The 132,972-nt window shown below is 38.0% G+C and overlaps 2 protein-coding genes across 2 annotated transcripts; both read right to left on the bottom strand.

The window, feature by feature from the left end:
• Window positions 1–23,208: 23,208 nt before the first annotated feature.
• Window positions 23,209–24,345, bottom strand: LOC139729805 (D(3) dopamine receptor-like). Its single transcript, XM_071640735.1, has one exon. It carries the CDS (start codon window positions 24,343–24,345, stop codon window positions 23,209–23,211), a length of 1,137 nt encoding a protein of 378 aa, XP_071496836.1.
• Window positions 24,346–47,227: 22,882 nt separating this feature from the next.
• LOC139729824 (phosphatidylinositol 3-kinase regulatory subunit alpha-like) lies at window positions 47,228–119,101 on the bottom strand. The gene is made up of 21 exons (XM_071640750.1): window positions 118,771–119,101; window positions 115,189–115,714; window positions 107,466–107,525; window positions 96,430–96,572; window positions 92,058–92,192; window positions 86,007–86,148; window positions 83,352–83,468; window positions 79,318–79,413; window positions 71,108–71,206; window positions 66,264–66,473; window positions 64,690–64,876; window positions 63,951–64,042; window positions 63,060–63,168; window positions 61,129–61,224; window positions 57,305–57,485; window positions 55,180–55,302; window positions 54,164–54,282; window positions 51,931–52,107; window positions 50,681–50,749; window positions 48,949–49,113; window positions 47,228–48,206 (listed from the first exon to the last, which is right to left on the bottom strand). Exons 2-21 carry the CDS (start codon window positions 115,493–115,495, stop codon window positions 47,999–48,001), a joined length of 2,835 nt encoding a protein of 944 aa, XP_071496851.1. The 5' UTR covers window positions 115,496–115,714; window positions 118,771–119,101; the 3' UTR covers window positions 47,228–47,998.
• Between the last annotated feature and the right edge of the window lie 13,871 nt (window positions 119,102–132,972).

The following is a 132,972-nucleotide window of genomic DNA, read 5'->3' as shown; positions in this document are numbered from 1 at the left end:
ATCACTCTTTGTGCTTCTTGAAAATTAAAGGTCATCTTTGAGGGTCAAAATGTTATTTTTTTTTCACTCTTTCTTCTAAAATTGAATTAAGCAAAATACATTTAAAAAGCTATGGAATAAACAAAATACAAGAAAATAAATGGAAATTTTCCCAAAATAATCCACAATATATTTTCAACGGTCACTGAAAAAATAGCTTTGATTGGGACTTAAATCACAGAGATATGGACCTTTAAATATGACAAGAATAATGCAGGCGGATGAGTGATTGCACAACACGAAAAGCGCCCTCCAGTGAGAAGTCCTGCACAATACCCATTGATTTTCATAGTTACAACACTTTTAGTAGAGCAGTTAAGCCGAAGAATTGTGCAAAATTTGACTAAAGCATGAAACTTTCACCATTGTTAGTACATGCTATAAGATCAATTTGAAGATCGGGAAGTAAGTCTGAATTGACCTCTGATGACCTCCAGAGGTCAATGACCTCAAAATGTAAGAAAATTGATATTTTGCATCATTGGTTAATGATAAACACAGTAATGATGTACTAAAACTTAATTTTTGTCACAGTGAAATTGTCTTCATGTTCAGCAGAGCCTTGACAGGTTTCTACCTTTGACCTCTGATGACCTCCAGAGGTCAAAGACCTCAAAATGTCAGAAAATTGGTATTTTGCATCTTTGGTTAATGATTACCATGGTAATAGTGTATTAAAAGTAATTTTTGTTACAGTGGAATTGTCCTCATGTTCCACAGAGCCCTGACAGGATTCTACTTTTGACCTCTGATGACCTCCAGAGGGCAGTGACCTCAAAATGTCAGAAAATTGATATTTTAATGCGTCACTCATTACTGAAACACGGTAATTATGTACTAAAAACTAATTTTTGTAAGTGGAATTGCCTCAATGTTCCACAGAGCCTTTCAAGTCAGGTTTCTACCTTTGACCTCTGATGACCTCAGATGACCTATGATGAGGTCAATGACCTCAAAATATCAGAACATTGATATTTGGTGCAATTGGTTGATGATAAACATGATTAAGATGTCATTTTCATTTGTATTACAATTGAATTGTTTTCCTATTCCATAGAGCAAGAGAAATTACTCACGTGTCTCAACCTTTGACCTCTGGGGACTGTGCTTGTGAGTTGTTACAGTATGACTGCGATGAATGACACTGTAACAACCCACAAGCTTGACATAGGCCAATACAGGCCCACCAGCTAGAAACTATGCAAATATTGCCCATGAGCTTGACACTATAAGCAAACCAGTCCCATAATCAGTCTGACACATGGGGAAAAAGGTTTATGAGACCTACAAAGAATAAATTAAACGCTCTAATGTATCCTAGTCTCGTGGGCCTTGTTTTCCTCGAGTGCGGAGATAATGGCCATATTTGCTTATATTTGCTAGTCTGCATAACTAACCCTAACATAAAATTTATACTTGAGGTCACTGCCATCACTCAAGACACTTAAAGCTTTATTTCTGAAGTAATTAACCTCTCTCACATTCCAGAGACCTGTTACTATAAACCAGTGCTTTGTGGAATATGCATACATACTTTGATCAAAACGTCAAGGCGGATTTGTACATGAAGCATTTACAATTAAACCAATGAAGCCAAACATCAATACAGGTAAGCCTTAACAAATTCCGATATTCTAAAAGGTCAGTGACCTCTCATTGTCCTGAGGTCAAAGTTGGATATAATGCAAAGGGTAATGACCAATGTTCCATGGAATGACAAGATTCTTCTATTATAGCATAAATGCTATTAGCATACATGCTAATAGCATAATGCATGATTGTACATTGGGTATAAATTGACTATTGACTATACATAACATATTCTGATATTTTTAGGTCATTGTCCTGTCACAGTCCTCAGAGGTCAAAGGTTGAGACACGTGAGTAATTTCTCTTGCTCTGTGGAATAGGAAAACAATTCAATTGTAATACAAATGGACATCTTAATCATGTTTCTCATCGGTGCCAGGTAAAAATGACAGAGGTAAAAATGGCAGATGTAAAAATGGCAGAGGTAAAAACGGCAGGGGTAAAAATGGCAGGGGTAAAAATGGCAGAGGTAAAAATGGCAGAGGTAAAAATGGCAGGGGTAAAAAAGGCAGAGGTAAAAATGGCAGGGGTAAAAATGGCAGAGGTAAAAATGGCAGAGGTAAAAATGGCAGAGGTAGAAATAGCAGGGGTAAAAATGGCAGAGGTAAATATGGCAGGGGTAAAAATGGCAGCGGTAGAAATGGCAGAGGTAAAAATGGCAGAGGTAAAAATGGCAGAGGTAATAATGGCAGAGGTAAAAATGGCAGAAGTAAAATGTCAGAAGTAATGAGAGCGATTTCGTCAGATATAAACGTATGAAGAGGTTTTGAATGATAACCTAGCCAGAGCAAACTGTATTTATCGAATTTTCAAATCCAAATTGCAGATTTGAAGAATATTGATTGAATTATGTTTTAAAGAGATTAGAGCACTCTCATTATTCTGAGTTTGATTCTTGAAAGTGCAGTGGCGTAATCTGTCTGTGTGCAGAGAAATAATAAACCAGCTAAGAGCCTCGTAGGCCTATGGGAAATTATTTTTATTATTCAGTATTATTATCATTCTTATTATTATCATTATCATTATCATTATTATCTATTATTATAAGGGGGTTCCAACAATGCTGCAAAGCCCTTAAACAGTATAATCCTACGTTGTTTCGCCCAATGAAGTTATCACACGAACACACACACACACACACACACACACACAAACCCACTTTTGGTATAAACATATACGCAGATATACATACTCTCACATACACACTCTTACACAAACGAATTCCGCTCACGTCCAGACTAGTATATTGTCATTATTTTTCATTTTTTAAACTGTTTAGTGTAAAGAAGTGAAGGAGACATAGTCGAAGCAAACCGCTAATTTTTCACTTGTTCAATATTATTTTCTCATATTCAGGTTTCGTAGGAGCCCATTTATCTCACAAGGCCTGATCGATCACGACATAATGTAGAAGTAAAAATACAAAACGCAAAAAACAAACTACAGCAGATGTATCGGCAGACATAAGTAAGCTCTTGCAAAATATTTTATTACATTGTTCAAGTATCACATGGCGCAAAAACAAATATCTCGAAGTTTAATGAACACGTTGTGGTCACTTTACAAACTTATGCCTATTAAAACTGGAGACGAACGTTAACAATAAACTGTTCTAGTGAGAGTAAAAACTGATAGTTTGCCATGGGATTTCTTTCAATCATTGTTGAACGAATTAGCAGGCGAAAAAAATGTAAATGTTTGATGCCTTTCAAACTTAGCTGTTGCTCCAAAGTCAGATTCCATTATGTTATCAACAAGGTGTTTTGCTAAAGATTGGAAGATTCAGCCACCGAAAATGACGTTGTTCCCTCGTTATATAACAACAGTAAGAAAATCCAATCCAGTCCCATCCAGGTAGATTGAAATCACCGCCTATGACTACCATATGATCGCGATTCAATTTACACACGGATCGCTGAAGCTCTGCAAGACTCTCTTTACATGTGCCGTGGGGAGAAATGTAACACTGCCCTATTAAATTTCTCCCAGTGGTAACAGAAACAGTAAAAGATCCGTGCCAATTTTCCATACCTGCATGTCTGTTATCAAGCAATTTTATTTTCAGAAGTTTGCGCACTTTTTAAAATACTTATCAATATATATAGTATAGGACCTACCAGATCTAAAGTGAGTTTGATATTTTACTGACTAGATACCTGTAGAGCTGTATAGTGGTTAATATGTCCATTTTCAGGTGTACCGAGGCTCATCTTTTTACTGATATAATTGGATTGTTGACTGGCCGAGCATTTTTCAAGTTACATGAGTGTCCCATATTTCACCCTGTGTCCCATTTCTCCCCGGTCTCCCCCGTGCTTTATTTCAGGAGAAGAAGGCACGAAAAGCGCGTATTGCGAAAAAGGTGTCAGAAACATGAAAAAAAAATCTCTGTCACTTTTACCTTGTCTTGCATTTCAACGACTGAATTTTTATCAATGGCATTTTTTTATCTCTAGCATTTTGACCACTGACATTTCGACCACTGACAACTATACCTCTGACATTTTTACGCACATGATTATTTACCTCTGCCATTGTTACCGCTGCCATTTTTACCTCTGCCACTTTTACCTCTGCCATTTTTACCTCTGCCGTTTTTACCTCTGCAATTTTTACCTCTGCCATTTTTACCCCTGCCATTTTTACCCCTGCCATTTTTACCTCTGCCATTTTTACCCCTGCCATTTTTACCCCTGTCATTTTTACCTCTGCCATCTACCTCTGCCATTTTTAACCATGCCATTTTTACCCATGCCAATTTCAAACCGAACGTAATCATCAACCAATTGCACCAAATATCAATGTTCTGATATTTTGAGGTCATTGACCTCATCATAGGTCATCTGAGGTCATCAGAGGTCAAAGGTAGAAACCTGACTTGAAAGGCTCTGTGGACATTGAGGCAATTCCACTTACAAAAATTAGTTTTTTAGTACATAATTACCGTGTTTCAGTAATGAGTGACGCATTAAAATATCAATTTTCTGACATTTTGAGGTCACTGCCCTCTGGAGGTCATCAGAGGTCAAAAGTAGAATCCTGTCAGGGCTCTGTGGAACATGAGGACAATTCCACTGTAACAAAAATTACTTTTAATACACTATTACCATGGTAATCATTAACCAAAGATGCAAAATACCAATTTTCTGACATTTTGAGGTCTTTGACCTCTGGAGGTCATCAGAGGTCAAAGGTAGAAACCTGTCAAGGCTCTGCTGAACATGAAGACAATTTCACTGTGACAAAAATTAAGTTTTAGTACATCATTACTGTGTTTATCATTAACCAATGATGCAAAATATCAATTTTCTTACATTTTGAGGTCATTGACCTCTGGAGGTCATCAGAGGTCAATTCAGACTTACTTCCCGATCTTCAAATTGATCTTGTAGCATGTCCTAACAATGGTGAAAGTTTCATGCTTTAGTCAAATTTTGCACAATTCTTCGGCTTAACTGCTCTACAAGTGTTGTAACTATGAAAATCAATGGGTATTGTGCAGGACTTCTCACTGGAGGGCGCTTTTCGTGTTGTGCAATCACTCATCCGCCTGCATTATTCTTGTCATATTTAAAGGTCCATATCTCTGTGATTTAAGTCCCAATCAAAGCTATTTTTTCAGTGACCGTTGAAAATATATTGTGGATTATTTTGGGAAAATTTCCATTTATTTTCTTGTATTTTGTTTATTCCATAGCTTTTTAAATGTATTTTGCTTAATTCAATTTTAGAAGAAAAAGTGAAAAAAAAATAACATTTTGACCCTCAAAGATGACCTTTAATTTTCAAGAAGCACAAAGAGTGATATATCATTGTGTAGGAAATTTTATGCACTTTAATATGATACCATTTACATGAGATTTGGGTGTTTCTATGTAGAGTTATAAGCATTTATATGAGAATCCATTATTTTCATTGAGCGTTACCATGGAAACGGCTCTGGAGGCCACACCCACCACTAAGAAAAAAAACAACAAGTGGATTCTGATCACTGGTCGTCGGGCCTATTCAGAAAACATCATTTCAAATTGTCCCTAATGGGGGGGAGGGGGGTCCCACACTGGCCCATGGACTATCGTACTATGCGTGGGATTACGCGCCAGCAAGGAGAAGAGGAGCAAATTTTCCATATTCCCCTCTTTGACATAGCATCCGGGCACTTGTTGCTGTTGATGACACTAACACTCTCGCGGAGTAGTTTCGCGACGAAGGGCAAATTCCCATACGTTAACACGTAAAAATAGGGGACGATCCCTGCGCCTGTGTGAGTTAGCTGTTATGCGCGCGCCGCGTACCTGAGCTGTATAGGGATGCAGCGCGCAGTGTGGCGCAGAGCTCGAGCTGGCGCCGAGTGGAAAAGTGTTAGGGGGGTTGACACGTACACCAATTAGCGGGATACAAATCTCAATCTCGAGATTTGCATCGCGATCGGTATCTCGAGTTTTTTTTTTTTTTTTTTTTTGCACGTGTGGACAGAATAAACCAGAAAATTAGCGCGATAAGCATCGCGATGCTAATCCCAAGAAATCTTTCGCTATAGTTCATCGATTAGCGGGATAATTGGCCCCGCGCTGGTACGTGTGAACGGTCGGGATTAGAATCTCGAGTTTTTATATCCCATCATACTTCACCTCTTTCACCTCTAATGGACAAAGGGAAGTGCGCGCAGGTAGTGATAGAGAAGGGCGCTGTGTGACCCAGTTTGGAGGCTTTGCTCGAGATTCCGAGCGCGATCGCTTTCCCGCTAATTTGGTACGCGTGGACGCGCGCAAAAAATCTCGAGATATGGAGCGCGATCGTCATCCCGCTATTTTGTACGTGTGAACTGATGATGTTGAAATGATTTATTTTGCTGCTCAAGATGCCTGAAACGAGCAATAATAATGATATGGACTGTCTACTTTCGGAGGAAACGACATTAATTGCCCTCACTAGAATTGAAATATCCCTCGTCTTCGACTCGGGCAATACAATTCTAGTTCAGGCAGTAAATGTCGTATCCCCCTCGAGGCCAGTCCATATCATATCAATATACAACGACCAATATGCGCACATAATTATATGGACGTACGCAGTAGGTAGATATATAATCAACCCTCCCTACTGGAAAGACCACAGTATTCGAAAGTGTGTTCACAGAGTCGACTATGTGATAACAGTGTGAGGATGATTTCACACTGTGGTGTGGTTTTCAGAGTATTCACATAGTAATTTTTTGTTTCATTCTGTGAATTAATGACTCAAATTGTGTTCACACTGTTAAAACGCTCGAATTTAACAATATGAAGAGATCTCACACTGTGTGTTTCACACTTTCTCACGATGTGGAACACTGTTCTTTCCAGCAGGGCTTTACCTACAGTGGGCTAATATGCTTACATGGTTGTTGTTGTTGTTTTTTAAGCATAAATCACTTCTTAAAACCTCAATAATTCTTTGCCTTGTAATGCTCTCAAGTACCGGTGTACTTTTTTTTTTATTTCGCTTGCAAAACTTTCTTAATGTCAATTACCATGCCCGTGCCAATACATAGTATACAAATATACTTGGCCTTGAGAGTTTCTTGTTAAAACTATGGGCAGAGGTGACTCCAAACTAGTACTTTTCACTGAGGGGCGCAGCCCCGAAGTGAATAGTACTAGTTTGGAGTCACCGAGGCCCATAGTTTTAACAAGAAACTCGAAACTAGGCAAAGTATATTTGTTTTATATTTTGGATGAAAATTTGAATAAAAAGTGAATATCATTTCATATAGGCCCTAGGCTTAGCCGCACTGCGGCGGCAGCGCAGCGCCTGCAATACGCAACAGTGCGAGAGATCGGAAATTGAAAAACGTAGTAGCCGTGGCACCGCCAGAGTTGCCCGTCGCATGTATCCAAGCGCTCGTATGGCCGCTGCAAACCTGAACACTAGAATTCGGGACCGGACGCGGACGGGTACACTTGATTGTAAAGAAGGGTGATTGTGACATCATTTTGCAAATAGTATACTATTTGCAGAATGTCGTCATAAAAGTGACGTCATTTTGCAAATAGTACTTCATGGAGTGTCAAACACACCAACACTCTAAAATAGTTCAAAATACTTACAATCACGTGAAGCTCTTTTAACCAATCAATGGAAGACAAAGTCAAACAAAATAATTCAAAATACCTACAATCATGTGAAGCTCTTTTAACCAATCAATGGAAGACAAAGTCCGAAATATAATGTCTGGTAATTGCTCAGCTTCCTCTCATATAGTCTTCCTCTCTTCCCCTCCATCCTTTCTTTCTTTTCCTTCCCTCCTTCCTTTTCCCTCTTATCTGTCCCTTCCCTTTGTCTCATTGTTTGCCCCGTCTACGTTCTTGTTCACTGTAAACGTCTTGTGCCTGTATGTGTGTGTGTGTGTGTCCGTATCTTTACAATTATTCTGCTGTAAGTTTCAATGTACTGAGTGGCCTACATTCCTTCAAGCTTGTCTTATATGTAGGTGCCTCTTTACCAATAATACAATTATTTGAACAGTTAGTTCCATAAGTACTAATTCATGCACATTTTTTATTACTGTAATACATTTTACGTTTTGATTTCTTTTAGATATCGATAAAAACGTGTGTTGTTGGAAATAAAATTTATTTGAATTGAATTGAATGGAATTGTATAACTTTACAATCTTGATTAATTTCTAAGTCTTACTTCCATTCCTTTTATTTTGCAAAGTATGGAAATATTTGGACAGGGATCAGAGGTACACCCTTAAATCTGTCATAAACAGACTTAAAAGTGCGCTAACTGAAGTACAATTCATTTACGTAGAGTATACATATTACTACATATTACTGGCTTTATAGAAGAAATCAAATGTCTATTGAGTGATCTATGAGTTTTCTTGCTCTCCTGGGGAGTCCCAAAGTGGGGTATGGTGCCAATATGAACAAATTATTTTATTATTCTGGAAAATTACCTGGTGAAAATCTAACGATGCATTTTCAAGGAGATAAAGATATGAAAAATGGGCTCAAAATAATGGTCCCGCTAGGTCCAAAGGGCGCATCTATTATGAAAACACTTGAAGCTACAATCACCAATGGACAACGTGAGTTAAGAATCATGCATTGAAGAAAACAAAGGGTTTGATCGCGAAACGATTCTTTATCATTTTACTAATAAGCAAAGCTGTCATCGCATAAAGCAAAATTAAACCTATCCACTTATACAGTATGACCCCCTCCCCCCCAAAAAAAAAAATACAATCAGATTTTCGCATTGGTTACACCCAATATGATGAAGCTGTCTAAATGCTACTTCAGGGTCTTAAAATCTAACATCTTAGCTCTATTTTGCAGAAAACCCCATTCAATTTGGTTAAGCGGTCACAGAGAAATGTGGATTGTTATAAAGCATGTCATGAGTCTGATTTTTCCAAGTTTAGCACTTGGATACTCTTGTGTGTAAACACAATATACATAACTTGGAGGGAAGAGATTCCTGACATGCTCTACAAAATTCATTATTTCTCTTTGACCACTGAAGTAAATCAAATGGGGTTTTCTGTAAGACAAGTAAGATGTGGGCAAGGAGTTATAGTTTCTTACCTTGAAATTGTATTTGGATTGATTCACTATTTCTAAGATTATCATTGCGGAAAGTCCCGTTGTAATCTTTTTTTTTTGAGGGGGGGACATATGGTACATCACTGGTAATATATATATCAAAAAATGTAGTCTTGAAGGTATCATGAAAAGTATTCTATTATCTCCCCATTATAATGAGTTTGTAATAAGTGCGGGGTCATGTAACTCATGAAGAGGCTAGCAATATATAGCATAATTAGCTCTCGTGAAAGGGGGAAAATGATTGGAATTCGGTATCAGACATACAAAATGCTTGTAAAATTATTTCAAGTATCTCGGAATTTCCTGCTTCCACCAAGGAGAGCATCAGTGTCACCCTTCTCCGTTTATTCTTTCTGTCCCTGTTGAATCTTTTTCTTTTATTCAAATCAGGTGCAGGGTTTTATCTCAGGCTTGAGAGCCACGAAAATTTTGCACAGTGTAATACTGATACATATATGTTATCACATCTTAATTCTGGTTAGTCCCACCTCTGTAACACAGGCAAACAAATAAACAAACAAACAGAATAGTAACTACCTAATGGAGTCTTTATCGTTTGCCGTGATTCAGACTTCTTCCACTTTGTTATATTTTTTTTTGTATATACGACGGTTCAATTTATCTTTTCGTTGATGTTCTTCTCCAGAGGGACCCACATACTACAAGCTCTGTCTTTTTAGTGGGTCCCTCCATTTTTCGCATTTAAAACAACGGTATACATGTATTTCACTTTGATCACTTCTGTTTCTTTCTTGCAATACAATGTTTGATTACTATAGGTCCTCAATTGTAGTCTTTTTATTTCACTATGTTCTACTTACCTTATTTTCTGTTACTAAATGAAGTGAAACATATGTTTTTGTTGAAAAATGAAATAAACTTTGAATTGAATTGAATTGAATTGAATTCACTCTTTACAAAATATACATAGCTCGATTGACCGTTTGAGAAGTATAAACGCGTGCAATACCTACAGCAACGACCAAAAAAAAAGTTTAGATAGATATCCTCAATCGTCTGGCGTTAATTGCTGATTTTTCGTTTTACATAAATATTCTCTTTTAGAAATGGAAATAAAACTGGAAAACGATAACACACAAACAAAACTGTTTATTACATATGCATTACTAAGTAATGGAACGCATGTTAGAGAAATCATTGTTTTCCCAATGTCAATTTGCGAAGTAGATATGCACGTTCTTACCCCCTGAAAATCAATGCGCCGCGTACCGAATAGTGTGGGAGATCTTTACTCTATAGGTTTAAACCTCTGGAATCATTTACCTTGCAGTTACCGAGTTACATTCTCTTTTCCTGTACTTAAGGAGTAGGGTAGAATTTTATCTCCTATCTGTTCTGTGGTGATTTCCTAGGGTAACAAACATAATGCACAGGATATTATTTTTTGTGATACCATGAACCGGGAAACCAGCAACCATAACGCGCATGGGACGACCCGTTACTCAAGGCAGGGCATTGTAAACAGCACATAGAGCAACACAGTATGTTACTATGCAGCTACTAGCAAAATACAATGGGACAGCAGCAAGCTCAAGACTGAGTTCAAATATTGGAAATCTGATAAATTTCTACTTGTATAATGATTTACATTTATCTCTATACCTTTAAAAGCAGTATGATAAGCGCATTGTTATATTGTATGAATACAGTGTGATTGACATCTCGCATTGTGTTTCGAGGGAAACTAATAGTTGCACGAGCTGAATCATTTAAACAAGTGAACAATCCGCTGCATTTTAGAGATTTTCAGCCATCGACTAATCTAAAAAAAGAAAAAAAAAATCCCAGTTACATGTAGAAGTATCGTTCCCATACTATTAAGGGAAAGTCCTTAATGACAAGGAGATAGATAATGTTGTTAGAGGTGATTTATTTGATTTGATTAGATGGGATTGGAAAAATTCATTCCAATTCTAATCCAATTTTTTTACAAGTGCAATTTTTTTTATTAGCATTGTGCAAAATAACAGTAAGAGGAACATTTTTAAGAATCTTATTATCACTTTCATCAATGATAGAATACATCGGTAATATACTCACGAGTTACATTTAAATTTGCATTCAGAATGATTTCCAAGAATACGCACAAACTTTGAATGTTTGGCAACCGATAAAGAATAACATAACGATGAAGAAAAACAATGGGATCCAGCATGATGTTCATGGAATATGGGTTAGGGATAGAGAGAGAGAGAGAGAGAGAGAGAGAGAGAGAAAGAAAGAAGGAAAGAGAGGTGGAAGGGGGATAATAAAAGCCTCCCGATACTAGTCTTGCCAGATCAACGCGCCATACATTCATACATACATTCATACATACATACATGCACATAATATAGGTTAGAGTGATACATTCGCACAATACTATAATAGGCCTACAATGTGGCTAAAGTCATGTAAAAGTTGTATTTCAGTCACACTGACAGAGAGAGAGAAGAGAGAGAAAAAATATATGAAGCATGACATTATATAAGGTGAATAGGGCACAGAGAGCATACCAAGGCATATAGAGGTCATATTTCATCATGACATAGTAATTATCGCCTTGGCTGTTAACTCTTTATGTGCCACGTTCGCACGTTCGACTCAGTCGACGGCATGCCAACTTCGCATATTCTGCTCAACAAACAAAGCCGCCAAAACCGATCGATAAATCGGCTCATCACTGCTAATCCCGCGGCACAATGAAAGCGTTTCTCGTGCTTTTGTTCCTCTCATATACGGCTTGCATTCGATATGTGGTGATTGACTATCAAGCGGTGTTCCCACTAGATTTGCTCGCACATTCTAAGTTACTGTCACGGTTTTATGTGCAATAGTCATGCCTTTACAGTAATGTAGCAAGTGGTCATTCAAAAGAACACTTGAAAATAGATTCGTCATATATCGAAACAAAGCTTGGCATTCCTCTTTAACTTTGCCTGCTATTATGTTCATCTTAACAGAAATTTGTAGAAGTTATACAAATTGGAAAAACAGAATTCTTTCTCAAAGCATGACTACCTTCCTGTCTCAGAATAACGTGGCACACAGGGGGTTTCCACCATGGCACATAAAGAGTTAAACGCCCGCTCACCTACTCTATGTTTGTTGTTCAACTGGTGGTCGCCAAACTACAGGAATGCCATATTCTTTGAAATGTTACTGGAGAAGCTTGACTCACGAAGCCGTGACTGTGTAAGCGCTAAGGCAAGGGACATGAAGTGTGATCTAATGCAAATAGATCAGCCTCACTACAAAAAGAAACGCATATGTGGAAAAAATGGATATGTTTGACATCAATACTTAATTTACAAAAAGATTGTGGGGAAGGATCATTTACAAGGAAAATGAACGCGCAGGTGTAAGAAAGTACACAAATTTCATGCACACTGTGAAAAAACAATCAAACTCAGGGAATACGTTGCACCTGTACCAAAGGAAGAAGTTGAACCAAAGGATGATGTGGCTGAGGCTAATGATTACATAACGAATGTTGAAAATCACTGGTACCGCCCTTCTCAGAACACAGAACCTCTTAATGAACGTATCCATATCGAATGCTCTGACCAAGGAGGTTCGAGAAATGGAGTCACAACAGTCTTATTCGGTTTGATCCCATGCTCGAAGCCGCCACTCAAAAATATTTGAAGTATGTGTCAAACTGGATCTGCCTCCCCCCCCCCCCCCAGAGATTGGAAGAAAATGAATTCGATGAGTCTCATTGCATAATGACCAGCCACTGGATGTCTTTATGATGGTAATTACTTTTCGCTATCCCTACTTATAAACAATGGGCTGTAGACAAACGGTAAAGGATGCGCGAATAGAAATTGCACAAATATTGCTGAAATAGATATCAAAATTACTCAACTGTACGTGTCTGTACGCTAATCTGACATGTCAATTCATGAAGAAGATTATTTGAAGATGATACTATATTAGTTTCATTTGGCGGAAATAAGGAGAAAAGTGATAAAACCGGCTTCCCATGAGGGTAAAATTTCAAACACTTTCACAAAATACAGCTCAGATTTACACTTTTGCACATGGTACTCTTGTTTTATATGCTTTATCATTAGGTGAAATTTCATTGCATTTGATATCTATATAAACGAGCAGCATATACCCGATATTATCTTAGCATTAAAAACGAATCTTCAGATCGCTCAGAAAGATGGCAGCTTCAAGCATCGAACATCAAAGGCACAAATGCACCTGTGGAATTCTTTTGTCCATCCATAGAAAACTGACAGCTGATTGAATAATCATAGTCAGTTGTAACTCCATCTCTCGAACCTCCTTGCTCTGACAAAGCAAAGGGGTTTGGAGAGCTCTTTGAAGAGACTTTTTAGAATGTTCTGGGGGCATGATACCCGCTCAGCGAACATCCCGCAACATGCAGCCCAAGCTTAGTAATCAAATCGAATTACAATGTACATTACCTCTAGTGTCAAGAGTGGCTAAGAGATTTCAACACGCACCTGACCTCTAGAACAAGCGATTTTCTCTGTTTCCGTCAAGAAGAAAAAGAAGAAGACTTTGATCCCGTTTACAGTTCAGGGCTGGCCCGAGACCGGGCTGAGCCCAGGCTGAACCCGGGCTTGATTGCGGTACTCGGACCCGCAATTCTGTGCGTTTACAGTTGGGGGCTCGGCCCGAGCTTTTAATTAAAACCTTACAATATTTTGTCGTAGTTACGCTCTTCACACTTGTAAATCAGTGTTGTAAATAAACCATTATTTGGGAGTGCGCCGGTCGCAGTTTGATACCGCATTTGGCCCAGTTTGCGTTTATAGTGAGATAAGGCCGGGCCGAGACTACCTCCAGAGCTTGACCAAATGCGCGGCCGATTTTGGTACCGCATTTGGCCTTTTGAGCATTTACAGTAAAGGGAAGGCCGGGCCGACCCCGGCCTTTTCACTTATCTGTTAACGGGGTTTGAGACTTTTCCCTATCCACTTTGTTTACATCACACTTGCATGCTATTCACATTGGTGCGTATATAATGCGTACAAAGAAATTGTTTTCTTCTGCATTTTGTATATCATGGGTGACCTACCGTTTCGACGTAGTAAGGTTAAATCAGAGTTTTCAATCAATAAGTGCAAATGAGCTGGCCCTGGATGGCCGTCAAATCTAACAATACTATAGTAACTGTGATTACAGTCGGTATGACCACCAAATGTTCTAGCAACTAAAACAGGTCTTTCAAAGGTGCTGCAATCATTTCTGTTTTTTTTTTTACACATTATTCATAAAAATGTAAAATAAAGATTGAATAATTGTTTTCAAGGAATATCACATAATCAATTCATCATGCTTATGTGTGACCAGGTTATGTGTATGCCTGCATGCTATAGCAGCAGCGAATTGCAAATATAGAAAAAAAAAATCTACGGCGTTACAAGAAGCAACAAGCTCTACTCCGATCATTCTGCGGTGATAAACAGAGAGTGGATGGGAAAATTTCTTCATGCTTTTATCTTATGTACAGAGCTGGGCGTGATCTCAAAAACAACATGAATATCATATAACATATTGACAGTGATATTATAGCAACCATAAGATGTGTTACCCCATTCATCGTGAAGAGTGATTGTTGTTAGACCTTCTTTTCGTGAAAGCGCTCATGTTGTTCCGGAACTTATGAATTTCATGTTCGAGAATGACCCTGTTTTTTATTCTGGCTGTCTAGAAGGGAATCGGTTTTCAGAACGAAGAGGTGTGGTCGCGCAAATAGATGGTGCTCTTCAAGCTGATGATCAGATTATAATTACATAAGCACACGTCTTCCCTGCTTCGGTCGAAGTCGAACTTGACCGCAGGCATGAGATGCAATGGGATATGGTTGAGAAGGTCCACGACAGGGTGTATGGCTCCGCAAGTGAGAAGCAGAGGTAGGATGGTCTTCCTTTTGTCGTATCATCCACACATTGGTGAGAAAATTGGATTGATGCGGTGGAGGACTGTAAGTGACGGCAGGAGATTGTGCATCGCTTTACAAGAAATCGCTGTTCAAAGTGTGCGTATTCTTATCAAGAATGTGACGTAATTATGAATTTTGCAACGTAATAACATGTGTTCACACAACAACTTTCGTTTGGGTGGTTTAATTCCCAGTGTATAAAAAATACTCTCTACCGTCTTTCTCTTCGTATGGTTGATGCGCTCTATCCGACTGTCTTGATATTTTTAATCCTCATACAGCTTCTTCTACCAATATCATAGGTTGCTACATTGCTTTGTGTCTATTTTTGCTTGTGCCTGTGTTTTTTTCTCTCTCTCCCTGTTTTCTTTTTTTATTGATCATACTAATATATACAATATTCTGGTGATCACATTGTTTGTCTTGAAAAAAAAAACGGAGTGTGTAGACTATTGCAAAGACAAATTATTAGAGAAATAGAATCAATATCAGCTTATTATCGTCTCTCGTTGATTTGATTCAGTAGAGCATCGGGCATGGAAGAAACAAAACGAGAGACTTTGATGAGTATCCAAGATCTCAAAATTGAGGACGTAGTTCAGGCTTCATTTTCTTAAAGTAAGAAGTAACATGCTCAAGCCCTCTTCCCTTCCACTGACTCACCAGCTACTTTCAAAGCCAGCACTGTACTGTATAATAATTATGCGCCATGTTCTAAAATACTGAAATTCAAAGTTGTTGTTGTTTTTAGGTGAGGGGGTAGTTCGAAGCTGTGGCAAATAAATTCTGACATCAACCGTGTTCATGTTTGTCGAATCGTTCATTTTGGTTTAGTTTTGTTCGCCATCATTGGTTCCAATATCTTGTAATGTTATACAGGATTGATGCGTAATACGTCGGCAGGGATTCAATTGCTTTGTCTAAAGCTCAATGTAACTTTCACACACAACAAGACTTCACGTTCGAGTTTACTTTCGCGAAGATGTTTTGTGTAATCTACATGAGTTGTAGGATCTACAAATAATTTCTTCGGTGGGCATATCTAACAAGTTTTGTTTAGATTTGTTTGACAGTTTAAGTGTTCCTACCTGGCTTCTTGCCAAGACGACGGAAGTTGTACAACATGTGCAACATTGGAATTGTGTCAAGGACATTTCGGCCGTCGACGTATCCCTGTAGTAGTTGATATCAATTTGATAGTATTAGCTATGGTACAACAACCTGTTTGTCACTCTTTGACAATGAAAAGTTCGAATAAAAAATTCATGATGACTAGAACGGTGACGAGGATGAGCATGACTTTTCGTCCGTAAGCCCGCGTGAATTGCCTGAACTCCTGCGCCAGAAGACGAGGACGACGCGTTCACAGTAGCGATTCCGCCGATGACAACGGCTCGGACGTTTCTCTTTCGGGGGACGAGCATTATATTGGCATCAATGTCTAAAAAGTCGAAGCAAGCGACAGTGACAATGGCTTAACCTCGTTGATGACATCTAAAATATGTTCGAAGAGAGAATGATAAGGACAATGTACATGGAACTAATATTCTTGTGTTTTGTAGAGTTTATTCCATTCTTAATTGATAGATTGATTTCAGTTGAATATCAGTTTTCTGCGAAATGATTATCATTATATCTGACTATTGAAGAAGAGATGAACATTTTGACTTAATCGAGATGAACACTATGACTTCCATCAATTATGTTGTAAAATATATTTCGGCTTTTTAATCAAATCTATCACATCTACCATTTTTTTATTTGTTAATCTGTCCTCATCGTGCTAGCTTCACTACACTGATAAAACTTGAAATCCGATTGTATATTTATCGTGTTTAATCGGTCTATGTTATTCTGGTAATTTTTCTGGCAGTAAAGAAATTCAAATATTCGTTTTGCCGTTTTTGGTTTTACGAACTTTAAGCCATGAGCCAGGTTCGGGATTGTTTCCCCTCATAGCCTATGCGTCATAATTATATACATTTGTGCAAACATATGCTAATAAATGTATTCGATTGTAGGCATGAAGCAACTTTTTGAAATGAGCAGAAATGTAAGTTGTTATCAATTGTAGTCTCATAAGTATATATATTTGTACTCAGACAAATCACATATCATGATCGGTGGCTTTGTTACACATTACCTTGATCACCTATGTGAAAACGAGAAACAAAAACGTCCAGTATAAAAATTGACTTCATTGTAATATCTTAATCTGCCTTTTCATGTATCTGTAGGGTAAAAAATTTCTTTGTTTTTTTCTTGGTTTGATACTGAAAACAAATGAAATGAAATAATGAAATGCAATACAATGAATTGAAATTGTCTGTGATTTAGAGACGAGTTCACATCTCAACATTCATTGTACCATAGAACAGGGAGGTGTTAGAGAAGGAGTGGAAGCATTCGCTGTCTTATAAAGATTGGTATGAAAGTGGTATACTCTATTTTGGAGATTTAGTAACAATAAATGGTTTCCGGTCTTTTGAATACATTATGTCAGAAATTAATTTTAAAAGAAGAAAATGTACTGCAATTTTTGATTATGCAACATTACAAAAAGCAATACCATTAGTATGGTATAACATGATACATAAGGAAATGTTTGATAGTTATATCAGAAAGGAAACAGTATTGTGTATACCAAGTGTATGTGTTTCAAAAAAAAGTAGTTTTTATTATGGATCTAAGCAGCAAGGCATTGTATAATTTGATACCTTCAAAAAATTTGTTCACTAATACATGTTCCTTATATTGGGAGAACAAGTTTCACTTCCAAGCTGATTGGGCCAGTGTATTCAGATATAACTTAGAATAAATAAAAGAAAATAAATTACGATAATTTAATTTGAAATCGTTGTATAACTTATTGCCAGTGAGAAGTAATCTATTCAAATGGGGTTTAAGTCATGATGATTTGTGCCCGAACTGCAACGTAAAAGAAGACATTGTTCATGCTTTCATTGAATGCAAACTTAATGAAAATTTTCTGTTATACGTAAGGAGTTTGTTACATGATGTATACCATGCAACAGTAACAAATATCAACGTTTCACATTTGCTGAAAATACAGTGTAAGAGTCAGTATAGTTTGTTTTTGACAATAGCATTTTGGAGTATTTATAAGCTTATTTTGAAACGGAATGAAACCAGTAATGATAAAAGAAGTTGTTTTTTAAGGCATGTGTTTATGAGAGAAATTAGAACGAGAATAGAAATACAATGTTGTATGAAACATAGAAGAACACTACGGAGAAATGAACAATTGTTACCAAACGAATTGTTGAACCTCTAATGCACGATTGTGCTTGCATCACTTTTAAGTGACATCGTTACGATATCATTTTGATTGTGTATTTTGAATGGAATCCTGAATAAATCCTCAGATGAGGCAAAAGAAAAAAAAGAGAGAAGGAGTGGAATCTTTATCTACTGATCTGATTTGCGCAGATTTATGCGTAGGGTCGATAACATGACAAGTTAAATCTTAGCAATCCTCTTGCCTTGATATTCGATACTCCAATCTGCTCTTCCACCGCGATTTGATATGGAGACCAAGTAAGATGTTTTTTGATTACCAATATTTTAAGCTAAAATGTCGAAATCGTGTGTGGACCTTTTGGTTATAATATGTTACGTAACAAATCCTTCCATATTTTCTTTAAATCTTCTTGTTATCTATATACATATGAAGTGAAAAGAAGAACATTAATATAAAAAGCATTAACACAAAACGTTAGCATATTAAATGAGTTAGTATTACCATATTGCGCACATTTTGTGCATAATCTTCTTTGTCAGGTTAAGTACCTGAATGTGAAACCAGTGGCGTACCGTGGGTCAAGACATTGGGGGGGGGGCACCTCATGGCAGCAACATCAGAATTGCATAACGGTACAATTAAATGCGAGCGAGCTTGAAAATGTTGACATTTTACAGTCCCCAAACTGCCGTTTGTAGCTATATTTTTCGCTTTGGAAATTAAGGGGAGGGGGCGCACCGGGCGCAACTGCTGGCAATTACTGACAGCAACATCAGGAGAATTGCATAGCCATTAAATGCGAGCGAGCGAAGCGAGCGAGCTTGAAAATTTGGACATTTTACAGTCCCAAAACTGCCGTTTGTAGCTATATTTTTTCGCTTTGGAAATTCAGGGGGGCGCACCGAGCGCAACTACTGGCAATTACTGGCAGTACCATCAGGAGAATGGCATATAACGGTTAAATGCGAGCGAGCGAAGCGAGCGAGCTTGAAAATTGTGACGTTCTATAGTCCCCAAACTGCCGTTTGTAGCTATATTTTTTCGCTTTGGAAATTAAGGGGAAGGGGCGCAACGGGCGCAACTGCTGGCAATTACTGACAGCAACATCAGGAGAATTGCATAACGATTAAGTGCGAGCGAGCGAAGCGAGCGAGCTTGAAAATTTGGACAATTTACAGTCCCAAAACTGCCGTTTGTAGCTATATTTTTTCGCTTTGGAAATTAAGGGGAGGGGGCGCACCGGGCGCAACTGCTGGCAATTTAATACTGACAGCAACATCAGGAGAATTGCACAACGATTAAATGCGAGCGAGCGAAGCGAGCGAACTTGAAAATTTGACATTTTACAGTCCCAAAACTGCCGTTTGTAGCTATATTTTTTTGCTTTGGAAATTAAGGAGAGGGGGCCCATCGGGCGCAACTGCTGGCAATTGCTGGCAGTAACATCAGGAGAATGGTATAACGATTAAATGCGAGCGAGCGAAGTGAGCAAGCTTGAAAATTTGGACATTTTACAGTCCCCAAACTGCCGTTTGTAGCTATATTTTTTCGCTTTGGAAATTCAGGGGGGGGGGGGGCGCGCATCGGGCGCAACTGCTGGCAATAACTGGCAATAACATCAGGAGAATGGCATGATTATAACGGTTAAATGCGAGCGAGCGAAGCGAGCGAGCTTGACAATTTTGACATTTTACAGTCCAAAAACTGTCGTTTGTAGCTACATGTATATTTCTTTAGCTTTGGAGGGAGGGGGCGCCCGGTGCGCCCCCCTGGATCCGCCACTGGTAGTCAAGGGTGTCGGTTTATGTTCATGATTGGGGGAGGTATGACCAGCGAGGGGGCGTCGAAGCGACCAAGCGGGAGAAGGATGTCCAAAATCTGCACTTTATATAGAGCATCCCCTAATTTGTTTGTGTTTGTGAGTGCACGTGTGTGTGTTTCATATAGATTGAAATGTTAGGAAATAGCCAAGGTCAAGTCTTATTATTGGCAATGCAAGGCATCTTAATATAGACTAGTATGTAAAGCAACACTGCAAAATCAATGATCAAGCTTTGATAGCAAATGTGTACTACCTATCATCACATTGCGCAACATTGCAGCGACTCTTTTTGCCATTCCGATGTTCTGAGTACACTGCGCACATTCTGCTTGTATTCAAAATGCCAACCAGGAATCACGCTGAATCACAATCTTTTGTCGTCTCTGGGCTTTTTGAACAATGTTTCACTATATATATATACCTCTTTAATTATGTGGTTAAAAGAAATCTTAGAAAAATATCTTTTTTCTTGATCATCCTTTCATGTCGATTTCAAAAGCAGTTTACTAACCCTTGAATTATCATTTTGGTAGGTTTTTTTTTTCTTTTTTTTCTTTTTTTTTTCTTTTTTTTTCACCAGCGGATTGGGGGAGGGGGGGGGGGGGGGCACGTGCCCCTCCCCACGCGCCCCCCCCCCCCCCCCCCCCCCCCGTAGTTACTCCACTGTGTGAAACTATCGGATTAGATTATTGGCTGTTGCGCATTTCGGCGTGCTTTAATAGGTAACAACTTTTTACTGTTTTTTGTTCATATGCCCTGTACTCTACACATACTGCGAAAACATTGAACGGGACAGCAAACTGGCTCTCGCTCGGTTTGTTGTGAATGAGTGAGTATTACTGTGATGCATTCTTGAATAGAAATTCTGTTTTGTTGAAGCGATATATTAACACCATATGGTAAAAGGCACAACTTCTAGAGGCACGCCACAAGGGTACAAAGGAAAGATGCTTGTTTCTTACTTTTCTAACATCTCTGTGCATAGAGTATGCTGTCTCACGTGTAGAAATGAAAGCAAACGTAATAATTCCTTTTTGTCAAATAAACAAGATTAAGGATGTACATGGCTGGGGTTTCCACCTCAACTGCTGTTATTTCGAGCCCCGAATGGCTCATTACAAGCTAATTATGCATATAATACATATGATGTAGATGTGTCCAGATATGTCAGGAATAAATGGTTTGTTCCTGGGAAATGTTTATCAAAAGACAAAGTGGCTCATCAGCTTTTATTTGACACCTTGCTTGCAACAACATTGTCATGGATCACAGGTAAAGGTATTTCAAAGGTGAAGTACAAAACCTACTCTTTTTTTTTTACATTTTTGGTTTGTAATACGATACCAATTTTTCTGCATGTTGTTAGTTTGATCATTTGTTTGTTTTTCACAACAAGTTTGAATTAAATGCTATACCCTCTGGTAACATTTTGAGAGGGCCTGTAATTTCCAATCTCTGGTGAGCACATCATCCAGCCCATACCTTTTATGCACCAACAACTTACACGTGTCCATCTCCGCTGTTGACACAAAGCTGTGAACGACGCTGCATGTCTCTCACTGCTCTTCTAACCATTGCAGGATCATGACGAAGAATATCGACCTCAGGCCAAATATGCACCTGCAAGTCATCCAGATCACGTGGTCACCGTGGTGGGGATGTGTACCCTGCTCTTTAGGTATCCAAGAGGAAAAAGTCACAGGGTGTCAAGTCAGGAGATCGTGGAGGCCATTTCACCTCCTGATTGAGGGCTATTATGTATTGGTCAAATAGGTCTACCAGCCTCTCATGGAGAGCTCGAAGACGGTGAGCTGGAGCACCATCTTGTACCTATCAAAGGTGCCGGAACACTCCCCCATCCTGTCTTTCAAAGTTTTCTTCCAGATGGGGAACATTGTATTCACTGATCAAGTCTAAGTATATGCCACCATTCACGTTTCTGTTGAAGAAGAATGACCCAATCATTTGGCCACCTCGAAACAAGAAAGCCCACGCACTCCATTTTTGTCTGCTCATGTTCACGTCGTAATTGAACTCTGGTGGACGTCCTGCAGTCATGGCAGTCGCGTGTTCCACGAGTTTTTGGATGTTTACTTTCCAGTCCATGCTAAGTGTGGCTTCGTCGCCAACAACGAGGTTTTGCAGGAAATTTGCATCCAGGAGCCACCTCAAAAAGTTGATCCATCTCCAGCAGTTGATGACGCTCATGCACTTGAATACATGCATACATGCATACATGTAAAAATTCAATAGCGCAATGCATGTACGATGGAAAGTTGTTGGCATTATCCCTTAGCGATTACGACGTGCAGTTGTCTCCAGACAGCCTCAATGTTTTCTGGGCATCTCCCACTCCTCGGCCTGCCAGAATTACCCTTGTTCCTTTAAAGGTCCATTCCGTATTGTTGGTATTTGCGCACAAATAACAATGTTGACGCAAGCAAGTTGTCAAATTAATTTTTATTAAAACTGATGAGTTACTTCAGGTTGTAGTAAAATTTCACCCAAAAAATAAATAAATCATGTATTCTTGACATAGCTGATCTTAGAACTTCGGTTACACTCTTTTTAGGAACACACTGTTTAGTGTTTTACATATAGTATCTATATACCCACGCATGTGTGTAATGAGATACATGTGATATAAGTATACATTTAATCATTATATAGTATACATCAGTGCGTTATATATATGACGCACGTGCGCTAAATAAAAACTTGAATATCTAATTTTGAAATGCTCCTAAATGATGTATCTCCCACTCCTTGGTTTAACTGTAACATGTGCGATAGCGCTTATCACAGTAATACAAGAACGGCAGAGTTGATTTTCTTTTCCTGGATCTGAAATAACCTTACTATAGAAACATTGCATACACCTAACGTACGTGTCAACGGCGGCAACAAGAATCCCTTTGGTATGCACAGAAATTTTCTTTTTCCTCGATCGGTTGATATCAAATTATCTTTTTTATTTTCTACATCGAAGATATTCGATACATCCTTGCCGGAACTTTCGGTTGACGATCAAGTAAACGAACACGTTGATAAAATGATTGCAGTTTTTCAGCTGCAACAGGACGTTAATTGCTGTTAGTGCGTGGGACGCATGCAGAGCGAAACGCTGCTTAGACTCCGGGGGAATCATACGTAGTGCCACGGACGGGAGCCAGCAAACGAAGAAGATGACTGTGATGAGCATCAGCATCTGGGTTGTCTTGTGGTCCGCCTGACGCCGTTGCCTGGCAATAGATTTGGTAAGAAGGACTCCGGCCGGTTTACTGTCACGGGCACTTGAAAATGGAATACGTGCTTTACTCACAACGACTTGGGGGTCCACATGGCCCTCTTGCCCATTGTCTGATGTAGACTTGATTTTACAGCTACCGGCACGGGCTATGTTTGTGTCAGCCAGTGAAACCGAATGACCTTTTGATGGATGAATAATTGGCGTCTCATCCACGTCAGCACTGCTATTTCGTGGTGCAGCAATGGTTGAAACAGTTACGTTACCTGTCATCATTAGCTTTCGGAGTTTCTGCTGTTCTTTGATAACAATGTACACCCTGGCATAAAGAATTATGATCGCAAAGAGCGAAAGCAAGAAAATGAGAGCGGGAAATATGACGTAAAATTGTCGCGCCTGCGGATCATACCCGAACGCGTCGCAAGTGTAGATGTCTCCCCGCTTCTTGGAGGTGGCGGTGAAGATGAGGGGAATTTGGACAAGGGTTGCAAGGATGATGCAAGTGGCGGAGATGAGCCACGCCCTTCGAGCCACAATCATTCGGGAAAAAGGATGCAACACCGCCACGTAGCGATACACTGCGAGTGAAAGGGTGATGAACAGAGCCGAGTAAAGGTTTGTCTCCACTACCATGGATTTTGCGATACATGTCCAGTCAGCTGGGCCATGGAACGGGTACACGACAGCTTTTGTCGCCAACGACAGACAGCTGAAGAGGTCGACGAGAGCTAGAGTGATGATGGCGACATCTGTTGCGTTCTTCTCCTTCCGGCGGCCGAAGACGACGACGATGAGAAGGTTACCCGGTACGCCCAACCCTACGGCAACACTGCCAACAGCGAGCTGAATTACACCTGTCATGATAAGACCGTGTGGCGTTCGACCGTCAATGAAGACCTCTGTCGCGACTTCTCAGAGAAATGAATATTTCAATCTAGATATATGTGTTCATTCTATTGTGATCGTGATAGTAGGGGCCTACAAACCAGTAGCCTTCACCGATGCCCCGGTCAAAATGCGTGGTTGCATTTATTATTGTGTCTTGTGAAATGATGATCGACCTAACCAATTTTCATTACACACTTCTGATTGGTTGGACATGTTAAAAACTGTACCCTATAGAAACATGGACTATTCCATTCTGCAATGATTTTGAAGAAGACGTAAATCTGTTACCTGTCACTAAAAAGTTGCACAGTCATTCTCGGTAGAATAAAGAAGCATTTTCGTATATTCCATTTCTGCACAATCTATCATAATCATTATCACATTACCATATGTTTTTCTAATAGAAGATCATCATTACCAATACTACCAATACGGAAGAGATTACAAAGTTAAGAAGTAATGCATATTCAATACGCCTTCTTTGTCATTTCTTTCGTACGTCTTTACATGCATGCTATATCTTCTCACTAATGGTTGTGATTCTAAACTAATGTTCCCCCAGTTCTGTGGGTTCTTTTTTTTTCTTGTGGTGTTTCATATTTTATTCAATCTAGTGGTACAGGCGTACCACCTTTAGATAGCTATGATTTCCCCCATGAAGGCTAGAGCTCTGACCCGTCTTGCAAAGTGCATTTTGCTTTAGACATTTCAAAGATTCGTTCGCTCCACTGACATTTTTCTAGACTGCCAGAAAATTATCGATCCTTTTAGCAACATCCATCATAATCGTATTGATGGAGGATTACATGTTTTTCTTCTATCTCCTTTCTTACGTTTTCTCTCTCTCTCTTACTCATTCTCTCCCTCCCTATCCGTGCTTATTCATCATTTTGCCTTATTTTCATACTAACATAAAGAAGTATTATGACAACACATTCTAAATCACGAGTACTTCTTTAATGTAGACATAAAAGTAGTCACTATTGAATAAAATATCCGTGGACTTTTTGCGTCATTATTTTTTATTTCTCCTGGTATGTTTGTCTGTAGTGTCTGTCTGTCTCCCTATTCATTTTGTTTGTCACAATCACTTTTATCATGATCACAGAAAGTTCACCAACTAACCTTTCTCGTTTACTATATTTGTATTATGCCTGCCGTAAAGTACAACTCTCAGCAAACAACAAAATAAATGTGGGCGTATCATGGCTGAAATGGTAAGAAAATAATAGTGCACAGACTTCTAAGGATGAACTGAGATGGAGAACAAATACCCCCCCCCCAAAAAAAAAAAAAAAAAAAAAAAAAAAAAACTCCTACAAAATAACCATCCACAGCATGTACTTTACATGCTGTGGGACCCTGTGGACGAACAGTCGTATTTTGCAAATATGGCTGAACGGGCAATCTCCCGTTTCTTCATACCGTATATGGATTTTTTTCCCCTTGCAAACTGTGTGTATTTTATCTGAGGGCGGAAATAAAAACACAAAACAGCAACAACATTATGCAATCATCTTTTCCATCAGTAAAGCATGTCGAGGATGCTTATAACGATATGTTGGTTTACTTCAGACTCCTAAGCGAGGAAATCTTCTTCTTATCATTATTATTATTATTATTATTATTATTCTCTTCTTCTTTTTCTTCTTTCGTCTTTAGTAATACTCAGATAGGTAGATGGATAGATAGATAGACACGAATACGTATCATGTATATGAAATGATAAACACAAAATTGCTTCCAGACTCTTCACGAGAGCGTACATAGTTGTTGTACAGGCGTGCTATTTAATGACTGGGAGCTCTTCTAAGGCGTATCCGGGCAATTACCCCCAGAGTGCAATTATCCCCCGGCTAAATACTGGTTAGTGGTAAGGTTAGAGTAAAGATTAGGGTTAGTTTAGGTTTAGGGTTAGGAGTTTGGGTTAGGGTGAGGATTAGGTTCAGGATTAGGATTAGGATTATGGCCAGGGGAAGGGTCCGGGGTAATTGCCCTGGGGGTAATTCCCCTAGACCCCTTCTTAGGTAATAACATCGTTTCCAGTTTCCAATTATATTTTATGTATTACTAATTTATCTCATATTATATTTCACTCCGTACATGGTAACAGCGGTATATTCTTAGTAATATTCACAATGCATTTATAGAGTGTATTATACTCATGATATGCCAAGAGTAGTACTGGTGATTTTCTCTTTGCTCCGATCATGTTTTCTTAGTACTTTATGTTATTATACGATGTTCTTGCGATTACTTCATGCTATTAATGTAAAGCAACCAATCCATTTAGCCTCTGGCTGCGAAAGGGTGTTATGCGGTGTAATCAATAATTTATGCGTGCCTGTTTGACAGGTAATTGTTTGACATTCAATATTTTTTATGAATAAATATACCCTTCAATCCAACAAGGAAACCACAAATAAGCCATAAACTCAATATGAAGTTTTTAGGAACTTTCTTTGCTTTTCACACATCTCCAGTAGAGTTTAATTATTTTTTTTCCAGAAGATTTTCCTTTTCGATCTCTACAGTAGGCAACTAGACGTTTGAGGCATTTCAGTCCATGGTTCCAGGGTAATTACCCCCTGTACAATTTTCCCAGATCCTTCCCCAGGCCTAGCCCTAACCCGGGCCCTAACCCTAACCGTAATCCTTTTCTTGAACCTAATCCTAACCTTTACCCAGACTCTAACCCTACCCCTAATCTTTACTCTAGTCTTATCACTTAGTAGACTAACCAATATTTTGCCGGGGGGGGGGGGGGGGGGGGTGGGGAATGGGGGGTGCGGGGGGGGGGGGGGGGACGTGTCCTCAGGGGGTAATTTGCCCTAATGCGCAATCCATACAATACCTAAAAGTAATGTTCGTATACAGACGTGTATTGATTGACGACGATGGGGAAATCTGTTTTAACTCCAGAAAGTTCGGGCTTCAGACATCCAAATATTTGATTTTTTTTTTAATGCAATTAAAAAAATCGATTTAAATCCAACAGCTGCATGTTTGACATTTATGGACTGGCAAAAAAAAAAGAAATTAATTTTCTTTCCTCCCGTCTCTCTTTTTTTCAGTTTATTAGTCCTCGATTGATGCTAAATAATCAATAGCACTTACTGGCATTTGATGCGAACTGAGAAAGATGCTTAATGTATATTGCGTCTCGACTCACTATTCAACTCTCCTTTTTCAATTTGGACAAATTGCAGATTCAATGAAAATAACAGAAGTTGATGTCAATGCACCTCGTGTAAAAACGGGAGGAGGGAATTAGCTATTTCTTATAGCCATGATAGTGGTGAAGACAGCATCGGAGAAGAAGGAAACAGAACAGAAGATGAACAAAGAGACGAAAGGGCAGTGACAGTAGTAGTAGCAGTAGTAGGAGTAGCAGTTAGTGCAGCAGCAGCAGTAGTCTATTAGGGCTAGTTGAAGTAGTAGTTGTTGATGCTGTTGTAGTAGTAGCACTAAATTACCATGATGATGACAATGATGTACAGTGACGCACTGTAAGTAGGGTGTACTGATAGCACCACCTGCTTCACAAGCACCAGGAGTAAGTAGTAGTGGTAGAAGTAGTAATAGTTATAGTAGCAGTAGTAGTAGTAGTAGTAGTAGCAGCAACAGCAGCAGATGTAGTAGCAGTAGTAGTAGCAGCAGCAGAGGTGGTAATAGTAATAGTATCATAATAGTAAGTAGTCGTAGCAGTGGTATTTGTAGTAGTAGTAGTAGTAGTAGTAGTAGTAGTAGTAGCAGTAGTAATATGCCTAGTAGTTAGTAGTAGTAGTAATAGGCCTAGTAATAATAGTAGTTAGTAGTTATAGTAGTAGTAGAAGAAGTAGTAGTTGTAGTAGTAGCAGTAGTAGTAGTAGTAGTAGGAGGAGGGGTAGTATCGGTAGTAGCAGTGGTAGTGGTGGTTGTAGTTGTTTTCCAGTTCAATTTCACACTTATTGTATGCCAATAGGCGTGTCACTCAATCATGTTCATAGTGCATGAGGCGTATTAATTTCGTAGATACGTCATTCAATTCCGTAGACATGGTAGATAGGACAGCCAAAATCGCGAATTGACATTCAAATTCACTGTAGTAGGTCAACCAAAGTCACTGGCTGGCGTACGAAGTCGTATATAGGACAACTAAACTTTACAAGTGGAGCCACCTCGACCTTATGCTAGAACGTTAGATTTCTCCGTAGTCTAAGGAACTGTTTTGTGCATTCAATTCTAGCATAGTATGTATATTTGTGTTCAATACCATTGTTTTTATAGCTTGTCTTCTTTCATTCGATTTAGTTTTCTTTATAGGGGATCATTCATTTCATTCTGTATAATAACGTTAAGTCACCAAAGAAATAGTGATGATAATGATAATGGTAATAAGAATAATAATGATAATGAATAACACTTATATTGCGCTTGATACTGACGTTTCTAACGTCTAAGCGCATTAATACGGAAAAAATATTACATCAAAATACAGCATTATGCACATATAATATACAAAAAAATAGCATAATTATTTCATCGCATGGCCCCAAAATAGGAAAAATAGCACCTGTGTGCGAACTTGTTTTCGGTTACTCTAGGAACGTAATATATCTTTCTTTCCGTTTATAATCTCCAGTGTCTTTTTTTATCTTTGTATTTTTTCATTATTATTCTCGTGATCATTTACACAATTTCTTTCAATGCATGAACTAGAGACAGAAATCGGGATGTATACATAATACTAATATATGATTTTCTTCGCAAATAGGCCCTATCATACACACACACAAACACACACACACATGTATAATTTTTGTATATAAATATCATATATACATAATTTTGATTGTTCATGTCGACCCTGAAGAAGACGTGCGTATGCGTCGAAAATTTGGTTTGAATAAATAGCACTATTGGACTGAAATGCATTACTATCCTACTTCGTTATCTTATATATATATATATATATATATATATATATATATATATATATATTTATATGTACGAAGTTGCTGGTTTGGATGAATGAATCTTGTAAATGCACAGGAAAACGTCACGATTAATTGTTTGATCCTGCAGTATATCAGACATGTTCAATGGCACTATCTTGTGACGTAACACACCTATTCATTCTGATTCTGTTTCCACAGAGCCATGAGTATTTTTTCAGGTAGGCTAAAATACTTTATAAAAGTCCATTATTATGATTATTATTTTCATTACTGTTTTTATTATCATAAACATTTGAAACATAGATAGTATATGGAAACCAGAAAAGCAAAATATTATTCTAAAGAAGTTTCTTCATTTATGACGAAACGGATCCGTAAATCTACAATAAAATAAAACAAATTAAAACATACAATATACATATTCATTCATTATGTGTTATAAGTATTACTGTATACATATAAATACAGTGCTAAGTTGAATACACTGGTTATGAACATGAATTCCTTTTGGCGAAATTAAATGCTTTGACTTCAGTCTCTTGTCCTTCAGTGCTAAATTTTAATCCACGACGGCGAATACAAGCAAGACGAATTATATTTTTATTGCTCTGGCAAATTCGAGTGACCATTGTGCATTGTGGGCTGCTCGATGACTATTTTGAATGAATATGTTGTAGTTTTGGTTGAACTGTGTCAAAATTGAATAATCTTTTGCATGGACTAAGTGTGACATTGAACAGAGAAACATAATGCAATAATAGAGGTTTTCCCGTTCAATTTCGCACTTTATAGTGCGCTCAAAAGTATAGATAGCTCATTCGATTTTGCACATAATAGAGCATGTGGAGTGTATAAATAGATCCGTCAATAGGCCCTATCGTGGAAAGAGCAGGCAAAATAGCCAACTGGCATTCAAATTTGGAGTAGGGCAGCTCTAATCTCTTTATCACTTTTCTTCTTGCACTTTTAATGGGCTCATTCATTTTTTTCTTACTATATAATCATTTTCGACTATGAAGTCGCCGAATAATGATCTCATTTATCGAATGGCCCCATTGGCATATAATGAGGAAAATAGCACATGACGTGTATATGCGAACTTCTCCGTTTCATGTTTTATATAGTTGTAATGCATATTTTCTTCTGTCATATTCAAGTGAACTTTCTGTTGTTGTTTTTTTGTATTTTTTTCCTGTACATTATCTTTCATCATGCATTTTCTTGTCGTCATTTACACAATATTTTTTAATCATAGCATGCGTGGACTAGAAACTATGGATCCAGCTTTAGGAAGACAATTTATGTCTCCTTAACGTTTTTAAGTATATCATATCAAATATATTTGAATCTCATGCTTTATACAGTATATTTATATTTAGATATTTTCTATAGCACTTGAATATGTGCGAACTTTTGTGTTTGTTTTGTTTGTTTGTTTTTCTACTCGATGAATATTTATTTCCTTTTGTTAAATGTACCTATTTGTTGCCTACCTCGGACGACATATCATGGCGGATGCATAAAAACATGTTAGCCATTTTAACTCACCTTTAAGGCCGTGTCACATCTTTCCGGGCAAGCCTCGCGTGCGACTTGCGAAGAACAATTTTTACTACCCGGAAGTCCCCGCAGATGACCCGCACGTGACAGTACCTAGCACGTATTTCACCCGTAGTCTACCGGAGGTGCACACGCAAATCCTTTTACCCGCAACCATGTTTAGGCCCTGTCACACCTTTCCGGGCAAGCTAGGCGGGCTTGTTGCGTGTAGGGATTTTCCAGCATACCGGACAATTTCTGAGGGCGGACAAGGATTTGGGCGAGTTTTGCATGTGTCTTACTTGCTGGACGCGTTCTACTTAAGTTCTACTTGCGGGTATTCTGTGTTACCTGCGTGCCAGGCGCGCGGGGGCTGACAACTCAGTGAAAGGAATTCCTTTACAGGAATGGCAGAAGTCCCATAGAATGTCATTATCTTGGCCGCATACGGGGACTGCGAAGTACCTGCGTGGGAGTTGCCTGCTAAGGGCCTCCTACTGGCGCTCTGCGTGGACCTCTGCGGGCAATCCCCGCGACTCACCCAGAAAAAGTTTTGGTCATACTCAAAACTTGGCTGCGGATAAATCGGACTTGCGTGCGCACCTCCGGACAACTTCGGGCGAGATATGCACTAGGTACTGTCAGGTGCGGACCAATCTGCGGAGAGCTCCGGGTAGAAAATTTGTTTCCCCGCAAGTCAATCCGCAAAACCTCCCCAAATACGGTATGACAAGGCCTTGAGCATGCTCAAAATTTGTTCCCAGTGAGTCGCGGGGTTCGCCCGCAGATGTAAACGCAGAACACCAGTAGGAGACCTTTACCGGCAGCACCTCGCAGGCAACTCCAGCGCAGGTACTTCGCAGTACCCGTAAGTCGCTCGTAACAGAAAACGGATCGGTTTCAAAGCTCTCACGCAGGTCACACGGACTACATGCAAGTAGAAGGTAAGAAGCACGCGTGTAGCAGGTTAGACACAAGTGCGAAACTCGCAAGCATTCTTGTCTGCCCGCAGAAAATTCTCCTGCGTGCTGGAAAATCCCTACTCGCAATAAGCCCGCGTAGCTTGCCCGGAAAGGTGTGACACAGCCTTTAATAACTTAAAAAAAAAAATGGATGCATGAGATAACACTGTAATTTATAGTGGTTATACGTGAATAGTGTACAATTCTGTAGGAGGGGCAAATTGCAAATTTCTGGCTTGCACTTTCACCGCCTACAGACTCCAAACATGCAGTTATGTCCACAAATACCGGCAAAAGTGTACATCAGAGCTGTTTGTTGTGAAAGTATTTGAAATGTGCCTTATTGGAAAGCCGATTTTATCACTTTTCCGCTCAATTCCAACAGAAAAAAAAAATGATACCGTACAAAATTCATAGTGATGTTCTTTAAACGACAGTATGTCAGATTTGTGCACTGACGTACCCAGTCGAGTATTACTTTTTTGGTTAATCTTAATTTCATTAATATTTGTGTAATTTTTATTCGAGCATCCCTAATATCACTAATCTTTTACATGGCATGCATGAAGAAAAGTAATTATCATCCTAAAGACATTATCTTCCTTAGAAACTGCTGGTGACAATAATTATGCAGTAGGGCATGAATCAATGTCTTCCATCTTTGGTAAACATTTCAATTGTTTTGGAGTGTTGGTTTCGAACATGGGTCCGAAGGGAATAATACATCCTCTGTGATTCCATCTCTTGAACCTCCTCTATTTAATGTAAGTGGGTACTCATTGGCCTGGAGACTAGGTGGTGCCCTGGCAGCGATCGAGTATCCTCTGTAGTGTACTATGAGCATGACAGTATACGAACACTACTTGCAGACAGTCAACCACGACGTACGAAACGTGCACAACTCATGCTTGATTTTGAGACCTTTCCCGGTTTCAGCTGGTCTCGGAGAGATATTAGGACCAGGGCGTTCAAAAAAAAAAGAAGAAGAAAGATACAACTTTGTTAAGTTAAGGAGTATGCCTGGGTAGTCTTGGACCCTTCCAAAAAAAAAAAAATCGTCAGAGCGGTGGAGATGTGCAACGCCATTGTACACGTTTCGTCGTGGATGACTGTCAAAAAGCCAGTTACTGCCGTGTTCAGTAGACTACAGTACTCTACAAGAAAGGAGGACATATAGCAGAAAGTCTACAGGGTTTACAGTATTCTAAATTGTCTGGCAGATCTCTAGTCACCTGCACGCTTCATACCAGTTGCTGGACCATCAACACGTGAAAATTCACAAAAGCTTCAGGTTCCATTTGTCAGAATTCACTTATTTCAATCCACATTCTACTCGCATGCTATTTGGCTGTGGAACTCTCTTATACCACCTTCAGTCATCAGCTGCATCTCCTTGGAGATCATCAAAAAGAAGGTGCAACTTCAGGGGTGGATCCAGGAATTCCGTAAAAGGGAGGCGCCTTTACAAAATTAAAGGGGGCGCCAGCTGCACATAGAAATTGGTTGAGGATTTTTATCTGCACTCTGTACACCCAGCACTTGACAAATAAGCAAGGTACAATATTATCCCAGCGGTGGACTGTACCAGACAGGAAGAAAAAGAAGAATAAGATGATGATACTGAAATTGACTTCAGATTTCAGGGTTATGGCTGAATAGTAAACAATTGTGTTGAAGGTAGTTTCGACATGATGTGAACACTGGCGAATCAGTTTTGTGAAATCCATGTTTACTCTTGATGTTACGCTCCAGATATTGCTCACATTCCGACAATCTTTTATGTACATGTTCATGGCTGTGTAAGCTAGTTCCATGCTGTCATGCTGTGAATTCCACACCTTGGAGGCTCTGGTATTCACATTTCTCGCCTAGAGTAAAGTCAATAATAGTGTAAACTATAAATGTCCAAGGGATTTTTTTTTTCAGTGGATTTACAGTAGGCCCTGATCAAAGTATACTTAAACTTTCTTCAGTCAGTCGAAGTTATAGCAGTGTTGTTATCGTTGATGGTGACGATCGGAAATTCATTTTGTGTTAACAGAAGATGAAAATGTTTCTTAGAATCAAAGCTGTGTATCAAATGAAATGTGCAGCCCAGATGATGAGTCATAATTGGTTACCAGATAAGTCTCCCTGTTGTAAGAATCTTCTGGAAGACTAGTCATGCTAGTTGTGCGTAGAATCTTCTGATGGAAGGCTAGGCTTAAGACTCTTAAATAAGGGCTGAGTTCCCAAGCCAGGGGAGTTTCCAGAGACCTTGCTCGTGAGAGGGTTATCACCACCTGCCATCTGGATATCGCATGCTTCAGTGCCAGCATATTCTGAAATAATCAACGGATATTTCAATTTTCTGTTCAAAGCTTCATTCCTGCACCTGCAGGAACTATTCTCCTTTATACACTCAGCAAAAAAAAAAAAGTAAACACCTTTTCAAGTTCATATTTCTTATAACATATATGGCTGAATATTAATGTTTTATATGCCATTTTAAAGGTAATCTAATTGGCAATCAACCTGGAAGGTCAATATAAAGGGAAGTTTTATGCACAAGTGAACACATTGTTTTTCTCTTCCAAGGAAGAACAGAAGAAATTTTTACTTCTGTGTTTTGCAGGACAAACACGAGTGTGTTCACCCATGCGCAAAGTCACGCTCTGTACTACATATTTTCACCTGTCATGGTGATGGCCAGTTGAATTTCCTTTAATGGGATTATGATTCACTGACTTTTATCTAAATCTTATATATATACATATATATATATATATATTACATGAATTGGAAAAAAAGAAAACATAAAATGGTCCTCGCCAGGATAAAGTGTTTTAGTCTAATGCCATTTTAGATTTTTATCACATATATATACGACTTGGAAGTGTTTTTTGTTTGCTTTTTGTTTTGTTTTATTTTGTTATTCTTTGCTCCGTGTAGATGAACATATTACAGTGGATGATCACAATTTCGGAACTCGTGAAAGCTCGTCTAGAATTTCGGGGACACTTCGTGGGATTTTAGGCAAAAATAGGTTTTCAATCGGTTTCACCTGTGGATCAGAAGTCAAGACTTTTCGATTAATTTTCCATTGAACTTTTTCTGGATCATACATTTATTGTTCAAATTTGGACTAAGTCACCTCATTACTTAGAAGTGTATTAGTATAGCAGCCGCTTTCATCAGTTATTCCTATGCCCGTCATCTGCATTTTGTTATCTTGTGTTTTCGTTGCTCATGACACGGAAAGTTACCGAACATGATACACTACATTATTTCAATTTTATATTCGTCATTTTGGGCGATTTCTCCAGGTCTAAAACGTGTCACAACAATCATATATTGGGTTTTTTTCACATTTCTTCCGGGGTTATTAATTTCTGCTATTTTCAGTTTATGAGACAAAAACTGTTTTGTTTTCGCATACTATCATTCTGTTAAATGCCGGGGGGGGGGGGGGGGGGGAAGCTGCATCATGGTCTTGAAATGAATTCAGTTCAATTCTATCTAATTCAAGAGGACTTGTAACATGGAGTAATGAAAATAATAGAACGGGACGAGTTTCATCAAATCGGGCCTGATAAAAGCAGCTAATAGAAATTTATCACATCTTTTTACAGTGGGTTTGGTGGGTTCGCAACCATCTCCCGGGTTGGCAGAAAACCAACACAGACACATCTTCGGCACACACTGAAACAGACATTCATACATACATTGCATTGAAGTTGTTTTATTAGCAAAATTCTGCCGACTTTCATGTCTTTTCTTCATACAAGTATCTCAGAGTCAACATCTGAGTACGCTTGACATTCAGCATGGAAGAAATCAAATAAACATTTTGCAACTACATGTATAGCATCATTACCAGCTATATCAATCACGGTGACAAAATACACGAAATACTATAAAAAGAATCACACAAAGTACACAATATACTTTCATGGTACACTTTTCAAGTTCCTTTTTTTTTTACATTATCAACTGACCACATTTAATCTCTTATCAACGACAGCTTAATTTTCTTATATTGGGCTTTTTTTACTCTTTTTTTTTTCTCTCTTTGTGGACGCTAGATAATGGGAATTGTCTTCTGCTTCCGATAGGGCAACATTACACATGTGTACTCTCACATCTTCCCCATTGCTCACGGCAGTCGGTAGAGTACATGCAAAACGTCACTCTGATAGAGAACTACAGCCTCAAGTCTGGGAGGGACATGAGTAAGACATAGGCCTCTACTAGGTCAAAGTGGGCCGAGTCCTTTCTTCACTCTGGATGGCAATGAACAGTACAAGTGAAGTTTACCACTGTTGGTCTTCTGTTGGTTTGGACTGTGGTATGGATCAGTGTGACATAGCATGATTTCTACCAGAGGAAAAAAAAAAAAAATCCCACAACGAAGACATAAATTGTGTGCAATCGCACGTGCAGACAATGTCTAGGTACATGAGTACATGAACATAAATAAGAGAGCATGCATTCATTTCTTCTCTGTTGCCTACAACACTCCTTTAAGAATACATACGTGATAATTTTGACTGGTGTGTGTGATGGTGTGAATATTGGCTTCCAGGCTACTCTACATGACTGTACAATGTTCTCCAATGTGATTTAATATTGAAGCACACACTGAAGTCAAATCGTTCTAAGGTAGGCTTCCTACTACCAATAGGACAATGAACATGCTTCATATGGATATGTTTAATCTAAGTAAAGCCATCACGATCACAAATTGCAATCAGCTACTGCTCGGGACCCAACTCAGTTGTGCCATTTCAATCTTCAATCTTCTATTCGTGGGTGTACAAGCATCCAATCCATCAGAAAAAATGTTTGACAAGAAGTATTTGAAAATTATGTACTAAGTTCACGAATCAATATTTTCCTGAAAATACTCTGCCACAGCAGTGAGCATACTGCTACCCTCTGACACGGAACACATTTCCAACCAGTAATCTCAAGTAAGTGACTAGACTTCCTGAAAGATGTAAATCACTTTTACCACTCTCTACTTTATCTGTTTCAACCACTTGTCCCTTCATTCTGTGCCATGGCCACAGATTCTGACTCAAGTTCAGGGGAGGTGCTTGGTATAATGAATTAACCATTACTTTCATATACAGACAGTAAGATAATGCAATTTATAACTATATATTTGATAACAGGGAGATTTATCCACTTAAGAGTCTGGAAAGAGCATTTCTGCACATACAAAGATAAGTAAACAAAAGACACATCCGGAATTTATCACTCTGGTGACCGCACCTACATGTAGCTGTTTGCAAACGACTATGGATGATGAATTTGCCAAAAAGCAGGATTGCACTGCCCTTGTTCACCAGAGGGTGATCTAACAAAACCAGGATCCATGGGTATATACACAATAGAAAAGGTGAAACCCCCACCCACACACACACACATCAATCATCTGTCAGCAGGGATTTAGTTAACGTTACAAGCATTGTGGTATAATGTAATAACAAGCCTTCTTTGGTTGTTCAAATTCAGCAAAGGTCCATTACTTCTTTTTCTGCCTTTATAAAAGAACACACAGTCTTAAAAAAAAGAAAAAAATTGAAAAAAATATTCTGGAAAAGGAATATCCCTAATTTAAAAAAAAAAGAAGAAGTAGTGTTTAAATCTGTTTCCCAACTTACATGTCTTCAATTAGGGTGTATCAGCTCAGCATTCTTAATATTTTCTGTTCCACTTACAATATTGAGCACTTCAAAAACAAACATTTCCTTCTATCCTTAATCCATCCCAAACATGTCCACTATCATCACAACTTGAGGTCTAGGGCAGAGTATATATGTTTAACAAGAAACATATCAGTTATGCAAAACGAAACCCACAAAAATACAGAGCTTTTCCCTTCTTTTGTTAAGTGACCTCTTTTGTTTCCTGTCTGAAACTGAAAAAGGAGCTTGTTACGGCTGGTGGCATCAGAATTTACCTATTGACGTCATTGACATCCAAAAATGAATCTAACAAAAAAAGATTGTTCCATGCAGGGGACAAGGTCTTAGTCATCTAGAAATGACATGGCACATTCCCTACAACAGGCAATATTTATCTTTCTCTTTCTCTTTTAATTATTTCATATACAGTACCATACAGCATCTACCAATAAAAAACCAACAAGGAAATCCCTCACTAAAGGCCTTAAAATTCAATCAAATAATGGTCATACACCATTAGTAAAGACAAAAAAAAAAAAAAAAACTTGTGTGCCTGCAGCCCAAGGCAAAGTAGACAAAACTGATTACATGAGCAATCAAGTAACAAAAACACAAATATCTTAGCTCTGATTAAATTCACACCTGAATTAATCAGGTGTGAAGTAACCTCAACCATCTAAATGCACCAGACCAAATACTTCGAATGTCTGTTTTAATGTTGCTTTGACTGTTATTTGAACAAGAACAGACTTTGTTCAATCGAGTAGACGGGGGTGGGCCATCAATACAACCACACAGGATGATGCTAAATCTGACGTTTGACTTGAAAAACATTACCCCCTTGCATAAAATTTCACCCAAAATCAATTTCTTGTCCATAACATAACCTGAACAGTTTTGAAAGCTCTTTCATATGATGCAAACATTATTTTTCGAGCCTGAAAGCATCAGGGCACTTCTGCCGGGCACACGAAGACCTATAAACAGTACGCCAGTGCCAGCACCCATCACCTCATACAACGGAAGGAAATAAATGAAAAAGGAATGCAACTACTGTAAAGGTGGAAATTATCGCACATTTCGCGCAACCAGAAACTAGCGCGAAAATAAAAGCACACAAATATTTTTGCTTGCCATATGTTCCAATAGTTGATGTCTTGATTCCGCGGAATTAAAAACACGTGAAACTCTTCTTACCCGGCAGAGCGCGAAAAATTGGTCGCGCAAAAATATCCACTTTTACAGTATATGTATTGACTGTTCAAATTACCATATAGTAATGTTTAAAGATTAGAAAATTACAACAACAAAAAAACAAATGAGAAGAATGGGTTACCACCAGCAATGTTAACAGAGACAATTCTCACTTTAAAATAGTGTCAGACACAAAAGCCATCTATCTCACAGGACATCAAACTCGAGTCATGGTTGTCTGTTTCTGATGTAACAAAAATTATTGACTGCTGCAATCTGCAACTATCAGCAATGACACACCTGCACTCTTGTTAATGAATCATGTGACTGTTTCCCATGGAAATTCACTTGGGATGCGAAGAAGAAGGGAACATACCATTTTCCAAAAAAAAAAATCCAACTCATTGCCTCTCTCTACTGTTTTGATGTAGCTTAAATTTGGCCCACTAAATCAATGTCAATCATGAATTATGAAAAAAAAAAAATCTTTTCATGAATTCCTATTAAAACTCTTTGCTGTGCATGTGTATGCTGAATGAATAATCAGAAATGTGAGAAGCTTTTTTTTCCTCCCATCGTAACTTGGAGGTGATGTAGCAGTGACACAAAGTAGAACCTCGTCAAGATGAGGTCGGATACAGCAGGATATCCGATTTAACAATTAGGGATACCAGTTAGAATGAAAGAGAGGGCCTGAAATATATTTAACCCTAATCCCACCAGGTTTTTTTGAGTGACTTGAAACCATGGGGGGGGGCCTTTTTGGCCCCCCCCCCCCCCCCCCTCCAGATCTCGGTCAGGGATCGCGCGATCCTCGCGAAAATTTGCACTAAGGTAGAGGCCAATGTAATCTACAAGACTGTAAAGTTAGATTCTTCAAATTTTAATCTATGTATTTTATATCAATTAATTTATGCTAATTTATGCAAAAAAAAAATTGCCTATAAATAAAAAAAATAAAGCTCCAAGACTAATTTTTGGTGAACATATTCTTTTCAATATCCTCAATAATAATATTGAAGCAAAAATTCGGCTTCATAATTATTTGATTTTTCATTGTTTATTGAATTTGTTATGTATTTCGTTGATTTTTTACTTTTTGTTTTTGTTTTTTTTTTGGTCAAAATTTGTCGCAGAAACTTTTTAAAGCATAATCAGGCCAAAATAAATCATTATTAGTCATTGAAAGTTAAAATATTTATTTTTATATGAATTAATCGCACAAACACAATTTACATTGGATTTGTACACAAAATCAGGTTTTTGAGCAATTTTTGGGTCGACGAATTTCTTCCAAAGCGGTGTGGCTTCAAAACAGTATGCCGGGAGCGACAAATTTGGTCTCAAAAGTTGCGCAATACTTGAAAGAAACTAGAAATGTCGCTATGGCGACTGGTATGCCTCCGCCATAATGCATGATTCTCCTAATAGGTCTATAGTATATGTGGACAATGTGTGATTACATTTTCACAAAATTGGCAAAAATATTAAAATGACATGTTTGTCACAAATGTATTGAATGTTTACCTTCCTTGACCTATGTTTAATTGGATGAATAGGAGAGCATGTATTTGGGGATTTAAGAACTTTAACTTGACTTTGACCATTTCATAAGTTTATGCACTGAGTAATTTTCAAGGTATGGAGAAAAAGCGCAATTTCTGTATTGAACAGTAAATTGTTATCATTTTCATCTGGCCTTTGATTTATAAGAGAAGCACTGTCAGGCAGAACATACATAAATTCAGCATGTACTAAGTTTCAAGATAACTTGAGCCACTTCCGAGATATGGAGAAAAAAGTAAGTTCAGCACTTTCACTTGATCTTTGACCTTTTGACCTTTGACCTTCTTGGCAAAAAAAAAAATCCCAGAGAAACTCTATTGGGTTAGACATGCATACATCAAGTCTAAAAAAAAAAATCCTGCTGGCATTGCATAAATATAAGGAAAATAGTAAGATTTTGAAGTATTGCCCTTGACCTTTGACCCCTGACCTTTGACCCCATGAACCCTAAATTCCCTAGATAACCACTGCCAGTCAGTAGATGCATATACACTATGTTCCATGAAGATACCTTGAACAATTTCCAAGATACAGAGAAAAAAGTGAAATTTTAACATTTTACTTGACCTTTTGACCTTTGACCTTTTGACCTCATGACCCCAAACTTTCACCAGAGAATCTTAATTGGGTAGTACATGTATACACTAAGTTTCAAGAAAATATCTTTAGGCATTGCATAGATATGGGGGAAATTGTAAAATTTTGAGCATTTGACCTTGACCTTTTGACCTTTGACCTTGAGCATGTGCACCCAAAAGTTGATAGGCACAACTTCACCCCCTAATACACATACATGCCAAGTTTCATTAGGATACCTCAAAAGGTTTTGGTAGTTACCCTGTCCACAAAATTCATTACGGACGGACGGAAGGACGGACGGACGGACGGACGGACGGAAGGACGGACGGACGGACGGACGGACAACCCGAAAACATAATGCCTCCGGCACCACTTCGTGGCGGAGGCATAAAAAGTCATAAAATGTTGTGGCGAGAGCATCACGCGTTGCGGAATAATCACGCGAAACGTCGGGGGGGGGGGGGGGAATAGGGTTAAATGAAGCTACTTTATATACGGAAAGGCCTGAACTTTGATACCAGTGGGGTCTGAATTCAGGCTTTTACCTGAAAACTGGCATTCCTGAACAATGTACAGTTGTAATCCCTGATTTAAGTGTATAACAAGGTACTTGAAGTAAGAAGGAAATTTCAGTGGTCCAAGGCAGGTCATTATAACAAGGTTCCTCTCTACTTCCTCTTCCATCTCATCACAAAGATAGAAATATGTGACCCGCTTCAGCAACAGGATCCGAAAGTCGAAGGTGGTCAATTTTCTGAAAATGACATGACATTTTTCCCTTACCCTTCCGCTTTTAATTTCATATATAACATGACTCATAAAAGTACTAGGTTGCGGAGATAACAATAATTTTATGAGAGCATGTCGAGTGGTCTAGGAAATCAGCGTTTCGAGAAAACCACCTTCAAAGTTTTCCTTCCGACGCAATAGTGATCAAGGGGAGGTAAGACAGTTTTCATCTCTTGCCACTAGAAGGTATGCTCCTATCAACCTCCGCGATGTTCATTCAAGCAGGGAGGTGTTAGAAAAGGAGAAACAACCCCTGCTCTCCTTTGAAGTCATGCGCAGCACTGCCGAGAAGTTATGCGCTTAACTACAGGTGGAAATCGGGTGCTTTGACAAAAGAGAGCATCAATAATCGGGACTAGCGCTCTCACATCTAGAAATACTTGCCCCTACTGCATTTCGCTCTCTCTCTTTCAACGTGATGGCAACAATGAATTAGTGTACCTTGAATTGGAGCAGCGAATCAAAATGCAGTGTAAAACTGACAATTTTAACAGCAAATAGTTTAAAAGCACGCCGGTGCAACGCTTTAGCGGAGTACATTATTTGAAAGATCAAAATATCCCAGATTAAAGGATAGAAAACCAACATGCGGAAATGTGTGCATTATAGAAAAATATTATGTTTTTAAGATGGCCTAATTTTCATTTCATTTCAATTTGCGCATTACAAAGAAACTAGAAATACATAATATTGAATTTTCCTAAACTACTCTTAATCAATTCAAGTATTTCATTCAATATTTTACGGGGAAATAAAGCTTGTAATTCAACGAAAGGTGAAATGCGTTCTTCGTCTCCGAACTTCGCCTTGCAACTAGAGCGGTGCAGAGCATGACTTCAAAGCATATAGTGGAATGCTAGACATCCCATTGTAGCGCTTTGAACCAAAACATGTGTTTGCATGAATTACGTAGAGTTGTCTCTCCTTTTCTAACACCTCCCTGATTCAAGCTTAGCGCCAGTGGTCTACACATGACCAATCAGTAACCAGGATGCTACACACTGACCAATAAGATCACTCCCTCGTTACTAGGGGCGGAGTCTATATGCGGCACTAAATCTAAATCTTCGGACACATTTCTGCTCCGTTGAGAGTCAGAAAATCACAGCTCAGAAAAACGCTTATTTCTTTCCTTTCCTTTGATTATTTAGCTTCAAAATTTCAGCACATGATAGTAAAGACATCAGACTACAAAATTGTATCAAAAACAGAAATTTGATGGTTTTGACCGATTTTGATGATTGACTTCAAACTTGATTTTCTCGGTTCAGCCATCAGCGACTTTCGGATCCTTTTCTTGTAGAGGTCATACATATTAATAGCTCAGATTTGGGGGCAGATCAGCAGGTTACTCATGAAGCGATGACACCATCGTCTCTTCTTAGATGTACTTGTGGAACTTGCCATTAATATCAGCATTACTTAAAAGCATGCAGAACTTTTAAATGCAAAACATAATTCTCAAAAGGGCTCAAAATTTACCATCAACCATTTGGACTTTGCTTGCAGTATGCCAAATGAGTCTACTTAGAAACTTGCCTGGCTAAAGCAATTTGTCAGGATACTGAGTTGCTTTGGAGTACAGTGCACTCCCGTTATCACGAACACGGTGATAACGAAATTCCTGTTACTACGAAGTCAAAATTCAGGCTGCAACATTATCCAGTCTATGTATCTTTATTGTTTATTTGTTTGGTTATAACAAAATTTCGATATAACGAAAAAAAAACTGGCAGTCCTGAGGACTTCGTTATAACAGGAGTCCACTTGTATTTTAGATCAAAAGTGTAGGGCCTAAATAATAAATATTAGTGTACAAATGTACCTGACTTTAATTCTACAAGAGCCTTCTCTGTGCAGCAACACTTGGGTAAAACTGATGATCAATTGTGACCTAGCAATCGTAATTCCCAACAAGCTGCATGCGATTCACTCTCGTGCAGAAGATCAGTGGATACTGCTATGGCTTAATTTGTTGATTATCAATTACTGATTGTAAAATATTACTCAGCAACACAAAATTCAGATATGATCTCAGACTGCGATACTGTCAGCTTTACCTTTTTGGCTAATATTCTCTTTTGTTGTCACCCAAGTTTTAACAGCATTATGTCACACAGTCTTATCCATATGTATTAACTTTACAGCAAAAATCAAACAGTTTCTACAGGCATATAGAAACTGTTTTACCTTTAACATTCATGTTTCTTCCTTGATGTCCGTTTCTTGTGAAAGTTCCACCATTCTGTTGTTTAACTTTCTGCCAAATCTATTTAAAGCCAATTATTACTGACAATGAGTGGCATTGTACGTAGAAGACATGGAATTTGTCTTGAACAATAAAGGAATTTACTCTACAACATGCTTGTGCAGTAAACTGTGATCATTAAATATCAGTGAGTATAGATACATCCTAACAATCACGCCACTAATACCTTCAAGATTGACAATAACTGAAAATCTCAGTCGGATTGCATTGCGCCATCATTACAGATATCCACCCACGCACACTTTGTACACATATTTTGGATTCCCGCTCCGAGGAAATGAGGGCCATAGGAAGGGCTCTGAATAGGCAATCTACAGTATTACAGGGCTGCCAACCTTGAGTGAGAGTTTGGCGAGAGACACTGTGAGGGAGCGGAGCGACCTCCTGGCTAGCGCCTGGCGGCCTGCTGTGCGGCCGTACGTACATACAGTACTACATACACAGTCAGTGTATGTAAAGCGATGTAAAGCACACATCATAGCCATACATGTACTGTAATTTGCCAAAAGTACAAGCTACGCTTACGTGGTATAGGTAAAAACCAATTGTAATCCAATACCTCGTCTTTGCGCGCAAACAGAAAACGATTATTATTGGTTATGCTTTACACCCCGCGCAGGAAAATCTCGAAATTTTGGGCTTGGGCATATCGATATTCGGAATATCAGAGAATTTAGAGATATATTTATTTTTGTAGTCATGTACATTCCATTTTGGGGGTTTAGCGTGAGATTTCGTTTATCAGAGTGAGACAGTCAAAATTGGTTGAATTGCATGAGTCTCACGCTTTGGCAGCCCTGGTATTAAGTTTACCAAGTATACATAGATGTAATTGCAGACTTCCTCAAGGGGTTCAGTGTATAGCCATAATGATCTGTATCAACAAAATCATTACATGACCTTCAACATACATTCTTTGCATGCAATGCTGTTCAAGTAGCAAATGGTACACTCATATTTGAACTGGACTACAGTAAAAGCTGTATAGGCAAATTTCTGTATGAATATCTATCAAAACCATATCTAGCACTTACTTAGGCCCATCACTCTGCCATTCCATGTGAGTTGAAAATATTACCCCCTTTGGGGATATGTTACCAGGATGACAAAAGTTCAGCTATACAATGCTATCTTTATAATTCACTAACTCAAGCCAGCTACTGTAAAAGCAGAAATTTTTGCCGAAGTGATTTTCAACACTCGGCCGGAAAGACACATTTCACACAAGAAATTAAAGATATACTATAGATACAGATGACTTGCAGGTTTGAGTGAGTTGGTAGGAATAGTGCCCTCTGAATTGTTTGGCCCCACAAGGTGTAGTCAGTGGATTGGGTTAAGTCAGAGACACTCCATGTAGACAAATTTTACTAACCAAGCAAAAGAAAAATACTGTTTAGTCATCTGTTTTATAAAGGGGTCAAAAATTCCTAATATTATTGGCTTAAAGGTACCGTATAGTTTTGGTTAAGACCTAATTTCAGGTTCTAACATTTTTGGTGAGATAATGAGAAACCTTTAATGAAACATACATTGTAAAAGAGCATGTAATTCTATGAGGAATTCAACGTTTATTTGATGAAAATTGGCTTTGAAATGGCTGAGATATCAAAAAAAGAGCAATTCTAATAAAGTGTGGGACCCACACTTTCTTACAATTGCTTTGTTTTACTTTGATTTTGGATGTTTCAGTCATTCCAAACCCGATTTTCATCAAATAAACTTTGAATTCCTCTTAAAATGGTATGTTCTGTACTACGTCATAAGTGTTTTCTTAATATCTTGCAAAAAGTTAAAAGCCCAATTCTCATCTCCACCAATACTGAACCATCCCTTTAAGTGCGCGCCAACTGTAGTTTACTGAATCCATGGAATATCACGCATCTGGTACGTCCAATAATTACATGTACTGGACACATGGTTACGGGAACTGGCATAACCGAAAGGAAAGCACGAATCAGGGGGGGGGGGGGGATGAAAGTATTGCATGACAATTATCCAATCAGATCGCAAGAATACGGTAACCAATCTTACAAAATATCATTACATATAGCAAGCAGGAAATGGGCACTTTTAATTTTCACGCTAGTTCCATGTTGTGTGAAATGTGCTACATTTTCCACTTTTACAGCAATGTAGTCATTCATACATGTATGTCAGGATGACTGAAAATGCTTGTTGTTGGGACAATTTTACTGACATCTCTTATTCAATCTGCCCTATAAAAGAAATATTATCATTAGTTTTTGCATACAACTTTCACCAATAAAAAGACAAGACTGCCTACTTCTTGTACTTGGCGCAAAACAGCTCAGCAGCAACAATGTTCTAGACAGATCACATCTCCTTTCATTCTTTCGTTATCCTCTTTGTTCTTGTACTATTTGGTAATTTGGAGGGTTGTCATCAAGGGGCCATTCACTCCAGTTCAATGAATATGTGACAAAATAAAAGTGATGTGTTTCCATGGTTACCCCTATACTCCAAGAAAGGCGGGGTAAGCCAAAGAATGCAGTAGAAATAGTGTCATATTTCTATAGCAAGTTACACTCAAAATGTGTTACTGTAAGCCAACAATTCCGAACAAGAAGATACATGTAAACGCTGATATAAGCAACCCAACAACGCACGTACAGTAAGAAAACTGTGGCACATACACTTCAATACAGCACAGCTTTTGTACTGAAAGAGTGCCTCACAAAATTTTCCATTCAAACAACCCCTACACCTAGAGTTATCACAGTTACCACCTACTACCTGCTATCCACATTTCCACTGTAAATCACTTTCTGAGACAAGGGTGAACGAATGTAAGTAAATGTTAAATTCATTGCATCCCTTTGTCCCTGATATCTTTTAGGAAATGACGATTCCAACAGAAACTAAAAATACAACATATTACTTGCTTACCTCAGAAGAGGATTGATAAGCAGAAATCAGAAAATCTCCTAAGTTAAGTTTGGTTTCACTCTAAATACTTTCAGCAAATGGAAGCCATTTTATATGACGGGGAAAATATACCATCCCATCATGGTAGTAAAACACTATTAGCAAAAAAAGAAGGAATAGTATAATGTTCTTTGTTATCATCATGCCTTTCTAGAGATCTACAGTGTTTATCAAATCAACCCTTATACAGAATTCATATTTTCTCTAGTGCATATTGCAAAATGTATGTACTCTATATATTAATTGTGGCACTAAAAGAATGAATTCATAGATATAGTGCAATACTGAAAAGACATAGTTCGGAAAAGAGAATTTCGATAGAGTCATAAAAATCTAGCATTGACAATGACAATGTCTAACATTCTGTCTTGCTTTTATCCTACATTTATCGTCCACATTACGACGTATAACACATTGTGAATAGCATTGCAGGTTTTATACGTTGAAGACATTTCCTGATCTCCCCATGGCAGAGATCTCATTCTGCAAGCCAAGGTCAAGTTGGAAGTGGCTTCCCTGCTATACAGCAGCACTGAATATGCATGTAGGGGCATTGTGGCATTGTTACAGACATTCTGAGTTTCAAAGTTCATCATTTCTTTCATACTTGCACATTGTAATATCATTACAAAAAAAGCAACAACAAATTATTATCATGGTACAAAAGAAAATTACATAAATTCATTTGATAAACATTAAACAGAGTCTCCAAATATGTCAACTGCAAAAAATTTACACTCTCAATGCATTACACATCTGCATCAAATAAACGTAGAACTTCTTAACCACGTTAAACTCATGATGCGTGTAAGTCAACACTCACTAGTTTGATGTTAGTCTGTCATTCAATACACCAAATGAGTGCAACCTTGCCTACATATGACACAAATGCTCCCTTGAAGGTACGGTATTGACTCTTTACCGACTGTCCACAACTTTCACACAGTCGATAGACCAAATCTGCATCCACATCACAAGAAGATTCTGACAGCTTCACCAGTGTAAGCTGTAGCAGACTTTCAGTGTAGCTAAATGTACAAATATTCATGTAAAACATACATACGTAGATCGCTTAGAGCTCAGAACACAGGGTTAAGATACCAATGAGGGGTGTGTTGACCCCCAACCCCACCAGCTGGTACGGGTGGAGGTGGAGGATAGAGACAGCTATCTGTTGTTTCCAGTTGGCTGGGGGCCATAGACGGGATACTCCAGCATGGTGTCAAGCTCCTCATTATGCTGGGCAAGGTTGATCTGTTTGTAGGCCAAGACCAGTTCCTGGAGGGATGAGTACAGGTTGTAAGGCTCCGCAAACCCAAAGCCAGTCAATGTGTAGTTTATCTTGCAGTGACACACTTCTCCCTGGTCCTTGGCCCTACAATATGAGGTGATTTATACAAACACAAGATACAAAGAGTGTAAACTAGGAAGGCTTGCAGGAGAGAATGTACATATCATATAGACAGCTCAAAAGACTGTTTAATACCAAGCTCTTCATGCATGTGATAAACACTGTATCATAGTAAAATATTCCATATATTATACGTGTAGTCCTCAACCTAAACAATTTAAGATATGAATGTACAAATATTTACAACAGTTGACGTAACAAGTCAATGATATTTATGAAGAAGTGGCAATTTAGCATATCAGCGATGTGATAATTCTAAACTCTATTTCTAAGAGCAAAAACACAATGCACACAATACACGTTGTACTTACATACACAGACACACCACAAAGCCCTGATTGTTATTGAGATGAGAATACCATATGAGGGGGAAAGTATGATTTTTATATGACGTACACAAAGACAGACACTCACAAACAAACACACAGTATGGAGTTCATTCAGACAGACCCCCCCCCTTTCCCCCTTTTTCTTACTGTATACGCTGTTATTTTCGCGTATTTCACGAATCACAGTTGGATCGCGAATTGAACAACACGCGAAAATGTCTACATGCGCTTTGTTATTAACTAATAGAGCATTAACGTAAGCGTTGGCGTCGATTCGAGAAAACAACATCTCGGGAAAATGTCTATGACCTGGTTATTCGCGAAAATAACAGCATATACAGTAACACTGGCTACACCAACAAGCGTCTACGGCTTACACAATAGAACAGGCCCAGTCGGTCTGCTCTCTGGTCCGCCTGATGAGGAATGTGCCCTTTGCCTTGCCCCACAACAGCTGCTCCGCTTTGGCCCTCGTTGTATCCGGTAGCAGCCAGAGAGCGTCGTTGTGATGGGGTAGTTCCCTCTCCACTGGACCGACCATGCTGCACAAAACACACAGAAAAAACAAAAACAGAAAACAGTATGTCTCCGGCGACATTTTGTGATGGAGGCATGAAAATAGATGGAGAAGGAGGAAAATAAAGACAAGTGTTGACACGACTGAAGGAGATTCATCAGGCTGGAGAAAGAACTATCCAAGATAAAGGACTTGATGTCTGTACCATAAACTTCTGCATACATCAAAAAAAAAAAAAAAAAAAAAAATATATATATATATATATATATATATATATATATACAGTGGACTCCTGTTATAACGAAGCCCTCGGGACCGGCAGTTTTCTTTCGTTACATTGTATATAAAAATTTCGTTATGACCAAACAAATGAACAACGCAAATACATAGAGCGAAAAATGTTGTGGCATGAATTTTTATTTTGTTATAACCGGAATTTCGTTATAACCATGTTCATTATAAGAGGAGTACACTGTATGTACCAATAACTGTACACATGGCACAGTACATGAAAAATACAGAATATTCAAGTAATTATTACAAAAACAGATGCCTTAGCCACAGATATAACTGACTGGAGTTGAATTGAGGGAGAGAAAAAGATAAGAAGGGAAGGAGAAAGAGAGAGAAAAAAAAAGTAAAGAGAGGAAGACAAACAGAAACAGAGAGATAAGCAATGGTTCCCATAAGGCACTACCTAATACACTGCATGTGACGTGTCAACATGAAAGCCTAATGAAGTCACCATAAATTGAGTTTATGATTTTGCTTTTCATATTGCTTTGTTGGTGGTGTATAAATTTGTCCCTGAATCCAAGCTCGGAAATGATGTTTAGAAAAATTGGTCCAACAGTGTGACAGCCAGCCATAAGACAAACAACGTTATGAACAAAATTGTCTTAGAACAGTATATACAGTGGGGTGTGATTGGGATCCAAGATAGATAAACGATTTCTAAATATGCTAAAACACAACATAGAAACTTCTAAAACAAAAAACACACACGAAAGTAAAAAAACCCAAACACAAGAAATTAGAGGTTGTAAATGCAGAAAGTTTGAGACAATGTTTGCCATTGGAAAAATCTGAACAACATGGTCCTACATGCTACCACAACTTCTTATCTGTAAATATGGAACTATGAAAAAAAGAAAACAGGGTTGAATATAAATGGTACTTTGTAAGTGCTTCAGAGCAGTGAAAATATGAATAAGTGGATTCATCATACTCAATACTTCCCATAGACAAAAGAGTCCAATAAACCATTCAGTAAAACACCTTCTTAGCATGATGATAGTACGTTGTGTTTCGCTCGGGAGTGACAGCTGAATTGTCAAATTTATGCTGAAGTATTTCCTCATCATCATGCAGTTCCATAATTATGTTTAAAAAAAACTCACAGAATTTCTGAAATTCAGCCACCCTAGTGTTTGTTTAAAAGACATGTCATCTTCAATGTCTGTGACTTTATCGGAGTAACAAGATGACAGGACATTGTAAGCATTTCCCTGACTGACTGCCAAAATGGACATCTTACATGTAATTTCTGCTTCTCGCAAAACAGCAAAAGACATCACTCGGCTTGTACTTACGCATCCTGATTTTCCGCACTCAGCAACATGTGTATCTGATCCTGTTTGACGCCATTTGATGCAAGCCACCTTTGGGGAATAGACAGGAATGCAAAACAGTGTCAACAAGGACAGTAAGGAATGTATGTGCATTTGTTTGTTTCTTGTTATTGGATAATTAAAGAGAAATATGACTTCACACTGGAGACAGATAATGCTTCTGACAGATCTCACTCATACGGCTCCATTTTATTTCCATCATTCTAAACTTTCTCTGCATGACCGACCACTCCCACTATCACTGACCACTCCCACCATCCCTTCCCCCCCCCCCCCCTAAAAAAAAACAAACATTAGTAATACATCAAATCCACTGGATGGAACTATTCAAAGTCATAAGACCCATCCATGGCAAGGCATAACAATGGAAATTCATGGGAGTGGGAAAATAATGAGGAAGGTAAATGCATGTTGATTCATGAGGGCCAGTTGGGGGGGGGGGGGCATTTCGTTAAAGGGGAAATCTACTCCAAATACAAGTTAATCTGATAAGAAAGCGTAAAATCTTACAAGTTCAACGGTATAATTTTGATCAAAATCGGATGAAAAATAAGGAAGTCATGACATTTTGAAGTTTTGCTAATTTGGGGGGAAACAGTTCTTGAACAGTCAATATGAATATGCAAACAGCAAAGTGAGCATGTCATCCCCACACAACTTACCATATAGTTTGTGCATAAAATTTTGAAATCTCCAGATTTTCATTCAAATGGAATTATGCCTGAGGCTCAAATCCTTGTATATCTAACTGATCACTATTCTGAAGTTCTTCAACCAGGAATAACAGCATGTTTCAGACATCACTGACTGAAACATTGCATTTTCATTATTTTTTGTACACAATCAATGGAAAATTGTGAGGTTAGGGCATGGTTAGCTCACTTATTTGCATATTCATATCCACTGTACAAGAACTGTTTTGCAGAAATTAGCAAAACGTCAACATTTCATAACTTCCATATTTTTCATCCGATTTTAGTCAAATTTTTACCATTGAACTCATAAGATTTCACTCTTTTTTTATCGGACTAAATAATATATTTGGACTGGATTTCCCCTTTAAGCATTCTGTCAGATATTCCAAGAAATTTGCTCTCAGCCTTTAAAATGCAAGGATATCCACAGCTTAAACAGTTTGTCACAACAACAAAAAATAATAAAATCCTTGACGGAATGCCCCCTGGTGATCAGTGCACACAGGAGCCACTTACAGGACATATTGGTCGCGCAGGTTGCGCAGGTCGATGATGTTGGGCTTGAGGCTGTTCATGGTCCGGTCCTTCTCCCGGCTGGCATCAACTTCCCTCTTCAGCTCCTCTTCCAGCGCCTCCTTGCTCTCCTTCACCTCTCGTAGCCGGTTCTCAAGGAGCTCATAGTTCTGGAGCAGCCTGTGGGAGGGGGGTTGGGCAAAGCATCAGAGGGTGTCACTGAGGATACTCACACCAAAAAAAAAAAAAAGGGACGGGGCTGCAAAACTTTGTTACATCATAAATAGGAAGGCTTAACACTACAGCTATCAGGGAGATACTACTGTGTTACTTGCAAGTCCATAGCCGATATCAATTCCCAAATCAGGGGAGTATCTAAAATCTATTGTCACAATATGACAAGGGATGCTCACATTCTAGGGAGCCTCCTACGAAGGTGCAGAGACTTGGCAGGAGTGCAATTATGTATGACAATCATACAACAGATGGTAATGCCTATTACTTTGGTAAGGGTGACAAATATCATAAACACAGCTTTAAACAGCTACAGTGTACATTTGTACCTCACAGCCATAGCACCAGTGTCTGCCATGAGACAGCTCCTGTCATGTAATCGTTTTCTTCCATCTGAGACAGCAGCACAAGATAACTTAAACCAGAAATAAAAATGTGACGTCCAGAGCTATGTTTCTTATAAGGGCTTTCATGTATTCAGACATTTTAGTGGCTTTCAGCTAGCACAAATTGTCACAGCACCTTCACTGCGACCCAGTTGATGTGACATGAAGTTAAAACTTTGAAGCAACCTGTTCCAGCAACACATGGTTAAACGAATGGGTCAAAAGGGCTTCACACAGAAAAGGTTAAGGGTCAAGGGTTGAAAGACTTAAAGGTCAAGAAGGTCACGAGGTCGACACCTAGGTATTCCCAACATGACATAATATCTGTGCTATGTGTCACTGTTTCAAAAGCACAATGTTTGTATGATTTGAATATATGCAACTATAAAATCCCAACAGAGAGCACAAGGTGGAAAACCAAAACCTGTTTGCAACCATTTAATCGTAACGTCCTCCATATTGAATTGACTTTCAGACGTGGGAGACTGGCAGGGGAAGGATATTCAAAGAATGTTCTGACCACAAGCTTTGTAAAAGTTACCATGAGAACAATACCCCTGGGTTGGAGACTGTACATCACTGAGGCTTTAAATCCATGTTGTGGGGACTTGTGCATACTAAATCATAAAAACACTCAAATGTGATTCATTTTTCAGCACAGAACAATTTAGGATTTATTAACATCAACAGCAATCTGGCACTTCTTCATGGCAGCAAATGGCAAATCAGTGTTCGGGTTTCACCAAAAAAAAAAAAAAAATGTCATAAAATCATTATGTAAACTTAATGATAGTCACAAGCATAGTTTATTATATATAATATAAACATTTGTAATGTATATAATATAGAACAGTGGCCTTTATAGAATAGGTAGCGAGAATCCTGCGATCTGATTGGTCGAGAGCTACACGTATGTGTTCATTGTTACTGGCCGCAGGCTGAGTCACAGTGGTAAACATGTTATCGCGCACTTAGCAAGAGTACGCGTACTTGTAACAAAGGTTCGCGCACTAAAGCAAGTGTTCGCGCACTCAGCTTGGCCATGCATCCAGTAAAACTGATGGCATGGCTGGCCATGCATCCAGTAAAAACGCCATGCATCCAGTAAAAACGGTAAGCACAGGTATGCATGTCCGTTTACGGCAAGCCAAAAGGAAATGCATCCAGTAATTTTGTCATCGGGTAACACGACAGAAAAATGGGTTTTTGACAAGAAAATTACCCATTCTATAAATCAGATGACGCACATGTCTTTTGTGCGTCAGTCGGAATATAGTGTGCATGCGGTAACTATGGAATTTAGCCTAAACCCACTCGGCTTCGCCTCGTGGGTTAAGCATTCCATAGTCACCTTATGCACACAATTCCGACTGACGCACTCAGACCTGTGCGTCATTTGTATACTGGTTTTAAGCACCGATGCATAAATACAAGCACCTGTCAGTCATGACATCACAAAAGGGGGCTATCAATCTGTCAATCAAATAGATTACATGCTACTGTCAATGTTGTCTGCAACTATATAAGTCGTCAATACACTATTGTTTCAGCACTTTTGAACTTTACTCCACAATGCACTGCCCAGTTTAACCCTTTACCCCTCATGGTGAACTTACATGGCCTTCTCGGTTGGCGGACAGTCTTGATGATATCTCTTGTGGATCTGCAACTGTTCCCCCAGCATCAACACAATCTCATTGAATGCGTCACATGCCTGACGCTTGGTTTTGATTTCCTGTTGACAGGCCACAAAATGACTTACTCACGAAATACCACAATCTACAGTTTTCACAAACATGAATATCACTAGAACATCATGGGCTACAGAGCTTGATATATTCATTTTCAGATCATTTGGTAGAAAACATTTATTGCCATGTTAGCTTTACATCTCTGTCTACTACAAATATTCATGGCACAATCACAACTACATTTGGTTTCAATGTACTCTGTTCCATACATGTGAACTGTAATTGTAAGTAAACACAGCACAATGACTAGTAAACGGTTGCACATTTCAATGAAAAACCTGGTCATGGCAAAAGTGTGGTCTGGAAAGATGCAATTACAAATATTAGATACAGTGTGAAAACCACCTACCTACATACCTTACCATGAATATTGCAGAGATGAATACACAAAATTCTTAGCACTTTTGAGCCCTATTTCCTGACCATACTCTACCCAGCCACTCCACATCTGGATGAATGAACAAACTTTTTATGCACATACACAAATATGTTACATGGTGCATATGATTTGTCTTTATCATAACATCTACCTTGCACATCAGTCATGATTCACTGGCAAATGGGACTACACAAAGCTAAAAGTAATTACAGGTAGCTGATGCTAACATGATAGTGGTGGTGATTAAACAGTGGTATGCAGAGGCTTCAAATTCAAGTGAAGAGACTGGACGAACAAATGTCCCCACAAATTAATCAAATTTACAGAAACCTTCCAAACAACGGTTGATAGACTCTGAATAGTACTTCTGAAGCGGCCATTGTAAGGAAACAGAACAACCCCCACCCCCCAAAAAAAAAAATTACAAACAAACAATCAAATAAATAAATAACAATAAAAAACATCCTAGAAACAGAAGTAAATCCTAGAGAGAATGACATACCTGGGCCAGCTTGTTGTATTGATCATAGAGCTCATCATACTGACGTGTCTTCTCCAGATACTCCTTGTTTTTGCCCTTGAGTTTCTGGATAACCATGCCTATATCACTGTCTTGCATGTCCTCCTGTAACAGAGTGTACAAGATTGAAATAATACCAAATGCCATTGGCAAGGAGACCACAACCTACAAGGCATGCAGATGTATATGATTTAGGGAAAGATGATTGGCAAGGGGATGAACATACAAAACCTTGTACCAAACGGGTTTGAAATACTGCTGCGGACTTGAGAGACCTCACTATAGCGTCAGTCCGGAGAAAGCATCAAAGGACTTATCACCTTCTCCGAAATAGCATTTCAAAGAATAAACTGGTTTTGGTATAAATATTGAGTTCTCTACATACAAAAAAATTGCTGCATTTGGCTGTGACAGTTATGAGGATGGGCTGTCATCTTTCTCAAACGATGGCTAATGGGCAACAGATGTTTGACTACTAATCAGCAATCACCCAGGTAATAGTGTCCTCGTCCATCCTTATGAACTTATTTTGCAATAAACTGATTTGCTAACTAATCAAAATTTTGTAACTGCCACTATGATAAAGGTCATTTTTGACAACCAAAGAGTTTGCCCGAGTCTTGCCTGACATAGCAGTATCTAAAGCACGCACACTGGATTTGACATATTGGAATACACTGAATATGTACAGGTTGATGAGATAGCCAGGTCCTCACAGGGAAAAAAAAAATCATAACAAATCCATAAATCTGAATACATTTGTAAACAATCCCATTGAATCTCTTTACTCTTCCATACAAATAATTTGCCACTTCAAGACATAATAAAACGCTAGAAGTTTTATTGTATTGTTAAAGGGAATGAAACCAAAATACATGTACACTGCAGATTGAGTGAATACATCAATGCTAGTAGACTTTCAAGGAAAGGAGGAAAATCGGACACTCCATTAAAAAATTGTGAATTTTCAAAGTTTTGGTGCTGCCATCGCTGGCTAAAGAGACTGCAACAGTCTGCAATATCAGTAAAGGACAATGATATTAACTAAATATGAAGAAAAAAAATCTACAAAACGTCATTTTGTTTCCTGAACAGCACACATTCCCTCAATCGTTACTGACAGAATATAACAGCTGATATTATTCCCCCTACTTTCTGAAAGTCACATGCTTTTCCATTATGCTAGAAAAGAGAAAAATATGCTGAATTATTGATATCATATGAATACACTTAAAGACATATCATCCATTTTGCATGCAAATTTTTGAAAATTTGGTGAGAACACTAAGGTATTGAAGAAAACAGTATTTGGAAACCTCCTGTAAATTTTGAACTCAAGAGGGTCTTTATTTAATGAGTTAAATTGACCATTAAGATTCAAATAATTGTTTTCGTACTACAAAAAAAATTACAAATCTAAACTACTAGTCTAGCTTTACAGACCTGCATGATGCACTTATGTAGTTCATGGAAAGTGGTGTGTTGTTATCTGCCACAGATAACAAAGTAAACGAAGCTAGCGAATTCTTCCTTTCTGACAGCTTTAACATGCATACAATGTACCTCATACCTACCAACATTTCAAGATGAAATATCTTACTTGTGGATTGCAAAAATCTTATTTTATATGCAAACTGAAGTTAAAAATCTTACTTTCAGTCAAATCTTCAGAAAATACACATGAAAGGCATATCTAAATATTTTTTCAAATCTTATTTCTCTGACAGAAAATCTTATTTTGCTATTTTTAATGTAAAAAATCTTACTGAATCTGATAAAATCTTATTAGTTGGCAAGTATGGTATCTTTTGTTCGAAGTATAAGGATCATATTACAACCACAGGCGGGTATATGCAGCTGTGCCTCGTACACAGGATACGTTACGGTGAGCATTTGGTGCATTATTTGAATTTTAATGGCTAACAACTTTCAAATATCACAGAAATGTTATAGCTTTACAATAGTCTTGTCATTCTGGTGGAATATATCATGTTTTGTGCTATTTGGGAAGGAATGCAAAAGGGATGGCCCATCTTTAATATATATGTTGCATGGTAAATCAATGAACACAAAAACAATGAGAGGTAACAAAAATTATTTGACATACCTGATCTCTCTTTGACACTGGGGTGGTCAACTTGACATCAAGTCTATTGTTGTACTGGGCCAGAGATACGTGCCGGTAGTGGTTGATCAGTTCCACGACCGAACTGAAGCGAAGCGGCTCCGAGAATCCATAGCGACCGTTTTTGTGGACGATCTTGATCAACTTGTTGCTACCACCATGCCTGGAAGACAATAAGAGACACATTTGGATCACTTTAACCTGTTGAAGAAGTTTCGAGTATATTCAGGCAGGTGTCTATGGGAAATGCATGTTGTAGCAAAATCAGCCAATCCTCAATGGGTTAAAGTGAGACAGCGCAGACAGATGATGAAATTTTTTTTATGAAACAAGATCCTGATGGAACTGAAAGCAAGACAGAATATGCAAATAAACATGATTCTAAACAGCACGAGGTCCAAGACAATGGAAGTTGTACTTTAAAAGATGGAATACCCAACAGTGAATACTAGCAAAATGTAATCAAATGCATCGTGAAAAACTACAGTGGGTAAGGAAAGAAGAAGCAAGAAATGCTCGGGTTTCGCACAGCATCCTTGCCCTGGAGAACAATGGACTTTCCTTACTCACAACCCGAGATATTTGAGAGCATACAAGGATATCACATTTGCAAAGCTAAAATATGAACTCACTGAGACGAGTGCACACCCAAGGAGAACAAGACATGAATTGTTCTCCTTTACACTTTCAAGAGCTTGCTGGCCAACAGCAGGGGCTTGTGTGCATACACAAATGCTGCAGGTCTTTATTATCTCTGTTAGCATTTAATGGAGTGTGGTGTACATGGCATGCTTACAGGATGTAGACACCAAATACAGATGAAACATAACTCCTTTAAACACTGATGCCAGCAACTCAGGTTACTTTATGCTCTTAAAGTTTTAATCTTCTTTATTTTTTTGTTTTTTTTTTTGTTTTTTTTTTGGGGGGGGGGATGTACAGGCCGACTGTTACATGCAAGACACTGTATGTATTATGTGTCAGAGACAACCTTCTTTCCTGTTGTGCACTTGCACTTACAATACATCTTACAGGAAAAAATAACAAGTATGGTTGGGGCACCACCTATCGGCAGGGCACCTTCCCATCGGCACCCTGCGTATCATGGCTGTTTGCGTATAGAATGAAAAGGTACGCGCGGGATTAAGTGTCATTAGCTATAAAGACAATAAAAACGAAGAAACGAAAATCAAACTCCAACAAACCGAGCTAAAAATTACACATCCGCTCAGTAACGACGCATGACTGTGAAATTCACGTGTATTACCTATGGCCTGTGAAATTCACGTGTATTACCTATGCTGTGAAATTCACGTGTATACCTATGGAGGGGAGGGGGTGCCGATCGCAAGGTTCCCTTTTTAGCTGCGCGAAGAAAACGGAACGCACGCACTAAAATTGCGCTATTTTAAAACGGAGATTCATAATCAACGAGACGGTCACGACATTCAAAACTGCAGTATTTATGGCATATTTGAGGGAAGAATTGGGCGGATTTGTGTTATATTTTTAGAATAAACAAGCTACAGATCCTTAGGGTGACGATACGTGGTACCCCCAACCCTACATTGAATGATGATGTGAGGTAAGATGTTCTCAAAATGTACACAAAGTGTCTACATGACATCTCGCCTATCTCAGTGATTACAACACAACTTGTGATGGGCTTTCTGGACAGCCCATCTTCACTGCCCACATTCCTCTGTTTTATGCCAAGACATCAATCCCCTCAAAGAGGAAAACAAAGAACTTGGCAAGATACTCTATCAGAAGAAATGTGTTGTGAGTCAATGCATGGGCAAAGATGGTAGCCTGGTATATAGAACTTTGACAAATTTTGTCCAGATTACGGGAAAATGTATTATGAACCATTTTGGAGGTCCTTAATACATGTAGGTCTTTAAGCATTCTGATATGATCGTCCTCCAATTAATACTTTAATAATAAAAGTACACATTTACATATTAGGGTGATCCAAAATAGGTCATATTAGGGTATATGGTTCTCAAAGCAAAGAATCACTTGTCAACTTTAGACAATGATGCAGAAAATGATATTTGTGGTAAAGGAGTGATTTGCAACTAGCCAGTACCAATCTGTTTTGGAAAAAAAAAAATGTTGACAATTCCTACAAAATTGAAGAATCCAGTCAGATTAAATCATGTGGGATAAACTGTTAATATCACAGATATAAACAAGGGAAGTTCAAGAACGTCAGTTCAACCTTTTTGCTGCCTAACCTGCTTGCAAGTATATGTAGCCTTACACGCATTTAGTGTGCATGTATGGAAGGTGTGTATGGGAATGTGTTTGTTTCTTTGCCTGGTTCATATCATCTCTATATCACCCTACACTGTAATCTTATCTCCCATAATGGTGTAGAATTCAAAACTTCCTTCGGTGAGTCAAGATTAGCATAGCCAGAAAGCACTGGGTGCTTCTAAAAGAGTTAAAGGTGTCATGTATGTAGGCCAAGGCCTGGAAAATTGGGCCAGGAGCTTTAGTGCTACTTTACACACACACACACACACACACACAACAGCATACAATAATTATTCTTTATACAATGTACAACACCTAAAACAAGAATCTAGCTATCCGACTGGTCGATTGCTCATTATGTGACATGCAGTGTACACTACCATTGCAAGCTGTCACTGTTGCAAATTTTGTTTGGGCGAAGATGGATACAAGTGCTCATTCAGTCACTCATTTTACTGTCACAAACTTCAACTATTAATCATTTTTACACATGACTGACAGCACAGCCACATACTGGCCTATCATGATAAAATGAAGGCTGCCATTTCTGGCATGTATCTTCAAAACCTAGTCTCTCTTCGCTCCTCCTCTTCTGCCAGACCCCTCCGGTCATCTTCCTCTCTCCATTTACTTCATGGCCCACGTACAAAAACCTGTTATGGTGATCAATCCTTCTCTTCCATTGCCCCCACCCTTTGGAATAAACTCCCTCTTTATATTCAGAATGCTTCATCTATAGAATCATTTAAAATTCTTCTCAAAACTCATCTGTTTACGCCTGAGGTGTTGTATAAAACAAATAGTTTATGGTCTTTACTCGTGCAATAGAACAAGATTTTGCACTCAGTGAAAGATGAGGCACACTATTAAACTCAGCTTTGCCCCAAACACAGCTAGAGCACCTCCACCTTTCACCTCATACAAAATTTTGTACCATTGCACTCATGAGCACTGACTATTTGTACATGTATATTACAAGTACACTGTGTTTTAGAAATTTGACTATGCAGTCATTTTTTTTTTTAAAGGTCAAAATGCAAACATTGGCTCCCAATTTGATCCCCGTCAGACCCTTTTCTTTCCTCTTTTCCAGTTTTTCTCTTTTATTTAAAAAATAGGGGGTTCTGGGATACTTGTATTAAGTATTGTCACCCTAGTGATAATGCTTGCCACGTTTGGTGACAAATTTGATGATGTGTTTTCAACAAGTACATGGATATGTACAATTGAGGCCTCACTTTTGACCCCAACTCCCCCATAACATTACATTATGAAAAGCAAAAAAACAACAACAAAAGTCTAACACACAACCGCATACAAACAAGTCACATGCCCTGCCTGTAGTAGGCATGTAAACGGCCAAATCGTGATATTGGTCCCCTCTCGGTCTGCGTGTGCATCTCCACTATGTGCAAAGTCCATGGAGGTTGAAAGAAGTCCCTGGCTACGACGAAATGGATGGCGGTGAATGGAGTGGGGACCTATTTCGCGATAATGCCATGTAAACTTCCCAACATCACAGACAAGGTACCAAGATAGCTCACCTGAGAGTTAGAGTGTAGTTTCCTGGCTCCTGCTTACTGTCTCTCACGAGGAAGGTACCATCTGGCATATCTTTTAACTTCTCATTCACCTCCTCCCTGGGGAAAGGGAAAGAAGCATGTGGAAGTCAGAAATACCGAGGATTTTCGAGAGCTGGAGTTCCATCTGGCCGTAATTATTCAAACAGCTGTCAGTTTTGTATGGATGCACAATAAAATTCCACAGGTGCATTATTCTGCCCCTGATGATGGGTTTCTGTCACCTGTCTGAGCAATCTGAAATTCCTTTTGAATTCCTAACACAATGACAGGTGTATTTTGTTTGCTTCTTCATTGAATGAAAATAAAAAATCACCTGAGGATTAAACATAGTCAATCCTGTCCAGAAACATGTGCAAAAGTGTAAATCAGAGATGTATGTTGTGAAAGTGTTTGAAACTGTGCCCTACAGTTGTAAGTTTTCATTTTTTGTATTGTAATGGTAAAGAATAATTCTTTATAAATAAATATGTCAGATAAGTTTTGGGACATGTCCAGGCAAATATATATAAATATATATATATATATATATATATATATATATATATATATATATATATTTCTTTTCTTCTTCTTTTTTTTTTTTTTTTTTTTTTTGGGGGGGGGATGAAATTTCATCAATCTTTGCAAAATTTCTATTCATGAGTTCACTTGTCTTTACTATTATGTATACCCCTACAGTATCTTTCATTAGTAGGGAAGGTGAAAAGTAATTATCATTATAAAGACATATCTTCCTCAGAGTGTAGCTGGTCATTATGCAAAGAGACATGAATCAATTTTCTTCCTAAATATGTGCGGCAGATCCAGTTTGGCATATACACCTGTACTTCAAATCTTTTTGAGTAGCAGCATCAAACACAGGTTCAAAGAGAACTGGTATATCATGACATTACCTCAATCTCTTGAACCTCCTTGGAAATACTGGACACACATTAATTTTGTTCACTTAGCACTTTTCTACAATGGGCAAGCTTGCTCAGCCTGCCTTGTGTTGTGCATTTGAATCACCTAATTCCCACAGCAGTCATGGGGTACAAACACTTGTTCACTCTTACAAGAAAGAGCGCCCTCGCTAGTTGAGGGGCAACATTTGGCTACAACAGGTCATAGTGTATAATGCTCACTTTTTTTCTCAGTGTAATGTGTATCATTACAGTGTATCTTTCAGTGTAATGTAATCATCCCTGCAACAAGTTATTGGTAAATCAATCATATCCAGTACAAAGTCTCCTTGTCTGCACTGGAAGAAGAGTCCATCCACCAGTTGAGAAAAAAAGGGGGAAAAAATAAGGTTGTTACATATTTTATCACTGTTTCCATTCTCATACCATTGTAACTTGCAGGAAAACATATTTACATGTTCTGGTGATGCATCATTACCTTTTCCTAATCATTCTCACACTTTCATCCTAACAGCATCACTACTATATAAAAAAATCAGTGTCCTTTCCTTTCTGCTGCAGGTACAAACATGAACATGCTTCTGACAATCCGTGCAATTATTTCATGTTTTCCTGAATGATTACCCTCACCACTTTTTGTTTACTACACAATGCAGTAACGATTGATTGCATTGCCTTAATATAAGGTTTGAATTCCAGCAAAGAGCCTTGCTGCCTTTGACTGAGAGTTTGCTCAAGATACTGTTGGCCATTGAGTTAGATGTGATTTTACTCTGACAATCAATTGCATATCTGCAGAAAAATACAAGCTACTCACAATGACTGTTAGTAGCTGACGCAGCAACAGCCAAACTGCTCACATATGGTTGGCTGCTGTTGATCAATGCAAATTGCATTTGAACAGACTATGATACATGTAGTACACTCATCTATCACATCATATACGATCTGAAATTATTTCAAAATTGGGGACCGGCCAAGGAAACCCACCTTGAGATATTTCCCCAGTACCAGTCGGCATCATTGAGTGACTTGGGGTAGTCATTGTTGCCAGTGCTGATGTAGTCACCTGTCCTGGAGCTCTCCCTGGGAGGGCGCTCTGTAAGAAAGGTAGACAAAAACTTCTGGGTAATGCGAAGAAACCACTAACAAGAGAAGGTGCTTATAGAATACATGCATAGATATACAATAGGTAATGATGGGGAGTCTCAACTGCTACCAAGTACATCATGGGGTGGAAAGAAACATACAGAATCTCTCTGATCAGTGCAATATTCTCTGTGGGTTTACTCTTTTACCGTAAAAGTGGGTATTTTCATGTGAGTGATGCTTTGCGATTGGCCGATTGAGATTAATTTTGGGTGTTTTTAATTCCATGAAATCCGGACATTAACTACTGGAACATATGGCATGCAAAAATACTTTGTGTGGTTTTATTTCCGCACTAGCTTCTGCTTGCGTGAAATGCATGAAAATTTCTACACCATGAAAATGTCCACGCTAACAGTTATCTCAGGGGTCCTTTTTTGGCCTGGAAGCATCATAGATTTCATGCAAAGTGTCATACACTGTACACAGAGTCAACCAGGAACATATTGCTGCACTATATCACATTGTCTGACGATACTTTCCACAACCCTCTGTCACACAGGCTGAACTCTTGTCGAACAATGAAATTCCACAAAACTATGTACTCTGAAGTCATTGTGAAACCAGGTTGGTTGCATGCGCTCCTTTTGTTTTTGACATCAACAAGATTGATAGTCAAGTCTCTAACGTCACGGGTAATCAGGGGTTTACCACGAAGAAATGACAGCGGACAAAAAGCGAAAGTCTAAATGAGGTACAGAGAAGCACCTGGACAATGATCATCACTCCTACCTGGCACGTCATCTTCAGCTTTGCCCCAGTGACCATGCTCTATCAGGGTATTGACTATCTCCTTGTGGTCATTGGTGTTCCTTATTACATTGCTGTAACATACAAGGAAAGAATCACAGTAATCTAGGCACAGGCAGAAAACGTACTTCTACTTTATCAGCGTTAGATGGATTATGAGACTGATGTCTTAAATCTATTAAATATACTGCATTTGGCATGAACTTTGCAGGATTTTTATTTTCACAAATTTTGCAAATCAGAAGCTACTTGCAAATTTAACAACATCAAAAAATATTAACCCTGATCCTGACATGAACATGACGTGCAGGTGTATATACTTCCTTGTTCATTACTGTATTCCCAATCACAAAATTAAACCACTCACAAATTGTCACGAAGCCTCAATTGCAGAAAAAAGTTGACCTGCTAAATATAAGGCATATGCAGTATACCATTTGTGATGTTGACAGAGAACACTCAGTCTGTAACAGGTGCCTTGCCAATAGCACAAGGTGGCAGGATGGCTAACCTGCTATTCGATGTCAATTCTGGTCAAACTCCTACTGTACGTACAACTGGCATTTGAGCAACAGTCCTATCGATTTCAAAGGTAAGAGCCCATTCATTTGACATGCCCAAGAGAGAGTAAACTGCCCAGTGGGGCAAGCATGCAAGTTGGTTCAAAGCAAACTAATCAGCTAGAGAGAGGAGGACCCTGATGGGATGGTGTTGGACTCACATGAGTTCAGATTGTGGAGGCCTGAGCAGGATGTGACAGAAGACTGCAGCCAGGTGCCAGGCCTGGATCTGGGCTGTGATGCGCTTGAAGTGGGCCATCAGGTAGCACAGGGTGGAGTGGTGGGCCCGCGGCAGCTGCTCCACACAGGCCAGCAAATTGGCAATGCGAGTGTGCTCATTGTCGCTCCCTATTTATCACAATAATTCAATCACAAAACAGTAAGACTGTTGAAGAACTTGTATTTCTCTTTATAGACTTATGATTTGATTTGATTTCCTCTTTTCTTTTGTGGGGGATAGAGCTTTTTGGTATACAATCAAAAAATATTTCTAATTGTTTTCAAAATATTTTGAAATGTATTTTGATTATTTTTCAAGTATTGTTTTCAAGTATTGTTTTCAATTGTTTTCAGTTTTTAATTGTTTTCAAAATACTTTGAAAATGTATTCAAAACATGCACAAAAATGACTTAAATGCACTCAAGGAAATAACAATGTATTAACCCTAACTTACCTGGGCTATTTAGTAAGCTTGAATTCCTGGGGGGAGGCCATTATGGCCCCCCCTTCAGATTTCGGCCGTTGATTGCGCGATCGCCGCAAAATTTTGCATGACCATAAAGCCGGATGTAATCTACAAGACTGTTCAGTTAAATTTTTTAAAAATTTGCATTTTCTATTTTAAATCAATTAATTATTCAATATATGCAAAAAACCTCATTTTCGTCTGTATTTGGCTTATAAAAGCTTATGGAATGCTGATTTTTGGTGTAAATATTCCTAGTGTTATTCCGAACATTTGTGCGTAAAAAAAAATTCAGTATCACAATTAATTTCTTATGTTTTTTAATTGTTTTATCATTTTTAATGTATTTCTTTGTTTTTCCGAACTTTTGTTTTTGTTGTTTTTTTCTGCAGAATTTGTCATACACATCTTTAGAAGCATAAACATACTAGAATAAATTTATTTCGGCCATTAAAATTGAAAATATGAATCTTTATATGAATTAATTGAAAAAACACAATTTGTATTGACTTTGTATGCAAAGTCATGTTTTTGAGCAATTTGGGGTTTGACGAAAATTTTTTGAAGGGGCGTGGCTTCGGAACGGTATGCCCGGGCGCGACAAATTTTGTCTCAAAAGTTGCGTGAGACTTTAAAGTAAAAAGTCAGCGAGCGGCACGGTCAAAAAATTTGCACGGCGGAATGGTCACGGAATTTGTTGGGGGGGGGGCCATTATGCCCCCCCAGGTAAGTTAGGGTTAAAATGAATGGATGCTTCTTTTAAGTGATCTGAATATCTTGTAATGCTGGTGTATTGTATCTTTGTTTGCTCAAATGCTTTTCAGAATTTTTTAATGTAAATCTGCTTCCTCACCCCACCCCCCACCCCCTCCCCCCCCCCCCCCCCCCCCCCCCCATCGAGTCATATTCAATATGCATTTTCTAGTTCTTGCTAGGAAGGGGAAGTTTGGACAAGCTTTTTAAATTCCCCAGGAGAATTGTACATCTTAAAGCTCTCGTGTCATACCACACTGTAACAAAGCGGGGACAGTGTGCACTGCAATGCTTACTGTGAGCTGCGAGGAAGTTGTCATACATCTCTATAGGAATGACTGGATTTGGGAGTTCTCTTAGATATCTCTTCAAAACGCCGGTTATGCAGTGCACGTCATTGTACCGGGAGAGATCAACCGCTTCTGGATTCTCGTTGAAACTACGCTTGATGTCGTTGACTGCCGACGTCGACGACGACACTCGATAGAGACCTCGCTCTCCTACACCTACAACACAAGAAAAAAAAAGCCAGATGTTATGATACTAACCAAATCTTTGACGATGATGACAATGACACTGATAAATACTACTATAACACGGTAAAAATAGTGACTGTGATAATAGCAACAGCAAAAATTACAATTAGAAAAAGACTATCACATTAATTACGATGATAGTCTTTCTTTTCTTTATTGTAATTTTTGCCATTACACTTGTACATAATAATTGCATAAATAAAAACATGATTACAATGCACAAATACTAATTGACATGACATGGTCAAGCCCTTTAATCGTGTCCTATCAAATGTTTTCATCATGCAGAAGCAGAGTTGATAAACTACATCGTACATTGTTAATCTGAACCTTGAAGACTGTGAGACTTCAATTAAGACACCAAACCGAATTGGAATCCAGGGGAAATAACCTTGATCTACTTTACTGCTACTGAAGTGGAATAAGACTTAAAATGATAATCATACATGCAGGTACACTGTACATTACAATATAATTCATGAATCTAATACAACGAGAAGATCAACCCTTCACTATATTCAAGTGAAGACAAAAGATAAAGTGGTGATAATTTTCTTTCTTTTTTCTTTTTTTTTAAACAACTGTTACATTCACCATCTACAAGGGTCAGCAATCAACTTGATATCAACATAATCATACTGGTTATTATCAAGGGGATAAGCAGCAGCTTGTTTGTATCATGGTTTTTACCATGTGTGTACGCCGGTACACAAAATGTATGTATCTGTGTGTGCGATAAGTCTTTTTAAAACAATGTCCATTTTCAACATAAACTGGTAGAGCATTGCCCAGGATTTGGCTTATAGGAACAGCCACAAAAATCAGGGGGAAGATGACACCCTTACAAAAGGGTTTTTTCCTTAACCAGTTGAGGACGAGTTCTGAGTATACTTGGGGCAAGTGTCTATGGGAAATGTGTGTTGTAGCAAAATAAGCCCGTCCTCAACGAGTCAATATTCATTGTTTGTTTTTTTACTTATTTTGACACAAAATTTCACATATTGTTCTATCCTACGATGGGTTCTTGTTTCTCACTGGAAAAAAACACAAAAAAATCCATCCAAATGTCAGATGAGAGGAGGGGGAGACTCAAGAAACTGGAGCAGGAAGCGCACATAATAACTCTCATCCTGTTTTTCTAGAGAAGGGTAATTCACCCACACTCTCATCCACAACTTTTTCATCCAACAAGTCCACCATGGAAGATTCTGCTGAAAAAAAAAAAAAAAAAAGAATGAATCAGGCCTTGTTTTTGTCGCGCTGAATAACTTTCCATGCTATCCCTGCACACATCATCTCATCATAGAATGAGCACTGGAAGACCCAACTAGAGCATGTGTTGTTTCACCACTCGCTTGTCTGTCACTAAACTTTCCCAGAAATTACTGATCATATGAAAGTAAGAAAAATAAGCAAATACCATATCTTACTTCTATAGATCATACCCTTCAGCAAATCACATCAAAAGCCCATATCGTCGCTGGGGTGACAAGACCTCGTATCTCAAAAATGACAAATGTTCAGGAGAGCAAAAAAAACATGGCGGCCAAAGCACTGTAGTGAATGGGAAAGCCTTTCCTTTGACATGTCATGGTGGCTTCATTTTTGGAGTAAGACAGTTGGGATTTGGCCAAGACATCACTTGACCCATTATTTGACCATTAAGCCAAAAAAAAAAAATTGACATTTTTGAGATACGAGGTCTTGTCACCCCATCGACGATATAATATAAACTGGTAACTTATAAATTCATTTGAAGTCCTGACAAATTTTCATCATAGGCTCTGCTTCAAACTACTGAAAATGAAATACATTTACAGTCCATGCCTTCCCAAAAAATTGTATAGCCAGTGTACAGCATAGTTTAAAAACATGCAGTATCAGTTAAACATATCAACGACCTTCAGTTATAATTTTGTGTCATACTATTAAGTTGTCAAGTCCATGGAGTTCATCTTTCACTATAGGCTGTAGCTACTCATACCATAACTGTAGCTACACTAGATGAAAAGTACAGTGCACTGAAAGGTATCATCTATGATGCAAATCAACCTGTACAACTACAGAACTGACAAAAAAAAAAAAGAAATGGCTTCAATTATCAACATGTTTTGATATGGTTGTGCAATAAAAAAAAAGAGAAACATACAACTCTCACTATTGAAGCTTTGAGAAGGTATTGTTATGTGTATAAATAAATAAAGAGTACTTGATCAATCACATGATCAATCACATGATCACATGACATGTTGTGCATCAGGTGACTTATGCAATGCCTCCTCCCCTATTCAAATCCCAACTGCTTCTGCCATCCCTAAGGAGAAAACAAGTGCACATTGGGTAATTCCATGAAGTTGGGGCAGTGTCCATGTAGCATCGTGATATTTAAAATATACATTTCAGCATAACTCAATATTAATTATGCTATACATTTATTGTTTGTAGGCTTTACATTTGCATTGAGGCCACACATTTTCCTGGAAATTTTGTGCCATTCAGACTTAATTTTGATGAAGTTATTAAACAATATGTAACAGTGTCCTGTAGCATCATGACGTGTCCATGTAGCATCGTGATATAAAAATTTGGTCCTAAGAGACAAAATATGGCAATTAGCTTGACCAAAATTTGATGCAATATGCATATTTACAAGATATGAATGAGATATCTAAATATCTCAAATTTCCTGTACACAGTTTTAATTTTAAAAGAAAATTGCAAAATGTGTCACGATGCTATGCGGTGTCCTTTTTTGTGACATTTGGTGGACACCACGTAGCATAGTGACACATTGCGTAATTTTCTTGTAAAAGTAAAACTGTGGAAAGGGGAGTTAAGATATTTAGCTATCTGACTAATCTAGTAATTATGCATATTATATCAAATTTTGGTCAAGCTAATTGCATTAATTTGTCTTTTAGGACCAGATTTTAACTATCACGATGCTACATGGACACGTCACGATGCTACAGGACACGGTTACATATCGTTTTAATAACTTCATCAAAAAATTGAGTCTGAATGGCACAAAATTTCCAGGAAAATGTATGGTCTCGATTCAAATGTAAAGCCTATAAACAATATATGTATAGCATAATTAGTATTTAGTTATGCTAAAATGTCACACTTTGTGCCCCAACTTCACGGAATTACCCACACACAAGTTAACAATTATGGCTGCAATGTTTGGTGTGATCTATCTCTGTAATGACTACAACATTGTACTTAAAAACTATTTTAATAAATAAATAAATAAAAGTATTCTGTGAAACTTCATCACTGGTAGAGCTGATTCATTTGTGCCTACTTTAGACATTATTGACAGAGAAAATGATGATGACGATGATGATGATGATAATGATGATGATGATATGATGATGATTCACAGGATTTGAATACAGTACCATAACATTCAAAGGTGCAGATGACATGAACAAAGCATATTAATCATGCAGTGTTTGGCACAAACTTTCCTGAGTTAGACATACAGCACCATTAAATCTGTCCTTTCCATTTTCATATAGCACTGAACCTTATCATTGTACTTCATCACTGTACAGTATCATTATAGCCAACACTTCTCTCATTTTCTGACAAGTTGTGAAATGGTGGGGATGTCTCCACTGCCTATCAATCGAAACTTTAAGATGTCCACAGTTTACCCACAAACTCTCATCCAAGGAATCATATCAATGTCAGAATGGAATTGTGTTCTGTCACGGCTTCTGTAACCACACTCTGAGCAAATACAACCACAGATGATAGGATGAAACTTGACAAAGAAATCCTTATCGTGTCAAGGTCTCGCAATGTGAAAAGCTGAACATCTGCAAGTGTTGCAAAGACAGATGGGAAATCCCGAACTCATGTTGTCTGGCAACTAATACTACTGACTACATTAATGTCTACCGGTAAATACCACCACTCCACCCTACACACACGCACAAAAAAAAAAACACACCTACAAAGACGCACAAAAAAAAAAAAAGAGACTGAAAAGGTTCAGCCAGCAGCAATACATGTACACCCCAAACCAAGGAACTTAATCTTCATTGCTTTTAAATAGTCCTACACAGGGAACTTAACCCACTGAAGACTAGTCTCAAGTAAACTCAGTAGGTGTCTGTGGGAAATGCGTGATGTAGCAAAATCAGCCGTCCTCAATGGGTTAAAGCTGTTGGTCCCGTGTTTGTTTTCGTACAAATATTCATTACTTCCTTGGCAGTCATGTGACTGAAAGGTGACACAACATTTGCTCCTGCGATAATTGCTCCGGTCTTAATGCTCTCCAAGGACTTAGGGTTAGGGTTAGGGCTGTGATAGGGTTTTACAATGTAGGTTTAGTTTGATGTGAGAATTAGGATCAGGGTTTAGGTTATGTTTGTGGTCAGAAATTATGTCTGGCTTTAATAGCGTGCAGATATTTCATGGGAGCAACTGTCGCATGGGCAAATGTCATGGAACTGACATCATCAAAGTAATTATAAATCATTTCTATTGTCATTACTGACCATAGATTATGAGCTCTTTCTGACCCCTGCTAATCACACACGCACAGACGCTTGCACACACACCCACGCATACATACAGACATGGCTACTCACCTTTGCTCTCGATGGCCTCAACACACTTGATGACGACCAGTGGGGAAGGGGACTGAGATGGATCAAACTGGTCTTGTAGACTTTGGCTGAACACATTGGCTGCAATATAAAACAAACACAAAACAAACCAATGTAGTACATGATAACCGGTAATGGTTCCAACTGCTTCCAAAAGTTAGGCATGGTATTAAGGGAGAACTCTGGCTGGTCTTCAGACTTTTATATTTGAACAACCACAATAAATTGGTTATACTGGGTACAGAGTTTGAGAATTTATAGTGATTGGGATAAGGAATAAGAATGTTTCAAAATTTATAACAAATCACAATGAACAAGGATGATGACATGGCAGCCTCACCATAAGAATGCATGAGTGGGGGCTCAAGGAAGTAGAACAAAAGAAGAAATTCCACACGGGTAACCTTGTTAAGCAAGCAGTATTGTAATGAAATTGCACTGGGCACTACATTTCTGAAATAGGTGAGCCTCCTACTCATGCATTCTTACAGTGAAACTGCTACCTTGTTCAGTGTAATTTGTTTTGGGTTTTCATAGTATTTGTTTCTCTGCTCAAGGACCAAAATCAATTCCACAAATCTAAACATGGAGCTGTTGATTTATGTACTACATGATATGTGAGATTATGAAAAATTGCCTGGACTCCTCCTTTACGGTCAACAATTGATTCAAGAAGTGAATTAATTTAAGATGTGCTTAAAAGCTTTTATTCTTTAAAGTTTATATATTGTTGGACATCCTGCACCATCCCAGAAAGAAAAGAGAGAGAGAAAAAAAAAAAGTTTTTCAACAATGTAAAAACTGCAAGCATAATGGGTCAATTTCTCAGCTGCTAGTTTAATAGAAGATATTTTTCCTTGTGTACGAAATTATCACACATCAGCGCAATTGCGTATATCAGAAAGTACTACACCCACATGTACAGTAGTAATGAGTGAACCTTGGTATATCCTTGAAGTCTCTCTCTTTCACGATAACAAAGCACTATCAAAGCACAGACGAGCAACAATAGACTACCGACCAGATCTCTTGGTCACCATGGAAACCTATTATAGCACACATCAGGCTTCGCTATGGAAGCTATCTTTCAAGCTATTGGCTAGTTGAATGGGAAAAAGAGGACAATGGACGAGTCAATATCCTGGCAGACCATTTTGAATAGAATTCACACAACTGTGAGACAGGGTAGCTAAAGTAGGTCAGACTCAGACTCATACTGAATTGTTTTTTTTTTTCAAACAACTGCAGGAGGACAAACATGAAATGTGTTACAGACAGCTCTCCTGCACACTAGTGAAGTTACCATCAAATTTCTACGAAGATGACATTTGGCATTACAGTAGCAAGAGTGAACTTTTAAGTACGTTAAAACACTTGGGCAGTGAAGATACAAGTAGGCATTCTCTCAATTTTCCTTTTAACATTCCTTCGGGGTGAATTTACAATATACAAATGACGCACAGGTCTGAGTGCGTCAGTCTGAATTGTGTGCATAAGGTAACTATGGAATGCTTAACCCACGAGGCTTCGCCTCGTGGGTTTAGGCTAAATTCCATAATTACCGCATGCACACTATATTCCGACTGACGCACGAAAAGACATGTGCGTCATCTGTTTTATAGAATGAGTAATTTTCTTGCCAACAACCCATTTTTCTATCGTGTTACCCGATGACAAATTACTGGATGCATTTCCTTTTGGCTCGCCATAGACGAGAGCCCGAAAACCATGCATCAGTTTTTACTGGACGCACGGTCTCTCTCCAGAACCATGCATCAGTAAAACCTGATGCATGGTTGTTTTAGCCAATAGGCCTCTCGTACTGAGTGCGCGAACGCTTGCTTAATGCGCGAACCTTTGTTACAAGTGCGCGTACTCTTGCTACAAGTGCGCGATAACATGTTTACCACTGTGACTCAGCGTGCCGCCAGTATAAATAAACACATAGCTCTCGACCAATGAGATCGCAGGATTCTCGCTACCCATTCTATAATATACCACAAACTATCTAATAGGCTACATGAATTCAGTGGGTGCAGAAAAAGTAGAATACATAATGAGGTAAATCTGATGATCTATTCAAAAGTTCAGAATTTTTACGTTTTGATATTACAAATCCATGTACCATCATGGCCAGTATGAAGGCTACAGCCACTCATGATGTCACTGTAATGGAACAATATCACGAAAATCAACAAGGCATTCCACAAAATTTAATTTTCTATGAAGAGTTCAGCTTAATCACATTCCTTCAACACTGACAAATAGTGCAGGTAACTTAATGTACAGACATGAATTGGAGCCGACAGCCTTTTTTCTGGCATGCAACTCTCGCGAATTCTCCCTATCGCATATAATAGGCGATATCAAGCAATATCACCTCGCGAAACCGATATCTGACCAATCGCTTCTGGGACGTATACTTTCGGCTTTGCCGTTCTGGAAGATTGTACCATACCAAAGAACCTACGTAGTCAGCATAGGATCTTTGATCGTACAATCAAAATGCACAGAACTCGTCATGCACAAGCAAACATGGATCGACCTGATGACCAATTTCGGAAAAATGTTTCTATCGCAATTAAAGGACTTTCTTAGTGAAAGAAATGTTCCTACGACCGGTAAACAAAGGGCTGAGTGTAACTCCCCGTACGCTGCCAAGAAGTGGCCGCTTCGCAATCAGGTCCACGTCCGGTGCGGCTAGGCTGCTGGGCTTGGGTCTGGGCGATGATCGCAAACCTCTATTATTCGCGAGATTATAAGACAGAATTTGATACGATCTATGAATACGAGTAGTACTTCGGCGTTCAATGTGCATAAAAGCATTAATTCACACATCGCACATTCATGACCGGAAGTTTATATCCAAAGAATTAAGGATTAAAAAAAATTAAAGTGCCACACACTTTCAGATTCGGAGAGCTATATGCGATAGGGAGGATTGTCACTGGCATTTAATGCACTGTGTTGAATAGAACTTTTGCATGCATTTTACTTTCACGAATCTTGGCTTCTCATGACATACACAAAAGTTTCATGCACGTGAAATTTTTGGGTTTTACAGTAATTCCCCCTGCCTTCTGAAGGAAATGAGTTAAGTGCTCTTTTTTAAATTTGATACTAGAAAAAAAAAAATGTGGAATTCTCTTTATGAATAACAATTTTCTTCCTGTGATTCCACAATTGATATATCACTGTTAAATGCTGCAGCCTTTTTTATCAAGTGAGTGATGACGGCACATTAAGCAGCAATTTGATGAATCAGTTTCACACATAAGGGATACAGCACTGTACTTCCTTAAAAGATTCAATATCAGACTGTACATGTGTATCTCATTTCCTTGAAGATTCTAATATCACTATCTTTAGTGTCCAGTCATCCCTTTAGTCAAAATCATTATTCTAAGAAGACCACCTATATGTGGATGGGTAATATTCATTCGAAGGATCATACTGCTAATGTAACCCATTGAGGACGAGTCCCGAGTATACTCGGGCAGGTATATATTGGAAATGCGTGTTGTAGCAAAATCAGTCCATCTTCAACGGGTTAAAGGGTCTACTACAACATTATTATATTGCTGAGGTAGAAACTTTTCCACATTTTGACAAGAATATGCTTCAACACTGGCAGAGACTACAGACATACAGTAGCCGGGCATTACACATACATGTAGGAGTGTCCTTTCCGAGATGCTACAAAAGTACATGTAGCTTCAGAATTCATGTGAAGAGAGTGGGAGCAATCGACAGAGACGGCAGGAAATCAATTATGCCTATCTTTGACAAACGTCACTCAAACCAACCTGAAATATGGTTTGAAGGGAGACAGAGCTGTCTTCTCAGTTTCCAAATGAGTTGAGAGAGAGAAATGTGTACATGATGTGCATGATAGCATCACCACACTATCAATTGTCAGTCCACAGTAACTAATCATGGGACAAATTCGTGGATTGAAATCATCTCGTTCTGCATTACCGTTTAAAATTGTTATTACACATTTCAAAAAAAAAAATTACAGTTCAAAAAAAAATCCATAACATGGCTGAATTGGTATTGGAATCATTATTGATATCACCGGCTGCTAAAATTTGGTCGAGCGTGTATTTCTTACGAACACGAGATGCTGCTATGTGCCATAACAAAGGGTATGACAGCACGCTGGGGCACATCGTGGTGCAAATATCTACATGTAATTGGAATAGTTTATTTACACATTGACAAGAAAAGTCTTATTTAATCAAAGGATAACACCTTGGTACTATCAAGGAATAATATTCCTTGAATTTCAACATTTTGGTCATGTTCTGACCAGTTCAAAGTCACATTGCAGTGAATTTCAACAATCATTCTATCACTAAAATCACTACCAACACCACATAAAAGTAAACAATCTTTTCTTCTGCCTTTCACTCATCTTTCATTGTTTCTGGTGAGATTCATGGTAGACATATATGAGACACACTTTCCTATTTTTTTCCAAACAGAAGGCACCGTGATGATATGATTCCCCCCCCCCCCCCCCACCCCAGTTTAATACAAGATGGGCATGTCCTAGACAAGATTACATGCGTATACCCGAAACAAGAATGTAAACACCATTAATATTCGATACTGGACATTTCCTCATTTAAAAGTCTTTTGGTGCTTAAAGCATAATACTCAGTATCATCTTAAAGACAGGAAATGCATAAAAATGTAACTGATCTGTTTGTACTGATCTGTTTGTACTATATATTTCATACACTGTCATACATACACTGCATACAATGTGCATTGCAGTGTGCTAGTGCAGCATCTACAAACTTTATGTTTTCTTTTTCTGTGTATGTTATGTTTGTTCTTTCCTCTAACCTATATTATTTTTGTGCAAAACTTATAATGTGTCATGGGGATTCCTTTCAAGGTATGAAGGACAGCACTGCGTCACACATCTCTAAAATAAACCACAGCTTGCAGACATAAATATACTTACAAATTAATAATAGTTGTTGCTCCAACCATACAGGAACTGAGTAAAGGTATCATATAAATTTGTTTTAATTCTGGTGGGTTTTTTTTCACACAGAAATTTAGGTAGAGGAAAAAACATGTCTTTCAAGAGATATCTTCCAGGAAATGAAAATCCTACACATTAAGTCCATTCCATAGGTACATGTAGTTTAACATAACATAACAACCTTTGTCCATTGTGTGCTCTGCTCATACCTAGATCCTTTGGAGGAGGTTTAAGTGACTAGTGTTTTTAAAACCTTGCCAGTAGCTTCTGCTTCCATTTGCTTGGAATGTACACATTGTAAACAAACAAACATTGCACAAAACACTGTACTTGTGTATGAGGTAATCAAATATTTCAAATTAGAGAGCCGGGAAATGAATTCAAGAAACATTTCAGTTATACACTATTGTCTGAAAATGCTAAATAATGAATTTCTCTGTGACAACATGAATCTGCAACTTAGGTAAAAGATTGTAACATGTCCTATAATGTATTAAAGTGAAGCCTGGAGGTCATACAGTGTATCTTAGTTCTGACTCGTAATGTTATTAGAAGAGCATAGAGATGACAAATAATGTTTTGAACCAATCACAAGGACACTCTAAACACCTGCAAAGTGTGAAGCACACTGTTTGTCATCCACTGACTTGGAGGGATACATATTTTCACACAATGTCATCCAACAATGCCCAAAGCACCTGACACTGCATGCTGTATGCCAAACTCATATCATACAGACCTGTACATTGTACGGATATTACACTGGCAAATTTTCTGAGGAAGGGAGCTTTAGCTTGACACAGCTTTAAACACACGGAGCATGCTTAATATCTCTATCAACTTTGAAATCAAGACATGATATGAAATCTGTTGGCATCTGACCAACGGATGCATAGCAGTGTAAAATATCACTATACAGCATCAATGCAACTTTGGTCCAATCATAGTTCACACTTGAGGACCATAATACAACATTACATCAGCCCTCAGTACGTCCCACATTGGCAGAACAGCAATTGGGAGCCAATTACCCTAGTGTCTGATGAGGAACAGGTGCGCAAGCTGCACTGACGTATCATTAGGAAACGTTTTCTCTTGTTCGTTTTTACGCCGCACTCTCGTCATTTCACAGAGTCCAAGAACACACAAACATCACAGACTGCTTAAACACTGCGATGACTTGCCATTCCTTTGTCTTTCACACTACACAGAGTGCACGTGGTCCCACTGCAGTTTGATATGATTTAATATGCATACATCATTATGAAGTAGGGAAAACCTTGAGTCTTCACTGCATATCTGATTCTTATGCTGGCCTTGCTGTTAATGGTTGCCATATACCGGTACACAGATACACATACAATGTACATCTGATCAGAATACCATTCTTCCACATTTCCTGTGCAAGAGTCACTGCCACCTACAACAGTTTGTACTTGACTCAAAAAGCTAATGACACACAAAATCTATCAACAATATCATTTCCAGAGATACACGATAGCGGATCGAAATTTCTCACATCAGCTGGCACGTTAAAAAGACACTGATGAGTATTGTAAAATGAGGAATGTTCGCATGCAATTTAAGTTTGCAACTTTCGCAAGAGCCAAGATTTGCGAAATTAAAATGCTCGCGAAAGTTCTTGTATACAGGGGTGGATCCAGGAATTCTGTATTGAAAAGGGGAGTCGCCTTTACAAAATTAAAGGGGAGCCCCCCATTTTTTTTCTTTTTATTTCTTTTGTTTTAAGAAATACAAAGAGGGGGTGACCCCCCTCTGGATCTGCCACCGGTATACACTATATGCATTGAATGCCACAGGCAATTTGCGAAAATTTCATGCAGTGAAATAGGCTGTCGGCTCCAATTTGTGAAAATTTCATACTGCAAAAATATCTTGCTTTACAGTACGATTATGAGCAAAAACTTACGTTTTCCTACAGTATGCCTTTTTTTTTTGGGGGGGGGGGGGGGGGGGGAGATGGGTAAAAATGTATACATACGTAACAAATTGTACACTCTGTCAGTTACATGTATTGTATGTCAGTGCCAAGGGGGACAGCACAACCAGTCTGAATGTAATATCCATAATTATAAAATGGGTTCAAGAATGTAGCCAATTGGAAGCGCTGAAATGAATCACGTGTGCGTGCATTATTTTCTTCAGGTATGCACTAGAAGAGTCTCTCTTCCACCTCCCTGGCCTGACGTACGTCACAATGTTTTACACTAGCAGTGCGCACTCAATCAGTTGTTACAAGTGCGTCACGCGCTACTATACGCGCTGTCAATCCTGTAAACAACTTCTAGTTCGGGCGCGGGCTGCCACAACAGCCGGCGGCCTTTCTTGTGCATAACAGTACGTGGCGTACGTATACTCTTATACGTACGTACAGTACTTATGTGCGGGATTTCCGAGTGCGACGTGCGTAAATGTTTGGGATGAACATCTTCGGACATCTTGACTTTTGAGCGAGTGCTACATGTAGCTGACTGGTATTGACCCACAAAGGTACGTGAATTATGCTGTTAGTTTTCGACCCATTTTATAAAACAAATGATGCACAGGATTATTTCGTGGCGTCAGTGAAGGTGCGGCTCACTCTCGAGTATTGACAACGGTTGCAAACATGCACTCGGCTGCGCCTCGTGCATGTCGCACCATTGTCAATACTCTCGAGCGCGCCGCACCTTCACTAACACACTCTATCCTGTGCATCATTAGTATATTAAGACATTGTGTGGCGTCTGTGCATCATGTACGTCATGCTGCCTAAAGTGTATTCAAAAGAAGACATTTTGATGGTATAGACCACTTGAACAGTGCTTTTAAACTTTGATCTCGTTCTAAACTTCGCCTTAGTGTAAACATTGCAAATCAACAACAAAGTTATTACTGCATGACAGAGCAAAGAAAATGCAATCATGTAAAATTTACTCTGACTGATTAATGTCCTCAAGGGGCAGAAACAGCTCAGAAAATTGCATGAACAATGCCCTGCTCCTTTAATCATCAGTCATGTTCTTTAATCACCGGTGAGTTTACAGGGAATCTCTGGCCACAATTCAAGCAGGGCTTGACAGCACTCCCCCACAGTCTGTTGTGGCAACATCCCTACCCACCCCCCCCCCCCCCCCCCCACCCCCAATCCCTTCTGGTTTGCAGACCAGCAGAGACGTGACCTGTTACTCACCACGTATAGCACTGTCTCGCCTGGTCCTCATGCCAGACGGATCGCAACGCGGCAGCCCCGTCGCCGCACATGTCCGATGAAATATACTCCCGCAATCTGGCAAAGGAAAAAAGCAAAGGGAGAATCACAGTAAGACCACTTTAAAACACATAGGGCACATTGATCATTGTGCCCAAAATCAGGATTTGGAATGTTGGCACTTTTATGAAATGGCACACTAATTCAAAACACAAGTTATATCTCACACCACTATGTTGAAGAAATACATGATCATGCGAATATGAGATTGAGTAAATAGCAAGAGGGATGATCTTTAAATTCAAGTAATGCTCCAAATTTTCTTTCCATCATATCCACTTGGAAATATCTGTTTTGCTCAATAACATCCCACATTTTTTCTTTCAATCAGTCATGTTCCTATGATAACATATCCCACATGATCAATAAGTACATGTATTCCAGATGAAAAACATACAAAGTAAAATTACCAACTGTGTAGAGGAAATAAGTACAGTGCAAAAATAATATCAAATAGGTATACCACACAAGTCAACATGTAGGGGTTGCAGGTGCAAATCATTAATACAAATGTACAGTACTGATGAACATTACATTTTGGTCACATTGCAAGCCATAGCCTTAGATATGGATTCATGACCAAAAGTGGAACCAATATGTAAAACCATCACCGACTAGGACCCTGGGTATTTACACCGGAGAGTGAGAAAGACTTTTGTGGTATTAATGACTGGAACGTTGAGTCACTGTACAATTGTAAACAACTCCATGAGTCAGGAAGTGTCACCAGCTTTCTATCATCAACACTTTGTTTCAAAACATTTACATTGTAAGTAGCATAAGTCAAGGGTTTGCACTACAACAGTGGCATGGGGCAATAAAATTCCAGGGGCATCAAATATTTGCTTTGTATGTACATTGTATGCACTGTGTTCCTTCAGTATATTAGATTCATCTCCTTCTTTATAGGTTTGCTCGTAAGTCGATGACATCTTGTGAGCCTTACAAGCCACATCATTTTTAATGGGGGAATAAAACATTGAATGCACCGTCCAAAAATCTCCAGGAAATGTACAATAAAACATAGTAAAGATTTATCGTGAAAAGGTATCGCTTATGGTACATGCCAATGGCACGTGTACAGAACTTTAATTCCACATTCTGAGACATAAAAATTCGCTTTTAATACACACAATGACATTAAAGAAAACTAAATGGAAGCCATTCAAAAGACATATGATTTACAAGACTCTTCAAGTAAACATACAGAGGTTCTTTCAAAATAACCGTTACAGCTGTACAAGTTGATTTTATGGTTTGCATACAGATACAAAGAAGCCACAATCTCAACTTTCAACACTACATGAACTTGTAATAAAACATGAAGTTTCCCAGTTTTTTTCTTCAATCATAATGAAAAAACAATTTGTGGTGTGGCAATAGATTTAAATCAATATCCTGTGATGCATTACCAGGACACAATTAAAAAAAAAATATATAATTATATATTTTGCTTTACAGTATTCTGTTTGCTTGAATCTACGCCACTAATATGTCAATAGTCAACTACAAAGCAAATGCGTAAACTTAATCAGATTTGACTGAATTTAAAAAAAAAAGCCACAGTAAAGACTCCTCATCAAAAATAGATTGGTTGTCAAATACGAAGTTATGTTTACAAAATGTTCTTCTCTTAGCAATAGCAGAGGGCATTGTACAAGTATGTGCGTACAATAATGACATCACCTTCAAGATTTTCTCTCATGTCTACATTACCCCTGATGCACTGTGAAAAAAACAAGTTGGTTTCCTTCCTAGTGGAACATGGGATATGTCCAGCAACAATATTCAGTATAGAGGGATGAACATGATATTTATTTCAGTGCTCATTCGCTCTAAACCATAGCCAAATACCCAGCAGGTCTATCACATATCATGTCACACTACATGCAGCTGTACTTGCCTGATGATCTGCAAAAGCAAATCAATGGCTTGGATTTTTAAGAAATTCACATGTAGATCAACATACCGGTAACTATTAAACACATTTACTCATTGTTCTGTAACATTACTCTTGAAGTTGCCAGGAATGTCGCCTTATACTGGTATCATACACTCCAATATTCTGATGAGTGTTACACATCTTCAGTGTTATCAAGATGGACAATTAGCAAAAGGATAATTTTGAATGCAGATTAAAAACACTTTACGTGTAAATGCACTATCATATCTACTTGCTACTGGCCATTCCCTATGTTCTGCTTACTTAAACCTAATATCAATTTATACATGCATATAGCAAACTTCAGTTGTACTTACACTTGCACCTGCGACGACGATAAGTCATTATTTCACTGTACACCGGCCCATTCATTGTAAACAGTCACACATTCACATCAAACCAAAGTTGCATCTATATGCCATAATCATTTATAAAAGGGATATGCAACCATACTAGGGGTCCATGACACCGTACAAGCTCTTTCCCCTTCCTTGCTGTTTCGGAGGCAGAGTTCTACTGGAGTATGGCATGATCTCCGTGTGGTGTTATGCTTTACACGTTTGACGCAGGAAATTAAAGAGTGTGAAAGAATACGGCTCTACAGCCATTTCACTTGGTCTACCTGACGAGAGGAAGGCTAATTCGATATCCATTGAAAACCACACTTGGCAGCTAGTGTCTCTGCAACTATCCATTCACCATTGTATGCCAGAGTGTTGGCATGTGGACATGTGGGATAGGAGTTTCAGTCAGAGCAGATGAAATGGCATTGAGACAATGCATGAAGGATTGACATGAATCCAGAATTTTGAGGTGTCAAGGGCAATGTGTCTTCACAGCATTCACATCAATATTTCTTTTTTTTTTTCTTCTTTTCTCATAACCACAATGTCAGCAAAAAGTGAGAGTAACGTTATATTCCAATGGGAACAAGTCTTCATCATTGCAGTACTTTCCAAATGAGCACTGGCAAAGGTAACTGTAGCCTACAACTGAGCTTTAAGACCAGTACAAGAGAAGCTGTGTACACAAGACACCCATAAAAGTAGAGTATTTCCAGGAGTTTCCTCTTGAATCCTGAAATAGCTGGCACATGTGCAAAAGAGCAAAGACCCTAACTTGTTTTTGTAACACACATGGTCTACTAATCTAAACTTTTACCATACATTGTATTTAGCAGTTGTGATGGTTGCTTTTTAAAGAATTCACATATAATTGTCTTACACATTTCCTTCCGAGTCATAACTGTAGGATTTGGTACAGGATTCCATTCTACTTCAATAAAGGGCTTGAAGTTTCCTCTTTCCTCTACAAGGATACATTTTATGAAATTTACAATTGATCTGGGCCTCGTTGCAAGAAAGTTGCAATCAATTACAAATAATTGCTAATTTTGAGACAACCATTCTGATTGGCTCAGGGTCTGCCTTATTAAGAAGACATGCATGCAACAATGATTTTGATTGGCCAGTGACAATCAGTTGCAAGTTGCGTTTAAACGCAAAGTTTCTAGCAATGGGGCCCTGGTGTCACAACGCAGGAATTGGAGAACAATCTCCAAATAATGCACAAAATATTTGCCCATTTGACAAACACACTGTCGGCAGGTACTGAGATTCAATGTTTCTATAGCATTTTTGTACTTTTGATATTCTAGGCAAGCATGCACACAATGGTAGGCCACCTGGGGGCAGTGTGAATGCCACTACATTACCACTACACCATAACTCCCCATCATATTCTTGCAGTGCCTTGAAGCACTGGCCTAAATCTGACATCTATTACTAGCGACCGTCCATTAGTTACTTTAATCTGCACAACATGTGACAGCAGCAGAACTTCTTTTTTTAAGAACAGACTCATGACTCACATTTTTTAAAACTCTTTAATGGTTGTTAAGAGTCTATAAAGAACAAAATCTACAATCATAGGACTCGCTTCTGCATTCAAAAACCTAAAGGGACAGGGAAAAAGCATAATGTAGCTGTAAGATACTATTTCCAAGGGAACTCACGTGAACATTCTAGACCTTGCTGCACGAGGCCAAACATGAACTTGCCACACTTGTCACACCACTGCATGGTGGAGAACGTCCTTTCTTTTAACTTGTGCTCCGTCTGGGGATGCGTGCCTGTGGGTGAAAGACAGAAGGGAGGATGGGTGGATAGAGGGAATGAAGGATGGATGAATGGATGGATGGATGGATGAATTGACAAACAGCATGATGGCAGATGGAGAACAAATTGAAATTTTTTCTTAGTACTTCGATTCAAACAAGCCAAAAGTAATCTATGAAAATAAAAATGAAGATAAAGTGAATTGGGATTTAGTTTCAAGACAACAGATTGATTATGAGGCTTTACTGACAGACCTTATAATTGCAATGGCCTTGATCTCAAAGAGACTAATTAGTCTTCATCTGATTTGATGTTTATTCAAAACATCAAAACAACAAACAAGTACAAATTCCCAAAGAAACTCTGCACATCATAGATATTTCTTAAAATATCATCCTACAGTTTTAGAAAAAAAAAGGGGGAAACTGAACTTGGAGATGATGATACAATCAGACAACTGCATTCAACTCTTTCAAATTTCCAAGCAGGATCGAATGTGCAGAGAACCCCACAAGATATTACATTTATTGGAAGTAAAAGAAAAAGATACAAATTCCCCTAGCTTCGCTACAGCAAGGATGATAACCTTCCCAACAATAGAAATCGGGAACTCGCAGAAGGCTTTTTCAGGTGACAGTTTGACACAGATTCCAATGACCTACAGATAAATACTTTGGATTCAATATTTGAAAATAACATTATTACCTCACTTGGAAAAAAAAAAATCAATACTTATTTCATTTCACCAAAGGTCATGTTTCATTTTACTTTGGCAGCAATGCAAAATCTTGTGAAAATGCTGAATTTTCAGCCCTCAAGGACCAAGTTGTCAGATAATTTGTTGTTGTTTTTCATCTGAAGGTAGAGCTTGTGATATTGTAATACACACTGAAAGTCAACAAGTGCAAACATACTGCCGCCATCGCTAAGGCGTGGCAGCAATTGCGTACTTCAGTGGTAAAAGCACATTGTGATTTTCAATTCATAGTTGAGACATAAAAATTGAAGAATACATGGAAAATTGCATTTGAAACCAATATAAAGACATATTTGATCATAAAAACCAATAAACCAAAAAAAAAGGAAAAGAAAATGGGGATCATTTCCATTTCTATGCATGGCTAAACCAGGGACTCAATGTAGTTTTAGAGACTCATGCTACTACACCAGTACTAAGCGATGAGCAAGCACAATGAATGCAACTACGATGGCCATGTGAACAGCTCACTGGCTGTGTGCCAATCTGTTTCCATGGCATCGGCAATCACTGTTACTAGAAATTATGACATGTGTCATGCATTCATTGTAACAAGGCCAGAAAAAATTGTTTCTTCCAATACTTGACACATTTCACTCAGGTGTCCATGAACATGGTATGGTTGAAATCATCATTATATAGTAATTGACATTAGAACACCTGCATTAAAGATTACAGTCACTTTTTAAGAAAACAAAAAGTTGTCAATTTCATGTTTATATAAATTCACAATTTAAAAAAAAAAGGCAGAATGTATTAACATCTCACAATTTTTCGTACAGAAAATGAAGCAAATACAGCAACCACACTGGTCAAATGAAAACCACATATGATGCCAAGGCCTCACAGGTTTCCTTAAATGTATACAAACCTTTGATAAATTTCCTTTTTAATTTGTAATAATAATGATAACAGTAATTAATGTATCCTGTGTTGTCATAACCTTGCAATAGGGCTCTATTTGTTTATCTATCAATCAAAAAACTTTTCGCTTTCATATCTTTGTGCACAAACCGACAGGAGAGATGTGAATCAAGGATGCCAAAAACCCAACTAGCTTGCAAATGTGGTACTGGCCAATATTACGTCTATAGATACAAGAACATACGAAACCGAAGGTTCGTTTTCATATATTTCACATACAAAATGTAAGTCTGATGAAGCTTCTAACTATAATCTTTGTCTAATTCTACTCTATATCAAAATCAATTTGAACATTGTGTGGCATTGTAGTGATTGCTTGTTTGTTTTGTTATACTCTTTGCAGGGTTCTGCACTATAATTAGGCAAGTTGATGACTGCACCTCAAAGAGGCAGACATAGCATCTGATAAACTGAATTCCACTGTTCTGTCCATTCCAGACAGGGTAAATACATTGACAAGGACTCCTTCAGCACATTATTAAAGGACAGGTGCTTCCTTAAACACATAATTGCCCAGACATACCAAATGTATGTGCATCTGAACTAGGAAGTAATGGCAGTATAGCACTTTTGTTCTGGTATTGTTGTTGTTTGTTGGTATGTTTGTTCTGTTTTGTTAGCAGAGTGGTTAATAATGTCTAGCATTTATTTTTTTTTTTCCCAGGGTCGAAATGTACTAGTAGTCATAAAAGTAGTCATGTTCCATGTACTACAAATGTTATGGGCATTAATATAGTGAATGAATAACTCAATTTTGGACCTTTCTGTTTTTTTTAATCAACACAGTCACTAAAACATGACAAAGGTGCAACTACCCAATCTTCTAAAGTCATTTGAGTCGCCTCGATTAAGCAGAGGTGACTGTACTCACAGTCAGCTGCTAGTGCCAGGGACTCCCCATGGGTCCTGGACTGGGACATGCTACCACTCCTCGTCCTAGACTTGCCGTAGCACAGTTCATCCCTGGCAATCAGGATACACTGCTGGTGGAATTTGTCGAGGACGCTGATTGACTGTATGAAGGCAGAGTTTGAAACAAAACAAAACAAAACCAAAAAAAAGCTTGTATTAGGACAGAAGGATCACAAAACAGCATGACATCTATAAATGACATCCAATTTCTTACATTTACTTTCAGTACAGTTCCTCTTTCCCTTTCCTTCCTAGTATTAGTAGCAACTTGTATAGTATACATAATATTGTCTTATTCAAAGGTCCTCACGGCATTAAAAGGGCATTCAGTAAAGCCAAAGCCGAGCAAGCCAAAGTCTCAGGCATCAGCAGGGAGAGTCTTCTGAGACTTGTCACTGTAATTATTATTCATGAGCTGGGAGTGCGATTAACCAGCTCATCATTCCCACCAAAATATTCAGTTACCGAACACGTGTAATTTAGTTAGTCGCTTCGACTAATGTGATTACTGGATTCTTCCAAAGGCTGGCAGTGTGAAATGTACACCAAATGTACATGATGCACAAGTTTCTTGGAGAACACAGCTGTACTGATTGATTGAAAATTCTGCTAACCATATGCTGCCAGCAAAATTCAGTAAATGCAAAGACGTGAGCTTTAGATATTTGGGTTCTGACCAGGTTTTGGTGATGTCATGCTTGACATCAGCTAAGCACAGGATTTCTTTTTTTCCTCTTGCTTTTGTTCTGTTTCCAAAGAGAGCAAATGCAGTGGACTCCCGTTTAACGAAGTCCTTAGGACCAGCAGTTTTCTTTCGCTATATTGAAATTTCGTTATAGCCGAACAAATAAACAATGAAAATACATAGAGCCAATGATGTTGTGGCCTGGATTTTTATTTCGTTGTAACCGGAATTTCGTTAAAACCATGTTCATTATAATGGGAGTGCACTCTACTGTACACTATACAGCAAACACAGTTTCTGATTACACTCATATCTGCATAGATTTCAGACTACCCAGATAGCTCTCAATGTCTCAAACGGAGACACTATCAACCAATCAGTGTGCTTAATGTGTTAAGTGCACTGAAACACACAATATTCTGCGCATTACCTACCAAAGCCTGTTCAAATTCATTACAGATTTTCTGCCGAGGAGCCAGTGATAACTAGCTCACTTGATTTGTTGCTATGGAATGATACTCCAATACTGCTTATAATCCAGTATGTACATGTATGTCCTGGTCATCCAAAGCAACCTTTTAAGACATGTTAACTTCAAGATTCTTCTTCTTGTTTACCGCACATTGCACTAATTTGCCCCTGTCTACTTTCAAAATACTCTTCATCTTCACCAACCACCACGTAATCTCCGTTCAAAACTCGCTAAAATTACAGGTACCGTACCTCAAATCAAGCATAATTGGGGGGATCGGGCTTTTTCATATATGGGCCCAAAACTATGGAATGGCCTACCAAAATCTCTCAGAGAAGAATCTTCCATTGATGGTTTCAAAGAGAATCTCAAGACCTATATTTTCAATTTCAATTGACAATATTGTATACCTGTATGTATAGTACAAGGTGGTATGTATACAATTGTATAGGCCTATTGTTTGTTGGTTTATTGTCTTATTATTTTCTGTGATACTGTTGTAACATGACACGATATGTACTCTGTTCTATAGCGCCTTGAGTATCTTTTTTAGGTAGAAATGAGCGCTTTATAAGAGTCTCACTATTATTATTATCATTTTATGCATAAAATTTGATAAGGTCAACTACCTTGTCTTTTGGAAGTGACAGTTAATACTGAATGGCATGGCTAATTCACAAGCATAAACCACAGACATGCAGGAATGAGCTACTATCTTACCTAGGGTACATACGGTTGTTATGTACATGTACATGCAGTACACTTGCATACAAAGCACATAAAGCAAAGTTCCGCAGCAACCTTTACAGACGGCCCCATGTTTTCTCGTATGGTTGCCATGGAAACTGACATTTATTCTGAGGACGTGATAAGAATTACTCTTTGAAGGCCCCACAGATGACAAACTCATGCGGGGATAACATATTTTCAGAAGAGACTGGTGTGTGTATAAGAACTCAGTAGCAGCCAGCTGAGTGGGGGGACATTCATTCTTCCTTCCCCAAGCACACCTTCCTAAGCTCCTCTTGCACCTGTCTCTTCCACGTACTGTAAAACGAAGAGTGTTCGCATGCATTTCAATTTCACAAAATTTCGCGAGAGCCGAGTTTCGCGAAATTAAAATGCACGCTAAAGATCTTGTCTACACTATATGCATTGAATGATAGAGGCAACTCATGAAAATTTCATGCTGCGAATAAGGCCGTCGGCTCTCATTCGCGCAAATTTCATGCCGCAAAAATATCATGTTTTACAGTATCCTTCGGCGGCACTTGCTTTCATGGCTCATTCACTATGTAAACTCCAGCATCTTCCTCAGAACATCCCTTTCCAAAACACATGGTCAGTGCCACACGTCAAACTGCCCTTGCCAGGAGTTCCACTGATTCTTTCAACCCTAGCATCTCCATCATATCCTCAGTCTTCATTTTATCAAAATTAGTTTCACACCACACATTGCTCTCACCATTCTTCTCATGCTCCTTATTCTAAAAAATCACCATTTCAATCAAGCAAATAATGACCTGTACTAATGATGTGTACTAATGACTGCTCAGAGATATCATTGCTCAAACGTGACTTTGTTCATTCACTTGGCTTACTATATTAAATCACGTTGACTGACGTCACAATTTACAAGTTGTACAGTATGTATACTTTTAGTAGCAGCATGCACTCAATCAGTTATAAGCGCACACTCAATCATTTATTTACTGTATATAAAAAATTTTTAAGTTTATGTTAAGTGTGTTTGGAACATTTCTTCGAACATCTTGCTTTTGAGCAAGTTCTTCATGTAGCTGACTGGTATTTACCCATAACGGTAAAGAAAAATAAGTTCCATCGACCCATTGCATTTAAACAAAGTAGAAAAGCACTCCGAGAGGGCAGACCTCCGACAAGCAGTTACTTTCCACCAATGATCTTCCTCTTCCATAGAGATCAGTGATTTCAACCCACTGAAAAATCGCCCGATTTCCACCCACTGAAAAATCGCCCGATTTCCCAATATCAGATAGAAGCCTTTGTTAGGTCATAAACCCTCAGATGCGCGGCGCGCCTCACCCCAGCAGAAAGTAGAGCACGCACTTTAGTGCGTGCATGAAAACTTCAAAAATGTGCAGCTTGAACTCTTAAGTTCATTGACCCATACACGGCAAAATATCGAAAATCCTTCATAAAACCCATAAAAATTTCCGGATCACTACCAAAATTTAATTATCTGTTCCTTGTGTCATTCTCAAGCTTTCCTGCAAGTTTCATCCAAATCCGTGCACAACTTTTTGAGTTATTTTGCACACGGACAAACAAACAAACTAACAAACTAACAAACAAACTAACTAACTAACTAACTAACAAACAAACCAACTGTAACAAAAACATAACCTCCTCCCTTGGCGGATATTGCATTGGTTTATTAAAGTTCGTGACATTAATAGTGGAGATGCAGCTCACTCTCGGGCATTCACAATATCATGCAACACGCACTCAGCTGCAGCAGGTAGTGCATGTTACACCAAATGTTGTAAAATAATACCTCTGAGTGCAATGCATCTCTACTATTACACGTACATTATGCACGTTCTCATTTTAGTGCATTACTACCTCCGCCAAGGGGAGAGGTTATGTTTTCGTTACCACTGGTTTGTTTGTTTTATTTGTCCATGTGCAAAATAACTCAAAAAGTAGTTAATGGATTTGGATGAAACTTGCAGGAAAGGTTTAGAATGATACAAGTAACAGATGATTAAATTTTGGTAGTGATCCGAGAATTTTTGGGGAATTCATGAAGGATTTTTGATATTTTGGCAGGTAGGGTCAATGAACTTGGGAGTTTAAGCTGCGCGTATTTGAGGTTTGCATGCGCGCACTAAAGTGCGTGTTCTGGTTTCTGCTAGGGCAAGGCGCGCCGTGCAGCTGAGGGTTTATGACATAACAAAGGCTTCTATATTGGGAAATCGGGCGACTTTCAGCACACAATGCTACTGTATAAGTACGTACACTATATGGGTGGAAATCACTGATATCTCTATGGAAGAACAATTAAGATCAGTGGTGGAAATGAGCTGCATGCTTGGCGGAGGTCTGCGCTCTCAGAGTGATTCTCTAGTTTGTAAATATAATGATTATCACTCCGAGGCAAATGTGACATGGATTGGGACTTTTCGTGAGTAATACTGCATAGTAACCATGCCATATATTTCACGGGGATATAATTTTTCATGAATTTTGCTAATTTATTGGGTGCCATTCATAAATTTTAAAACACATACATACACTGTACATACAAAAATAAAAAATGTCAAACACATTAAAAATATATATACTCTTGATACCAGCATGAATGTGACGTGCACACATAAATTTCTTTTTCCGTAAAGTAGAGCATGAATTTAACCACTAACAAAACTGTTAAGAAGTCCCAAATTACAAAAAATAAAAATAAAATAAGACTCGGTGAATATCATGGTATATGCAGTTAGTGAAATCTAACTATGTTATGAAGAATACTTATCCTGAGATTTGTACCCCACCCCAGTGATACCACTAAATAGCATTTCTCAGTCAGTTTCAGGCAGTGTAAATTGTTTCCTCTGCACCAATTGTGAAGGGGAATTGATCTCTTAACTTCTCTCAGTCCCATTAATATCTAACAATGTGACGTACCAAGCAGATGTTTTCCTAAGACCAAGAGTATCGGTTTTGATGAAATTTACGCACTCGCAAGTGTTTGTATACTAGTACATGGGTGTGCGTGCGTGTGCACATGCTGACGGCTGACACCGTAGATCTTAACAGTCCTTGGAAATGAGCAATAGCAAGTCAATGTACCGTGATAAATGAGGCTCAATCTCTTTTCCTACATAGTGCAGGTTTCACAACACTAACACCCTGGTGCCCAGAATACTTTATGGCAATGGAGGGGTGCAGGAGCCACCACTTCCTTACTCTATTCATCTTTGACAAAATTATGCCACGCCTCCTACTACATGTACAGTACCTCCTACTACACCACTTCCTTACTCTAATACATCTTTGACAAAATTATGCCACGCCTCCTACTACATGTGCAGTACCTCCTACTACAAGTACAAAGATGAACACATTCATTACAGATATTGGTATTGTAATTTATGGTAGATGTCCAAACACAATGAAGCTTGCTTGTATACCAGCATGCAATGATCTTCACAGAATTCATCATAATCATCCATACTCTAAACACACATGTGAAATACACTATCATGTGATACTGAAGATGATGGATGATGGCACGAGAAGGGACCAAGAGAAGATGATTTAGAAAATGATAAAGAGCAGCAGGTCTTGGTTTCCAAACTACCATAATTTGGTTATCATTCAACCTTTCTCCATTTCCCACTCTACAGAAAGCATGGAATTGAACTCACTGAATGGCAAACAGACTTCTTCTTTTTGAATGAGATGAAGCAGTTTTTTTTTAATCTTGTTGGGTACACAAAACTACATATAACTGGATTATCACTTTGTCTAGATATTGCTACATAGTGTGTATGTAGAGCTCTCTGTTTCCTTGACGTGTCTAACAAGAGATATTTAGTTTCCTAATAAAAAAGCCTTTGGCTGGAAGAGGACTCGAGATAAGAACAGAAAAACTCGATAATCTGTAGCTTGATGAGTCCGCTGAACATGACCAGGAGGCTTTCCCCAGGTTCAGTATCAGAATATTCAATACCAATTTCATCTTCAACACATCTTGTAGGCTTCAGGAAAATAATGGATTAAAAAGCTATATAACACCTTCATAACAACATCTACTTAGACTTTAGAGCTTGGCAAGAGGAGAAATTTAGATTGTTTTTCAAGGACATTACCTGTAGGAAATCTTCACTCAGTGACACAAGCTTGGAGCCCTCAATGTTCTTGGCCCGAAAGAGCTCCCCGTAGCGATACATGTTGGTCACCGCCATCCAGTTCAGTACGTCCTCTACACTCCAGTAGTCTACAAACTGTAAAAGATGGAGCAAAAGTTATCATAGAGCATTCATCCACAAGTGAAGACATCAACAAATATTTAGTGAGAGGACTACCTTGGTACAAGAAATGAGATAAACTGGACAAGTGAATGTCAATATATTTACATATGTAATTCATAACTGTGCACCCCCCCCCCCCCCACACACACACACACTCACATATAATGTATAACATGCTGTTATTTTCGTGTACAGATAGTTTAGCAAATGAGCAGGTCACAGACATTTTCCCAAGATGTTGTTATCGCGAAATGACACCGAGGCCATCATAAGCGCACTATTACTCCAATGCCTGATGACATTTTTACGTGTTGTTCAATTCCCAGTCCAACAGTGATTTGCTAAATTCACAAAATTTAAACCCTCGTGAAAATAACAGCTTATACAGTAGTTGGTAGAGTGAACCTGTGCAGGCATTTGCAATCCAGTCAGAACACAAGTTTGGAGAGTTTTCCTCCATGTTCTGTTCTTGCTCATCAGGCCACAGAAAACCAACACATAAAGCCTGCAGGTGCATCCCTGCATAATCCCTCTCCTCTCCCTTATTTACTGACTTAAAAAAAAAAATGTACCTCCAAAAAAGGCTTGCTGCCGTATCAAGCTCTTGAAGTGGATCAAGACCCTGATAATTATCTTTGTGACATGGGAGAACATTGTTCTACACGTTTCCTGAAAATGTGATAATGTGAAGCTCTTTACAAGTACAAATAATGAGTAGAAGAATATTCCTAACTGTACCATCTTAGAAATTGTACATGTGATATATGCATTTTGAAATTAGACTAGTAAACGGGCACCATGAACAGGCATCGACTGCAAAGATTTGATATTTTTTGGCCAATCGTTCTTTTTCTGGTCGCTTAAACTCTCTACACAATCCATCGTGTGCGTATTTGTGTGTAGTACTGCGTCATGGCTTGGCGAGCTGTATGTACCCTACCCTTTCCCAATTAGCCAAGCGCAGGTTTAGGTGCACCATGCAGTCCTTGTACTAAGACAAGATGCGATATGATGCGAGGCTCATGGTACGTAACATGCACACAGCATTCACGTTCACGATTGCAAGGCTTCATTAATTTCATTGCAACAGCTGCGATAAACGGGTGAACGCACGAAAAAAGGCATAATTTACGGAGTTCACTTGGCATTGAACTCCTCAGGGGTCAGGTATAAAAATCACAGACTGTAAATCACGGAGGATACCGACAATGAGGGACACATTTGGGATACCAGTACCTCTTATGTGCTCTTCTAGGTCAAAATTTGAATTTCAGGGTACTGATTAGATATTTTGCAGCATCCTACCTTCAAATGATCTCAATGGAAAGATGCATCTACCTCAAATGCCTCAGGCTCAGAACAGCAACCCAATTTGCATCTATATTATCCAGTATCAGCTTGCCTACTTCGAGTTTCCAGCAAAATCCTATGGAACTCTAAATACACGGTTAATACCGAGTACTAGGCAAAATCTTTCCCTTTGGTTTGTGATGCTTCATCCCAAGGTTTCAAAAACTGAGATTCCTCAAGCCTGTAGCATACCATGGTAATCATACAGAGTACAATTACATACAGGTATACATCAAACTACAGGTGCATGGAGAGCAATTTGTGCTTCCATTATACGTCAGGTATGCATGCCTACCAATTACTGGCTCTTGCACGATCTAGCAATTAAAATTAACCCATAAATCAAATGACATGAGATTCTCAATTACCCACACTGTAATTCTTAGCATGTGTATTATTAAAATACAATGTTCTCCTTTCTTATGACAAAACGCTTGCTGTCTGAGTGTGTAAATTCCTTGACAGTCACAGCACAGAACTCTTAAGAAATGAGTACCTTAAAAACAAACCACTCGACGAAACTCTTCACAAGGCGTTATTGTTTTATGTCATCCCCTTAAAATTGGCACGCAGTGCATGCTGAAAGTGAACTTGGCTCAATTGACACTCCTAATGATTTATAGTGGTACCTTACCAAGCATAGACAAGATAGTATGCTACAAGACAGTGCCAAGGTGTCATATTACAGGTTAAAGCATCTTGCAAATAGTCTCTTAAGCCTTTGTACGGTAATGCAAAGGAAACAGTTAACTTGCCAAGCACGCATCCAGTATAATCACTACTTGTAATCAGTATGAATCAAGTACAGTGTATGTAACATGCTCAAAATCCTTATTGTAAACATGATAGCATTTGAAAAAAGGTACACAGTAGGTAGAAGTGGAAGAAGACATTGAGCAAAATTATGACATGGCTATGTCGCTGGACATCTAATCTCTTAATGATTAAAATTCAAAGGGCCACTGATTGTAACAGCATCAGAGGCAACACACAGGGAATCGATGGATGGCTGTAACTGACGATCTGTGACCAGCAAACCAACAGCCATCTTCCAGTGCTTGTGCGTACTGCTTGCTACCCACAGTGTATCTCTTGAGCCGCGTCAAGCTGAATGTCCTGTATGCTACGTAGTGAGTCAAATTTTTTGGTGGATCGGGACTTTGGGACAATTTCATGAAGCGTGGTTAATTTGCGATCGTGGAATGCAGTATTATCATGTACCTTGTTCATGTACGCAGTACATGCACCCAGTACATGTACACTGTACAAATGTGTGTCACATTCATCAGAGTTGATATTTTAATTGTTCTTAAATTTGCGAATTGCACTTTACTTGTAAAAAAAAATTGTGAAAATAAGAAATAAAAAATATATATAAATCAACATACCAAAGTGTACAATATGACTACTAGGTCTATGAAATTTTAGGATGGAAATATATAAAAGTTCTTCTGACCACTAAAATAAGTAGCATTAGCAGGATACCAAACTATGGCAAAACAAACCAAATTTTCAGTTACATGTACCAATATTTTGGTTGTATTTAAATGAGCATTTGATATTTACTTTGTTACAATAATGTAATGTTTTGGTTGTATTATGAGCATTTGATATTAGTCTTTGTTACAGTAATGAACAGCTTTCAGTATTTATAAAGCTAAGAATAAAGAGAAAGTTTGCAAGATTTGAAATTTGGGCCCCATCTTCAAAAAAGTTCCTGTCAAATCAGACTTTTTATCTTAAAAATTCTATTTGAAGGACCTAAGTTATCTTGGCTTTCTTCCAAAGCTTTCACCGACAGTGTTTTCATGTCTCACAGCACTCTTTGAGTATGACTTCCTGGAGTGAAGCACACACAGACTAGGATCACATTCATTCTGTATTAAAAGCATGTGAAGGAGCATTACAAAAACAATAACATTGTGGCATCCTCTCACATTTCAAACTTCAGAAGACACAAAGGCACCATGATTTGATGGCAATGTGCATGATGTCAGACATCAAACTTCTAAACACATTCTCATCACAAGCATTAAAAGGTCCCTGCAATCCAAATGTACATAGTATGTTGACCTCTATGGATGCGTTTTGGTCTACATCTGTACATCTACAAAATCACTAAATACTTCATGAAAATGTGCATCATATATATTTTTTAAACATTTTTTCTTAATGTTTTTTTTTTCACCCTGTTAAGCCTCAAAAAAAGTCCTCTGGATCATCTTTATTCATATTCCAGCTGTGACATCATTTTCCTGTAACACGTGAGATGAACAAAAGATACAGTTATCAACTTATCATCGATTGCTACGTCCAAAAAAAATAAAAGGGAGCATGTGATGCTGTTGTGTGTATTACAGAACAGGTACAGTTGTTGACTAGAAATGGCAATAAATGGTAAAGTATGGTAAAATGGTAAAATCTGATACATATTTTCATAAAGTGTTTAGTGATTTGGTTATGTACAGACCAAAAGGCATCAGTGGAGGTCAACATACATTTAGATTGCAGGGACATCATGAGTTTGGGATACCGCCCTTCATTTACTTCTCCAATCATTCATTCATTCACTTGCTTTAACCACTGATTACAGTGTACTCCCTTCACTATACTGTAAAAGTGGAATTTTTTGCGGTGTTGAAATTTTTTTTTCGTTTTGCACAACAAGAAGCTAGTGCAAAAATAAAAGCACATGAACGCTCTTTGCATGCCATATGTTCCAGTAATTAATGTCCTGATTCTGCGATATCAAAAACACGCCAAATTCATCTCAGCAAGCCAAGAGCGAAAAACTTAGTCAGGCGAAAGTATCCACTTTTACAGTAGTTCATACATAAAATGTGGCTCTGTCATGGCTTACCTCTTCTCTGAAAGGATTCACTCCTGGTGGGAGAAGCTGCTTCTCATACCGGTCAGCAAACGGAGCACACATCTTGTGGAAGAGGTTCCTGCAGCCAGGGTACCTCACCGCTATCGTTCCACAGCCCCATATATAATCTTGACCTGATATATCAAAGCAATATAAAGAGCAAAGCAAAAGGTGATGGCATGCCTTTTAGGGAAAAATGCCTAATAAATGGTAGTTTGGGAAAATTGTAACAAAAAATTATGATTCTTTCTGAATGGTCCAAATACAACTCTTTCTATGACAATTTCAACAGGAATACTATTCTATATATATTTGTTCCTTAACTAAAATTACATCTAATTTCAATTGCAAATTTGTTCAAAAATGCAGGTGTTATCAACAGTTTCTAAATTGTGATGATACATTTTATACTTGACATGTATGAAAAAAAAAAACCCACACATTTCCTCTATGTCCCATTTTACAAGCACACCTAGCTTTACACAGTAAACCTACCCTAGTAAAAGTAATTGGATGAATTATATACCAGGTAGCCCTGAGGGTATACAAGTTCTCAGTTGTACTACATCCTTTGAGGTCTACTTTGGAATAGTCTCCAAGCATTAGAATGACAATAACCCATTATATAAAGCTGTCAAAACCTTTTAAAGTAGACTAAAAATATTTCCCTTACAGACAAAATGTATCTTATTTGATACTTTTTTCAGACACACATGTATTCTCCTTTATAAAGTTCAGATTTATACAACAAGTTTATTGATCAGCAATATGCTTCGAGAGATAGACTATTGAACATTACTTTGCAACATTGACAAGAAAAAGCACGTTCCCACAGCATGTAATGGAAGACTTATCAAAATAAAGTCTGCTATAATTTCCCTAACACAAATACAATTGACTTGGAATATATTTTTAACCTGTCTTTAGGTATTCTGGGTATTATGGAAAAAAGACAGGCAAAATTGTGTGTCTAGCAACTTACTTGGTGTATATAAGTCACCTAATTTCTGGGGGGTTTATTTTTCCTTCCATGACACAGAAGCAATAAAAGCTGTATTTACTTATGAGTGATTTTCATATCAACTATTACAAAACCATGTACATGTATACATTGTAAGTTTGGGTCACAAACAGACAAAGCAAAACAAACAAACAAACAAACAAACAAATAATGATATGCCTCTTATCTCTTTTAGAGCAAACAATATCAACGATTTGCTCTGAAATTTGACAGTCATAATTCACAGGTTTACAGACGATACACAAATGACAGAATGGTACACCTTTAGCCTTTGTATTAAAGCCATCAAAGGGTATTGTATCATACATAGTGTACAGTATGTAGTATATTTTGTCACTGCCACACCTGAAGTAGCAATTTTCTAATATACATTGTACATGATCTATTTTTTTTCTCTCCTTCTTTCGCTCATGTTTCCATACCAGTACATTTGAATACATAAAAATAAGTGACTTTCCATTTTATCAATGTTATCAAAGTCTCAAGAACAACTTTCATTCAGTTTCTCTCTTGAGATAAAATTTAATTGTCAAGAAGCTACTTGGTCCATCCAATTCATCGCCATGAAACACTTAAGCATGGTTGACATCAAGGACAAAATTATGAAAATTAATGAAGAGCAAAAATTTGCATGATTACAAAAAGGCTAAGAACAGTGTCACATGGCAGGTGTCACATGTGACATGTAAAATAATCCCTACATTTTCTTCATGGAAAGACAGTGAGAAATGTGTCTGTTTCACTTCTTCACCTTCAAGAACTGGCTCATTAAAGTCTTACGAATTAAAGCACAATTCCACACTACGATTAAGTTGACTTTGATAAATAAAGTTAAACAAAAAACAGCATTTTGATTAAGTTTCATCTCAAGTTCACATAACATGAGAAAGTTCAACAAATCTTTACAGTTTCACAAGGTTTGACCAAAAAAAACCTCATAAATAAGAGGTGATGATGTAATCCTTTTATAAAAGCTCTTTCAAAGATTTGCAAACAAAAATATTCCTAAAATCATAGTTTGTTTGATAATTGTAATACAGTGTAGTAGCAATTGCAACTTGTTCTTTCAAAAAAGAAAAATCACCATTGCTGTGTGTTTATACAATGTACAGTATGTGACCACAATTATCAGAGGTAAATGATCGTATTCTTATCAAGTTCATGTCAAACAAGGATAGTGAAGATTTCAGATGCAATTCATTTGAAGATTTGTGATCTGCCAATCTGAGTATTACATGTGCTTGCAATATTTATAATGGTTAGTGAAAGCATTTGCCAGAGTATACTCATGACCCGTTCTCATCCAGTTACAGATTTCACACATCTCTTTCTTTAACATCCTATTTCTAATGAAACCTATTACATTCCATTCATCTTTAATTTTCCACTATTCATTAAAGCCAACTCTAAAACGGTATGGAATTGTACTTCAAATGCTATTAAATGTCCAATACAAGCACTGCTCATAGAGAATATATAGCCACTGCCTCAAGGGATGCAATCATTGTAAAGTCAGGATGGATATGAAAACAAATCTTTTCTTAATTGGTCATGGGACAATGGGACACTTCATCAGCCTTCCAACAGAATTCCAGGCTAGGAAAGCAACAATCCAACTTTAGTGTCATGTACATGTAGTATGCCTTCTCTTGCCAATCTTCATTGGAATGGGTTCACAGTATAAAAAAAAATCACCTTTTCAACATACAACATGGTGTTGATAATTCTCCCCATGCATGGAATAATTTTTCTGGAATCACATTGCAATTTGCTATGCATTTTATATCAAGTGCTGTTAAACACAAACTAACTTTTGTGTAGTAGTTTTCTTCCATACATTGTAGAAGTGTACAGGATACCATTTGAAATATTGTTCATCAGCTGAAATTGCTACTCAGATTTGAGTGGGAAAATTATTCCCTGCCATGCACACTAATGAACATTCCAGTATCATCATACAGTCCAGCTGTTCAGACACACTCCTGCTGTTTTATATTTAAAGACAAAATACTAACAGCGCTCAAATACGGTAACACTGAGGCCATGAGCCCAATGGCCACTGTGCCCAACCAACTGTCCAAGATGCCCCTCCAAAATTAGATTTCAGACCACAATTGATTGTGACCCTTTCCTGGTAAGAGTAATAAGTCATCATATCTAAAAGTTTGAAAACAGAACATAAATTTCCCCAACTTTTTCAGAGACCTGCACTGTCGCATAGAAATATTTTTCTTTCAGAATGTGGTCTAAATTACTGTAAAACGAGAAATGTTCACGTGCATTTTAATTTCGCGAATTTCGCGAGCGCCAAGATTCGCGAAATTAAAATGCACGCGAAATTTCTTATCTACATTATATGCATTGAACGCAAGAGGCAATTCGCGAAAATTTCTTGCCGCGAAAAAGGCCGTCGGCTCCAATTCGCGAAAATTTTGTGCCGCGAATATATCATGTTTTACAGTATCACATTTCCCATGATATTTCAATTGCCAGTGAGCAAATATCTACTAGGCTATATGTATAGTATCAAACCCTAAAACAACAGTGGTTTTTAACCTATGTTTTGCTACCAGGCAGAGCAATTATCAACCAAATCAACATCTGTGAAAGTGAAAACATTATTTGCAGGTAAATCAATTTTGGGCATGATGCACCCAACTGGCCCTGATGCCTTCTCCAAAAAATTTGAGAGACAAATCATGCGGATTTTGAGACCTGAAATAACATAAAATATTTCAAAACATATCTGGACATAGCTGAACAGTTCATTGGTCAACATCTAGAGCTCTATATAAGAGCAAAATGCTTGATCCATTAGATATGAGAGACAATATCCACTGTGGCCATTTACTCCCACCTGTAGCCGAAGCAAATACACAACTGCACCTGAAATACAACCCCTGCTCCTCCATTTTTGCATCTATACAGAATGTAATTAGATAGTATGCAAGCCAATTTTTCCATTAAAAAACCAGCCTCTACAGAGAAATCACAGCTAATTGCACAGTGTGAATATTTAAAGCATAATTGTGCAGCAAGTTTGAGCAGTTGTATACACTGAGTACAGGTGGCATCTGTATTATGGTGTAGGAACTGCAGGGTGTAAAAACTCTTTGTTCTGCTCTGTTGGTCATCTATACCAGACTTCTCAAGGAAGTAATGCACCAAAGAACAATGGTAACATGGGTGCTACATCTAGAGCTGTCACTGTACTGATATAAAGAAAGTCTGAGAAGTAGGTAACAAATGGTTGGATTTATGCATTCTCATCCAGGTAGCTATCATGTTCAAAGCAAGCTATTGGTGGGATGTGTAGCATAGAACTTAAAATGTATGTTATAACAGTAAAGTTATTCAAATTCATGTATGGGATCCATCCTGAAACACGGATAGGATGTCATTTCACTTCTAACAGTGAACTATGACATCAATATTATAATATGTAATATATTATATAGCGCTTACTGTTGAAGGCCTGGACAGTGATATATATATGTGGGGCAGTATTATTGATCCTTGGGTCTTATAGTTAACCTTTTATTTGTAATTATATAGCAGCAAGTACTGATTTATATACCACGGTGCACAAAGAGGCCTAAAAACAAGATTACAACACATCTATTATAAGACTAATACTGTACATTATAAAATGTATGTGAATCTTGGTATGTAGTATGCCAGAAAGAATACAAATTTAACACAGTACCTACACTTGTACATACCTTGTATCACTGGCCTGTTATGGAGAATGCATTAAAATTATGTGGGCAATAAAATCATACTGTACCATGCTCATCGTTCACTGGAACAGACCCTGTTGTGCATTATGGACACAGGAAATGCAATTTTCCTCTTTGTTGAGTTTTAAAAGGTTTGCCTTCTGTTCACTGGATTTTATTTTGTTTTGTTTATTCAAAAAAAAAACTTTGAACATGTGCAGGTACCATACTGATGACAGTGTCACAGACATGCTTCCTTGCAAGAGATTACATCCTACACAGCTGGAAGCATCACATGCAAAGGTAGTATCACATCTTACAACAGGCAGCTCCCATAACTGTTGTCTTCAAACAAGCTTGAAGCATGGAACAGTGATCTCTCCCTCTATAAATATCTCTCTGTAGTTTATGATATCTAAAAATTATATGTATATACTGCAAATATATATAAAAAAGGTTACAGCTTGTCTTGTCATGCACAAACGCTGTATCTATTCCATTCTTTGCAGCACTTAACAATTTGCATTCTGATGTACTGATATATATTACGATGAAATACAGAAACCATTTACATTATACAAAATTTTAAACATTTTAAAGGAAACCCAAACCAATAGAAAAACAAGGATTGAGTGAAAGCAGCAACATTAGTAGAAAATATCACTGAAAGTTTGAGGAAAATCGGACAATCGATGCAAACATTCTGAATTTTTGTTGTGTTGAAGTTTTGGTCTTGGAACCGCTGGATGAGGAGACTACTTGAGGTTATGACGTATGTGGGGACAACAATATAAAGAAAATATGTTATACATGCACAGAAAATCAAACAAAAAAATCATAGTAATTACACACTCCATCAACTTGATACTGACATATAAAGGTAGTTGCAATTATTCCCCCTGCTTTCTGAAAGCGGTTAGTCAAGTACTCTGTCATTATGCTACAAAAGTGAATTTTTGTGGAAAGTTATATTTTCTTTATAAATATTGGTCTCCACACATATGTCATATCCTCTGGTAGTCTCCTCACAGGATCCTACAGTTCAGGTAACATTACAAGAGTTTAAACTTCAGCAACCTAGTGAAGTTTCTGATTACTTTCGACTGTCTATTCCAACATTACCTATAGTAAATCATTTCTACCAAGTCCACCTTATATTGTTTAAAAGAGACACAAGCTGGCACATCTTTATCATGTTGTAGGAGAACACTACCAACCTAGACGACTGGACTGCTTGTCCTTGGGCCACCAAAAATTACCACTGAACTCAAAGTTGAACACAATACAGACACCAGTAGCAATGGAGTATTTTTCCCCACACAGACCAAACTGTATTTTCAACAACTTAAACAACTTATTATACACCACTGTTTCCATCACCAACACAATGTGACCATTGAATTTTAATAGGGAGCAGACCTGAGTGTGATTCTGACAGAATCTACATCATTTATTTGGATATTAGTATTATTTGTTCACTGCTTGACAGGGCAAGCTAGTGGGAAAGTACTTCCCTACTTGTGGCACCTCTGATGGCATTGTCAGAATCAAAGTCCACTTCTTCCTTGTGTGTGTTCTTTATGAAGCATTGGTTGTGGAGTGTATATTACAGTGTTTATTAATATGTGTTATGTGCTATATAAGCACTGTCAATTTTTATTATTATTGTTATTATTACCATTATTATTATTATCATTATATTATCATTATTATTACAGTGGAAACTCGATATAACGAGATGGTCGGGACCGAGTCATTTTCCTCGTTACAGCCGATATCTCGTTATATCAGTAGGCATAAAAGAAGGCATAAAATAAAGACATTAATTTGCACATGTGGGACTACCCATCATATTTCAATCAATACTGATAACTTGATATTGTGTGTGAGGGAATTACTCACCTTTATGGGTAAGAAGATGTTTTTCGCCAAGGAAATCCAATATCAAGAATGTGTTTCTTATTAATTGTAGATGTTTGAATTTGTAAATTTATATAGCTTGCGATTGTATCAATACAAGATCGTCTGTGGATTGGTATGTGGTTATCGTATGGGTGTGTGTTGTGTGGAAAGCTTGAATATGGTCTGCACAATGCTGTGTGTGTATGTGACACATTCTGAATGTACATTATGACTGCGTGTGTGTGAAGACGGGGAATTCCCTAAGTAGAAGGCCAATCACAGCATCAGATTTCCTCACACCTGCTAAACGTCATGATGATGTCATGTATACATATGGCCGTCCCACTACATTAAACCTTCTGCATGTATCAGTGTGCGTGCACACACACACTTCACACGTACAACACGCAGTGCTAGCTGGAGTGCTTAATGATTATGTGTGTGCAAGACAGTTTTTGGCGCATCAAGCTTTACAATCTCGGAAGATGATAGCACAGGCGAAGTAAAGCTTTACCGAAGGCATTTTGCTTTACCTCGCTATAGCAGGTTTGATTTACTATGTTTTTCTTTGTTTGGAAGTCACAAAATTTATCTCGTTATAGCAGTTATTTCGTTATAGCCGATCTCGCTATAAGAGTAACATTTTACATAGACTTGTGTGGAAGGAAATTTGGGACCGAGAAAATTTCCTCGTTATAACCGATATCTCGTTATAGCAGTGTTCGTTATACCGAGTTTCCCCTGTATTATTATTATATGAAAAGCTTGATTGCAAAACAAGTTAAAGGGTGTGTACAGTTCTGGTCGAGGTGTAGATTTAGCTTTTAACATTTTCAGAAACCACTCTATGAGATGTAGGGGGGAATGCAGTTCTAAGGGGTATCAAAAGTTTATTCGATGAAAATCGGTTTTGAAATGGCTGAGATATCCAAAAACAAGGTGAAACAAAGAGATACTAATAAAGTTGGGGCATGTCGCCTTTTATTATTAGCACTTTTTTGGATATCTCAGCCATTTGAAAACCAATTTTCATCAAATAAACGTTGAATCCTTCTTAAAATTACATGCTCTTTCATATTTCATAAAAGGCTTTTCATTATCTCACTTAGGAATGTTCAAAACATGAATCCCTACCTCAACCAGTACTGTACAGTCCCTTTAACTCTATTTTTGTTTATTCAATTTGCGATTCTACAGCTGCTAAAATGGCAGAAAATATAATATGGGATACCTTGGTAGTCTTTATCACACCTTTAAGGATATGCAGGCCTATTTCTTGTTATGTAAAAAAAAGAAAGAGATACGTCACTGAAATAATTTCATTTTGTCTTTATCCGATATCTTTATCACACCTTCAAGAACATACAGGCCTATTTCTTGTTATGTAAAAAAAAAAAAGAGATATCACTGAAATGGTTTCATTTTGTCTTTATCTGATGATGGACTTGCTTTAAAATGTTTGAAATTGGCACTCAACTTATTTTGAGGTCAAACTCTTCATATGGTACATGTACAACCTCCATGCTTTGCTATACCACACCTACTTTTTTGCTTTTCTTTTCATTGTTTTTTTTTTTGTTAATAGCATACCAGGTTAATGAATCCCACCTGTATCAGATACAGTACAATTATGCTGTTACATTCACGTACAGATATTTTCGCATATAAGGAGGTTATAGACATTTTTCAAGAGATGTTGCATTTGCGAATTGATGCTGACACTAACATGAGTGCGCTATTGCCCTAGTGCATGGACACATTTTCGCTTGTTGTTAAATTCACAATCGAACTGTGATGTGCGGAATTCACGGAAAATAATGGCTTATAGAGTAAAGTAACACTGATACACCAATGGAATGGTATTCACTCATTCTGAAAATACACTAATGATGTTGGAGGCCTATACTATTTGGATGTATGTATGCTTGCATAAACATATATCACTGTATGCATGCACTTTCATCACGTACATGTACATTAACATTATAATTATGTACCATAACACACTATAAATACATTTTTGTAATGCTATATACTGCCATTCCTATCATACACATCCATGATACAAATTGTAAAAACATGACACAGGATCTCACTGTCTTTTACTGGTATCAGGTGTTGGAATACAAGACAACTAATATCACTGTAAGTTGATCTGTACCTGATATTACAGTTTTTACAAATTTATGTGTGATGTACATGTTACATGTGTACGCAGTACACATAATGCCAACTGTGTTAAGGTGTGCCTGCACATTGCAATAGTACATGTAGGCCTATACGTACATCTTGGGCAAAATGGAGAACTTGGTGTGACTGTGTTTTAATTCTTGCCCAACCATTGACTCTGCCATTGACATAAAATAAGGAACCCATCCCCAGCATAACAAAATGGAAAGGTGAGAACTTTACAACTGAATAGACTCAGTGTATGCCTGTTGGATCCTTTTAATGCAACGTGCCCTTTTCATCTAAGTCTTCCAGGTAAAAATCTACATGATGTTATGAAGAGAACTAAACAAAGTGCAAATTACATACAGCCTTACCACAGACAAGAACCTATATGCAGGGCTCGACACTAACGGTGGCCCGGTGGCCTGGGGCCACCAAAAATGAAAGTCGGGACACCAAATTTTTCTCTCGGGCCACCAAAAATTTGAAATTTAGGATTTTGGTGGCCCCATCGGGCCACCAAGCAAAAAAGTTAGTGTCGAGCCATGCTATATGATTGTGGTCACTAGAGGTATTGCCCTATTTGGGGTAGCAGAATATTGCCTACCAATATAGAGTGGCTGCTGTAGCTGCTATCTTCATTGAAAACAAACAGGAAATTGATCCACACTGAGAATCGCAGGCTTCTGTAAGATAATGAGGGATTTATATTGTATCCTGGCTTCATGCTGCACTTTGCGCTTTAGCCATGAACAGATCGCAGCAGATTAAGCGAGGGATGCAACGATCGAGCACATGGTATACATGGCACCATAATTTCCTCTCATCATGTAGCGTTACATTGTTGAATGCAAACCCTCAGAAGAGTCAATTCATGGAATAGAAACTAGTGAAATACTTCTCATTTCTAAAAATATTTTTGAGGGTATTGTGTACCACACAATAGCCACAGATAAGGCTTCCCCAAACCACAATGAATTTTTTTGTCTTTTTCCTCCTTTTTTTTTCCAATGATTTTATTAAGACAAGCTCCTTCTACAGTAGAATCCTGATAAAATGGTCTTTTTAATCCCAAGACCACTTTTTTTTCTGTGTGCCCAGCCTTTGAAGCCTTTCTTCCAAGAATCCCTGTCACATTTCTTTCCTCAGTATTGCCAGGTACCCATTTTCACACCTTGATCATAAGAGACTTTGTGCATATCTTTAAAAAGATGGAAACAATGGGCAAGACTTGAATCCAAGACCAGGGCCCCATTTCATAAAAGATGTTAGGATGGCAACTCTTGCCGGAATGGCAACTTCCAATAGCAACAGCCAATCAGGAAGCTGGATTCTTGTCGTTACTATGACAACTGCCATTCCGGCAAGAGTAAATCTTGCTATCACATCAACTTTTTATGAAATGGGGCCCTGCTGTTTCAAGGTCAAAAGCCTTTAATCTACTGTGCACTGCAGCACTCAAATAAGCCTGAAGAGAGTCCTTATAGACTTAGCTTTGTTTCATACTTGACACCATAGAAGAGACTGGATAGATAGATACATACATACATACACACATACATACATACATACATACATATACATACATACATACATAGACAGACAAACAGACAGACAGATTAAACACTACCCTTCAAAAGAATGTAAACCTGTTGAAAACCTGTTCCCATGTGTCTTAGTGGCTACCTGTCTATTCATAGTCACTATCCACACTACAAATGCCTCTAATGCTCCTGCAGAGAAACTCAGGAAAAGATATCCTTCAGGAGTGGTCACCTGTATACAGCAGCCAGCCAGCAGCCACTGACTTCTTATTCTGCAGTCAATATCTTTACTGCATACAGCATTCAACAGCCAAGAGCAAATCCCTAGCTGTAGATACAAAGTGTTTTACATATAAAAACATTTTGATACAGAAAACACACACACACACATAAACAAACAAATAAACAAACAAACAAACAATGAAGCGCATGAAACATTTGCATGAATATCAAATAAGGGATAACATAAATTGGACTAAAAATAAAGTTGAGGTATTTTATAATTGCGATACTTTCCTGTGGCAAACCAATTGCTTGCCATGAGTTGTACTACATTATTTGTCCTGCTATTTGATAGCAGTCAACCAAGTGCTGATTAAAATGCCATTGTGCTGCTTTTCTTTTGTTTGTTTTTGTCATTATTTTTTCCACAAAGATCTTTATACTTACAATGTTGACAAAACTCTGGCGTAACAATGCCCTGATGAATTAATTCGTCAATGCCGCCACCTGTTGGTAAGAAATTTGAAAACAAAAACACGCATGAAATCAAAATCATTTCAGAAGTTGGCTTTCATACACCATATAGATTGCAAGAGGCAGATTTACTGACATATTCAAATGTTATATGCATATCTGCACATGACATACCTGTCTGTATCTACCAGACTGCACCATGGAAAAACATTGTGAGAAGACAGACATTGATTCTGCATTGGAAACACTTTTGCACCCAACTATCATATTATATATACTGAGAATGCTGAAACTTATACAACTGTACCATAATTTTGATACATTCAGGAGATATCATACGAACTTAAACCCGCTGAGGACGGGCTGATTTTGCTACAACATGCATTTCCCATAGACACCTGCCCGAGTATACTCCAGACTAGTTTTCAACAGGTAGATGTGTCTCTATCACAGCATACCCTACCTGGTCATTATTTTTGTTGGTTTATCGCACCCTCTCCATGGGCACTACAAGCCTCTATAGAAGTAACCCAATATATACTCTCTATACATAAGGACAATAGACTTGTACCCCTTCCCTAGACATTATCCTCTTACAGGAAATTGCTTTTATCAGGTCCTATGGCAACTGCATTAATGGACACGTCTTGTGTAGATAATGAGCAATCATCCCAGCATGGAACCATCTCCTTCACCTGCTATTCAAACATCAGGTTTAGGTAGGTACATACTTCCTTGTTCTACAACTCTATAAATGAAAATACAATACAGAATACGCTGTAAAGCTGCACAACCACCCAACATCCATACACTTATGACTGTATTCTTCTATGCATGTTAGTCTATCACAGTGAAGAAATTTCACCTCAAAAAATGATAAAGTCATATGACCTTTTTTTTTTTTTTTTTTTTGCTTCCTATTTTTTTTTTTTTTTTTTTTTTTGGGGGGGGGGGTGGCTGTAAACTTCCAGTTGCAGTAGTGGAAAACACACATATCTTGAGCTGAAAATGGAAACAACTAGCAACTTTCACAAATTCGGTAAACAGATGCTCATTTAATTCTCATCTGTATCAAGTGCATTTTCTTAGAAGCTGTACTTGGGTATCTGTGAGATTCAACCATTTTTACAATACAAAACTAATTACTACATGGCCAATTCTATAGAGGCCATTGTAACTCAGCAAACACACAACCCTGGAAGGCTTCTTTCTCTTGCATAGTTTCCATGGCATGTAGTGCTAAGAGTTTCCCAGAGTTTGTTTACATTTCCCTTCTCTCCCTTCCCCTCTCCCCCTCTCTCTCGCTCTCCCTCTCTTTCCCTTGCTTATTCTCAAGAGTCTTCCTCTGAATAAAATGACTGTCACCCACAATGCAATGCTCACTCCAGAAAGTCAAATGAAATGCAACTTTAATTTCAGTTCTGTTTTCTGCAGCTGCCGGAGTGCACTCAAATCCCTTGCCCATTCCCATTTTCCTTCCATAAAAACGGATGGCTCGTTTTCTACACCTGTTGAATCTTTGATAACCTTCTCAGTTTATGTCACATCTGCAGACTTGACTGAATGAACAGAATAAAGACTATCACTGATACAAGATCCAAATCTCAGAAAGACAAGGGTGAATCAAACGAAAGAAAAATATCATCAGTGAAGGTTGTGAATCTCATCAAAATGGCACTGAATGGGAAACTTTCAACAATCAAGTTAGCCATGCACTGTTCACTGAAATCGGCTGTAAAGTTCTCCATGCATGTACTTCTTGAAGGTATTAATTTTAAGCAAGGAGGTTAAAATCACATCTTTTCACTTCAAGAAACAATTCGAAGAGTGATCTTCAGTTGTCTTGTAGGATGCACGGCATCACTGAAATTCAGCACATCCTGAGTACATCACTGCCAAACTTTGGATGCAGCTATCAACTCACTTTTCTAGGCACAAAATTAATGTTTCCAAATAACTTTCATGGAGATTTGGGCAGTTGATAAATTATGCAAAGCTGTTTGATTATGGGGTTAGAAACGCCTTTATCAAAACACCGTAACAAGTGCAAAATCGCAAAGGCACTTGAGCCAGAAATGTATTTCTGTGGAAATGATAAATGCAAAGTCACTTTGAAATGCGATTACATATCTCAGACCTACCCATGCCAACCACTGCCAAATACACAATCTCCGCTCCTTGGGTCAAACTACACAGTGGAGCTGCACAGTGACAAGGCCTCTTCTCAACTCATGATAGAGATGATAAATGCAACAACTCACAAATCAAGAAATGCAATCCAAAAGGCCTTTGCAAATGTGTTTTGATAGTGGGTATCAAAATGTGTTTCAAACATGGGAAAGATGATAAATATAGCCTTGGATAGTCCTACACTGTAACCGAAATATTGTTGTTTTTATGGTCTCCCTAGTGTTCGCGTTAAAATAAGGATTTTTGCCTGATTTTTTGTTTTCCATTTATGTCAACAGGAAATTAGATAACTTACCCATCATTCAAAGTTCAAATCGCCTGATGTCTTATGAAATGCTAACATTTTTAGGGAAAAGAACTGTCTTGCCTGTTTTACTGCTTTGGTTCAAAATAACTGATTGTGGATATTTCTCCTTCTACTATCTACAGCTACATGTACCTGTTAAGACTTAAAGCCATATTTGGTAGATTCAGTTTTTTTGTTTTTCTAATAGATTGTCAATCATACAAGGCTACTACTTGACTTCAATGATAGATTCCCTGAGGACTGCACAATGCAGCACTATCTGATGCATGCAAGTAACATTTAAAGGACAAGTTCACCTTAATATATAACAGGGATTGAGAGAATGAAGCAATATCAGTAGAACACATCAGTGAAAGTTTAAGTTTCAGCATCACCATCACTGGATGAGAAGACTACTACAGCTTGTGATGTCACATGCGTACAACGATATAAAGAAAACAAAGAAAATTCAATAAACATGTGTATTTTCACTGTTCTCCCATAATAAAAGAGCACTTGACTTGCCTCTTTCAGAAGGCAGGGGGAATAATATTTTCCCTAAAACATGCCAGTATTAACAAGGCAAGGGAATGTGCACCTTTCCCCCCCCCCCCCCCCAAAAAAAAAAAAAAAAAATGAAATTTTGTAGATTTCTCTTTATATTTTCCAAATTGTTCGACACATGTGACATCATAAATTGCAGAAGTCTTCTCATCCAGGAGTGACTGTGCAGAAACTTTAACAATTCTTATTTTTTAATGGATTGTCCGATTTTCCTCAAACTTTCACTGATGTGCTCTACTGATTAACTGCTGCATTAACTCAATCCACAGTATTGTAATACAATGGTGCACTTGCCCTTTAAACAGTCACGTTCTTCGAAAACATCTCCTTCACAATCTTTCCTATTGACAACCCAGATGTTTGATCCTTGTCTTGTCAGGCTACAAATAATGTTGCCAAATGAAGTTAAAATTTGGCTTAAAAATCAGAGAAGCTGGAGAAAGCTGGAGCTGGTTTATCACAAAACATGAAACTATTAATGACAACCACACATGTAGATTAAAAATCTTTGTTTGTTTAATGAAATGGTTTACTGTTTCTATTGGATTATATATTTCCTCATAGCTATTTTTATTCTATTTTTATTTATTTTTATTTTTTGGGGTTCCCTTTTACTCTTTGGCATTGTTGAAGTTCTTTTTCTACACTATTTATTGCATTATACTCAAAGTACCCAAGTGTACAGCTGGGCATCACACATCACAGTTCAAATCAAGATGCGACTGTATCATGTGATGCAAAGATCATGCAGTAAGTCTGCAAAAGACAAGAGCAGCTCAAGGCAGCTGTGAGTCATCCAAGTTCAAAAGTTTCTGTCTATTATTAGTGTCAAGTCTTTACAATCACAGTCGGTGGGTGTCTGGGGAAACTCTTTCCTCTCTACTTGAGGACTGAGGCACAAGTAGGAAGGATATTACGGACCAAGATAATGCAAAGTCAACAATGCTCATAGCAGCAGGCAATGCTGGCCAGCCCATGGCTGCACTGCAGTCAAAATTGACAGCACTACACAGCGATTCAAGTCAACTGGGAAAATTCATGAGCACATTTTTGCTCTGTTGTTTTTGTTACTTTTCGTTGTTTGGGATTGGGAGCAAAGAGCAGCAGTGGGTATTTTGGTAAAAACTATGCACAACTGTTGTCATGTACAGTGACAATGTTGTAGATTCTACATTTTATATCAAATGATCGATAATAATAGAAAATCATACGGAAGATAATTTCTCCCTCTGTCTGCAAACAAGTTTTACAACTATTTTAACTGAGACATTACACTGATATTCTGACTTTCTGTGCACTAAACCATGGAGGCATACGTACTGTACTTTCAAACCTGCTGCATGCACAGTCTTGGGGCAAGTTTTTATGCAATTATAATTACTGGGATTTTTCTAGCAATTAAAAACAGCTGTTATATTATTCTCTGTCAAAAGTTGACACTCAAATGTTCTGAATGAGCACAAAAGTTAAATAGTATGAATGCAACTCCCTTCTTAATCTGTCTTTTTCTTTTCTTTTCTTTTTTTCTTTTTTAACATACCAGTACATTGCTGGTAGTTTCCAAACATGGAAGTACAGAATTCAAAGTTTTCCTTAAATGAATTACTGAATGACATCAGATACTGATTTGTACATTATATCATATCCCAGCACTTCTTAATACAATGTACACATTGTATGTCCTACAAAATGTATTTTGTGTATGCTAGACAATGAGTATAGTACAAAAGTTGACTGTAATGGAGAGTACCCTGCACAGGGATTAAAACTGCATTTCGTGGACAAAGCATCACTGCAAAATGCTGTTGACATATTTAATACACCGTCAACCAGGAACTTTATGCTGTGGACACTGGAAAATCTATCTTCATGCTGTTAACTTCAATTCTGTGTTAGCTCTCTCTGCAGATGGGAAAACACTTCGCTAGCATGATATGAAGCACACTTTCCGAGATATGTTTTAAGACCCAGCTAGAATAAACAAACAGACACTGCTTCTTGTATTAAGAGTATGCTCATAAATGCAAAGTTCTGCACACATGGTAAGATAATGTTGTGGGCTCAAATGAGCCACGCATACAATTTTGGATAGAGGTACAGTAGTCTCCACATAATCAGGTACCGGTAATGCTTAACTGGGTAAGGAATACTCTGCCCAATCCTACCCAATTTAAAAGCAGAGACTGAAATGTAACAGATTTTTCACATACTGTGCACGTAATTTGTCCAGTCAAGGTGAGCCAGATTGCCAGGTAGTTGGTGAAGTTTAAATTCAAAATACTCTGCTGTAAAGCAGATATCCCCAGGAGATCAAATCTAAAGTGCAGATTAAAAACTACAAGTTTTGTTGTAAACAGAGCTGACATTTGCTTGCTAATTCTCACTGACATTTAGCAGATTCTGTCCATGTGTACTGCCTCTTACTGATAGCTCTCATGGTCATTGTCATTTCACTCAATCACATGATTTATGACATTTGGGTTGTCAAAGACACCATGTTTCAACACAAGACTGTTGATTGTGCAGAAAATGTAGTCCTTTCGGGATAAAGTGGCTAAAGTGTATATCACTCCTATATCACTACATGAAAGTTGTTCCAATTTGCAAATGAATGTCATTTAAGATGTACACGTAAGGCACTCATTGGTCGTGCCCATAATTATATGACACAACTATAACTACTGTACAGGCTATTCAAACACAGAGCTTATTGCAGGAGCTGATGCAGTGCAGAAAAATATATAATATACAGGTAACCTGTGCTTTACAAATTTGTATTCAATATAATACTATTGAAATATTATCAACCATAGGGTGGCACATAATTTTTTTTTTCTACCACTTGCACAGTCAGGCAATCAGGTTTTCAATTGTTGCAAAACACTTGCCCAAATATGAATTTTACTTGCCCACAAAGAAAGTCAAAAAATATAAGAAAAATGATATAGAAAATCACTTGTTAGTCTAGGGCTTGATAAAACAAAATCATGTGAATAAACAGCACTACTATTCACTTGCTTTAGTTTGAAGTACTTAACAAACTTTGTTCGATTGAGTGCTGGTGTTGCATTGCATTGGGGCTTCTTCATGTAAGTGTTGGAAATTCAAAATGAAATTATCAAAGTACATGTACCTTGCATCACAACAGTCACTATCTTTGGGCTTCGGTATGGTTGACTTTGTGGGTTTGAAGGGGGAAAAGTGAAAAAAAAGGGGGCTTCAGAACTTTTTGGTTGCCCAATTAGGGCAGCAATTTTTCTCATTGTTCTAAAACACTTGCCCAACTTTGATTTTCACTTGCCCTGGACAATCAGGTAAGTGCTTTCACATGTCGCACCTTGCAACAGAACCCCAAGAGTCATGTCTATAAAAAAAGTATTGTTATAAATCATACAAAGAGCAGGGCAGAAAATGAAAGTTGTTCAAATTCTATTCATTCATAAATGTGTCTTAAGACCAATAGTGATTTTACATTTTATGACGAATAATGACGGAGGTGTATATATATGTACATCTCCACACACATGCAACTACAAAGTACAAATTGTAGTTATAAAACACATGTAGTTGTACTGGTATCTAGTCTTCAATCACTAAATTCTCGGTGTGTGTGAAATTCACTGTAGGCAAAAACAGTGGAAAAAAAAATCAAATGATCAGTCCAGGAGATGGCAGAGTACAGTTTAGAATACTAGCTCTAATCTATTGCTTATCAAATCATTACATATGGCTTCACGGGTATATTTTTGATTTGGTATCTATGTAGGTGTGTGTGTGTGTGTGTGTGTGTGTGTGTGTGCGTGTGTGAATGAGAGATTCTTATAAATATCAGCATGAGAGCATTGAGAATTTGGTACGTACTGTAAAAGTGGTTTCTTTCGCATACAGATACTTTCGCGCTTTCCATCGGTGCCGACTTTTTCTCGTGTGTTTAAATTTGTGGTGGGCAAAATCTGTGAATTCACAGTTAGCAAAAACTGTTTTATCTTGCACATGAAAACCCAAACTATAATCCAATTATTCTTTTATTTACAATTGTATTAAATAGAAATTAGAATTAAAGGCAAGCTTACCTAAAATCCCGTCTCTCAAGTACTTTGTAACATGCTTGTACCTACATTGCACGGTATCGCTGTGTGTGTGTTGACCATCAATACACTTAATGCGCGGAATCTTTGTGTGTGCATGTGCGCAATAGCGTTGCAACAAGCGGCAAGTTCAAAACATTTTCGCATGATGTTAAATTCGCGGTTCAATCTCAAAGCGCGAAAAGCGCGAAAATAAAACCACCGCGAAAGAAACCACTTTTACAGTAATGTGCCCGATTCCCACACTCAATACCTGAGAGTTGGTATCTCTAAAACTTATAATGCTGTTTTCCTGACGCCACTGGACAAGACTCACTTTCATTTTTAAGTCTATGTACATAGATAATTTTGTACTTTAAAGCTGTGCTGTTGATACAATTTTGTTGAGCAGTAGGCCTAATGAATCCATTCCTTCTCACACTGATTTCATGTCCAGGTGTCAATTACAACATGTATGCTGATGCTTGCAATTCATACTAAAATGGAAGAAACAGGATAGCATTAGTACATTATAATTCTTTCTGCACTGAACATAACTTTTAGTCACACTAAACCAACCACCATTCACCTGCTGATCCATCCTGTTCTTGTGAAGGGGGCTTCAGCTTTGGTTGCACACACTCATAGTTCCTTCTGGCCAGCGGTATAGGCTTCCTCTCGTAAAGACTCACATACGTCCCCGGGAAGCTGCCTCTGTCCTGAGTCCTCTCGTTCACTCCCTCCAGCCAACTCTCTGGCTTCTCCACCGTGCCCTTGAAGTAGGTCAGACTTTGGGGATTAACGACGACCAGGATGTCGCCGCTTTTCATGACAATGTCCTGGTCCGACGTGGGCTGGTAGTCATGTAGAGCGACATACTTGACAATTTCGCCCATTGTGGCAGGCAGCCGAATCACACATTCCCCACAAAAACAGTTTTCCTATTGGTGTCTCCCCTGGATTCTCTCTGAGACACACCTCCACTGCTTTGCTGGCCCAAGAGATGAATGCGACCACGGCTGCTTACACTGCTGTGAAGCAGCTTGTGGCTCCACCACCTTTTGTTTCAGATGTCTCGAGGTAAGTCTTTCAATGAGGCAGTACTGAGGTTCAAACTGCAAAAACAAACGAGGAAATGTTTTACTTTTGGCTATTACTGACTGGTTTCTGAGATTACTCCACATAAAAACAAGAAATGCTCCCAATTCCTGTAGAAAGTACAGCAAACATGATGTGCCTCTGTGAGACAACAGTGACATGACATTTGCTCCTGCAACAGTTGCTCCAATCTTATTTTCTCCAAGGACTTAGCCTTATGGTTAGGCTTGTGATAGGGTTCTAGGTTTAGTTCAATGTGAGGATTAGGGCTAGTATGGTAAATGTTTGTCGGTAGAATTTTTGTTTGGCTCAGCATGCAGATTTTTCATGGGAGCAATAGTCGCAAGAGCAAATGTCATGGAACCATTTTTTGGGGTTCACATCCTAAATCAAATTTAGTAGTTAAGAGTATTTGGTTATTCTTGGACCCATTTCATATCCATTTTTTCTCATCCTTTAGATGGACTCTAAAAATTAAGGTCTTATAGGGCCTAGGGCTCATATTATTTTTGGCTTTATCCATGGGCCCTGGTCTGGTTGGCGTGTAAAATGTACTAGTTGAGTAGAACTACGTGGATGGAAGCATTTCGAGCCATGTAAGACTTACACATTGTATGTTGTGGGGAGGGTACAAAGAAACTTAGGATGCCTGCGAGCGCTGTCTTAAAGTGAACTGTACCATATCTTACCTGAGCCACAGGAGCGCTCAAATGCTGGACTACTTACTACTATACAATACTACAGGCCTCGAATTTCGCCAGTTTTAGGGACAGGCAATTTTTGGTTTTAGGGGCACTCTCTCTCAAAATCTTTGAAGGGCAGCAAGGAAAAGTTGCAGTAAGCATGGTAATTTTGAGAGAGGCATTGCGGCAAGTAGATAGGGCACTGCGGTAAATTGCCTTTTGCCTCCCGGGTAATTCGAGGCCTGATACTAGGCGTACCGTACCAACTACAACTTACCATACTGGACTGAGCCAAAAGTGGACCACACACTTCCCAATGACAATGTGCTCTAAAAAGGTACCAAAACTTTATAAAGCATACCAAGAGTTTGCATGTGAAGAATGTGCGTATCATGCACAATACACATTTGTAGAGAAATTGTACGTCATAATGAAAAGAGTTGTCTTTGAGTCTTTGTTCGGGACATCTCAGTCCGGGAAACCCGCTCATGAGGACCGCCCCCGCGTACGAGGATGGTCCCTCCTCATGAGGACCTCCCCCCGCCTCATGAGGCCCCCCGGGGAACGCCTCATGAGGCCCCCCATTCACTTCTTATTCATCTCACATCTGACGTATAAATTGTCGCAACTTTGCACGGTGATTTTTTGTTACACACACGTGTCCACTATCCATGATGAAAAGAAGAAAAAATCCTGTCTGTTTTTTTTTTTTAAATCGAGTTTTAATCACCCGATGCAGAGCGCCCATCAAAACACGGGCGCCAGCGCGTTCACACAATGCAAGACTGCCGCACCTAGCGGCCTGATCCGACTAAATATTTTCGATGCTTTTTTCTGCGGCTCTCACCTCTCCGCGCACGAATCAGCCTCGTGAAGCTGAAGTCTGACATCTTTTTACACAAATTCGTAACGAGAAAAATTAAATCAGTACTAACCTGATCTTGTCCATATATTCCAAATTACTATTCCACACTGATAGAGTAGGTGGGTAGATGACATACTCCAGTTTGTTAGCAAAATAATCACTTTGTAGGTATGACGAGTTCACTTTCTTCGTCAATTCCGCCCACGATTCCGCCGTTTGGGCGCTTTTTCTGGAATCATCCCGCGACTCACATCACGCATCCAGCACATACTAAGTACCAGACTGGTATGTGCTGGATGCGTGATGTGATGCGACGTACGTCGCGTCGCGGGATGATTCCAGAGAAAGCGCCCAAACGGTAAGCGGGCGGCGGAATCGTGGGCGGAATTGACGAAGAAAGTGAACTCGTCATACCTACAAAGTGATTATTTTGCTAACAAACTGGAGTATGTCATCTACCCACCTACTCTATCAGTGTGGAATAGTAATTTGGAATATATGAACAAGATCAGGTTAGTACTGATTTAATTTTTCTCGTTACGAATTTGTGTAAAAAGATGTCAGACTTCAGCTTCACGAGGCTAATTCGTGCGCAAAGAGGTGAGAGCCGCAGAAAAAAGCATCGAAAATATTTAGTCGGATCAGGCCGCTAGGTGCGGCAGTCTTGCATTGTGCGAACGCGCTGGCGCTGTTTTGATGGGCGCTCTGCATCGGGTGATTAAAACTCGATTTAAAAAAAAAAAAACAGACAGGATTTTTTCTTCTTTTCATCATGGATAGTGGACATGTGTGTGTAACAAAAAATCACCGTGCAAAGTTGCGACAATTTATACGTCAGATGTGAGATGAATAAGAAGTGAATGGGGGGCCTCATGAGGCGTTCCCCGGGGGGCCTCATGAGGCGGGGGGAGGTCCTCATGAGGAGGGACCATCCTCGTACGCGGGGGCGGTCCTCATGAGCGGGTTTCCCGGACTGATCTAGAAACAACTTGTTGCAAGTAGTGTTTTCAAGCGCACCAGGTAAATCAAATATGCACAGCCTTGTCGTTGTACATATCAAAGTGCAGCTGCGCACGGCAGACACTTTGCATGGCGTCTGACTGAGTCGTACGCTCCAAATCTGGCACAGTTCTTATACGGTAAGCTTTTTGTTCAGTTCGCTTTGGTTCACTTTAGAGTGCTTGAATGCACCATAGATACTACACCGTACACGTAACAAGATGTTAAGCCAGAAAGTAAATCTAAATTTAGTCTATACTGATGCTCCCGACATTAACTTTAGCCTGTTAGGTAAATTTACACATTTAACTTACTACTTAGGCTTGTATTATCTAGGCTACCCTACCTAAACTTTACATCTAGAAAATAACGATGTAACGTTATAGCCGAGCGTCTAATTAGAAGAAAAAAAAATGTCAACAAATTCAGACTGCTGATAGTAGTAGTATAGTACCACTTCTTTTTTCAACACTAAATAGGATCTACTCTCCGTGATAGCAGTCCTAAAGCACAAACTTTGTCTCACTTTCACTGACGTTAAACGTGGAGATCGCTGAATACCACCGACAATGCTTCTCCGCGTTGGAGCTCCCCTGAGCTTTGGGGCGGCCAAATGCAGGAACCACGGTCCGTATGACAAGCAAAACGCTCTTGCCAAATCCAAAGAAATGACAGCAAAGTGTAGTATATTCCACTATTACGACGTTTCACAACCCCTTGATTTTTCCGGCATTTTGTCTTCACGACGAGCAGACTTTCTAGTCTACGGAATCTGTCCTATTCTGCGTCATATGCACACCAATACAACATGAAACCATACGATTCTCGCATCCAGGAAGCAAGCTACATGTCTTCAACGAACCAGGAAGCTGTTTCCAGTGCTGCTTATGCTGTGTAGTATACAGGGAGTTCGTGGTTGTTGCCGTGTCGTACAGAAAGCGGTAAAAGGAAGTCGCAGCACAGCTATTATGCATGCACGTACAGTGTACAGGGGACTGGTGCAACGCGCGGTCACCGGTCGCATCGGATCGGCTCGGATCGCTGCAGGCATGGTACGCGGTGTACATTCGCTTTTTTTGCAGTGTGAAAGGTTATAAATCAAGACCGTAGCATGAACGTAAAATGTTAGGACGCCATCTACAAGTAAAAAGTTTACTAAAGTTCTCAACACTCGCCGTACACGCAATAATAATGTACCTAAAAGGGTCCTGTATGATGATACTGATGGGATGATGATGTTATAAAAGTGGGAAACTTGTAGCGATTGTTCATTTTGTGTCGGTTTCTTTTTCCATTGTTTCGTCAGTTTCACAGCCAATAGCACAAAAATATCTCACAGATTATTGTTATTTTGATAAGGCCGACAATTTCAGAATCATCAATTTAAAGTTGGTGTGTTGTCCCTTTTGCACCCCTGAAAAATTAGATTCCTTTCATAGGCTTATTGATTATAACCCCTGAAAATAAGTTGTTTGATATATTGTATCACTCTTATACCGGTGTTATATTCATTTCATTTCATTTCATTTCATTTCATTTCATTTCTTTATTGTCCAAATTATGTATAAAAACATGACATGGTAATTTGATTTTGTCACACATTCATAACACATATTAACAACAGATGAATAACAAATTACATTACATATGAAACATCAAATGAATACTCAAAAGATTCAGGGAACTAAACATACATTATTTACGACACAGACTGAATAGCGTCATGTGTTAGAATGTGCAAAGAGAGGAAAAATAAATATATTTGTGTACATACACAGAAAACTATGGAAGAGTCAATTGCAGCAAAAGATATATATATAACCACAAGTTCTAAAACACCTCACTTTATACAATCCATCCCAACATCATACTCCATAAATTATAACACATATTGCACATTACACCACTCCCCCCATACACACAGCTAAAATCTGCTTCCTTTCACTGATGCCCTAACATACCTGATGTGCACAATCAAACAACTATTGCACATTAATATACAAAAAAAAATCCATACATACATATACATCGTTATGAATCAAATGTGTTTTTTCCGATGTGAGGGATCACAGGATATTTCCATAACAAAAAAATAAAAAGATACATTTCTGTTAATACTTCATTTCAGATAACATAAAAACCATTTTTGCTTTTAAAACTTAAACACAGAGGCACAAAATGAAAAAACAAACAAAAATATTTCCCAAAAAATTTCATAATCTTATATTTCACTTAAGAATTATCTTATTCAAAACATCACAAACCATACACATCTTGTGTGTTTCTGATAATACACAAAAACACCTTTGATCTGACATCAAAGGAAAGCCTGATTAATCATCTTTAAAATGACACCTCACTTGCTATGATTGGGTGTTCCTACACTAGTAGAATGTGCAAGGAAAACAGCTGAGTTTGAGGACAGATCATGCAAGGGAAAAGTCGCAACAATTCTACTTTTGATGTTTTGTTTCGATGGAAGAAAAAGCCATTGGAGTTAGCAATGTGAGCACTTTCAAAAATTCACATCTACTAACCATCAGATGACTGTTTGGTCAACATATATGTTTAATTCTAATTTGCAGATACTACTGCAGTTTTTAATTCATGAAGAAGCCTGGAATCTGATGATAATTTCGCAATGCATTCTTTTCAAGCACAGGCCTTCCTTGAAAAGATAAAGCAAATTAATGGGGATAATACTGTTGACATAAAATTTGCTATATTTTGCAACATTTTACATTTATTCTAATTTTGACCTTTCCTCATAATCAATCATATACTGTACATTAATCCAGGAATGTACGTAACTTAAGAATTGGCTGTCATTGTATAGAAAATCAACCAGACTTACTCATGTTGTCACATTTGAATGAACTGATGTGGTTTTAAGAGAAATATTTATCAACCGTTATTCTCAGTAGGTATACCAAAGAAGAACGTATTGTGGAATTACATGCATTTTACCCGGGTGCCATGCAAGGTCAGAGTTTTTGGCCTATAACCTTGTTTTACCGTCCACCCAAATTTCGTTTTTTTAAAGTTTTTCTATGTCAAATTGATATGATTCACTAAAAGTGTGCACCTCTTTCCACTTCACCCCCCCCCCCAAAAAAAAAGAAAAAGAAAAAGAAAAAGCACCGTCGTTTGTGTGTTAACTTCTCGACTTTTGTTCTTTTAAGTATTCTTACTCCCCCTACCTTAAAACTAAAAAAGGGAGAAAAAAATCAGTAATACGGCCATAGTTATTACAGTCTATAGTGGGATCCCCGAAGAAAATTTGACTGCTAATAATATCAAATTCTTTAATATTGCAATAATATTCGGTGCACTACTTTAAAACTTTGAAACAGTTCTTTAGGAAATAAAAATTGTACCTTCGCTGTCCATCTTTATTCTTTTTTTTTAGGAGGTAGAGGAATAATGATCCCCCGAAGCCCGAAGCCATCCTGTTCCTTCTTGCAGAACATGCACTTACTCAGAAAAAAATGATATGTGACCGTGCATCACAAAACCAATAGAAAGTCGCACCCCTTCATTTTACGTGAGGACTCAAAAAAGGTGAAACGGGTCAACCAAATCAATCTTGAGGTTTTTTTTTTTTCTGAAAGAGCTATTCTTCTACATTATTCCTATAAGTTTGGGATCATGAAATGAATTGGAAAATGTGTTTTCAGCAGTTTTTCTACAACAATTTTCTTTTTGTAGAGTAGGGAGATCAAGTATGTCTTAGAGGCCCCTTTTCATTATTTTCTTGAAAATCCTTTGCGCAATTTTCACTTTCAACTCTAATAACTTTTAAAAAGGAAAATGCAACTCCTTTGAAAGTTGACATTAATCATGGACAGAATGTGTTAATAAAGCATGCTCAGTTTCAGTCTAATCTGATAATCCCTTCATTGATATGCTCCAGTGGTTTACATCCTGTTGTTTTGTTCTATTCATCATGCAGCTATAGCACGGCTTGGTAAAGATTAAGCGCTAAAATAGATCCTGTGCTCCACAGCCTCTTTTCTCTGTGCACACTTTTCCAGAGTGTGTGCTTTCTTTCCAATATTCAGATAGGTTATAGGAGAGTCCATTTGCATTTAGTTACACATCATTTTAAAGCTTAGAGTCTGATCTTTCAGAATCTGCCTTTAACTAAAAATTCCACGTCTGGCGACTTTTGTTGGTTTTGTGATGCAGGGTCTAAGAGCTTTCAACCAAATGCGCTAAATCCATTGATAACTGATGGATTTAGTGCCTTTTGGAAGTAAGCTCTTCACTTTTATATGATTATATACATATATATATATATATATATATATATATATATATATATATATATGTATTGTATATTCAGGTCAGCCTACTGGAAGAATGTACATCTGCGAAACGAAGTTTACAAGAAGGAAATATTTCTAAAGATGGTCAACGTCGCAGCGCCCAACTGCTTTATTATGACCTGGAGGGGGCCTATAGGTGTGGATTAATGAATTCACCGAAAATAACGTAATCACTTACCTAAATATTTGTTATGATTCAGGAAAAGAAGATGCATCCATGAAAACAGCTATTTATTCCTTCAAAAATTGGCCATTTTGTAGGAAAATACTCGAGTAATCATATTAAAAATCACAAACCCCAAAACCAAGGATTTGATTTGATTTGATTTATTTCTGCATTTTTCACAAAGTACATACAACATAACAAACAATTTTCCAATACTATAACATATTATTTCCAACACAAGATGAATAGAAATACAGTCACAATGTACCAATAATGAAATATTGCATAGGTGAATTATAATCATACAAAAACAATTGGAAAATCATTGATTATTCAATCGAGTTAAGACATACAAAATGCAGGAGACCGTCACCTTAAGCTGAAGCTGGAGTTTGATGGCGGCATCTGGAAAAGCATAGGGTTATATTAGATTTTCCTTACAAAAGATTTAATACATATCATTTTCCTTACAAATCATTTAATACATATCAAATTATGTAACCAAATAGGGTAGTTATAAAATACATCAGTGCAATGGTGAGTTAGGGTGCAAGTGCATATGTGCAGATATGTTATTTTATCATTGTTAATGCTATTTGAGAGAAAAAAAAATCTGTGTAGATAAATTTTCATATAGAAAAATGATATACTTAATCTTTGTGTGTACGTATTATGTATGCATCGCTGGGACATAAAAAGTTATCATCAATTTCATACATTCTCGTTACAGAGAGAGATTGGCTTTTCTTAGCAGTCGGGCATAGAATATTTATAGTATTCTTCACTAGTGGAGAGATGAAGAAAGAAGGAAAATCTTCCATCCTGCCCATATATCTTCCAGCTAGAAATGGGGGAAAGCCTATCATTTTCTGAAGTTTTACATTCACTTTTGTTATCATTACTTGGGGAGAGGTCATATTGTTTGATGGACTTGCTATATTAATGGTATGGCAAAAGCAATAGATAAGAGAATTTTGTTACTTTTTTCAGCTTTTAGTCCGTATGGCTTACAAAAATGTATAGTTGTCTACCATAGCATAATGTCCCTCATCACTATACTAATTCATCATGTGTGTGTATCTGTGTGTGTGCATGTATGTGTGTATGAAGAGTTTGTTCGCAAAAACCGATAAGTCAATTTTTCAAGATTTTGAAGTACGGTCTCTGTCATAAAGTACGAAATAATACCTTTTAAATGATATATTGGTCACTACATAAAGGTACATTTTTGAAGATATGGCCAAAAAGAAGCAAAAATTTTCTTATTATTCTATTTATTTTTCTTGACCTTTAATCGCAAATATCTCCATTTGGCAAATATTGGACTTATCGGTTTTTGCGAACAAACTCTTCGTATACATGGAGGTATACAATGTGCATGTGTGCATGTGTTAAATTTTCCGAAGTTTTAAGTTCACTTTTGGCAAAAGAGATATTCAAAGAGAGATTAAAATAATATGTATATATAAATAATTGTATATTATGTTTATATTTATAATACATACATATAGTGCAAGAGATAGTTCCCTTCCCAAACTTACACGGTCCCTCATTGTGGGTATTATATAGTATAATTTCTTTCACTATATTATATGTATATATATATATATATATATATATAGATATATATATATATATATATATATAAAACTGTCTCACTCTCGCTGTTAAAGTTAAACAATAACTACTGTTCCGGTCATGAAGGCAAGATTATGTTGATTGAAATCAATCCCTGTTATGTTTTATAAAACTTTTGACATTTTCACAAATCAACTATTCGGTTTCTGTATAAGAAATCATGCCAAGGGATATCCTGCTTTTAACGTGATTTTATAACTATTATGTGATCATTCAGTGATATGCTGTATTGAAAAATATAAATATAAACATGAAATATCAAAGCATTCATCTAAAAGCTAGGGTATACATGCAGCTATAGGCGGTGATGGGGGTGGGGGAGGGATGTGCTCCCCCCCCCCCCCCCCGCAATGATTTTTGAAGCTTACTGTTCTCAATGTTGTATCTTATCAGTGAATCTTGTATCTTATGAATTGAATAGTATAACACATTTACTGCATGAGCTCTCATCTTAAAGGAAACAAAACACAAATATGGATGTGGATTGAACACAAAAGCAGCAATATTATATCACACAGTGAAAGTTTGAATATAGAAAAAAAATTGAGGAAAAAGTGATAAATTTTCAAAGTTTCTGTGGTGTCAACAAAGAAAAGAGGACAGCTACAGTTCATGATGTCATGTGGGGACAATATAAAGAAAATATAAAGGAAATTTGACATACAATGTATTTTCACTTGACTTAATGCTTACAGAAAACAGGGGAAATATTATCACCCCTATAAAGCCCTGTATAGAGGGGGCATATTGTGCCCCCTGCATAATTTCTTTAACCCCTTGAGGATGAGTCCCAAGTATACTCTGGCAAGTGTCTAAGGAAAATTCGTGTTGTAGCAAAATCAGACCGTCCTCAACAGGTTAATACATGATACTTCATAAAAAAATTTGGCACATGAGTAGAGCAACTCAAACTAAATGTGACCCCACCATTGAACTTTCTCAAGGTCACCTTATGGGGCACTATTCATCACAATGCAAAGAAATACATATACCTCAAAAACATGCTCAAATCATGTTTTTCCCAATATATAAATGTCTTTATCATTAGACCAATCACTTTCATATTTGCCATAAACAAAGAGCAATTAAAACTTGATTATTTTATTATGTTTGATATTCCTCAAGGTCACCATGTGGTGGCACTATTCATAACAATGTAAAGAAAACCTAATACAGAGAAAAAGCACTATAACTGTGCCTTATTTCCCCCTTAGACCTATGTCTTTAGAATTGCCCAATCATAACTAAAAATCGCTATTACTCCATATTGATAAACAAATGATACTAAAGGCAAAACTAGTGTTAAGATTAAAAATCATACAAAGTAAAAGGGAGATCGTTAGAAGAAATATCTTGTTTTTCAATAATTTCTATTATACATATTGCTTTAATGACTTTATGTCACATAATGTAAGGAAATAATAAGAAGGCTATTTGTTATATAGGCCATTCACAACCATAGGGCCTATAGTTACTTCATTTTTTGTTCCTTTACCAAATTATGGCCGAGAAAACCCCATCTCATCCACTATTATTTGGAACAGAAAAACACACAAAATCTGAAAGACATGGTTGTTATTTTATGGTTGCCATGGAACCCAGTGATATCAAACGTACCTTAATTATATATCAAAATGTTTGCAATATTTTAGGAAAAGTCACCATTGGTTGAAATTAAGTGAAGGGTGTAGGAGTGACAATGGAAAATACCATGGGTGGGAGAGGCACTGTGAGCCCAGTCCACCCATCCCCCTGGACTTCATATATCTATCTCTCCTTCTCCCTCCCTCTCCCTCCCTCTCCCTCTCTCTCCCTCTCTCTCTCTCTCTCTCTCTCTCTCTCTATATATATATATATATATATATATATACATATATATAATGGTATTATTATCCGCGTGTTGGAATAAGAGCATGAAGACGATGAAGACAAACAAGTTGACATAATGCATTAGATTCCAACTTCATTTTACAAATAAATGAAGTTGGAATCTAATGCATTATATCAACTTGTTTGTCTTCATCGTCACTGTTTTAATATATTCTTTTGCATCATATTGTTTCATTATATTATACTTAGACTGGTTACTACTGATTTCAATTTAACGTATTGCTCCTTTCAGCTCTGATTGCTTGTTTAATTGTAGTGGTTTTTATGCTTATATTTATGTAACATGATTTTTGTTTTCATATAGTTGGATTGTACAGGACCTTGATGTAAAACAGCATTCACTTGCTGATCTTGTTATCCTGTCAAAATATGTTGAAATAAAATAATAAAATAAATAAATATATATATATATATATATATATATATATATATATATATATATATATTAATATATAATAGGGTTAACAAATGTAACACATCAATGCAGGGGCGGATCCAGGAATTCCGTAAAGAGGGGGCGCGTTTACAAAATTAAAGGGGGCGCACGCACCCCTCCCCCATTTTTTCTTTTTATTTCTTTTGTTTCAACAAAAAATAAAGGGGGGGGGGGCGTGAGCCGGATGCGGTCCTCCCTGGATCTGCCCCTGCAATGAAATGTGTACATTTCATGAACAAATACAATTTTGTGGAATTCTCCTTATTTATATTCTTTATATTGTTGTCGTAATGACATCACAAATTTAAGTACATGCAGTCTTCATTTTCATCAATAAAGGCACTGAAAAGAACTTTTGAATCAACTGTCCGGTTTTCCTCAAACTTTCACTGACGTGTTCCACAGTAGGCCTACTTATATTGCTGCTTTCACACAATCCACCTTTATATTTGGGTTCTGGGGGGTGTTTCATCAACATTTGTCAGCGCTGACAACTTGAATCACCATAGTAACAGTCAGTGACCAGAGCATCTCAGCCAATCAACACCACGGATTTTACTGAAATAGTCAGCGCTGACAAACGGCAACACACCCCCCCCCCCCCCCCCCCCCCCCCCCCCCCCCCCCCCCGGTTTCCTTTCAAAACACAATGTCACATTTTCACATAATATGGATCATTAACGAAGGAATAAAGAATGCAATCATGTGACACTCATTCACCTCGCTCACAATCAGACACTTGATGAATCAGCTGGTTTTACATTTCCAGTCTTATTTTATTAATTCCATAAAAAAAAAAAAAATTTACAATACATGTATTCAAATATACATACAAAAAAAAATCCACAAAAACAAACAAACAAATAAATAATGATTTTCTGGCAGCCAGCAAAGGCCAAATTTGTTACAAACATCTTTATGTGATCTGTTGAGAACAAGACCTGGATTGCCTCAGGACAAAGCCATGGGTGGCATTTAAACTCTTCTGTTTCCAAAGGACATCAGTGAAAGCCCCAAGAGAATATCTTGCTCTCCGGGCTTTTATTGACACTATCCTGATGAAAGCTATCTTGTTATTGCTTTAATCATCAAACACTGTAAACAGGAATATTAAAGAGTTATGAAGAGAGAATCCAAACCTAACAAGTCAGTCATAATTATGTGACATCTATTCCTCATTTGTTTATGGTACTGTACAGTGCATTTAGAATTTGCCGTAATGACTTCTCACTACAAACAGCACCAATATAACAAACTCTCAGTATATCAAAGAACTTTTACCCTCACAGTTTCCTCATTCTCTTCCAAACACTGGTATTAACAAAGTTTTGATAAAGCAAAGTTAAGGATTTTGCTATTAGCAGTTCACTGTACTTAAAAACACTCCTGATGCTCCACTGTAGAAACTATCAGAACAAGGGAGCCCCCATTAAAGGCAAGAAGGTTGACTGATCTTGCAAAGACATCAATATCTAGATGCTTCTTGGACTGTAGTCTCCATTGTATAAAAACATAAGCATTGATTGTGATTGACTGTGATTAATAATCATGATACAAACTAACCTCACTAGGTAACCCCAAAAGGTGACCATGTAACAAACTTGCAAACATTTTATACACACTATGTACCTTCAAGTTGGTATCTCCTGCATCAAGCCGTGTAGCAGATTGGTGATACACTGTACACACAATTTACAGTCATTGCTTTTTGTTTCATATAAAAACTGCTTTTGGAAGGCATCATTCATCTTCCTTTAACTGCAAACCACATGTAGCTTCAAGATTATAACAATGCAATGCTGGATCAATACAGAAACATGTGTGTTCACTTTCGATCCGGAATTCTGTAAAGGAGGGGGGGGGGGGGGGGGGGTGCATGCTAGCCCCCTCCATTTTTTTTTTCATTTTGATACTAATTTTTATATTGATGTTGGTTTTCTTTTTATTTCTTTTGTTTTAACAAAATTAAAGGGGGGCACATGCCCGGTGATGCATGATCAATTCACATTACTGCATAGGGGTGGACAGAATACACTCAAACCAAGTGTGCACCCACCCAAAGTGAACGTATTTGACGCCTTGAAATTATGCACATAGACAGATGTGAATGTGACTGCCCAAACCATTATCTCTCTCCTGAGATTTGCTCAACAGCCCAACAAGATTGCTGTAGACTGGAGAGGAAGGGAGGATTTCCCCTTGAACAGACAGAAATTGGCATATTAATGCAGATACCCACATCACTGGGCATTTTTCTTCATTCCAAGACAACTGTGTATGCAGTGCTTGTCAACTGGAATGAGAACATCATTCATCTATATACAATGTATTACACTTTTGCCATTCACATGAATGGAAAACTGATCAGTATCAAATGTAACAATGTAAGTTTCCATATTAGCTCAAAATGTCTTGCCTTAAAAATCAAACTGGTTCTATCATGAGCACCATTTCTATTTTCACTACTGGATTTCTCTTGCCCGTGTGTAATACTCTTGCATCAAATCTCAGATTCACTGTAGGTATGGTAGCCACATTCATATCCTATCATCACAAAGTGACATTCATAACAATTCATCAATGGCTCAAATATCCTGGATGTGCATACAAATTACAAATCCTAAAACATGTTTTTAGATATGATTTTGAATTACAGTTCAATCTACACACTAAGAGATTCCACACTTTGGAGTCTGCTAAATGATTAGACAGAAAAAATCTGTCTGTCTGGAGGAGTCTTTTATTTCTTTTTATTTTTTTACTTTATCGGCTCTCTTCCGTAGAATAGGAGGGGATTCTGTGAAGCCAGACGCAGTCTCTGCGGAACATATCCCCGACGACCAGATACAGACTGATCTTTCGGTCAACTAAATGATGTACTGTATGTTTTGAAACTGGAGCTAAAGAGAGTGAAAACTTGCATTCGTATGGTTTTACATCGCACGTTCCACTGACAACAAAGCATGGAGTTAATATAGACAATTCAAGCATGGCTTCAGGTGATGTCTGCTGGCATTAAAGTATTGACCGATTCGGGTTCGTTGAGGGCAGCAGACAATTTGTGGCACTGAGCGCAGCCATTAGCTTAAATTGCGGTGTCCCAGCCTACCCCCACTCCTCCTCTCCCCCAACCCACAGGCAACATGTTTATCGCGCACTTGTAACAAAGGTTCGCGCACTAAGCAAGCATTCGCGCACTCAGTACGAGACGCCTATTGGCTAAAGCAACCATGCATCAGTTTTTCATTCCGTGCGCGAGCTAATGTAGGGAGAGAGGTAGGGAAGTGGGGGGGGGGGGGGGGTAGGCCGGGACACCGCAGTAATGGCGCTGCCCATGCCGATAATACACAAACCGCCTCACAGAATCGGTCAATAGGTGAACTGAAGGAGAGTTAGCCTCCCATCAAGACATTTCGAGGACAGACAGTGACATCTAAGCAACAGCTAGGTGAAAATTTAAGCAGAACTCCAAGAACTCTAAGTATGACATAATTGTCTGCATATTCACAGTTTGACGATATAATGCCTCATTGCCAGTCCAAGAAATGCATGTTTTTGTATGTATAAATTGGGCAGATGTTTTTGTATGTATAAATTGGGCAGATGTTTTTGTTTATTGTGAGTGAGAAGTGAGAATTGTTATGTAACAGAAATCACATGGTGTGGTTCAGTGAGGTCATATGATATCACATACACAGAAATACCAACCTCAAAAAGTTTTATGGTACTTGTCTAACTTCACTGAGATTTCCATCAATCTGCTACTGTCAAACAACCACTCACATTCCAGGGGCCCGTTGTATAAAAGTTACTATTATGGTAACTTTGCCATCCAATGGTAACTACCATGGCCAATAATACTCAACAGCCAATCAAAATCAAGAATTCCATGAAAGTTACCATTGGATGGCAAAGTTACCATAATAGTAACTTTTATGCGACGGGCCCAAGGATAACCACCTGTTCAAGAAAAATTTTCCTCTTTCGACAAAATGCTCCAAAAGTTTTACATAACAAGTTCATAAATGTCTAAAGATTATTATTTCAAAAATAGATTCCAGGAATATACATGTACAGCATCTTACATATCAGTTTAGTCAGCAAATACAAAGTTTTGTTTTTTCTTTTTCACATACATTAAACATTGTTTTCTTATAGTAAATAACACGACAGAACCCACAAGTATATATTTCACACTTTTCATAAATGAATAGACACTGTGGTTTACAAGGTGTCTTTTGTACAAATCTTTTTTATATACATATGGGCAATCTCACAATAAGTGGGGCACATAAACGGGACATTCAGGCTGCAAATTAAGTTTTGCTAATTAAATGCCATTTTATTATTATCATGTAGCGAAATATGTGTTCTGCCATAATCAAAATGTGAAAAGATATGTTAGGACCACCTTTTCTTTCTACTGGACCTTGGATCATCATGTTCACAAAAGTGAAGGTATGTAACATGGACAGACATTGGTCCCCTTCAGCAGTATATCTTATTCAGAATTTGAAAGAAGCTGTAATTAATATTTTCAGGTACCATGCACAATGAAAGCAAAGTTGAATATTTCCGGGGTATGTACATTATTTTATGAAATATTGTGAAATGTTAACATTGATTAGTCATAACATTATTTACATGTTTAGTTTAAATTCTCTATTAAGCCAATGTGGAAAGCAAGGGCCTTTCAAAACAACTTTTGTTACTTTTTATACTGTGTATGAATTACTTAAAGTAAATGCTCTTCATAGAAATACAATTGTTTAAAGTTACAACACAATGTTAACCATGTGGTCAGGGAGCTTGTGTCATTGAAGGTACAAACATGGACAGACGTCTGTCCATGTTCGTACCTTCACTTGTGTAATGGTTCAAAATTTCTAACAAGAGACATCTGTATGCTCTGATCTGCTAATGGAAAAAAAATTATTACATGAAATGAAATTATTTTGACCATGTAAAATTACATCACCTGAAGGATAATAATCATGAGGGGAATCTGATCTTGAAGGTACGAACATGGACAGACGTCTGTCCATGTTCATACCTTCGTCTGTCCATGTTCGTACCTTCACATGTGGAATCATCCAAAATTTCTTATTAAAACCATCTGAGCTCTCTAATCTGCTAATAAAGATAGTGTATGACATGAAATAAAAGTATCCAGATCATGTTTAATTCTATTACTAGAAAGATGTCACCATCATCTGTCAAGGAAGGTACGAACATGGACAGACACATGCGTTTACTGTACAGGTTGTCTGTCCACACACAAAAAAATTAATTCACACATATTTTTGAATGATCCACAAAGGAAAGTGATTTCAGACATTGTTAGTATATGATGTCTTTCTGAGGCCATAAACCTTGATGACTCATCTTTCTGTATTTTTTATTAAATTTTATATTCAATGAAGGTACAAACATGGGTGAAGGTATGTAACAAAGTGGACAGACAAGTTTTTGGCTACTGTCAAGTCACGGCAGAAACTTGTGGGACTTCCCTAGGGAGTGGAAGTATACTGATTATGTAGATGCTGGCCTGGCATGTCGTATGAATCCAAGCAACTGCACTGATATGGCTTATTTTTCAAAAAATAAGTCTCCTTAAAATCTGTTACATACCTTCAAAAAGTGGACAGACAAAGCAACACTTAAGTTTGATTGCCAATTGCATTAAATTTGCTTTCAAGCTAAGCTAGTTTTGGTTAAAACATTTCAACTTATCCCGTAATGAAACTACTTAATCACCAAAACTCTCTTTCTGCCCACTGGGAACAAAAGAAATTAACAGGTGAAGGTATGTAACGGGATGGACAGACATGCCTATATCATACAGGCTATAACTGAAATCCATTTTCATTTAATAAATGAAGTAAATCTGAAAGGTAGAGACATTTCTTATTTCAAATCTGATGTAGATTGTACAATGGAACTGTTCTGGATTCAGTTTCATTGCTAATTTTTTTTTAGATTACTGTTTAGATTTCTGATACTTAAAATGTCCCGTTTTCTATGCCTGTTTTACTGTCTAAATTGACGTTTAATGTGATATAACAAAAAATCCGCCCATTGAATGAACTCAATGTTATCTATACTATCTCTCACACTTATTCTTTTCAAGAAAATATATTAACATAAGGAGGCAAATCTGAATTACTTTTATCATCAAAGCTCAAATATCAAAAGTGGAAAAGGGAATAGTTATTGTGGGATTGCCCATATGGTATATACCTACTCAGAGTAGTAGTATCATCATACATA

The sequence above is a fragment of the Diadema antillarum genome, unplaced genomic scaffold (assembly GCF_040938485.1).
Source record: "Diadema antillarum isolate AM-2024a unplaced genomic scaffold, OU_Dant_1.0 seq00000264_RagTag, whole genome shotgun sequence".
NCBI lineage: Eukaryota > Metazoa > Echinodermata > Echinoidea > Diadematoida > Diadematidae > Diadema > Diadema antillarum.
This window is presented reverse-complemented; position numbering and strand designations above follow the sequence as displayed.

Bases quoted from the DNA above. Each gene is read 5' to 3' on its own strand.
- LOC139729805 (XM_071640735.1), bottom strand. From the start codon at position 24,345: ATGACAGGTGTAATTCAGCTCGCTGTTGGCAGTGTTGCCGTAGGGTTG.
- LOC139729824 (XM_071640750.1), bottom strand. From the start codon at position 115,495: ATGGGCGAAATTGTCAAGTATGTCGCTCTACATGACTACCAGCCCACG. The intron at 107,526-115,188 runs GTGAATGGTGGT...TCTTACCAACAG, and splicing joins AGAACAGGATGGATCAGCAG to GTGGCGGCATTGACGAATTA. The intron at 57,486-61,128 runs GTGAGCTATCTT...ATTGTCTTCCAG, and splicing joins AACTACACTCTAACTCTCAG to GCATGGTGGTAGCAACAAGT.